Here is a 144,179-nt window from a genome sequence, read left to right on the forward strand (position 1 = left end):
AGGGTTGTCTTGATTCACTTCATTGGTAGATTCATAAAGTTCTTACAAGCTTCTTGTCTTCCTCCTATGAGAAGATGGAGGGCCTTGAGAGGATCCTTCACTTGAGGGGCATGTTGAAGACAACTCACCATTAATTTCTTCAACTTGAAAATCATAAAAAATTGTTGCATTTGAAAAAACACATGTTTTTGAATCAAGAAAAGAATCATTTTCATCAAATTTTACATCTCTACTAATCACAACTTTCTTTGGTTCCAAATTGTATAGCTTATAGGCTTTGGACCTTTCACTATACCCAATAAAAATGCATTTTTCGGCCTTATTATCAAAGCTTATTTCTCATCACATCTGGAATATGTACATAAGCAACACTTCCAAAAATCTTCAAGTGTTGAACACTAGGCTTTCTTCCATACCATGCTTCATGAGGTGTACGATTCTTCAAAATTTTTATGGGAGATCTGTTGATCAAATAAACAGTACAAGAGACTGCTTCCGCCCAAAATTCTGATGCCAATTTTTTTCTTTTTAAGCATGCATCTTGCCATTTCCATGACCGTTCTATTTTTCCTTTCACTCACACCATTTTGTTGTGGTGTGCGTCTAATTGTTAACTCATGTCGTATGCTAATATCTCTATACAACCTCTCAAATTCATTGGAAAGATATTCGCACCCTTGATCACTTCTTAATGTTTTAATTGGAAAATCGGAAAAATTTTCAACTTGGGCATTGAAATCTTTGAAAGCTTGAAATGATTGAGATTTTTCTTTGAGAAGATATACCTAATTTTTTCTAGTGAAGTCATTAATAAATAGGAAAAAATATCTATTACCTCCAAGAGATGGAATCGGCAATGGACCACACAAATCCGCATGAACAAGCTCCAATGGATGCTTGGCACGCCACAAGGATTGTGAAGAAAATGGATCTCTATGTTGGTTTCCAAGCTAGCATGCATTTTTCACAAATTCCATTTATACTTTCAATTTGAGGCAACCCTTCCACCATTTTCTTTGACGCCAACAATTCTAAACTTCCAAAATTTAAGTGTCCAACCCTGTCATGCCACAACTTGGAGTCTCGTTTGTTAACACTAGTGAAACAAGAAATATTAGCAATTTGGAGCTTGAGAGGAAAAAGATTGTTAGCCGCCATCCCAATTTTGGCAACAAGCTGATTGTTTTTTGTCATGATGCATGCATTATCATGAAAATGAATATCATATCCTTTCTGCAAAAGATGACTGGTGCTAAGTAAATTACCTTTCAAGCCGGGCACATAATAAACTTCCGACATTTTCTCAATTTTGCCAGAATTTGTTTTCAATGAAACTTCTCCAATGCCTTGAATTTTGTAAGCTCTGGCATCTCCAATTGTTACTTAGCCATGATCCACCTCAACCAAATTTGAAAACAGATTTTTGTTGCTGGTTATGTTTTTGCTAGCACCACTATCCAAATACCATACATCATCAGTATTATCACCATGGCATGCAATCAACAAAGTTTCATGAGAGTCATTTTTATGGAAATCAGACTTGTTTTCATGCATAAAACCAGTCTCATTTTTTTTAGCTTGTTTGTACCAACATTCATTAATTTTGTGACCGGGTTTATTGCAATGAAAACATTCAACATAGCCTTTTCTTCCTTGGTAAAAACCACGGCCTCTTCTACTTTGTGAAAAATTTGTGTGTTGATTTTTCTCATCTTCCTTAGAAAAATTTTCATTTTTTGAAAAAGCTCTTCCTCTTCCACGAAAATTAGAACCACTTCCTTGGAAATTTCCACTCCTTCCATGGCCTCGACCATGGTTGTAACCACGGCTTCCCGTAATTAAAACTTGAGATTTAAGAGCTTGGTCAAGAGGAGGAGGATGAGGATAATTTCTTTGATTGATCCGAATTTCATGAGCCTTCAAAGTTCCCAATAAATCATCTAGAGAAAGGGAAGAGAGATCTCTAGATTCTTCAATGGCAACTACAATATAATCAAATTTTTTAGGCAAGCTGCGAAGAATTTTTTCAACCACTCTTTGATCTTCTAAAATTTCTCCATTGGAAGCCATTTGATTTACTATGGATGTAACATTTGTAAAATACTTAGAAATGGATGAATTCTCCTTCATATCTAACTTCTCAAATTCTGATCTTAAGGTTTGAAGACGTACCTTTCTTACTTTTTCCTCACCTTTGTATGCCGCTTGTATAATCTCCCAAGCTTGCTTGGATTTGGTGGCTTTTGCAATTCTTTCGTAGATCGGCATTTCAATTGTTTGGTAGATTGTGAAAGTGCCTTGCTATCCTTTTCTCGCTTCTCATTCAAAGCATTCTTTTGTCCTTGAGTTAAATTATCTTCATTTTCGGGTTCATCAAAACCCTCTTCAACAACATTCCATAACTTCATTGATTTGAGCCGCATCTTTACATTGTTGCTCCAATAATCATAATTGTCTCCATTGAAACAAGGAATAAGAGAAACCCAATTGCTTGTATTTGCCATGAGATAATTTTCAAATTTTTTCTGCTACCTTCTTCTTTAAAATTGGCTCTGATATCAATTTGTAGGAAAACAGAATAAAAGAAAAAAAATACTCTAATTTCTGAAATGATACTTTCTATTTCTTTTCTTCATATCTTCAACACAATACATAGGACGGTATATATAACTTTGTGGTTACATAAATTCACTAGATACATGAATACTTTAGATTCTTATTAATTAAGATCTTTTAGTCTTTCAAAGAACATGAACCTAATAAATGGCCTTCAATCTTCCAAAGACAATGAACCTTTAAACACTCAATATTCAGAAATTTCTAAAATTTGGTTTAGTGTTCCAACAGGTTTAAACAAGTAATATATTACATAAGACACATTCATGATTATAATATGTTGAGTTAAATGGGTCATAAACGGGTTACATAGGTTGAATGAACCCCTTAATTCTAACTCGACACGGTTAAGTAAACGGGTTAATCTTGTCGACCTTTTTATAATTCAAACCCGTTATACCAAACCCAAACCCTTTTAACTAGTGTCGTGTCGTAATTTGCCACCCCTATATGTAACACATTTTTTTTATTATTTTTTATTATTTTTTATTTTTATTTTTTTAATGTAAAATTCAAATTAGGTGATCAAATACTAGAATTGTTTAATTAATTTCGAAGTGGCTCCATTTGTTTGAATGTAAAATTTTGTGTTTAGTTGTCGTAAAATATTTACGAAGAAAAAAAATTAAAATTTAAAAAAATTAAATTACTCTTTAATTTTTGACAAATTATTTTACATTTTACGTTGGATGTACTCAAAAATAAAAAAAATTGAATTTTTTTTTTAGGTATTTGGGAGGCTAGCATCACGTCAGCAAAAATGTTTTCAACTTCTTCCTTCAACTAGTTGAGGCTAAAAGTGCAAATCATAGCTATCACAACGGCAATTTGGAATTAACAACTTTAGTTAAGTTTGGTCAACTTACAGACTGATTCAAACAATGCCAAAATTATTTTTGGCTGATGATAAGACAAGGATACAATCTAGTTGTGGCTATGCTTCTTATATTAGAAGTGATAATATAGTAATTATATCATGCCAAAATTGAGTTTTGGAGGCGATCAGTAGTATTGACTTATTGTTTCACATCATAATGCCAAAATTGAGTTTTGGAGGCGATCAGTAGTTAACGTTTCACATCATAATCCTCTCCCCCACCTTGGGACTTGTGAACCACTTCCTAGTGATGCTTTAACTACAGGACCCACCTTCATTATCAATGGCTGTGTTTGTTAATAATGCTGGTGAAAATAATAATAATAATGTTAAATTTCATATAATCATTCAATCAATAATGATAATAATAACAATAATAAAAATAATAATATTATTATGTTAATAAGGGTATGTTTTATTTATCTTTCTTGAGATTTGGCTAGGATTCGGAAGATAAAGTTTTAAGATCTTACTTTTGAATTGTACTTCTAACTTGAATGGTGTGTGTATTGTAAGGCCATACATGTGCTCTAAGAAAAATATGTATATATATATATATATATCATATAAACTTTCTCGAAGTTTTATAATCTCACTTAACTCTTCTGTAATCGCACTTACCTCTCATGTTAAGAACCATATGATCAATTTTGTCCTTCCAATGCTTGAAATGAAAACAAACATTTTATAGATAAAAATTATAAAATAACATATTACAGGGGAAGTAAGTGAGTTTATGAAATATGGAGGGGTTTATATAAAATATTAATAAGGTCCTATTTGGCATGCATTTTGTTTCTGCTATTTTTGTTTTTGGGCTGCTATAGTATCGATTTTGGCAACAAAAGTATATTTGGTACTGCTTTATTTTATTTTACATAATGCTAAACATCTCATGAACAGTGGCTCAAAACTAAAATACCAAAAAGTTACTTTTTCTTATTTTGACAACTGTTTATGTCCCAAAACTATAACAGTAGCACAACAAGGGTCTAAAACAAAACCCCTAAAACATCGTTCTCAAACTTGTTTTTGATTTTTTTTTTTCAAAATACTCTTATAGCAAAAATATTGTTTCTGTTTTACTAAAAAACAAAACGCCTTAAAATATTAATAAACCTAGTAGGAATTAAAGGGAAAATTACCATAATAATAAAAATAATACTCTCTCTATCCCAAAATTTTTGGCTTTCTATCCAATTTGAGACGTCCCAAAATACATGTCTCATAATTCAAAAAATAGATTTATTATCTTTTATAACATTCTCAATTATTTAATATTAAATTAAAGGCTACAATTATTATTATTATTATTATTATTTCCTTAATTAGTACTCATGCACACATGATTTTACTAAGGTTGGAACCTTCCTTTGGAGAGTACAGACTTGATACCGCTAAGCTCTATTGGTGGTGGGTTTGGTGACTTTCAAGTACTCTATTGGTGGTGACTTTCAAAGTACTTGAAAATTTAAAAATAATAATTATAACTTTTAATTAAATATTAAATGGCAATATCAAATTTAATATTTCACAATTCATTTAACGAGTCAATTACAGATTTAAGAATAATTTGATAAGTTTTGTTAGTTCAATAATTTTTAAAAATTTATTATTAATTTTATGCACGATTTTAAAATTAGGGGAAAATTTTATGATTTTAAGTGGTAATAGAAATAAACGAACAAAACAAAACAACATACACTTCAAGAATGCCATCACACGTTATATATACAGTAATTAAAAAGCTTTATCAAGTTGGTGGCATCGTCCCTACAGGCTACACTGTCACATAAGACACCTGGTATCAAATCACCCCTTTATTAGGTTTTGGGGGTTATTGTATGTATGTCTATGTTGCTTTTGGACTGAAAATAAATAGAATATTTTGATGCAATCTTGTGCATTATATTTTTTTAAAAAGGTAATTTATTTATTATTTATTAAAAAATATAAAAATTAATTAAGCAAAATTTTGGCTTGCCTAACTTGCGGGAGGTATTTTCTTACAGTTTTCAAAGAGTTCTAAGTTTTATTTATTTATTATTTGGGCCTATCACTCATGAAAAGGGCCTAAGTTTTTTTCTTTTTATTTGGGCTTATCACTCATTGTAAGGGGCCTATGTTGTTGTTGTTGTTGTTGTTGTTGTTGTTTTTTTGTTTTTTGTTTTTTTTTTTTTTTTTAAACATATCACTAATGGGCTAAAGATTTTGAGGCCCTCTAAATGTTGAGGCCCTAGGCGACCGCCTTGGTCGCCTTGGGCAGGGCTGGCCCTGGTCTCCTTGAGGCTCAGCATTTGTGGACTCAATTCATACCTCACTCGACTTCAGAATGAGTTAGAAGCTAAGAGAAAAACCAGTGAAGCCCCTGATCGGATGAGGAAAGCTAGCCAAAGCCGCTGCTGGTGGGAAGCCCCTATTGACAAGCTCGGATTGCTAGAGCTTGAACAGCTTCTGGACTTCATGGAGGACTTCAGAAATGGTTCGTCGTTTTTTTGCAAAGAATAGTAGTGGATTTGTAGTTCCTATTGAGAAAAAACCTAATGATTTGAGCCATATTGGTTCAGGTAGTACTACTCAAGTGCAAGTGTCGTGTTATTCAAGTGGTTGAATTGTTAATGTCCTAAATTTGGAATTTGTGTTCGACTCTTACACCCCTCCTCTCTAATAACTAATCATTAACGCCTAACATTCTTTCTCTAAAAAGAAGAAAAAAAATACTACTACTCATGGACGCGGGGAGTTTTGGATATGGTGGTCATGGATTTTTCTGAAGTTGTATTGCCCATAATGGGTGGCAGTTTCAAGCTAGTACCTCACTAGAATTTGCTGTCAATTTAATTTTCTATTTTTCAGTTATGGGCGTACATGAATGGTGATGGATTCTCACCTATCTAATGTTCATTGATGCAATAATCAACATGGTATTTATTGTTTTATTCTCAGTTACAATTAAGATTGCTTACATTATTTTTGGACGTCTTACCAAGTGATGCACAACCAATCACCATCAGATATGGATTGATGATCATGATGATATGATTAATTTTTGGATTCTAAATGTGTGATCATTAATTCCATATGAACTTGGGCTATTTTGGTATACAGAAATGAAATAGAATAAGAATGGAATGAAGCTGAGAATGGAATGAAGACATAAATGTAATTTGAAAACGAGATTCAAAAAGTTTGCTTAGGCATACGTTACAAGTCTAGAAGCAAATATACACATTTGACATATAAGGTTACGAATGGCTTTTCATGCTAATCTTCACTAGAATTGAACCAGTGAAAATGGAATGGAAATGCCCATTCCATTTTAGTGTTTAGTTACTAACATCGAATAGTGTAAATATGGAATGATAATTCTCATTGATAAGTTTGGTTAAGCTTATTTAAAAGTTGGAATGGAATTAATTTACGTTGTATCTCCAAATTATCTTTTATCATGAATAAAGAAATTTATTAAAAAAAAAAAAAAAAACAAAAAAATTAACGTCAGAAATAAATTTGGGGCAAGCAAGGCGTTGAAGATTAGGGCAAGGAGGCGTCTCCGGCAGCTGTGGTGAGATAAGGAGTAGTGAGAGAGGAAGACGAATCTGAAATAAGGGCTAGCGTATACAAATACATGCACCTCCATTGAAATTTAAATCTGAAAATTTCTAGACTTTTCGTCCTAAGACATATAACCCAGTTAAATAATACAATTTTGAATTGTTTTGGTGACATATGCGGGCTTCCATCTCTGTATATGCATCGAAAATCAGTAAGCAGACAATGGGACCCAGTTGAAAGAAATGCTTTCTTCTCTCCTCCGTCATTCTTCTCTTCAATTTTCCCCCTCTCTGACTCTCTCTCTCCTCACTTCACGAATTGGGTGGTTCAAGTTTTTCGATTCTTCGCTTTCTAGATAGAGAAAGAAACTCAGAAACTCTCTGTTGGATTTGGGGTTGCTGGATTGATGGTGTTCTTTGCTGAAGAAGAATCTGTCTTCGGCGGCTGGGTTGGGTTGTGTTGTGTTGTGGTCTCCGGCGGCGGTGGCGAGATAAGGGGTAGTGAGAGAGGAAGATGGAGGAAGACGAATCTGTCACCGGCGGCGGAGGAAGACAGCGAAGGGAGTCGATGAATAGGTTGGAAGATGTTGATGGGTTGGAAGAGAACAAAGATGGGTTTGGTTTAGAAAAGGGACGATGATGGGTTTGGTTCAGAAGATGGAGGAAGACGAATCTGTCTCCGGCGGCGGAGGAAGACAGCGAAGGGAGACGATGAATAGGTTGGAAGATGTTTGGAAGAGAACAGAGATGGGTTTGGTGACGATGAATAGGTTTTTTTGTTATAATTTTTTTAATTGTATTCCATGTGGAATGGAATGCCCGTTTCATTGGTAAAGTGAAGGAATAATTTCATTCACCCATATCAAACATGACTTTATAGGATCTGTGATATGGATGCCCAGGCCTATATATGCATGTAACTAATTACTTACATCAGAGCATAAGGTTGAGTTGATGTGTGAAACATTAGTCTAGCTAGCTACAAGGCATGATAAAAAAAATAAAAATGAATTATTGATGCAATAAAACAAGAAGTCGAAAGATAGACTTTTATAATTAATGATGTATTAATTAAAATCCATATGGTACGTATGTAACAATTCAAAAAATATTGTTGTAAAAAAAAAATTTAGAAATATAAATTGCTGACATTAAGGTTCTTTTGGCAACCTATATTGGTGTTTTTTTAACAAATAAAATATAAAAAAAAATAAAATCTTATTACCATTGTTTAGCTACAATAACAAAAACAAGAGAAAATAATTTATTTTTTATTACATATTTGGGTCTTTCCTAAGAACACTGGCATCATTGTTCAAAGTGTTACAAATTTGTCAAAAAAAATAAAAACATAAAGCGATTGCCAAAAGAAGCTTTTAAGTATACAATATTTCAGTATTAAATTTACAGAATAAGAGAACAAATGGAGAGAAAAGAAGGTTGCACATATGTCATACATGAGTTGGGATGGCAACGGGGCGGGTTTGGGCAGGTGTACTCTCCTCCGCTCCCGCAACCATTTAAAAATCCCACCCCTGTCCCTGCCCAAAAACGCAAAAACGGAGGGACTTTCCATCCCATTCCCGCCCCTGTTTAACATCTTTACCCCCGCAGGTACCCAGCCCGCCCTGTTTAAGACAAAAAATTCTCCTCCATTTAATATTTTTTATCAACTAAAATTATATAATTATTAAAAAGATTCATAAAAAAAATATGGACAATAAATAGTTTAACATAAAATTCAACATTAAAAGCATTCTAAATGTTCGCGCAAGCTACTTGTTCTAGATTTTCAGATTTTGTTGTAAAACAAACTGTCTCAATATATATATATATATATATATATATATATATATATATATACACTGATGAAATATATATACTAATGAAAGAAGGGTACTAATGTGAAATATATATATACTAATGAAATGAGGATACTTAAATAATTTATCTATCTAAACGGGGCGCGGCAACCTCCACTCGTCCCCGTACCGAACCCGTGCGGATTTTCAATATATCAAACCATTCACGCCTAAATAAGTAAAACGGTCCCCCAAAGCCGCTAAAAATGGGGCAGGGCAAATTGTCATCCCTATACATGAGTGCAGGAAGGAGAAAAAAAAATTTAAAAAGAAAACAGGAAAACAAAGAAAATGAAAATATAGAGTACGGATGAAAAAAAAAAAAAAAAACATAGATTAATTTTTAGGAAAAAAAAAATATTTTAAGGGGGTGCATTCGTAGAATTTTATAAGTTATACATGTGATGAACCAAGAGGGGGAAGCGCTGAATTGGTTCTTCCACTTTCTTTTTGGGTTTTAAACACTTTTCTCAACTAAGATAACCACCACGACTTTTAAGGAGTGCTAACAGATATCACTAGCTCGGGTTCTGAAACCCTAATCTGTCACAAGTGTTTTACACAAAACACAACCACTAGTACACCAGATTTTTACAAGGAAAACCCCCTCAATAGGGATCAAAAACCTTGGTTATTGGGTACATACCTAATGCAAAATCCACTAATTGTAATGCAAGTTGATACACCCTAACTCACACAATGTACAAACAACACTCCCTCTGTCCTAAGCAATCGTACTTGGACCAAATAAACTCTCACAGCTCATCAAATACATAATAGAATATGTATAACCAAATACTAAGGCTATTACACAAGATCAGAGTGAGTATATAGCTCAATGTATAGATCAGTATAGGTACTTTACAAGTTTTTGCAAAATATGTGGTCTGAAGGGTAAAATTAGAATGCCGCTTCAATATAGACTTGAGCTTGGTTCCCACAACCTTATATCAACAATATACACTTGCTTAAATGATAAACACAATGAGAATAACAAGGTATAAAAAAAGATAATACTCAAATAGGCTTGATTTCTGCAGAAAACCCTAATTGTCAAGGTATAGAAGGACAAATCCAGAAATGACCATTTATTATCATGTTCTTGAATGTCTTAAGAATTATACACAATGCATTTCCATCAGGGCTCTCGAGTTTCCCAAAAGAGACACACAACTGTTACAGCTATAACAATGTACATATAATACTAGTACATTGAGATGAAATCTTGCCCTAATGAGAAAAGAAATGTGACACATTCCACCAATCATTGGTGAGAGTATATTTTGATATTCCTTGTGTGAAAGGACCACAATGTCTTTGCCCAGCTCATTATTTTTGTCTACTAGTGCACGCACATATTTTGCATTTCATATACACTCACAACCGATGTGGAGAGAAGAATTGTAAATTTGGTGCCAAAGAAATGAAATATGGTTCATCTGCTTTCTCTCAAAAGAACCACAATGCACATGTCAATCATGTGCACAATATACACAGAAAGACCAAAATGCCTATCTGAATGACACTTGTCACATTTCTTAGAAAACTGTAATGCAGTGAGTATACTAACAAATTGAATTTCTGAGCTCAGTGAATCAATATAGCATCCAAAGCAAATATAAAATGGTCACACACATGTGTAAAAATACTGAAATGCCCTTGAGTGTGAATGCAGTCATTTTTTAAAGAAAAATGATACATCTTATACTTTTCCCAATAATTTCCCATACAATCGCAATACATTTCTAATTATTCTTTGATAATACCTTTCCAATTAACCTTTGAATTTCATTAGAACTAGCAATTGCCAAATTAGTTCACACTAGAATAACATGTGCAGTTACTGAAAATGACATTGACATTCAAGTCAATGGCCAACTAAGAGAAATTGATTTCAAAATATATACTGTATTAAGAGGATAAGATTTTCAACTCCCAAATTAGTGATTAATTATATAAAATAAGAGATTGAAATTGAAAGTCCTAACAACAATTAGTTTGGTCAACTTTGATAGTAAATTCCAAGCCCCTTTAAATTGCATATGTTTCTCCATACTGAACCTTGAAAAATAAGCAAAATTTTGGTTTGTCTAACTTGCAGGAGGTATTTTCTTACAGTTTTAGATATGGCAAATAAGCCTAGTATGGGTCACCAAAAGATCAAAATGGCAAGAATAGAGATCAAAAATCATTTGCAGGTCACCATCTCAAAACGTTGATCAGGGCCTTTCAAGAAGGCGAGTGAGCTTTGCACTCTTTGTGGTGTAAAGGCTACACTAATAGTTTTCTCTCTGACGAGGCTGTCGCTTGCATATGCCAAATTGATGTTGTGAGTGTGGTTCAATTAAAGCCTTTTCGGTCAAATTTGAATTTATAAAAACCACTACTATTTATACTACTAACGTAGCAAGAGTAAGTAGGGATCGTCCCAAGGGATTTGCAAGATACTACGGAATCAATATTTGATTAATAGGTCGAATGATCATGAGAAGGGTTTGGTTGGTTAAATTAAGCTAATGATTCAATTAAAAACATATAAATTAAGAACAATCTAGAGGTTAAGGTGTAGAGAATGAGAGAAAAGTCTTGGGGCATAGAGTTCACCACTAAGCTTCACTTCACTAAATATTTAACATTTGTCAATTTAGGGGGATTCCATGTTTTAAATGAAGTGTGTGTGTGTATGTGTGTCATTAATTGAAATACTAAACATGGATGACAAATTAAGCATAAATTATCTAATCAATCTAGTGAGTAGCACAACCTATCAAACTAAGCCATTAACCATTCAATAAACCCACAATTAATGCACAAACAAAAATCTAGAGAAATGTACTACTTGCACTCATAAGCATGTATCATCAAACATTAAGAATGGATTATCTACCTATCTAGGAATTTAAAGCAACCACACTACAACTAGACTAATGACAAGGAAATTAAACTAATTAAGCTAAGAAGGTAGCACAATCCATAAAGAAATAAGCATAATACATCAAATAAACCACAAGAGTAATCAATTGAGCTCCATGCCTTGACCATCACTAGATTTACAATTCTAACACACATAGACATGCATCAAACTCATAAAATCTAGTGTAAGCACATGACCATTCATTTTAGCATACGTAAACATATGGATAGAAATAAAAGATCAATTGGAAGAATTAATCTTTACAAATCATGTAAAAACTCAAGATCTGTATATATTCATCGTCAAAGCATTATTTACAACATAAATCCCCAAAAACTACAAATACTAAGTTTATGAAGTAAGCCTAGGGGCTATCTCTAGCCCCGGGATTTAGCCATTCATGGTTGGTGTGATCCAACCCTCAAGGGCTATTTTCAATGTAGGCACCATCTTCTTCCTCTTTGCTTTGCTCCAAAAACCTTAATTTTAGAGAGAAAAAAATATCCAATAGCTATGTCTAAAAGTTGGAATAATTGGGAACCAAAATTAGCAACCTTATACAATTGGTTTCATTTGATTTTAATACAAGCCTTTTTGAGTAGGCAACAAGACAAAAATAGGCCTTTGATTAGTGCAAACTCGCTGCTACAAAAGTTGGTAGAGTTCGAACGCGTTCGTAAATTTGACAGCTCATTGCCAATAGGGTCTTCGATCGATCCAAGCTAGGTTTGATTGATCAAAGATAACGTGGCAAAGAAATTTTGATAACTGGAAACCTTATCCATTCAGCTAGCACCGTTTTTTTTTTTTTTTTTTTTTTTTTTTTTTTTTTTAATTTTCTTCTTGACTCCAAAAAGGAGCTAAAAGGCTATTTTTAGCCTGTTTGAACCTTATTGACCTGAAATAGACAAAAACATAAATTAGAACTAAAATGGGAAAGTAAGATAGATGAATGGACTAATTAAGGGTAAAATGCATCACTGTCTTAGGTGCTAAAATACATCATATTTGAGCACTTATCACACCCCCAAACTTAGATATTACTAGTCCCTAGCAATGAACTATAAAGAAAAGAAAGAAATAAACAACTATACAACTACGAACTAGAAAGTAATGAAAGGATAACACTACTTTCGTATGGAACACGATTACATTTAGCATATGCAACAAGCCTTTTAAACCCCGAGGTTACCTTTAGTAGATGAGTGAAGTCTTGTGAAGGTTTCAGAAATGATACCCGCAAACATTAAGCTCTTTCTCACTAAAGAGGCACCAACATACAAAACAAGCATTGGGAAAAAATTACATCAAGTATGCAATTTTTCAACCATTTCCAAGCAACTCTCCAAAATTTCAACAACATGCAAGCAAATATGTTCCTCCATACATCAAGAGAATGATTATGCAAATCAAAACAACTCTAGAATCCTTTTAAAATGAACTGACATCAAATATGTTGCTATCTTAGCCAACGAATGAAATGGTCACAACCGGACTCAAGCTAGCACACAAATCTAGTACCGATCATTAAGACAAAGAATGAACCTTTTATTAAAGTTTTATTCAACTAGGTGCACTTATTCTTTTTACTCGAAATTATATTTATTATTATTATTATTTATAGGATTAAAGATGAAAGCATGGTACAATGTAGTGATCTCTTAAGTTTTTTAGAAGATTCATGAGGCAAGCGTTAGGTCAATGACTCCCAAACCGGATGACTTTAAGGCACTTGGTGTAGGGACACCCCTAAGGACTTACAAGCTCAAATCAACTAGGTTACAAATCAAAATAATCTCAATCTAATTATTTCCTACTTTCTTACCAAAGGTAAGGAGTCCTTACTTTATTTGCTTTTGCAAATTTTTTATTTATTTTTTATTTAAACCTAGAGTTTGGGCCCTCCACCTTCTAGCGTGAGAAATTCAATGCTTGATGAGGCTAGAATCCTGACTACTTAGTAAAAAAGGTTTGTTATCCATCTTTGTTAAGAATGAAAACTTTCAAAGCACTACTAGCTCAATTAGGATATAACCAAATCAATAATCAACAAAGCATGTACCCCATAGATGAATGCTAGTATGTGCCTATGCTAGTGTAGAATCCTAGAGTGAATCTTAAAACAATCGCAAAATCAAGTTGATGTGGATTGCAAATGCAAGCAAGATGTCAATCTTTTAAAATATTTACCCCTAAATGGCATTCACAAGGCATACAAGGAGTATTAGACTCTCAAGTCAAGCAATTTTTAAATTCTAAGTATCATTATCCTCAAAAGATCAAAATCATAGGTAAAACTCTCAAATCATATCACATGCATAAAAACTAAGTGTGATATGTCAAAATATGCTAACACACCCCCAAACTTAATTTGTGCATTGTCCTCAATGTACAAAGAAGCAACAGATAATGGAAAAAGTACTATACCAAATTGCTATAACAAATAGGACCCGGCAATGGAAGCTTAGCATTGGAAGGCGCACCCCCAAACTTAGATTCTGAAAACCTGTCTGAAAATGATCACACTAGAAGCTGTCAAAGTATATACATCGATGATATAAATTAGAGGTGAAATAGAGAACTGGGCATAAGACCATGGCATATAGCAATATAAAGCTCAAAATATCCAAAACCAAAATTGATGATATCATAAATCCCAAAAATCCATAGATGCAAATAAGTCCAAAACAATATCCAAAAACCATGTGTAAAGCATCCAAACAGTGCAAATATGCAGAAATATCAATGTAAATATTTTAAAACAGTGCAAAACTATCCCAGAAATATCATAGTATCAAAATGTAGTAGGGCAAGAAATAAGTAATAGAAATGGAGAAAATAGTGGAATCATGGTGCAGCATCCAGTACAAACATGTCAGCAATGATCTAGAGCATATCTGACATCTCCTGGCTATGTCAAGTGAGAGACGTCTGAATGTCTATCCACAAGTTTGAAATGTCTCTCCTCGCATCCATTGCAGCTCTAGTCAGATCGTCAGATTGCCTGGCTAAGTCATCATGCCGCCTCGCTAAATCATCGTGCCGCCTCGTCATGTCAGCATGCCACTCTGTCATGTCAGCTCTGAAAGAAGTAAAATCTAAATGTAGCCGAGTCAGGTCAGCTATGTGGCTGAAATTTGAACTGGCATGATGGGAGCGAGTGTTGGCCTGTGGCATCAGCTCTGTGTGAGGGACATGTTAGGGGTCGGCCTGCTGAGATGGATAGGGAGGAAGAGGTGTACCCGGTTGTGACGTGGATGTGGAAGTAGTAGTACGATGCCTCTGTTTAGGTCTGTAGGAAGGAGGTAATCCCTGGGATCCCTCTGCTGCCTCCTCCTCGGCTCTCTGCTGAGCTCGCTCCCTTTTTTGCTTTCTATTCTTTTTGTTTTTCAGGCAAGCATTGTAAGTCTTGGTCCACTGCTTTTTGTCATAAACCCTCTTTTCTCCCTGTTCTGTACTCTATGGGATCTCAGCTGGGTCAAAGGAATAGCCCTGGTCAATCAATAGTTATGTAATCAGATGGCCAAATGGTAATGGCCAAACATCAGCTTTGTAATTATGTTTGAAGATCAGATTCTCCTAGATGAGAACAGGAATGGATATCTAGCAGCCCTGACTCAAACAATATGGAGCTTGTAGAACCCCCTCTCGCCTCTATGTACCATGGCTTAAAGAAAATGCATTGAAATGCAACACAGAATCAAAGAACCAGTAGCGGGGATCAATATTAACCTGGTCTGCAATATTTCTTTCGAAAGCAACCTGTGGAGAAAGTGTATCAACCATGGTCATCTCTGCAGGGTAAGTTGGAATGATGGGGTACAATAGATCCTCAGAGTCAGCGACCAATGGTGATAGATAGGGGCATCGGCAGGCTGCAGCAATTGTAGGGATAAAAATATCAATGTCCTGACCATCTATAATCGTATGTATCAATTGACGGTCATCCTTATCCATCTGGAGGTGCTGGAAAAATAGAGCAACCAACCGAGGATAGACTATAGTGTCTGCCGGAGTTATGATATCATCGATGCCCCTACGGGTGAGATCATCAAAAGACCATTGTGTCTGTTTTAACCTAACAAATAACTCTCTGTCGAATCTGAATTTCGGTTCTAATTTCCTGCTGGAGAAAGAGAGAAAAGGTACTGCCCTGATAATGGGACCATGTGCCTCCATGAAAGATGGCTTAGAAGATGCAGATGCAGTATCCTCAGATAATGAAGATGACTCCTCCGCTGGAGATGGAGGAGGCTGTGGAGCTCTGGCTACTCGCTTTCGGGCAAGAGTCTTTTGCCTACGCTACATCTGCAAAAACAACAAGTATAGAAATCAGTACATGGGTATAAAATGAGGTAAACATCTGATAAGAAAACACAAAGCATGCCTAAATCAAGTAGAAACAGAAAATAGACATATAGGACCATGCTTGTGTAAGAAGTGATCAGGAAAGCTTCAAGAATATCATTCAACATGCTTCAACAAGACAAGAATAGATCATGACATAACAAACAGTCTCAGATACACAAAATAATGTAATGATAGCATATAGGGCAGAAACAATTTAGCAAAAATGGGATCAAAAGGATAAGTATAGGATGTAATGTGCATAAAGTATGTAACGTGCATTAACAAACCTAAAACTCAAGAAGATTTTATAATTTCATGGTAAGTAGACCCTCGGATGACATTGTATCAATTCCTAAGCAAAAATGTCTACCAATTCAACATTTAAGACCAATCGAATAAGCAGGATAACATGGAGAATATGATCATGGCGACTGTCTACCTAGAACTCAAGAAGTATGTATATCATGAAATAAAGACTAAGTGAATTGTATGGTTGCAAAACACTTCAATCCTAAGCATGTTATGATACACAAGTTCAAAAATGAATCCGGATATGGTATGCAACTATATGGCATGTATCTGAATGATGCACAAATAACAAAGTTAAACTCCAGTCTCAAAAATATCTCGTACTCCATTTCAACAAAATCAAAATCCTATAATCACTCATGGCTCGTGACCCCCTCTAAGCAATATATAAGCAGAAAATTGATCGCTTATGGCTCGCGACCCCATTTAAAGCTTAAATGAAGCGAAGAATGGTCAAAGATTGAGAATAACAAGAAACTTACTCTTTTTTGAATCAAAATCATGATCGGCAATTAACCTTGGTCTCAATGCCTTACTAGCTTTTCAGAAATGGATTACATGTATATAATCAAGCAAATGGCATTTTAAAAGATCAACTTTCCAAAACAAAACAACATACTCCCAAACTTACTTAAATTGCATTTTAAAATTCAAAATAAGCTCAAAAATAGATACTAAGGCCAAAAAACAACAATGACATCCTAAATATGTATTTTGAACTCTAAACATTTATTTTCTTCTCCCAAACTTATTCAAAGATCAACGTTAAAAAGATTTATTCAAAAGATGCACAAAAACTTTCAAAACCATCAATGTGACAAAAGTATGTGCAAAATGTGTACATATAAGCAACAAGTTGCAAATTATTCCAAAATGCACACAATTATTCAAAGAAGATTACATTTGACAAGTTTCAAGCTTATCAAGCAATATTAGACATTGGACTTCAAAAAGTTTGGTTTAGAGAGTCAATTTCAACACATTTTTAAATAAAGTTCAAAATCATAACAATTGAGCTCAACAGATATCAAACTTATACCCTAACATGGCAAGAATCAAGAATTTAGCACAAACAAGTTCAATAGCACTTAGCACATGCATTTGGATTAAAAGGAAACAAACGGAACAAGTTTCAACTTGTTTAAGGGCATTTTGGTCTATTTTGGAAATTTTCAACACTTTTGGGGCAAATTTGAAATTTTTGAAAACTTTAAGGTCCAAACATTCACATGCATTATAGATAAGCATCATAATAAGAATTGTGCATTAAATATTCAACAAAGGAAGGAATTAAACAACTCGACTTTTCATTTTCAAAACAAAGTTCAAAAATTTCTTTTTACATTTTGGAAACTAAGAAATGTGATCACAAAGGCATTTAGGCATTCAAGAATCAATTTGCCAAAACAATGCACCTTAACCATGAGTAATAATCAATTTAAGATAAAAAACTTTCAAAATGTTCCATTTGAAATCAAATTTATGCATTTTATTATAACTTTGCATTTTCAAGTTCAAAAACACGAGTTTCAACTCAAGTCATGCTTTTATGCATTTAAAACAACTTAGTAACAAACAACATCCATGCATTTCATACTCAATACAAACAAATGAAACAAGTTGGGAATCATGCTCATCAATATTTAACTTCAAATGCCATTACAACTTCAAAAATTTCAAGAATTTTTCAAGTTCAAAAAGTTAACAACTTCAATTTAATTCTTTTAAAATCAAAGCCATTTTGACAATCAAGCTTCCATTTCAAATTACAAAGCAAACATTCCAATTTCATACTTCAAAATTCCATGGCAACAAACTTCAAATTCCATTTACAAGTTGAAATCTCAAAACACTTTCCAAAGACTTGTTATTTTTCTTTTTCAATTCCAACATTTAACTTTAAATCTCTTTTCCAATTTTCATTTCAATTCTAGTGAAAAAAATAAACAAAGTGTTATTAAAGAATTTAAAACCAAAATTTAATTTTATTTTTGCAAAATTTTGGTATTAGTTCCTCTTAAATATGCATGCTACAAAAAATTTCAACAAAGGCACAATAACATGCATATACACAATCAATCAAAATCAAACTCCATTAGACATTCATAACTCAATAAAGTCAAAGTCTAAAACTCCATTCAACAAAGCAAAAGGGACACAGCCCACAACACAATCCACATTAAATTTTGCCCATTCTCCTTCTTCTCAACGAATTATACCCATACTCCATTCACAAAATAGGCACAACCCATTCACAGTATAAGGGTCACAGTCCAATTTTAGTCCATTCTCTTTATTTTCTTATTTCCAATTTTTTGAAAATTTTATTTTATTTATTTATTAATTTTTATTTTCTGATTTCCATTTCTTGATTGAACAAGTATTTATATACAAAAATATATTCATAGAAAGATAAAAATAAAATTGAAAAATGCAAAAATAAAAAGAAAATTAAAATAAAAAAATGAATTTTTACATACCCAGTTCGGAAATGAGAAGAGGAGATGGAAATGGAGAGATTCAGAATTAACTCAAGAAATCCGGCCTAACCGTGGCCGGAAGTGACAACCGGAGTCTCGCCGGGGAGCTGGCCGGAAATTGCAGAAAGTCGCTAGAGATGATTCGGCTTCTTCTTGGCCCAAATCGGCGGGAGAAGAGTGATGTGAGAGCTTCCGAGAGAGATTAGAGGGAGGAGATGAAGGGAAGGCTCGAGCTTTGCCGAAAGACAAAAGCTTCGTGCCGGAATCAATGGATGGCGATGACTTTGGGCTTTTTTTTGGGGCTCGCCGGAGGTTGAGAGAGGGAGGGATGGTGGAATTGATGCTTCGTCGGAAGTTGAGGGAAAGAGGAAGAGAGGGGAGGCCGAGAGTTAAGAGAAAAAGAAAAAGAAAAGAAAAATGAGAAGAGAGAGAGAGAAAAAATAATAAAAAATTAAGATTTTTGGAAGGCCAACGGCCAAAACAGTTTTCTCGCAATTTGAAAAGATGTAATCTTGATTGATAGAACACTTACAAAGGTACTTTGATCGATAGAATGGAAAATGAACAACTTGATTTTAAGAGCTTTGATTGATCCAGATGTACTTCAATCGATTGAAATGATGAGATCCTGAGAGCAATTTCCAAGGCAAAATGGGCCTCTGCAGAATTCGATCGATCGAAGAGAGGTCTTCGATCGATCGAAGATGATACTGAAAGTGCAGGAAATGCATGAAACTGCCCAAATACTTAAATGATCAACTCGAAACATATCTAGACGACGCAGAAAAGAACAAAACAAGAAATAAGGGAGGAATAGGGTCAGAAAACCTTATGAAGTATTAGTATTTAACGTCTCTAGCAAGATGTTGGGTTCTTTTAGCCCGGTTCAAAGATGTTGTTAGACATCCCCTTCTCAACGGGGTGAATTGAACTTCGAATCCCTCCTAACAAATCATTCCCTAAGGAAATTGTTGGGTTTGATTCAAGTACACTTGATGACTTTTGATCAAAGAAACTTTTGGGCTTTCATCCCCTTTCAACATTGGAATTCAAGACAACATCTTTTGAAAATTCATTCAAAGGCAAAGCATTTGATTTTTCAACACAAGGAGCTAACTCATTTTTGTCAATTTTGCTTTCAAAACTTTTTTCCACAACAAAAATCTCTTCAGGTTTGTCCATTGCATTAGGGGTTGGATTAAAAATATTCAACTTCACCTTCATGTGGCTAAAAGAAATCTTCATTATCCCCATCCTAGTATTGATGTTGGTATTAGCGGTAGCCAAGAAAGGACGGCCAAGGATAACGGGTATTTGGCTCTTTGGATTGGGAAGCGGTTTCGTATCAATGACTACGAAATTGACTGTGAAGAAGAATTTGTCAATCTTAATAAAAACATCTTCAATTATACCCTAAGGCTTTTTGATAGATCTGTTGGCTAGTTGCAAAACTACTAACGTTGGCTTTAGATCGCCCAAGCCCAATTGGATATATACCGAGTAGGGAAGAAGATTTACACTTGTCCCTAAATCCAAAAGAGCCCGATTAATGACATGGTCACCTATAGTGCAAGATGTAATGGGTGAACCGGGGTTTTTGAATTTGGGAAGTGACGAGCCCCTTCCTATGTGTTTAGAAAATGGACTTTTTAATGCGAGAGGTCGCTTCGCAAGGTCAAAATATAAATGTGGTTTTGGAAACCTTTCTAGTCAAATTTACATTTATAAAAACCACTACTACAACTAATGAAGTATAGTGAGTAGGGATCGTCCATAGAGATTATACGTGTTGGAATTTAACTTCGACTCTAGCGTATCACAAGATTGCAAAGAGTGGTTGGTTGGTTGATTACTCTAGAAAATAATTAAATTAAAATGCAATTAAAGTAAACTAGTGAGAGATAAAGATTTAAGAGATGTGAAGAGAGGATTTAGGGTGTTGGAATCACCACTAAGCTCATGTAATTAACCACTTGCTTTCCATTAATGGGGAATACATTGTTGTGAATAAAATGTGACTACCAATTGTAATATTAAGCATGTACCATCAAACCAATTGTCTACCTAACCAACAAATAAACTAAGTGTAGAACAACCCATCAACTCTAAGTATGACCCATCAAACTAGTCACAATTGTAGCACACATCATCTAGAGAATCATGGAATTTGCAATAATAAGCTATGGAATATCAAATCAAGTATAGATTGTCTACCTACCTACAATCATGAATTAAATTGTAGAACAACCCATCAAGCATAAGAATAATCCATCAAATTAATTGACAAACCCATATAATGAAAACCCATGTCTAGCCATCACTAGATTCTCAATTAACCACACATAGACATGCAATTAATATAGAAAAACTAGTGTAGAGATCAATTCTCAAATAATCACACATAAGACAACATGTAATCACAAAGAGAATCAATATGAAGAATTAAACCATATGAATCATGTGAGACATAATTCCCAATTTAATCACAGATAGACATGTAAATAAACTAGAGAATTAATAGGAAGAATTAAACCATAGAAATCATAAATATATACCAAGATTCATTAAATTCATAAGGCTAGAACACTAATCACAACAATATATATATAAATCCCCAAAAATAGAAATACAAGGGTTTAGATTACACAAGACTTAGGGCTCATCCAAGCCCTTAGTGTAGATCTAGCCAATCATGGAGGAGGTGGATGTGGTCATGAAACCCTCAAGGGCAAGCTCCAAACATGTCTCCATCTTCTTCTTCTTCTTCTTTGAAGCTCTAGAGAGAGAGTGTGTGTGAATGGATCTAGAGATGTGTTCTTGAGATGTGCCTCCACTTTCCTCTTTTTTTCTAACCCTAATCTCTTATTTTTCTAGAAAGAGAAACTAAAATTACAATGTAAAAGTAAAATGATAAAAAGCTCTCTTACAAAATGGTTCAATTCTCTTTAAATACAAGGTCCTTTTCTAAGTCACTAAGTAAAAAATATAGCCCAAAAATATCTAATCCCGCAACTATGTGGTAGGTAAAAATTGGCGCACTCGGGAATTAGACAGCTCACTGCCAGCACATTTTTGATCGATCAAACTTTTCTTCGATCGATCAGAATTTGTTCGATCGATCCAACTTTTGATCGATCTGGGTTTGATCGATCCAACTCTGATCGATCTTACTTTTCTGCGATCTATCTCACTTGGCTGTTTTCAGTATCAGCCTCCTTTTTGCTCCAATTCAACCTCATTTTGCTCCAGATTCTCTCCAAGACTTAGTTTGACTCCAAAAAGGCCTTAAGAAACCATTTTTAGCACGTTTTAACATTATTGACCTAAAAAGGGAAATAGCACGAAATTAGTCTAAAACGAAAAAATAAGATAGATAAAGGTCCTAGAATCACTACAACATATTTGGGTTTTACCAGCGCTCTTTAAAAAAACGCTGGTATAGGTGTACTATTACCAGCGTTCTTTCTAGGAGCGCTGGTATATGGTGGTATAGGTTTTTAGTACCAACGCTCTTGTTAGGAGGGCTGGTATAGGGTTTTTAGTACCAGCGCTTTTTTATGGAGCGCTGGTATAAGGTTTTTAGTACCTGCGCTCTTGTTAAGAGCGCTGGTATAGGGTTTTTAGTACCAACGCTTTTTTTGGAGTGCTGGTATAGGGTTTTTAGTACTAGCGCTCTTTGTAGGAGCGCTGGTATATGGTGGTTAGTACAGTGTCAATAGCCCTCCATCTCGCTTTTTCCCTTCCCTCATTTTTTCTTTTACCTCCCACTATTTTTTTCCCTCCGTTGATTTTGGGCCCTAAACTACGACGTTTTTGGGAGCCAATTAATTACATTGAATTCCACTTTCCCATTTCATTTTACAATAGCCCTAACACCTTCAGCCGCTCTCTCTCCTTCCATCAGAGCTCTGTTGCCCTTCTGTCACTAGTCTCGCCCTTCCATCACCGATCATCACAGCTCTCTCTCCTTCTATCACCGGTCAGTGTTCCAAAACTGGTGGCTTGGTTTAGAGGGATAAAGTCATTGCTACTACGCACACAGAGAGAGAAAGAGTCGTCCTTGGGGGTTTCCAAAACCTCGTCTACACTAACAGATCGGACGAGAATGTTTTTAGGTTAGTAACTGTTCGCCTTCTGATTTTGATTACCTGTGTATTTTTTTTTTTTTAATTTAAATTATGAATTTACCATATTTGTCAACGTGCCTTAGCTTTGTTTGTGCAGAGTCGGAAGACGACTCTCTTCGCGAAAGCCCAAGCTCCTTGCCCCCGACCACTGGACATCGTGAAAACCTTGGATAGCTCTTTACCTCCTCCTTACAGCTTTTTGAAGTCTAAATAAGGTGTGCTCCTAACTTCCTATGTTTGATTGTTTGAACTTTTTTGTTTTGGACTTTGAAATTTTTCTTTACTTTTCTTTATTTTTTTTTGTTTTTTTTTTTTGGGGAATTTGGTGATCTGAAAGTTTAATTTGACTTCTCATCGTGCCCTGATTTGGAACGCAATTCTTTGGTACTACCCACAATATCGCAATCCATGGCATGATAGACACATTAGTTGGTTAAATTGTTCTAATCTTTGACAATTATTCTAGATATATGTTGTTCAAGAAGCTTCAACATTAATGAGTATGATGATATGACTAAGCTAATAATGATTAGACTTCTTCTTTCCTTGGGCTGTTTTGCCACATTTATCTTCCAGATACTCCATTTTGACTGGAATTAGATTTCATAATTTTCTGGATGCCTGCATAAACTTGTCTAATCACTGATTTTATATTAATATTGGGAACCCAAATTTCCTTTTTCCTTTTTATTTTTTTGTCTTTTTGATTTGTTATTTGGTTCACCTCTCCTATATTCGATTGAATTTATACCTTCCCTTGTATATTTGCTAAAACTCACCTAAAGCCAGCTCAAGGAAGCTTAAACCTATCTGTACATCTTTTTTCTTACTTGCAGCTCTATTTTAGGGGCCAAATCCTCCATAAAATTATGTCATTTTGCAATTTTCAGTCCTTTTAGTTATAACTTAAGCAGTTTTTTAATTTTTTTTTTTTTTAAATACTCTTATTACTATTTTGTTCATTGGTTGTCATCCCCTTGGCCAAAACATCTTTATGACAAATTTACACATATTTCCCTAAATTGATGCCTCTTTTGCTTCTTGATTGTGCCCATTACTTATTTATGTTGTTATTGTACAATTATGTCCTAAATTAAAAAAAAAACAAAAAAAAAAAACTCCGTAATAGTAACAGTTTGAAGGTTTACGATATATGAATATTAAGGGTCATTTATGTGAATTGATTTCATATGGGTAAGAATTTCACAAAGCTTAATGCAGGAAAATTGCATCAGATAAATGGTGGTTTTGAAATTGAAACTCTCAACTAGCTTCCACAGTTCAAAGTCATTTAAATTTCTTTATAATGCCACGACAACTCATTCAGTCCAAAAAAAAGTTGGTGCCATATCAGGGTAGTATATCACTTTTATGCAGGCAAGCAATTTCATTATTCCGTGCTTTATATCTGAAAAAGAAAAGAAAAGAAGTTACATTACATTTATAATTTCTCTTTATCTTCGCCCCATTTTTATAAGTCAATGTGAACAGGTCTGTCCTTTCAAGTTGGTTAAAAACAATAAAAAATAATAATTTGGGAACACTTTCTTGGATTTTTTTCTCTTACATTTTGATATAGCAGTCGCTGATTTCAGATCAAACCCAAAAATTTCTGTTTTTGTAAACACTGAACTTGCTATGTTCTTACTATTGCTGACAGTGTGACCACTATATTTCAGCCTTTGTCCCGGTTTCCATCGCATTAGCAATCAAGAAGGGGATAACTCGTATTTGATTTGCTAATATTCTTTGAAGGTATTGATGATTGCTTTTCCTGCTTTTTAATTTTTTTTCTATGCATTTAAAATTATTCCTTATGATTTTTATTAGTTGATCAATATATTCTACTTGCTGCATGATAGGTAAATCAACTTTGGCATATCATCTTGTTGAATTGTCAGCTCTTACAAATAATCGTGTTGCAATATCTTTTTATTTTGATTAATGCAAATAATTTATTTATGTTCATGTGGAACTTTTGGAGATTGAATTATTACCTGTTACTTTCTGTGATACCCATCGATTCTAGAGCCACGGGTGATCAAGTCCGAGCACATATCCGAGGGATATCAGACAATCAATATGTAAACAAGTAAGTATAAAAACTGAATTAAGAATAAAATAATAATACGCTGGAAGAAATCTAAAATAAAAAAAACCTCAAATTTTAAATAATAAATTAATATCATTTAAATCCTCCAAATTCGTACAACTCGGGAATCCAACTAGTGGACCTCTAATAATCCCAAATGATAAAACTTTACAGAATTAAAATCCAAAACTAAAATTAGAAAGAAAATCTTATTTAGTTAGAAGAGTGAGTGACTGTATTTGCATCACCATGAACAAGCTCTAAGCCTACTACTGTCGAACACCTGAAAAATAAGGGTGGGTCAGGCCCACATTCAAGTTCCATAGTACTACAATCCATACATAAACCCGATACGCAGATACATCCTAGATAGCTCAAAAATAGCTAAAGTAGTCTATATAGATATAAGTACACACTATAGGACGTTCACCAGCCCACATAATCCGTCTCAACCTAAGTAGAACAACCAGGGTAACATCATCAGGCCTAGTTATCAATCCTAGGCGATATATGCACCCTAACCGTGATCAGGAGACTCAAGCTCGTATCACGGTACCATAAGTATATATATATCAATTCCTTCCTAGTGCAGAAAGATAAAATAAATATCCGTTATGTCGTTCAACTGTTTTAGTTGACATGACATGCATCTATGTAGGAGTTAACTGTTTTAGTTAATCCATTCTGTATGTATGAAGGGGTAGGACTTAGCTTTTTGATCTAATCCATCTCTGATATGTCACCGTCCCATACTGGTACATATAATGCAAATGATCCACAAATGATGCACATTCATTAGAATATCAAATACATCCAGAGTCCGACATAATAGCAATCAGATATAAGCAAGATTCTATTATGCATACAGTACATGATTAAAATCACGAAACATCCATTTAAATTGCTAAAATAGTGGTAAACAATTTAAACTATCCATTTCCATATAATTGACAGACACAGAAATATAACAGTTCAGCAATTATCCTCCACAACATGATATAATGATTATCAGAAATATGAGCTGAGCACATTATACTAGACATCCCTAACCATATTCTCATACTAGTCCATTTAAATTATTAAAACAAAGACTAGTAATGAAAATCCTCCTTAATCCCTGACGGTATGAAAATTATCGTTTCATTACATGACGTCCTTTTTAATCCTCCATCTTAAAACCTGTGCCTGACATAATATGTTAACTAAGAAGTCTCACTGCACAATATATAAAACCCCAATGGTATTTTATACTTACCCAAATAAACTGGTTCAAACAAACTGGCAAATAAAAGCTCATCCACTCCTGACAGCATGCAACAATGTATTTAAATTACATGACATCCACAACCACAACCCAACCAACCCTCGTGGAACTTAAATATATCATAAATATCTTTGATACAACATCCCTAAAATATCTTTCATTTCAGTCCATAAAATTGGCTAACCAAACTAGAAATTTAAGACTTCCTCCTTCCTAGACAGCATGCACATTAATCTTTAAAAATTCATGATGTCCATTAATATTAACACACGAGCATATACTAACTATTTTAAGGTTTTAATAGGTTAATTTTAAACATTTAAAACCCCACATCACTTTCTATTAATTTTATTTAAGCCCCTATAATCAGAAAAAACAACAAAACGCACTTACTGTGCATTTCCAAAAGAGGAGCCGGCTCCACAATAGTGTGGAGCTGATAAGCGCCGAATATTACATATTCAAGCACCCTTACTTGCATTAGTTAAGTCCATTAATGGAGTATAATGTATAGTTTAACTTTATTTGTGTATTTCTGCCTTGTTTCAGGTCGGTTTCCCCAAATATGATTAAAGAAGCAGTTTTGACAAATCTCTTGTTGAAATAGATGCACTGTTGCCAGGGAGCCATCTTCTGGACCGAACCTCTCGAGGCATTGTATGTGTGGAGTTCGTGGCATAATGCTCATAATGGTAATCGTGTCGACGGACCAGCTCAGAGTGGTACGAGAAGCTGCGTTGATGTGATGCAGTCACAAGGCCCCGCGGGCGCCCGCCAAATGTGTCAACCCACTGCCTTATTTCGCGGGGCCCCGCCACAGGTTCGCGGGCCCCCGCCGTTCCACCGCGGGCGCCCGCAGTTTATGCCAGTAGCCCCCTCGCGCCATGAAAGCCCGCGGGCCCCTGCCGATCTGCAGAGAGCAGCCCACCTGCTCCTATTTTTGTGCTGAACTTGTTCCCTCTGCAATTTTTGTGTGGTTCTACTTCCTTGGAGTGGTTGGAGCTCGTGATGGAGGGTGAGGAGAGGGGTTTTTGGCTAGATAAGAGCCTTGAGGCATTATTAGTGAGATATCACACATTTTAACTAAGTTTTAGAGAGAGAAAAGAGTGATCTTGAGGGTTTTGGGTACTAGCTTGCTTGAGCACAAAAATGGAGGGTGGATTTGCTTCTTCTCCTTCATTCCTTGTTCCTATAGGTAACTAAATCCTTCTCTAGGGAGGTGATGAAGCCCTCCCTTATAAGCATGTTTTAGATTAGCTTCTATTTTGGGGATAATGATGTGTAGTTTGGTCTTTTCATAATCTAGAGCATATTACTTGATGTAATGAATTTTATTGCACACAAATGATTGTTTTAAGTTATTATTTTGTCTTTGATGGTTTCTTATCTCAATCATAATGCTTGCATTTTCATGGTGACAATGGAAATAAGACTGTGAATGGTTTTCATGTCATGTTAATAGAGAAACTTGATAGTCCATTGCTTAGGTATTTCCTTTGATGGTTTATGCATGATTCCTAGTTTCATATGCTTTATAATTTGATTAAAGGCTTGATGATCTTTTGATTAAGAGAGTATGCTTGATGCTACACCCTAGTTTAGGTAGTTCAAATGTATAAACTTTTGATGGCTCATTCTTGTTTTTGATTTAATGAACTTCTTGATGATTATATGGCAATCACGTGTTGCTATATAATTCTTGACCATTATATATTGTCTATCCCCAATTTAGTCTTTATCTAGCATGTGTATAGGGTTGAAGGTGGATTCACTTCCCTAGTCCATTCTTATTTATCTTTACCTCTTTACTTTAATGTTTTATGCATTTTAATTCTTAATTTTAGTGACAAACCAATAAAACTTTATAAACCCTTTCATCATTCTAAAAGTGATTCTAGATATCTTAGTTACCATAAACTAGCAGTCCCAGTGGTTCGGCTTACCCGACCAATAGCTCTATTTTACAATGATTTGTGCTATTGTAAACGTTGATGTATAATTGTCATACCGATCAATTTTTGGCGCCGTTGCCGGGGACTGCAAAAGGTTTTGCAACCGAGGTTTTAGGATTACCTTTGGTTTGATTGTCAATATTGTGTTTTGTGAATATTTTCTTGTGTTGTTTTGATCATTGTGACATTTTAAGTGTTTGTGAGATTCTAGATTTTCAAGGCTTGCTGAGGAAAGGTAGCAAATTTGTAAGTCTAGACGACTTCAGGTAAGTTTTTGAAACTCTAGTTTCAAAGTTGTGAATATCTTGCATGTGTTTAGTTTAGGTCGAGGTTATTTTTGTTTGTCTATATTGCAAGCATCGGTCCTTGTCGTGGCCATTTAATTTCTGTATTGATAATTGAGGAGAAAGGAAACATCGTATGTGGAGTTGATGGTGATGAATTGTTGTCTTGATTATGCTATGTGTTGTTAATATTTGGCCGTAGGTCACTTTCCTTACCCACGCTTGACTCGCCAGTTGACATAAATTCACTTGAAAGAACTCTTAGAAGAAACCTTAGGGAATCTACTAGCATAAGAGAACTTGAAACACAAAGGGTGAAAATGTTAGAGATGTCAGAAATGAGGGAATCCATAATAATAGAGCTGAAATTCCAAACGTGGCTCCTATGACTCTTCGGGACCATTTCATCCCTACCACTTATGCTTCTCCCTCTTGTATAGTGATGCCAAACATCGAGGCAGCCCAATATGAGATCAAATCTAGCACCATCCAAATGCTTCCATCTTTTCATGGCTTTGAAAATGAGGACCCCTATAAGCATCTTGATGAATTCCTCGAAATATGTTCTACCATCAAGCTGAGGGGCTTTCTTAACAATGCTTTCCATTTGCATCTCTTCCCATTCTCCTTAAAAGATAGGGCAAAATATTAGTTGAACTCCCTTGCTGCAAATTCCATCACTACATGGGCTCAATCGCAACAAGAATTTTTTAAAAAATATTATCCAGTGAGTAAGACCAATCTAATGAGGCGTTCTATTCTTAGCTTTTCACAAAGCGATGGGGAACAACTCCATGAGACTTGGGAAAGATTACAAGACCTCCTTAGGAAATGTCCGCACCACCTAATTCCAAAATGGCAATTGGTGCAAGCTTTCTATACTGGTTTGACCGACACCCATAGATTCATGGTTGACTCATCATGTGGAGGGATGTTCATGTCTAAAAGTGCGGATGAGGAGTGGACCTTACTAGAGAATCTGAGTGAGAATTCATTGCAACACAATTCTCGTAGGGCTCCAGCCTCAACCAATGCCAAGAACACCAACCCTTGTCAACCGAAGACAATGAGGGAAGAATCATCTCAAGTGGATGCCATAGCTCATAAATTTTATCAATTGATGGCACCACATCTATCTCCTTTATTGTCTCAAAATTCAGCTAGTACGGTGTGTGCATCATGCACTAGTCCTTTCCATCTCTCGGAAGATTGTCCTACACGGAACAATTTCCTAATCCCAATCCAGAGCAAGTAAATGCGATGTTCTCAAGGCCCGGAAATAATCCATATTCCAATACTTACAATCCGGGATGGAGAGATCATCCGAATTTCTCGTGGAGGCAACGAGCCCCACAAAATAGGCCATTTCAGGCCTCGTCAAGCTACCGTCCTCCGTATAATCCAAATGTCTCTAATCAACCTCCTGCGTTCCCAACTGATGAAATTTTGGCTGCAAACAAGCAAATGATGGAATCTCTAAACAAGTAAATGATGGAATCCAACAAGCAACTCTTGTCATTTTTGTAGCCCACTCTCCAAATGGTTCATTCCCACACTCAGTCTATTGCTAAACTTGAGAATCAAGTGAGGCAAATAGCCACTTCAACGAACCAACTCCTTCAAAGAGATAAAGGGAAACTTCCCGCTCAACTATTTGAGAATCCTAGAGGGATTTATGTGATTGACAAAACCCCTCCTCCGAGTGGTCCTGCTCATGAACAAGTCCAAACCATCACCACCCTAAGGAGTGGTCGAGTTGTGGACAACAAGGTTGATGGAGAGAAAGATGGAACAACCCTTCCTTCCAAAAATCTAAATCTTCTTTCTAATCCAAAAGTCACTCCTGGAAATCCAAATTCTAGCACTCATGAAAATCCCAAGCTTATCAACCCAAATGTGGAGACTTCTTATGAGCCTAAGGCTCCGTTTCCTCAACGTCTCCAAGAGTCGGCACATTTTGGGAACAAGAATTACAAAATTCAAGACACGTGGGAAGTTTTCAAGCAAGTAAAGATCAACTTGCCTCTCTTAGATACTATAAAGCAAATCCCTCCCTATGCAAAATTTCTTAAGGATTTGTGCACTCAAAAGCGCACTTCCAAAAATCATTTGCCAAAGAAGGTAAGATTAACTAAAAATGTGAGTGCAATCATTCAACACAGTGCTCCTCCAAAGTATAAGGATCCGGGCGCCCTAATTATCTCGTGTGTCATTGGCGACAAGAAGATAGAAAGGGCTCTCCTTGACTTAGGAGCTAACATAAATTTGATTCCATATTCAGTTTACTTACAGCTTGGGTTGGGAGATCTAAAGCCAACCTCTGTGGTCTTGCAGCTTGCCTATAGATCGGTCAAGCACCCACGAGGCATTCTTGAGAATGTCATTATCAAAGTGGACAAATTCTACTTCTCGGTAGACTTTGTGGTTCTTGACACGGAACCGGTCCATGACCCAAAGAAGCATATTCCCGTGATCCTCGGTAGGCCATTTTTAGCTACGGCTAACGCTCCAATTAATTGCCAAACTGGGGTGATAGATATCGCCTTTGGAAATATGCAAGTCAAACTCCACATTTTCCATGCCACTCAACATCCTTCCGAAGAGGATGATTGTTTCCTTATTGATGTGGTTGATGAGGTGGTTGAAGAATCTCTCCCATTCATTCTAAGCAAAGACCCTTTGGAAACTTGCGTGTCTCATTTTGACCTTTCGAACTTTGATATTGATTAAGCCATCCAAGAAGTAAATTTGTTGCTTGACATAGGTGCTATCATGGATTTTCCTCCTTGAAAGATGCCAAAAGAACCATTTCCTCAACTCTCTACTACTCCTCCGGTCTCTTCCTTGAAATCTCCACCACAACTTGAGTTAAATCCGTTCCGGCCCACCTCAAGTATGTGTTTCTTGGTGCGAGTAAAACTCTTCCAGCCATCATTGCTTTTGACCTTTTACAAGACCAAGAAAATAGCCTTTTAGCGGTGCTTCAAGAGCACAAAGAAGCTATTGGCTGGGCGGTGGCTGATTTAAAAGGAATTGACCCTTATTTGTATGCATCGCATCCATATGGGGGAGGACGCTAAACCTTCTAGAGAGGTGCAGCGCCAGTTGAATCCCAACATGAAGGAAGTGGTCATGAAAGAAGTGATCAAGCTACTAGATGCGAGAATCATCTACCCCATCTCTGATAGCAAGTGGGTGAGTCCCACTCAAGTTGTCCCCAAGAAATCCGGCCTCATCGTCATTGAAAATTCCGCTGGAGAGCTCGTGCCATAACGCACCCCCATCGGGTGGCGTGTGTGCATTGACTACCGAAAACTTAACTCTACCACTAGGAAAGATCATTTTCCACTCCCATTCATTGATCAAATCCTAAAGAGGTTAGCCGGCCAAAGCTTCTATTATTTCCTTGATGGTTATTCTGGCTATAACCAAGTGGCAATTGATCCGTAAGATCAAGAGAAGACCATATTCACATGCCCCTTCAGAACCTTTGCATATAGACACATGCCTTTTGGGCTATGCAATGCTCCGGCCACGTTCTAACGATGCATGATGTCCATATTTTTGGATATGGTTGAAAAATTCTTAGAGGTGTTCATGGACGATTTTTCAGTCTTTGGATCCTCATTTGACTAGTGTCTCCATAATCTATCTCTTGTACTTCAAAGGTGCAAGGAAACTAATCTCATTCTAAGTTGGGAGAAAAGTCACTTTATGGTCCAAGAAGGCATTGTTTTAGGACATGTCATTTCAAAAAGGGGGATTGAGGTTGACAAAGCCAAAGTTGAGTTAATCTCCAACCTCCCTCCTCCAAACTCGGTTCTTCAAATCTGTTCCTTCCTTGGACATACCGGTTTCTATCGTCGCTTCATCAAAGATTTTAGCAAAATCTCTCGGCCCTTGTGTAATCTTCTTGCCAAGGATGTTTTGTTCAATTTTGATGAAGCTTGTATGGAAGCTTTTGTGAAACTTCGCACTTTTCTCTCATCCGCCCCAATCATGAAACCGCCTAATTGGTCTTTTCATTTGAGATCATGTGTGATGCATCCGATTGTGCATTAGGTGCGGTTTTGGGCCATCGTGTGGACAAGCTTCCACATGCTATCTATTATGCGAGCAAGACTCTCTCTGATGCTCAGTTAAATTACACCACCACTGAAAAAGAATTGTTGGCCATGGTGTATGCCTTGGATAAATTCCGTTCCTATCTTCTTAGATCCAAGGTCATTGTCTTTTCGGATTATGTCGCTCTTAGGGATTTGCTCGCAAAAAAAGAGACCAAACCCTGCCTAATTCGATGGATACTCTTACTTCAAGAGTTTAATATTGAGATCCGGGACAAGAGGGGGACAGACAATGTTATCGCAGACCATCTTTCTCGTCTACTTATTGAAAAATCTTCTGAATTTGCTGCAGTCTGGGATTCTTTTCCGGATGAGCAACTATTTCAGATTTCCCATTCAAATCTCCTTGGTTTGTGGACATTGTCAACTACCTTGCGGTAGGCAAAATTCTCTCCAATTGTTCAAAACAAGAAAGAGACTGTTTCTTCTCCCAAGTTAAGCATTTCTTTTGGGAAGATCCGGAATTGTTCAAGTACCGCCCGAATCAAATCATCCGGAGATGTGTTCCCGACAATGAAACCACAAGTTTCTTAAATTTCTGCCACACTCTTGCTTGTGGGGGACACTTTAGTGCCAGAAAGACCGCTGGCAAAGTCCTTCAAAGCGGATTTTATTGGCCATCCTTGTTTCGGGATGCTTATAATTTCTGTAAATCTTGTGAGCGTTGCCAAAAGCTCGGATCCATGTCTAGGAGCGACATGATGCCCCTCACTCCCATCCTCATTATTGAAATTTTTGATGTGTGGGGGATCGACTTCATGGGAAAATTTCCATCTTCTTATGGCTATGAGTATATCCTTGTAACGGTGGATTATGTTTCCAAATGGGTTGAAGCCGAGGCTACCAAAACTGATGATCATAAAGTTGTGATCCAGTTCATTCAATCCAACATTTTTGGTCGTTTTGGTACGCCCCGAGCAATGATCAGTGATGGTGGATCTTATTTCTGAAATCGTTATCTTAAATCCGTCCTTTCCAAGTACTCTGTCATTCATAAGGTTGCCACACCTTACCATCCTCAAACGAGTGGTCAAGTGGAAGTATCTAATCGGGAGATTAAGCATATCCTAGAAAAAACGGTTCGACTGGACCACAAAGATTGGTCGTTGAGACTAAACGATGCACTTTGGGCTTACTGGACAGCTTATAAGACACCAATTGGCATGTCACCATATTGACTTGTCTTTGGCAAAGCCTGTCATCTTCCAGTCGAACTAGAGCACCGTGCTTATTAGGCCATAAAAAGGCTCAACTTTAATCTCAAACAAGCCGACTCTACTTGCAAATTGCAGCTCAATAAGCTTGAGGAACTTCACAATGATGCGTATGAAAGTGCCAAAATCTATAAGGTAAAGACTAAAGCTTTTCATGACAAGCACATTGTCAAAAAGTCTTTTGTTCCTGGACAAAAAGTTTGGCTTTTCAATTCTAAATTGAGACTCTTTCCCGGTAAACTCCGGTCACGGTGGGATGGTCCATATATCGTCACTTCTGTCTTTCCTCATGGTGCAGTCGAACTTCAATATCCTACCGATGGATCTCTCTCTAAAGTTAACGGTCAAAGGCTTAAACCTTACATTGACGGCATAGTCCCTATCCGCAAAGTAGAGAAAGTCCTATTGACGGACCCGATTTACGAGGACTAATACGAGTTTTGACTCCGTCTAGCTATCAACGTTAAACTTAGCATTCATGCGAAGCAATTCTTCTATTTTTCGAGCTTCCCTTTTCCAAGTGTCAATTGCTTAGATTTTTTCAGGAATTTGTTAAGTTTAACCAAGATGTGCACTTATCCGGAATTGTCTCATCTTGCATTCCGTGGACACATTCGGTTTCCTTAGTTGTTTTCAGGTCTTTGTACCATTCCTGGAAATATTCAAGGTTATTGAGGCATTTGTCTCGTCTATTTAATCCTATGTGGTTCCCAAGATCTCTAAAGTATTTTCGTTCTTGTTAGAAGTCCATGTGATCAAGTCTGGGCTTTGTAGGCTGAGCCTTGCTGCACAAAGCAGCTTCACAAGAGGTCTCGTGGGGGCCCGCTACGCCACCGCGGGCGCCCGCGAAACATGCCGGTATGCCAAGTGACTTCGCGGGGCCCCGCCGTTGTCCGCGGGCCCCCGTTGCAGCTACCGCGGGTGCCAGCCGTGAGTCCACGGGTGCCCGTGCTTCCCCTCCACTGGATTCTAAATGGGCTTTCAAGTCCATTTATGTTGTTATAATTCTCTTTCTCCCTCTCCACTCTCGCCCCAACCCTCTCCACTTTCTTCCAAATCTTGGCCATCTCCATCTCATCCCATCCATCTCACATCTCATCTCCCGTCAACAAACTCTCATTCCCATCTCCCATCAATCAAGCAAGAAAGGTCTTGTGTTCTTTCTAGTTTGGTAAGTTCCTTTTCTTCTTCCTCTTTCAAGTTTTGCTTCATGGCGGATGGGGTTGATTATGTAGAGGATGTGTAGTTGTTGGGACTTATGTTTTGTTGATTAAAGACTTCAAATTTTCGGGATTTTTCAAGTTCTCTCACCATTTTGCATCTCTTCCCTTTCTTACTGCCCACCAGGTGTTCGTAAAAAGGTCTGAACCAATTCTCTTCTATCCAATGGCTTCTAGAGTGGCCTCCAAGCGTGCTCATTCCTCTGAGGGCCCTTCTAATGCGCCTCCAACCCCAAATTGGGCCAATCGTTTCCGAAGCCAAGTTCACTATCAAAGATGGTTTTGAGCATAATCATGAGACAGTGTGGTCTGTCTGCAAATTGAAGGAGCGTGGTCTTGAAGCACTCTTCAAACCACGTGCTCACTCCTACTACCTACGCATGGTCCGTCTCTTCTATGCCAACATGTTCTATTCATGTGCGGAACTGGACAAAATCAAAACCACCATTGATGATTATGAGTATGAGTTCACCCTTGATAATTTTGCTTTGGCCATGGACTACCCATTGGGATCTCCCGTGAATGGGGCAGGCTTGCCTCTTTATGTTGCTCCTCCCGACATGACCTTGTCCGACATTGTAGGGGAGATTTGCCACGGCCAATTCACCTGCAATCGGACCACAAGCACTAATAAGTCCTTCTTACCATGTCGGCTGTGGTTTCTTGATTCGGTCCTGGCCAAGAATGTCTTTCTCGTGCCAGGCCACTCCGAGCGTAAGGGGAATTTTCTGAAAGCCCTTTACGCCGCTGAAAAGGGGTATTGGTTTTGCGCCTCACAATTTGTCTGGGACTAAATGCTAAAAATTTATAATGAATTAATCTTGGTTAGGTCGCACACTACTATTACATGGGCATTCCCTTTTCCTTACCTTATCACAAGGTTGCTTAAAGATGCCGGATTCAAACCACCCCGGGGTGAAGATAAAGAAAAGACGGTTCTTGATTTTGCTCTTGGGGTCTGGAAGTCGAGCACAGTTCAGCTTCAGACGTCCTGTCAGGCCCGCATTGGTGGCGAGTTGGATTGGGGTGCTCCAGCACCCCCTGTGGCTCCTGCTCCACCTGTTTATGATGTCCCTGCACCTCTGCCGTTATATGTCATGACCCAAGCTGATTATCTTGCCCTCACTGCTCGTCTTGATGCATTCGACATACGTTTTGGTAACCTAGAGGGCTCTATTTAGAAAACTCAGGAAAGCCATGAGGTTTTACAGGCTATGCTCCAGTCATTGATTGACCGCCCGCCAGCACACCTGGTGCTTCCTCTTCCACTCTGATGGTGGAGTGATTTTATGCTTTCAGTTTTATTTCCCTTTTCCCGTAGTACTATTTTAGACTTCTTTTGGGCCGCGTTTGGCATTTATTTTCCAGTTTCTTTTGAACTTATAACTGCATTCCATTTTGCTTCTTTGCATGGATATTAGCTTTGAAATAAATTACAGTTATCGTTAATGATTTTTGGATTCATATGATTCTTGCTCTGTATAGATGCTTTTGACAGGTTCTTGAATTCAAGTTTGGGGGTATGCTCATGGAATTCATGAAGTGGTGTATTTTTGCACCGCCACTCCATTCCTCCTCAACTTGGTACTATTGTTCTTGGCACTCTCCATTTTTATTTTTATTTTTCTTATCCTTTGTCTTCTCACATTGAGGACAATGTGACATTCAAGTTTAGGGGTGCATGTGCTTACATTCTTATAATCTTTGTTCATTTTTTATGCATGTTAATTAATAAAATCATGTTGTTGGGAGCAATGATAGTGTAATTTGGAACTTTTGGAATCGAAACATGTGTTTAATCCTTTGTATATAGAAGCCAAGAGATTTTTGAAAGTAAAGAATTTTTTTGAAATAAGCATGTTGATTCACATCGGTCTGTATAAGTACTTCAATTAGATTTTCGCTGGACTTCATACTCTTTTACGCTTCACATTGCACATATGCACACAGGAAACCTAATTGTGAGGTATGTAACCCAATTGACCTTGACCAGGACTCAGTTGATTTGAATTGATGACCCTAATGAATGGATACCCTTGGCATATATATATATATATATATATATATATATAAATGACCAGTTTGAGTTCGTAGCCTTTCCAATTCGAGTTATTAAGCCCTAGGAGTGTTTCTACACTTAGCACCCTAAAACTACCTAATTTGGGAGTTGTTGGCCTAACACTTGCTACATGGGTTGGTTAGAAAGCTTAAAGGACTTAGACATTGCATGGTCATTCAAAAATAAATAAATATGGTTCGTTGAAGTTCGTAACCTTTCTAATTCGAGTTATTAAGCCTTAGGAGTGTCTTTACACTTAACACCCTAAAGCCATCTGGTTTGGGAGTTGTTGGCCTAACACTTGCTACATGGGTTGGTTAGAAAGCTTAAAGGATTTTGACATTGCACGACCATAGTAAGTGATATTTTGAGTTGATCAATAAAATCGTCATTAAGTAACAAAAGTTGTTTTGTGAATAATGTAAAGCCTCGGGGACCTCATTTAGAAAGAGATCTAAGGATTTGAAAGCTTGTGTTTTTGGGATTGGAAAAAGAGGGTAAAAGCTGCATATTGGGAATTCGGTTCACTTTCATTGAAGTTAGAGTTAAATTCCATTTTAGAAATGACAATTGAAGTGTTTATATAGGTTTTAATGAGCAATGCGTAAAAGTTGAAACTTATTTTGCCATTTTGAGTATCAAGGCTTTATATATGTAAGGTAGTTTGCCTAATGAGTCTATTTCCAAATTTTTGTTGTTCTAAGTTACATTTGAGTTTCGTAGGTAATTTCTTGCTCCATGATTGATGCATGTGGTCAGCATTCCATTTGTTGTCATTTTTGGTTAGGTTCTATGTTTTGGTTTTGCTATGGGACTAGCAAAATGTAAGTTTGGGGGTGTGATAAGCGCCGAATATTACATATTCAAGCACCCTTACTTGCATTAGTTAAGTCCATTAATGGAGTATAATGTACAATTTAACTTCATTTGTGTATTTCTATCTTGTTTCAGGTCGGTTTTCCCAAATATGATTAAAGAAGTAGTTTTGACAAATCTCTTGTTAAAATAGATGCGCTGTTGCCGGGAGCCATCTTCTGGACCGAACCTCTTTAGTCGTCGTATGTGTGGAGTTCGTGGCATAATGCTCATAATGGTAATCGTGTCGACGGACCAGCTTGGAGTGGCATGAGAAGCTGCGTTGATGTGTTGCAGTCACAAGGCCCCGCGGGCGCCCGCCAAATGTTTCAACCCACTGCCTTGTTTCGCGAGGCCCGCCATAGGTTCGCGGGCCCCCGCCGAGCTCCCGCGGGCACCCGCCACGCCACTGCGGGCACCCGCAGTTTAAGCCAGTAGCCCCCTCACGCCCTGAAGGCCCGTGGGCGCCGGCCAGTACACCGCGAGCGCCCGTCAATTTGCAGAGAGCAGCCCACCTGCTCCTGTTTTTGTTCTAAACTTGTTCCTTCTGCAATTTTTGTGTGGTTCTACTTCCTTGGAGTGGTTAGAGCTTGTGATGGAGGGTGAGGAGAGGGGTTTTTGGCTAGATAAGAGCCTTGAGGCATTATTATTGAGATATCACACATTTTAGCTAAGTTCTAGAGAGAGAAATGAGTGATCTTGAGGGTTTTGGGTGCTAGCTTGCTTGAGCAAGAAAATAAAGGGTGGATTTGCTTCTTCTCCTTCATTCCTTGTTCCTATGGGTAACTAAATCCTTCTCTAGGGAGGTGATGAAGCCCTTCCCTGTAAGCATGTTTTAGATTAGCTTCAATTTTGGGGATAATGATGTATAATTTGGTCTTTTCATAATCTAGAGCATATTACTTGATGTAATGAATTTTAATGCACACAAATGATTGTCTTAAGTTATTATTTAGTCTTAAATGGTTTCTTATCTCAATCATAATGCTTGCATTTTCATGGTGACAATGGAAATAAGATTGTGAATGGTTTTCATGGCATGTTAATAGAGAAACTTGATAGTCTATTGCTTAGGTATTTCCTTTAATGGTTTATGCTTGATGCTATACCTTAGTTTAGGTAGTTCAAATGTATAAACTTTTGATAGGTCATTCTTGTTTTTGATTTAATGAACTTCTTGATGATTATATGGCAATCACGTGTTGCTATATAATTCTTGACCGTTATATATTGTCTATCCCCAATTTAGTCTTTGTCTAGCATGTGTATAGGGTTGAAGGTGGATTCACTTCTCTAGTCCCTTCTTATTTATCTTTACCTCCTTACTTTAGTGTTTTATGCATTTTAATTCTTAATTTTAGTGACAAACCAACAAAACTCTATAAACCATTTCATCATTCTAAAAGTGATTTTAGATATCTTAGTTGCCATAAACTAGCAGTTCCAGTGGTTCGACTTACCCGACCAATAGCCCTATTTTACAATGATTTGTGCTATTGCAAAGGTTGATGTATAATTGTCATACCGATCAGGAGCCTGCTCTACCCTCTTGGAGCCGCATCCATAAGAGTGTGGAGCTTGCTCCACTTCAATGGAGCCGGCTCCATTGAAGGGTGGAGCCTCCTCCACTCTTTCAGCTTCTATTTTTCCTCCTCTGCTTGCCTTCTCTGCTTCCGGTAATGCTTCAGTCCTCTGTCCAATATTTGTTAAATATTTTTCAAGTTCAATTTAAGTCCTAACAATCCTAGAAACTTCTCCAATTCCAGTATGAATTAATTGACAAAAATCTAAACCGAAAACAATAACAGTTTATGTTTTTTCTGTTCGTCTTCCTTAATTCCGGTAAAGTTCTATCCTTTGTTCCAAACTTTTTTTTAAAGTTCTTAAGGTGCAAGATAAGTCCCAACAGTCCTAGAAACTCCTTGCATTCCTTTATGAATTAATTTACATGAGTTTAAAACATAATCCAAACAGTTTATGCAAAGAAAGCAAACTTTAGTTATTTATACATTAATTAGTTTACAATCCGGCAAATATGCATCAAACATCAGTTTTAAAAGTTGAATTTAATTCCTGAAGACTATAAAGGATGCACAGAACACAAGTTTACAGGAAGGAGATAGAATGAAACTTGCCTTCGGTTTCAGCTTTAAAACCTAAACCACCATCTCTGTATTTTCCAACAGATTCCCGACTATCGTTTAACACCTCCGTTGCTCTTGGTTCCATCCAGAAGCATCCCATTTTCTTCCTCCTGCTTTCCTCTCCGAACCTTCTCTATTTTTCCTCTCAAGACACTATTACGTGAATAGGGTTTTCTAACCCTAGCAGACGTATACAAGAATATCTATATAGACGTCCCAACCTTAAGTCAGATCATGACCGTATATTTATAAGCTTTAATTAAAACCTAATTTAAGTCGGCGACTACATGAAAATAAAACCCTAAACCTAAACTACAAATACAACACACATAAATTATATAAGCTACCAAAAATACACGTTAATTAAGTCACTACTAATCAAATAATTAAATTAACCAATAATTAAATTAAAAACAATTACAATTAATTTAAACAGACACAATTACCAATTAAGCAAATAAAACCATTAAACACATAGCCAGATAATCATATTTAAATGCACACAAATCAAATAATCAATTAATCAATTAAAATACAAATACAATAAATAAATAAATTTCAGTTATATCCTTTTGAGAATTAGGAGTATTACACTTTCTTACTGTACACAATGGACCCATCTTGCATAATGATATTTTACTAAAAATTTATGATCATTCTTAGGAACCCTAGCTATATTTTGTTGAGGAATTTGTTTTAATGGAGTAGTCATTTTTTTTTTTTTTTTTTTTTTTTTTTTTTTTGTTGTACGTGTTACTCTTTTTATTTTTTTCAAATACCTTGACTAAATTGTTATCATGTTTACCAATAATATATTTCTTGTCCATATATTTTATTTAGGTTACTTGATGTAATATCATGGATAGAAGTTAGATAACTCAGTCAAGGTACTTTAGATTGTAGTTTGATTAGGTTACTTAATCTAATAACTACAATTTAAGACATTTGATTTATTATATGCATTACCATGCAAATAGGTTAAGTTTAGCATACTTTCGTGGAGTTGAAGAGTTTCTAGATATCTCATTTGAGCGAGTTGGGAAGGATGGTCGTATATATTGTCCTTGTACTGATTGTGGCAATTGTATAAAAAAAACACGTTCTGAGGTGAGAGATGATTTGGTGTGCAATAAGTTTATTCAGTCATACACAACTTGGTTTTATCACGGGGAAGAAGTGCTGTCATCTTCTCGGCAAACTGATGTACATACAACACATGAGGATATCAATGCAAACAAAAATGATGATATGCATGGACTCTTACACGAGGGTTTCAGTGTTCTAACTGAAGGGAGGGAAGAGACCAACAAAGAAAATGATCAGCATCGAAGGGTGTCAAATTAAGAGTTAGATAAATTTTATAGGCTATTAGAAGATGCAAACCAAGAGTTATATCCTAGGTGTAAAAAGTTTTCAAACTTATCCTATGTAGTAAAACTATATTTAGTGAAGACTAAATATAATTGGAGTGACAAATCATTCACTGATTTGTTAAAAGTGATAAAAGATGGATTACCATATGACGAGACATTACCAAAAACTTTCAATGAAACAAAGAAGATGATTGGTGTCCTGGGTCTTAAATATGATAAGATTCATGCATGTCCCTCTGATTGTATGTTGTATTGGAAGGAGTACTCTAATGATGAAATGTGTCATAATTGTGGCAAGTCAAGGTGGAAAGTTTTTGATTCAGAAACTAAGGGCAATGCGAGTACATCATCCTCATCAACAAATAAAAAAATTCCTGCTAAAGTTATACGATATTTTCCTTTGAAGCCAAGACTCCAAAGATTGTTCATGTCAAGTAAGGCAACTTTTATGAGATGGCATGCCGAAGAGCGAATCAAAGATGGATTGATGAGACATCTCGCTGAATCCCCAGCATATGATAGCTTTGATAAAAGATACCCAACATTTTCTAGTGATCCTCGGAATGTCAGCCTTGCATTAGCAACTGATGGGTTCGACCCATTCAAGACCATGAGTGTTGCACACAGTACATGGCCTGTTTTGATACTCGTGTATAACTTACCCTCATGGATGTGCATGAAACAGCCTTATTTTATTCTATCAACCTTGATACTTGGCCCTAAGGGACCTGGAAATGATATTGATGTCTATTTGCAGCCTTTGATAGAGGAATTAAAAGAGTTGTGGGTTGATGGGGTGGAAACTTATGATGCTTCAAGAAATAATATGTTCCGCATGCATGCAGCATTGTTTTGGACTCTTTCTGACTTTCCTGGTTATGCAATGGTATCTGGTTGGAGTACAAAAGGGTATTTGGCTTGTCCTACTTGTAATAAAGACACTTGTTCTCATTTCTTAGATAATAGCAAGAAAATATGTTATGATGGGCATTGTTGTTTTCTTGGAAAAGATCATAAATATAGGCATTGTAAATCAACATTTGACGGCATTGAAGAGGTAAGGTGTGCACCACCTATGTTATCTGGACCATAATTGTTACATGAATTAGAGGGCCTTAAATTTCCACCATTTGGAAAGAGTGTGCATACAATGAATGAAGATCGGAAGCCTGAAGATCGGACGCGTCCACCGCACAATTGGAGAAAGAAGAGTATATTCTTTCAATTACCATATTAGAAGTATAATCTTCTGCGTCATAATCTAGATGTGATGCATATTGAAAAAAATATATGTGACAATATACTTCACGCATTGATGAATGATCGGAAAGGGAAGGATGGATTAAAAGCAAGACTTGACCTATTGGATATGGGAGTAAGGCCTTCACTTCACCCACAAGAACGTGGTTCAAACAAATTTTATTTGCCTCCTGCAAGTTTCACGCTATCTTCACTTGAAAAGAGCACATTATGTCTAGTGTTGAAAAATGTTAAAGTTCCAGATGGATATACATCTAACATTTCACCTTGTGTGAAATTGAAAGAGCGTACAATTAGTGGGTTGAAGAGTCATGATTGTCATATCTTGATGTAACAACTTCTAGCCATAGCCATTCGTAGGATATTGCCTAAGAATGTTTGCTCAGTACTTGTCGAGTTCAGTAACTTTTATCGAGAGTTGTGTTTAAAGACTCTTCGGCCTGAAGACTTGGATAAATTGGAACACCAGATTGTTTTAATACTATGTCAGTTGGAAATGAAATTCCCACCTGCCTTCTTTACCATAATGGTACATTTATATATTCACTTGGCTCACGAGGCAAGGATTACAGGACCAGTGCAATACTGTTGGATGTATCCAATTGAGAGGTCAAGATTTTTAATGAATTTTCATTTATAGTTTGTTTATTTTTTAATAATTCTGATATTATTAAATTTCTTTATTTATATTTAGGTACCTTATGACTTTAAAAAATTACATGCGAAATAGAAGTCATCCCGAGAGTTCAATAGCAGAAGGTTATTTAGTAGAAGAATGCTCGACTTTTTGTTCACGTTATCTGACAAATATTGAGACGAGATTCGATAGGCCCCAAAGGAATTCCGATAATGTGCTTGATGGAGAGGAAGTGAATGATTTTGGTGCACAAGGTCGTGCCTTGGGAAAACAAAAGTTCATTAATCTAGATGAGATGACTTTGGTGCAAGCTCATCGGTATGTTTTGTTCAATTATCATGGAGCAGAACCATTCATTGAGTAAGATTAAGTTCCCCAATATATTACATGATTATATTCGTGTCAAACTTCATTTAGTTTAATAGGCAATATGTTTAACATTATATTTTCACAATGCAGAAAACATAAGAGATTTCTTAAGATGAGGCAGCGCTATTTAAAACCAAGACAATTAGAGAAAATATCTCATGATTTATTTCACAAATGGTTTAATGAATGTGTAAGTATTTGACTTTTGTGTATGTGTTGGTGTATTATAGGTTTATGAAAAATTACCTTATTATATAAGTTATATCTTTATGAATATAGTTGCGAGATAGTGAGGATCCAATTCCTAATGAGCTGAGGTGGCTAGCACAAGGTCCAAACCCCGTCGCGAAAAGGTTTAAGAAGTTTGTGATCAATGGTTTGAAGTTTCATGTTAGAGATATTGAGAGACGGAGAAAGACTCAGAACAGTGGAGTTGTCATAAAGGCATTGACATCTAGTTATGCAAGAGCCACCGATCAAAATCCCGTCACAGGAGATATTCAGTACTATGGTGTGCTGACTGATGTCATTGAGTTAAATTACAATGTAAATAGGAAGGTGGTATTGTTTAAGTGTGATTGGTTTGATGTCTTGTCCAAGGGTAGAGGAATAAATGAGGATGATTTTCGATTTAAGCTTGTTAATTCGTCACGATCATTGGGAATAGATGAACCTTTCATTTTAGCATCTTAAGCTGAACAAGTATTCTATGTTGATGATCCCATTGACAATGAGTGGAAAGTGGTTATTGGTGCAAAACCGCGAGACCTTTATGATATGCCAGAGCATGATATTGAATCTTATCAAGTTCAGGAGCCATTTCATGCACAACATGTGGATAACGACTTGGATGTACCTGATGATAGCACGTTTTGGACAAGAGCTGATTTGCTTGGAACAACTATAGAAGAAGATGATGATGTTGATGAGGACCTTTATGAAGATGAGATTTAGGAGGATTCCATATCTACTACTCAATGGATATGAAACGTCTTTTTTGGATGTCAAATGTCTTTTTTTTTTTTTTTTTTTTTTTTTTTTTTTTTTTCATATTACAAGCTCAAATTGACTATATATATATATATATATATATATGCTGCTTTGACAATAATATTGCAGTATCATATTTTGTAGCATGCACATGTACGCTTCCCATGAAAACTGATTTATTTTTTTTGTGTGCTTATATATTTTTAATATGTTTTGATCTATTCTTGGCACATTATTGTATAAGTGCAATGAATGATTTTTACCAAAATAGAATGGTTTTATATAATTTCCATTGGACAACCAAAAATACCCTAAAGTTTTGAGGTATTTTTTATTTCTTTTTATTGATTTTTCTTGGATTTTGCCTTTTTTAAACAATTTGATTGCATTCTCTTAAATGAATTCTCACTTTTTTGTTTGCTTTTCCAGGAAGGATAAATAATAAGCTGACAATGAAACGAACGGTTAGTGAAGTGGAAAAAGTGAGTGAACAAAATACCGAAGCTTCAACATCAAAATCATCCCAACCACCACCGAAGAAGAGACGGGGCCCGACACGATGCAAGAATGTCGTAAACGCGACAACCTTATTACCATTAAGGTACATATATATAGAGATCATCTTATATAGTTTACGTAATTAGACTATATTCAATATGATGGAGAAAAAAGGATTTCTATCTTTATTTTTGTGCTAAACATCTACAATTGCTAATTTTTGTTTATGGTTAATAAGTTTGGACAGCCGATTGGCCCTGAAAGTGGTACATATACTAATTATTTGGGAACACTTGCCCGGAGTGCTAAATTAGCTCCTTTGTGCTACAAAACTTGGTGGGAGATGCCTAAATGGCTGAAGGAGGATATGTGGAACATTGTAAAGATAAAACCCTTCAATGACATAAAAATAATTTTTATGGAAAAAGTGGACTAACATGTAGCAATTATCACATTTTCAGGGAAAGTATGATGTGGGAATTATGTCAAAATAGTGGACATTATCCTCCATCGGAAAAAAAATGGAGGGAGTACAAGTGTGAATTAAAAAATGAAGACAACTCGGTTAGGGATACAGATGCAAAAAGATTGGCAAACCCACCACTTGATGTTGAAAAAGAGCATTGGGAATTTTTGGTTAGGCATTGGGGTACACCTATGGCGAAGGTAATCCTCCATCTACCAATTTTGTTTAAAGTCAATGAGTTGAATGTATAGTTTACTTGCTTTCAGTCATTATTTTAGGTGGACTGTTCTTTACTCAAAGAACGTTTACTTTTTCTTACTTTTTGTAGGAGGTCAGTAAAAAAAATAAAGAACGTCATGGGAAGCAGACAATGATCCACTAAAAAGCTTTGCACGTGTTTCTACCGAGGTTAGTTGAAGTTTTGGCAATATAAATTATTTCAATTCTTATGTCGTTGAATGATTATAAATGTTAGTGGTAAATAATATATGTCAGAATGTCTATGTTTCTTTTATAGATTGAGGAAAATGAAGGTATTCAATTTTCTCGTGCAGATTTATTCATTCGCACACACGTAAATAAGGATGGCAAAGCTACTGATGCTGCTACTTTGGAGATGATTGTAAGTTTTCATGCTTCCATTTTGCAAAAAGGGGGTCACGTGCCTTGGAAGTGACCAATTTTTAAACTCTTTGCAGTGTATTAGGGGGTCACATGCCTTGAAGTGACCAATTTTTTAAATCATCGGCCCGTGTGGAGGCATTTTAATTTCATTGTTTATCATCGGCCCGTGTGGAGGCAATTTACTTTCTTATATTTGTTGGAAAGCATGGGAGTATGGGATCATTGTATGTGGAGGCTTCTTGTTGATTGATTTGTGTTATGGAGGAGAAGTATTTGCTATTTGTTGTTTGTTGTTTGTGTTAATTTTTTACTCATACCAGTGCAATGGTCTTTTGAATGTAGGCAACTTCAAATAGTAAGAATAAGGCTTTGTTGAGTTAAGCTGAATAAAAGTTACTGGTAAAAAATAAATAAATAAGAACGTTTAGATTTTAGCTCATTTTCAGTTTTAGACTCTTCCTACTTTCCCAGTATCTCTTCCATAATAAACCATTTAGCTACCAGTTTCCATGCCTTGGGCATAATAGGAGTCATGCAAACAAGTTTTATGACTTCAGTTCATTTCTCTTGTTGGTTATTTGCCCTCCTTTTCTTCTTCTTCTACCTTGGAAGTTACGAATAATCTTTAAGATAAAGATAAGGTCTGCTTTTGACTCATTTTCTGGGCAATATTATATACTATATTAGATGAACATCAAAATGAATAAAATGACCAAAAATTAGTTGTGTTTGTTGGTGGTCCCTGCGACACACATGAATCTAAAAATGTTCTTTTCTCCAAAAGGTCATGGGGATAATATGAATATAATATATATCTTACTACTTCCTATGCTTCAATTAATTATGTGTGCATGTATATATATAATTTATCATATATATTCATATGATGCATTTTTCTCTTCCAGTTATATATACAAACATGTTTATCTGACCAACTTTTCTATAAATATATTAACACCTACTGAATATAGAACTAAACATGAAATTGCTTATGAACATTTATAGGAAATTGGGTTTATTTAAACTGCTAGCATAGCTGAAATAAATTATTTTTTTCAAATGGGAAAATAATTTTGAGTACTTTTTGCTGAAATTAATGGAACAAAATGATGGCTTATTTGACTGGTAAAGATCAATGGGAAGAGAGAGAGTTTCAATTCAGAGCTTACCGAAAAATTTCTGAATTTGGAGGTCTTGCTCGGTAATTTCTGGGTTGTTGAGCCACCATTGAGAAAAGGGTTTTGGATTATGTTTCTTCTTGAAATTAACAGCCCAGACTTTTACATCTCTCACCGATGGGAAGTACACAAAAATATAGCTTTGAGCTTATCTTTATACATGGACTTTTATAGATATTCTCTATAATAAAGATAAAGATAAGCCCAGACTTTTCCATCTCTCACCGATGGGACTTTTATATGAAGAGTTTTTTTTCCACCTCACTGTAATTATTTTTTTAAAGTTCACTTTTAGGAAAACACTTTTTTACTCTTGTCAGTGTGAATGTCTCCAAATGTCCAGTATCATTGAGTCCACTTGTTTCTATTACCTTCATTGTCAGTGTGAGTTAAGCTGGAACATTATTTTTTAGCATTCCTTTAATTTCCAGCATTTTGTCTGTAAATGAAGTGGGTGTGAATATTTTGAAGCTTTAGAGATTGTATAAAAGTTCAAAGGGATGTACAACTATATTTTCACATTGTGTGATGCACTGCTATTTCAGAATACCTGGCTTTCATCATTACCAATTTGTTATCTAATTACTTTTCTGTTCAGCTGTTTCTGGATTCCTGTTCTATCATTCATTTCATTAGATTTGTCTGGATGTTTCATAGCAGTATGTCATAGTAGTTCAAACTTTTTTTTTTTGGCAGGAAAACATAAAAGAACTTCAAAAAAGTTACTCTAACTCGCCTATTGGCAGTTCCAATGATTTGTTCTCCATTGTGAGGGGAGAAGAGAGAACTGGTCGTGTGCGGATGCTTGGCTTCGGGCCTACACCAAGCGATGTTTAGGGGCCCTCTCCTAGTAAAGCAGAACTGATTAATAATGCTAAAAAATCTGATGAGGAGGCACGTGCTGCACGCGTAGAGTTGCAGGAGTCGATTTCAAAAATGCAAGCCGACTATGACAACAAGTTAGAAAATTTACGAGCCAATTATGATGACAAGTTGGAAAATTTACAACAATAGGTGGCTATGCTAATGCAGATGCAATAACAAAATTGTAGTGGACAGGTATGTTTATTATTATTTTTACTCTTTACTAAATATATGTTTACTTATGCTAAGATTTCATGTATTTTGTTTTGTTATTTTGAAGGGTTCCGATTCTTTAAATGCTCCTCCTAGAGTATTCCCAAATTCATTTTCTAGTCGTGATGCCAATTCAGTTAAGGTTATGAACTTTTAATTTCTCTTATATATATGTTAAATTTTCATTTATTATAATGTGCGCTTAATGAATTTATAAAAAATGTAGGGTAATTCAAATCAAATGGGTAAGAAGACTTGTTGAAGTTGAAGTTGAAGATGGGGTCGTGGCCGGGCTTTATGAATTTCCTTTGCCTTGGATGGGTTCTTTTTGAAAAACTTGTACTACATTTGTCAAAAATTCTTAATTTTTTTTTGTGTGACATTTAGTAGCTTTATGTAGACAATTTGGATGGTATATTGGCAGGTTAACTTGTGGTTATATTCGTATACATTTTTTCTTTTTGGTTGACATTTACTAGCTTAACTTGAGGTTGTATTAATTAGTAGCCAATTTCAATGGTAATTTTCATATTGGCGGGGTTAACTTGTGGTTGTATTATGTAAAAACAATTTGGATGGTATTTTTATATTGACTTGTGTTATATTGGATGGCATTTAGTAGCCGTAAAGATTTTTTTTTCCAAAAACAATAAGCGGAAAAAAAAAGAGGAAAAAATTAAATAACCCTTTACCAGCACTCTTTTAAGAAGCTCTGGCATAGGGGGGAGGAAAAAAAATTAAAAAAAAAAATTAAAAAAACCTTTTACCAGCGTTTTCTGCAAAAGTGCTGGTAAAGTGCTTTTATCAGCGCTTTTTGGAAAAGCGCTGGTAAATACTCTATGCCAGCGTTTTCTGGAAAAACGCTGGTAAAGGTCTACTGACACTGGTTTTACCAGCAATTTTGGAAAAGCGCTGGTAAAGTGCTGGTAATTGAATTACCAGCGCTTTTTAAGACTTTTACTAGCGCTTTTGAGCGTTGGTAAAAGCCAGAACTGTTGTAGTGAATACTCGAGCTTAAAGGGTTTAAAAACGCACTTTTCAACACTCATCACACCCCCAAACTTAAATATTGCTAGTCCCTAACAATGAACTGCAAAGTAAAGGAATGAAATGAACAATTATACAACTATGAACTAGAAAGCAATAAATGGATAACGCCACTTTCGTAGGGAATATGATTGCATTTAGCACATGCAACAAGCTTTTTAAACACCTAGGTTACCCCTAGTGGATGAGTGAAGTCTCGTGAGGGTTTCCAGAAATGGCACCCACAAACATTAAGCACATTCTCACAAAATAGACACCATTATTGCAAATAGGCATTGGGAGAAACTACCTCAAGTATGCAATTTTTCAACCCTTTCCAAGCAATCTCCCAAAATTTTAACATCAAACAAGCAAATATGGTCCTCCACACATCAAGAAAATGATCATGCAAATAAAAATAACACTAGAATCCTTTTTGAGTGGACCGGCATTAAATATGTTGCTATCTAAGCCAACTAGAGAAATGATCACATCCTTACCCTCAAACTAGCACACAAATCTAGTACCGATCATCAAGACAAAAAGTGGACCTTTTATTAAAATTTTATTCATCTAGGTACGCTTATTCTTTTCGCTCGATTTTTTTATTTTATTTTATTTTTTTAAATTTATCAAAGATGGAAGCATAGTGCAATGTGTTGATCTATTAAGCTTTCTAGCGATCCATGAGGTCGAGCGTTAGGTCAATGACTCCCAAATCAGACGGCTTTAGGGCACTAGGTGTTCAAACACCCTTAAGGACTTACAAGCTCAAATCAACTAGGCTACAAATCAAAACAGTCTCCATCTAATCATTTTCCACTTCTCACCTTTTGGGAGAAGTACTCACTTTTTATTACTTTTTTCAACTTCTTTTTATTTATTTATTTATTTATTATTATTATTTTGATAATTAAATTATTAACCTAAAGTTTGGGCCCTCCACCTTCCGGCGTGAGAAATTCAGTGCTTGATAGGGCTAGAATCCCGGCTACTCAATGAAAAGGGTTTGTTTTTCACTTTTATCAAGATGAAAGCTTTCAATGCACTACTAGCTCAATTGTGATATAACCAATTCAATAATCAACAAAGCATGTACCTCACAAATGAATGCTAGTTTGTGCCTGTGCTAGTGTAGAATCTTAGAGTGAATCTTAAAACAATCAGAAAATCAGGATGATGTGGACCACTAATGCAAGCAAGATATTAATCTTTCGAAAAATTTACTCCTAAATGGCATCCACAAGGCATACAAGGAGTATTGGACTCTTAAATCAAGCAATTTTTAAATTTTAAGCAACATAGTCCTCAAAAGATTAAAATCATAGCTAACATGGATCTCTAATTTCAATCATGCAATTAAGTCTCAAACTTAAATAGAATGTAACAAAGTCACCTTATCTCCAAACTTAAACCGCACATTGTCCTGAATGTGCAATGAGAACAATGGAAAAAATGGAAAGAGTATACTGTGGTGGCGAAAGCATGAAGTCCGGCAATGATCCAATATGAAAAGGGTCTCCCCCAAACTTGGAATCAACAACCTATTTGAATAACCACACTAGCAAACTCACATCAAATATGAAATGGGATACGATAAGTAAATCATGCATTCTAAGGCAATATAACACAAGATGAAAGAGAAAAATGTGATCAAGCCCAATAGAAAATATGAAAGTAGCATGACTACACATAAGGGTACAACGGTGAAAAGTTTTTATATTTTTCTTTTTATGAAAGCAAGTATATACAAAATGCAAGAAAAATAAAGAATAAAATGCATGAACAAAATAAAAGAAAAAGAAAAATAAAGAAGGTAAAATGCAATGAAAGATATGTACAATGCAAGAAATGAAAAGCAAAAAGTAAGAAAGGATGCAAGAACAAAATAATGAAAAATAAAAACTTTATTTTTATTTATTTTTTTATTTTTTTATGACATAACAAGTATGTACACACACACATAATAAAATACAAAGAAAAAAAAATGCAATAAATGAAAATGCAATGAAATAAAGAATGCATTTTTCTTTTTGAAAGTATGTACAATAAAATAAAATGCAAGAAAGATAAAGAAATAAGAATGAACATGAACATGTATGATACAAGAAATAAAAGACACAACATGTTATGTGGATGCTAAGTTTAACGTCTCTAGGAAGACGGAATGCTACTTTGAAAAACTGTTTATTTTTATTTTATTTTATTTTAGACAAAACATGTATGTACACAAACAAAAATAAAAAGGCAAGGAAATACAAAATGAAAAGAAATAAATTTTTTTTTTTTTTTTTTTTCAAAAGAGAAAAGTAACTAAATAAAATAAAAGAAAATGACTAAAGTAAAAGAAAATGAAAAATAAAATAAAATAAAAATAGAAAGAAGAAAAAGTCAAAAAGCCAAAGTGGGCAAAGCTGTGATCGATCTGACTTGGATCGATCACATCATGATCGATCTCTATGCTCGCACGATGGGACAGAGGGCATGAAAATTGCAGAGCTTTGAAAATTTTTCTAAGTATGGAAGTGAGATCGATCACAGGGGTATCCAGATCGATCGAAGAGTATTTGGATTGATCGATCTGAAGGGAGCTTCGATCGATCCAACAGGTGAAAATCTGCAGACAAGTTCGAACGATGCACATAGAGACCTTTTTCTTGGGTTCCAAAATTTTTTCTAAGTATGGACTGAAGATCGATCTGAGGAAAATCTCGATCGATCTTAGAACACTCAGATCGATCTGAAATAAAGTTCGCTCGATACACAGAGACTAGAAATGTGCAGAGAATCTTTGAACGATGGAACAGATATGCATAGATGATGTTTGATCGATCAAATATCTCTTGTGATCGATTGAACTGGCACCAAATGCCTCATTTTGAGATGAAAGTGCAGAACATCCTATACTAAGCCCCAATGATGGTAACAAGAATAGAGATTGAAAAATGAATGGAAGAATGTACACAAGAATGAAAAATAAAAGAAATGAGGGAGAAATAGAGTTTTGAAATTCTACGAATACTAGTGTTTAACGTCTCTAGCAAGACATTGGGTCAACTCATTAATCAAAAGAATCAAAAATTGGATATGAAACATTCTTATTGATCCTCTTTTCACTTTTCTCATTTAATGTCTCACTTATGACAATGAAATCATCCTCCAAAAAAATGACTTGAAAAGAAATGAAAGAGATGATTTCGTTCCTTTCATCCACGGTCTTGAAAACAAAATCAATCATGGTTGGCCTTGCCTCTTTGTTGTGTTCTTGAAACACATTCAAAGGATCATTCACTTTGATAATTGGTGAGCCATTGTCTTTCAAAGACTCATTTGGAATATCAAGAAACTTCTCTTCATCCTTTTCCTCTTCCTCAAAAATCACCATCTCCTCACCTTCCAAGTTAGCTAAGGAGTCCATTACAGAGTTCACTTCATTTTTGGAGCTTTCAATGTCAAAACCACAATTTTTATACATTTCAAAAAGGCATGTCTCAAGAGGGTCATTGGAGAAAATAGAAGGAAGGCCCTCTTCAACAAGTTCCTCCTCCTCCTCCTCCTCTCATACCTCTATAGTGGTCAATATCTCATCACTCTTTAAAGTATCAACGGCCAAGATAAAATCATAATAAAAACAAGGAAAGTCCTCATTAATTATGTTATGCTCTATTGGATTAGCCACTAACTCACTTGCCACTTCCTCCTCTATACAAGATAGAGTGTTAGGCATTAGCTCACTTACTACTTCTTCCTCTTCACTCTCATCATCCTCATCTATATACTTTGAAGTTCTTGCCATTTTTTCATTTGCCTCTTCCTCCTCTGCTTGACGAGAAATAGTACTTGCAATTTGCTTAACTTGAGCTTCATGCTTGGCTGAAGTTTGAGAATAAGAATTAATAAGTGGAGTTTGTGAAATATGCATATCAAGTAAAGCTAACACTTTTTCTTCAAATCCAGGTGAATACCTAGAAGGTGGTGGAGTTGGCTCATCATAAAATGGTGGGGGAGGGTAATAGTCACAAGGAGGATAATGAGAATAGTTAAGTCCATAATAAGATGATGCATGTTGAAATGAATTGGACTCAACCTCATAAGGATCAAAATATGGTAGAGGGACATAATGTGAGGCGATGTAATTTTCCCCCAAACTTGGATCATACAATGGCTCCATCGACATTCAAAATCCAAATGAAACAAATAATGGCTTCCAGACGGGCCAATACTTAGACAAAAATTTAAGCAATATAATGAGCCTCAATAAGGGCTATCACAAGCATACAAAGAAGTGAAACAATTAAACTACAAGATTTTCAAGAAATGCTCACAAAGGTCCTTAAGCAACTTCAACTCTAATCCTAACTTTAAGCTCCAATGATTGCTTCAAGTTCCAAAGATTGCCTTCCTTGTAGTCAAGTACCTAATTGAACAAATAATATCAAGAATAAGAAAAGAATATATAATGGAAAATAAAATAAAAATAGAAGCAATCAAATGAATACTATTGTCTAGTTTAATTCCAACAAAACTGTTAATCCCCGGCAATGGCACCAAAATTTGACGAGCCCCTTCCTATGTGTTTAGAAAATGGACTTTCTAATGCGAGAGGTCTCTTCACAAGGTTAAAATATGAATGTGATTTCGGAAGCCTTGCTAGTCAAATTTACATTTATAAAAACCATTACTACAACTAATGAAGTATAGCGAGTAGGGATCGTCCACAGAGATTATACGTGTTGGAATTTAACTTCGACTCTAGTGTATCACAAGATTGCAAAGAGTGGTTAGTTGGTTGATTACTCTAGAAAATAATTAAATTAAAATGCAATTAAAGTAAACTAGTGAGAGATAGGGATTTAAGAGATATGAAGAGAGGACTTAGGGTGTTGGAATCACCACTAAGCTCATGTAATTAATCACTTGCTTTCCATTAATGGGGAATACATTATTGTGAATAAAATGCGACTACCAATTGCAATATTAAGCATGGACCATCAAATTCATGTATGAATTGTCTACCTAACTAATAAATAAACTAAGTGTAGAACAACCCATCAAATCTAAGCATGACCCATCAAACTAGTCACAATTGTAGCACACATCAATCTAGAGAATCATGGAATTTGCAATAATAAGCCATGAAATATCAAATCATGTATAGATTGTCTACCTACCTACAAGCATGGATTAAATTATAAAACAACTCATCAAGCATAAGAATAATCCATCAAATTGATTGACAAACCCATCTAATGAAAACCCATGTCTAGTCATCACTAGATTCTCAATTAACCACACATAGACATGCAATTAATATAGAAAAAATAATGTAGAGATCAATTCCCAAATAATCACACATAAGACAACATGTAATCACAAAGAGAATCAATATGAAGAATTAAACCATATGAATCATGTGAGACATAATTCCCAATTTAATCACACATAGACATGTAAATAAACTAGAGAGTTAATAGGAAGAATTAAATCATAGAAATCATAGATATATACCAAGATTCATTAAATTTACAAGGCTATAACACTAATCACAACAATATATATATATAAATCCCCAAAAATAGAAATACAAGGGTTTAGATTACACAAGACTTAGGACTCATCCAAGCCTCAAGTGTATATCTAGCCAATCATGGAGGAGGTGGATGTGGTCATGAAACCCTCAAAGGCAAGTTCCAAACATGGCTCCATCTTTTTCTTCTTTGAAGCTCTAGAGAGAGAGAGTGTGAATGGATCTAGAGATGTGTTCTTGAGATGTGCCTCCACTTCCTTCTTTTCTTCTAACCCTAATCTCTAACTTTTCTAGAGAAAGAAACTAAAATTATAATGTAAAAGTAAAATGGTTCAATTTCTTTTAAATACAAGGTCCTTTTCTAAGTCACTAAGTCAAAAATATAGCCCAAAAGTATCTAATCCCGCAACTATGTGGTAGGTAGAAATCGGCGCGCTCGGGAATTAGACAGCTCACTGCCAGCACATTTTTGATCGATTAGACTTTTCTTCGATTGATCAGAGTTTGTTCAATTGATCCAAATTTTGATCGATCTGGGTTCGATTGATCCAACTCTGATCGATCTCACTTTTCTGCGATCTATCTCACTTGGTTGTTTTCAGCACCAGCCTCCTTTTTGCTCCAAATTAGCCTCCTTTTGCTCCAGATTCTCTCCAAGACTTAGTTTGAATCTAAAAAGGCCTTAAGAAACTATTTTAGCATGTTTTAACATTATTGACCTAAAAAGGGAAATAACATGAAATTAGTCTAAAACGAAAAAATAAGATAAAGGTCCTAAAATACTCGAGCTTAAGGGGTTTAAAAGCACACTTTTCAGTGCTCATCACGAAAAGTGTTGTGTTGTAAAATGGAGATCACTTGCTCGGTAAGGACAACTTTCCTTGGTGCTTGGCTTTTGTTCTTTCTCTTTAGAGTGCATAAATCTTTTAAAAATTTGGAATGAGCCAGAATTTGTCTAATTGCATCAAAGAGAGGAAGTTGATTTTAACTTGCCTAAACACATCAATGATTTCATTCACCTTACCTTGTTGCTTTTCAAGAGATGTGGACGCTTTCAAAGCATCCGGAAATGGAGCCTTTAGCTCAAAAGATTTTTCAAAAACTTTTTTGTGAAGTATTTTCAACAACAGGATCCTTTGCACTAAATGAAGGAGGAATATGATGTGAAATGGTACGGGTGTCAACATTAGGTTGCACCAGTTCACTCTCTTCATTTGAAACATCAACTTGGTTATCAATTACCTTTCCATTTCTCAAAGTAGTCACTGCATTAACTTGTTCAAGTGTAGGACCTTCCGAAGGGGAAGTTGTTTCCACTACAAATTGTTGCTTAGGGGGGGGGGGGGGGTGGGGGGGTTAAGAGGCATCTTTCTTTTTTCTCTCACATTCAATGTGCTAGCTATTTGCCTTACTTAGGTTTTTAGCTTAGCAATTGATTGTGAGTGAGAATGAAGCAATTGAGTGTTCGCCTCCAAAGTACCTAAAGCCGATAATACTTTTTCCTCAAAGTGGGACTTCTTGAATGACTTTGAGAATATGATGGTTGATTGGGAAAATGAGAGTTTGAAAATTGATTTCCATTGGAAGCCTGATTGGACAGACAATAACTTTGAGAATTTTGGCTTTGCAAGTGGGGTGGAACATACTTTGTTTGAAAACCACCTTGGGAAGGGTTTAATTCTTCCCCTTGGCTTTTCTAAGAGAAATTGGAGTGATTCCGCCACTCGGGATTGTAATGATTGCCATAAGGATTATTCCCTTGATTTACAAATGTGGCATTGACTTGTTCATAATGCTTATTATGCACATGTCCATGGGGACAATTGCAAGTAGTATACAACGCACTTGAACATTGATTCATTTGAATGATGATGATTAAGGAAAGAAAACACTTGATGAGTCAAATTTTGATTGATAAAAAATTGATCAAACCTTTGAGTTAAAGACTTCACCTCAGTAACTATGTCATTAGAATTTTCCACTTGATATAGGCTTGGATTCTTTCTTCCTCTATTCACATTTCTATCATTCCTAGAAATCAATGATCTATGCATTGAGTTTTCACTCATGCTCTTCATCTTTGTCCAAATATGAACCCCCTGTTGAGGCATCAACAATGCCCTTGTGGGTGTCCGACAAACTTTCATAAAAATGTTGAACTATTTGCCACTTAGGAATGTCGTGATGAGGACACTTCCTAAGCAAATCATTCAACCGTTTCCATGCCTCATGTAACATTTCTCCATCCTCTTGTGAAAACTCTCGAATTAAAGTTCGTATAACATTGGTTTTGGAAATGGGATAATACTTTCTCCAGAACTCTTGTTGCATTTCCACCCAAGAGTTTATGGAAAGAGGTCTCAAATTGTTAAATCAATACTTTACATTATCTTTTTGGGTGAATGGAAAGAGTTTCAACCTTAAAACTTCTTCTAGCATGTCCGTATATTTTAAGGTGGAACAAACTTCAAGAAATTCATCCAAATGCTTATATGGTTCCTCATTGGTTAGCCCAAAATAATTGGGAAGCATTTGAATGGTTTGTGGTTTGATTTCATAATGATGTACTCTAAATTGAGGAAAACGAATGCATTCGGGTGTATTGTCCTCAATAGGCACATTACATGAGCTCCATTGTTAGCTTGGACATTTGGTGGTGGAGGCGGCACAAAGAATGACCTAGCCATTCCAATTTGAACTTAGGCTTCTGGTTGATGAGCAAAAAGTCTAGGCATGCCTAATGGAACTTGCTTATTATCATATTATTGCACATTAGGATGGAGAATGCCTTGTTGGTCTATATGACCAAGTTCTTCAATATCGTCATCCATTGATGCAATGGATTCATTTGAATTGCCCCTACCCCTTGGATTGCGCACAATTGACTCAAGATTAAGATTCAATGGAATAAAAGGATGATTTAAAGACCAATAACCATTCATGCACAATGCAAATCAATACAATCAAGAACACAATAAATAGCAAATACTTCTCCTCCACAACACAAATTCATCAACAACAAGCCTCCACATACAATGATCCCATACTGTGATACCCCCGAATTTCCTGATGCGGGTTGGCCAGGCCCACGCCCGAATACCCGAGGATATCAAAAACAAATCGGTAATAATCGAACACAGAGTATAAAATAGATAAATAAGAATAAATAAATTTCTGAAAGAAAACTAAAATGATAATCCATTAATTGAAACCTCAGAATAAAATTCTATTAAATAATAAATTATTCTGATACAATTAATCCTCCAACAATACAACTTGGGAATACATACTATGTGGACCCCTGTAGACACTAAAATTTAGTGGGCTTTGGTTTTAACGAATGGACCCATTAAATATAGGCCTAATGTTTAAATAAATTATTTAATTTACCAGGCTTGGTCCACTTAAATTATTCAATTAGCTCAGCCCAGATAATTAAATGAAACGATAATTATTCCTAATAAAATATATTTTGAATAATTATCTTTAAGGAAAATTATCACAATATAACCGGCCCGGCCCAGTTATAGTTTTATCCTTATCAGGAGATGACACGTGTCATCATCCTATTAATCCAAGAAGCCTATAAATAGAGGCTTGGAGGAAGAAAAAAAGGGGAGAGGATTCAGAATTCAGAAGTCTACAAATTCAGACACAAATTCAGAATTCAGAAGTTCAGAGACTCAGAAATCCAGAGACTCAGAATTCAGACACAAATTCAGAATCGAAACCCAAAAGCGAAGAACATCAAGCACATCCAACAACGTGCCGTTCTTCATCAAATTCCACAGTGATTCAAGAACAAGCTCGTGCAGCCCTTGGATCCAACCAACCAAAAACAAGGAGATCGAATCAGAGGACCATTCTTTTTTGTAAAAGATATTACAAAGGACTGTACTCCACATTCATAAATTAATAAAATTCTATTTTGCTCCATATTTTGTTTTTATTGCAGACTTACAAAATTTGTGTGTACAAATTTGTGGCACGCCCGGTGGGACAACCTTTGCCTCTCATCTCTTTCTCCTACCATCAAGTTTCTTCTCTATCAGATTCTATGGCTCCCCCTAAGATTCAGACAGACAAGAAGGCCTAAAAGAACATCGCTATTGCAAAGGTCGACGCTAAAGCCACCATGAAAAGTGGCACGAAGACCAAATTAAGCGATAGAAGTACCTTGACAGGCCCTGTGACACGTAGCAAGTCCCAGGCGATGGCGTCATTCAAACTTCAGCAAGATGTGGTGAAAACTAATCCTGTAACACCGGCGAACGTGAAAACTCAACATGTCAAAAACCTGGACATTGTTCCAGAGGAGGCTCCACCACCAGATTCATTTCGTTCTATCTATGATGCTCACTCTAGTGTCGGTTCACCCCCAGAGTCACCACGTCAGACTTCGGAGCAATCAATCACTTCAAGGAACGTGGATTCTCAAGGCCTATCATACTTAGATGTGGTTGCTGCTATGATGACTGGAGCTGCTACGGTGGAGGAACAACTAGCAACTATGGCTCATTCCTGATGAGCACTGAAAAGTGCGCATTTAAACCCGTTAAGCTTAAGCATTCTAGTACCTTTATTTATCTTACTTTGCCGTTTTAGACTTATTACGTGTTATTTATATTTTCAGGCACTAATCCCAAAATTGAGCTAACTCAGCCAAATAAGAGCTTAATTGAAGCAATCCTGAGATAAACCAAAGGAGGGAGCAAAGTGGAGAAAGCAAGGAGCAAAAAGGAATCAAAGTTGTGCAGCTGAAAAGTTCGATCGATCCAACTTAGAGTTTGATCGATCGAACATCTATGATCGATCACAGTACTTCTCGATAGATCCAACCTTGGCCTTTGCTGAAATTCCAAGTTTGATCGATCCAACATCACCTTCGATCGATCGAACCCTATTTTGTCCTATTCAAATGATTGATCTTATCCACAGCTGTACGCCTACCAACCACTTTTGTCCTTTTCCCCATAAATATCTTCGAAATATCTCAGCCTTGTCCTTATCATGAGGAGTCAGACCACTTCGATCGATCCAAGATGCAGTTCGATCGATCGAACCCATCTTCGATCGATCCAAGTTAAGGTTCGATCGATCCAACTTTCTCCAGCGAGAAAAAAGTTAAAGTCCAGCTCATTTATTCCGTCCTTCACCCAATCATTGGAGAATATGCCTTGCACGACCACAGCTCATCATAGGGTGTATTTGACCTACCTATATAAGGAATATGATACACTTTTTTGGAGAGGAGTCTAGAGTCTCTTGTCACACATTGAAAATCATCTTGGAGGCTCTCCTTGGAAAGGAGGAAGGAGGGAAGCTAGAGCACCATTGGAGGAGATCTTCACCAACAAGGAGCAGCCATGGAGTTAGCCCTTGAGGGTTGGATCATCACTACCATGAGTGTCTAGACATCCTCTTGGGGCTAGAGTTAGCCCCAAGCATGCTTTCTATACTCTAATCTTGTGTATTATTGAGGGATTAGTGTTGTATGATACATCTTGATATTCATGTATATATATCTTAATTATTTCATGGTTTGTATGGTTTAATGCTTCCAATTGACTATTATATTCTACCCATATGTCTATGTATGCTAGAGTAGGATATTCATGTGCTTATCTCTAGATTTAGTGTTTTTGATGCATGTCTATGTGTATTGATGCTATAGATCTAGAGATTATCAAGATGATTTGCTTAATGAATGCTATTTTGGTTCATTTGATGGTTTATGCCTATTCTTAATGGCTTGTACCTCTCCCCTAGTCTAGATAGCTTTATTTTCATGCTAGTAGTGTAGATTTAGTGTAGTGGTAGTGTAATGTTAGATGGGAGGACAATCTACTCTTGATATTTGATGTTCCATGCTTGTGAGTCCAAATGGCATATTCCTCTAATATTGTGTTGCATGTGGATTGTGAGCTTAATGAAGGATTAATGACTAGTTATGATATGTTGTATCTTTCATATAGTTTAGACAATTTATTCCTCTCCCAATAGATAAATTGTGGCCTCTCACATGATGTTTAGAGAATGCATGTTTAACTAAGTCATCCTTATGGATTGCTTGGACTATGAGCTTAATGAAAGGTTCAATGACTTGATTTGATATTTTGTTCTCTTCACATGATGTCTAGACAATATATTCCTCTACCAATAGATGTATTGTGGCCTCACACATGTTGATTGAGACAATTTGCACTTGTTGAGTCACCCTTACCAATTGAATGTCTTTTATACACACAATATTGCTGCAACACATTCATTTCCCTCACTAGTCACTTGATTATGGTTTGGAATAGTATTGTTTGATGGTGATCTCTAGACCCCAAGACCTTTCCTTCTTACTTACTCTTTATCTTAATGCATTTTAATTAATTCTTTTCTAGAAGTAATCAACCAACCCAATTCTCTTTTGCAATCATTTGGTACGCTAGAGTCGAAGTTGAAATTCCAACACGTATAATCCCTTGGGACGATCCCTACTCACTCTTGCTACGTTAGTAGTAGTGTTGGTAGTGGTTTTTATAAATTTAAATTTGACATAAAAGGCTTTTCTTGAACCACACATTCACTACATTCAGTTTGGCGTATTGGAACGGCCGTCCTCAGATTTTGGCGCCGTTGCCGGGGATTTTAAATTGGCAACGTCGAATTGTGAAATTCAATTAGGATTAGTACTCTTTTGATCGTGTCTTTACTTTCTTTTTATTTTCTGTTTTGATTGCTTATTGAATTTGTTCTCCATTGACTAGGTGCATTGAGCAATGAGCTAGCAAAGTAATTCCAAGCTAAGGAGCAAAGCAAAGCAAAGGAAAAATGCTTAAAATGAAAAATTGTTAAGTAAAATTGCTAAGCTAAGTTTTTAATTTTGGAGTTGAAGTGCTAAAGGACTATTGTGAGACCTTCTTACTCAATCTCCTTAGTTAAATCGGGGGCCCACGTGGAGGCATTGCATAACATCATTAGATAAATCGGGGGCCCACGTGGAGGCATTTATTTGACATACATTGCATTTGAAAATTGTGGTTGTGAAGTTTAATTGCATTGTTGAGAAAGTTGCTTATTCGTGATGCATTGTGCATGCATGGTCGTCGTTCATTGAGACCTACTCTTGTCCCTCTTGATTTGCATTTAGAATCCACTATTAGGAATCCAAGGGGAAGAGGAAGTTCACATAGAACCAATCTACCAATGGATGCTCTCAATGATGATCATGTTGAAGACCTTGGTCACATAGACCAACAAGGCATCCTTCACCCTAATGTGCAAAATGATAATATGCAAGTTCCATTAGGCATGCCTAGGCCATACATTCATCAACCTCCTCAACAACAAGGCCAAATTCCAATGGGAATTCCAAGGCCAATGTATGCACCACAACCCCCCATCATTAATCAAGCTCAATATAACCAAGGTGTCCATGTTGCACCTCAAGTTGCTAATCCACCACTCGCATTGAGAGATCACTATGTGCCTAATGAGTATAATGCACCCACATGCATTCAATTGCCACCATTTAGAGCACACCATTATGAGATTAAAGCACAAACTATCCAAATGCTACCTAACTTTCATGGACTTCCTAGTGAAGAACCTTACAAGCATTTGGATGAGTTTCTTGAAGTTTGTTCTACCGTTCGATACACGGACATGCCGGAAGAAGTTTTAAGGCTGAAACTTTTTCCATTCACCCTTAAAGATAAGGCGAAGTATTGGTTCAACAACCTTAGGCCTTTTTCTATAACTTTTTGGGCAGAAATGCAACAAGAATTTTTGAAAAAGTACTATCCGGTTTCGAAGACCAATGCTATGAGAACCGCAATTAGGGAATTCACACATGGGGAGGGAGAAACTTTCCACGAGGCATGGGAACACTTCAATGAATTGCTTAGGAAGTGTCCTCACCATGACATGCCTAAATGGCAATTGGTCCAATTCTTCTTTGAAAGCTTATCGGACAATTATAAAGGCATGGTTGATGCTTCAATGGGAGGTTCTTATATAGACCGGCAAGAGGAAGACGTGTGGCGTCTTTATGAGAGCATGAGTGAAAACTCTTTGCATAGAACATTGTCATCTAGGAATGGTAGAAAATCTCAAGGTTAGAAGAGTGTTGGCTTACATCAAGTTGACCACTCAAATGATATAACCGCCGAGATGAAGTCTTTATCTCAAAAATTTGATCAATTGATCAATCAAAACTCGGCGAATCAAGTGTCTTCCTTTCCTAATCATTCTCCTAGAGCTCAAAATGAATCATGTATGACTTGTTCTAGTGTTCTTTATTCTACTTCTAATTGTCCTCATGGACAAATTCAAAATGAACCCATTGAGCAAGTTAATGCAACATTTGTGAACCAAGGGAACAATCCTTATGGTAATCATTACAAACCCGGTTGGAGGGATCATCCTAATTTTTCTTGGAAAAACCAAGGGGAGGGCTCAAACTCTTCCTAAGGCGGTTTTTAAGGGAAATGCATTCCACCTCCACTTCAAAACCAAGGATCCCAAGGTTCAAGACCATATAACTCACAAGGAAATCAATTTGCTAATTCTCATTTTCCTAACCAATCATATTCTCAAGGAAATTCTAGAGGTTCCACTTTTGAGGAAAAGGTTTTAAATGCTTTGGGCACTCTAGAAGCAAATACTCAATTGTTGCATTTTCATTCTCAGTCAATTGCCAAGCTAGAAACCCAAGTAGGGCAAATAGCTGAAACACTTAATGCTAGAGAGAAGGGAAAGATGCACGTGAATGCCCCAATCAAACAACAATGTGTTATAGAAACCAAATCCTCATTGGAAGGGCATAATGTTAGGCATGTCAATGCGGTAACAACCTTGAGAAGTGGTAGGGTAGTAGACAATCAAGTTAGAATGCCTAATGAAGAGAGTGAACCGGTACAACCTCAAGTTGTCACCCGTCCCGTTCCACACACTATTCCTCCTTCATTGCATGTGCATGATCTTGAGAATGAGAAGCCCTCAAATTGTGAGTTGAAAGATGATTTCCAAAGAGATTCATTGAAAACAGTGTTGAAAAATGTGTTTGAGAAAAGTTCTTTGAAAAATGTTATTCATGATTCTTCTTTGAAAAGTGATTTGAAATCCAATGAATCGAACAAGTCCAATGCTGAAAATTCTTTGAAAGAAAATGCTGAAAGAGTTTTTGAAAAAGCTCCATTTCCGGACGCCTTGAAAGGGTTCATTTCAAAAGAAAGGCAAAAGACCAAGAACAATGAGATAATGGATATGTTTAGGCAAGTCACAGTTAATCTTCCACTTTTGGATGCAATTAAGCAAATTCCGGCTTATGCCAAATTCTTAAAAGACTTATGCACCCAAAAGCGAAAGAACAAGAGCCAAACATCAAAAAAGGTGGTCTTAACCGAACAAGTGAGTTCCATTCTACAACACAACATTTTGCCAAAGTTTAAGGACCCCGGTGCACCTACAACATCTTGTGTCATTGGTGAACATGTCATCAACCGGGCACTTCTTGACTTAGGGGCTAGTGTTAACCTTCTTCCCTATTCGGTTTATGTCAAATTGGGCCTAAGTGAATTGAAACCGACGTCGGTGGTTTTACAACTTGCCGACCGATCCATTAAGAAGCCTAGGGGGATAGTTAAGGATGTGTTGATTAAGATTGATAAGTTCTTCTTCCCGGTTGACTTTGTCGTCATTGACACGGAACCGGTGCCCAATCCAAAGAACCAAATTCCGGTTATCCTTGGCCGTCATTTCTTGGCAACCTCAAATGCCAACATAAATTGTAGGACGGGGATAATGAAGATTTCTTTTGGGCACATGAGAGTGAAGTTGAACATCTTTAACCCCACACCCAATCCATTTGACAAATATGAAGAAGAGGTTAATGTGGTAGAGGAATATCATGATCTTGCTTGTGAAAGAAATGAGCTTTTGTGCATGAACAATATTTCAAAGCCTTCATCTTCATCTTCAGCATTGCATGCCAGAAAAGTGATTTCGAACTCTTGTTGTGAAAGGGCGTGGAAGCCCAAAGAAAGTTTTGACAAAGAACTTAAGACGTCTTTTGAGTTTACCCCAACAAGTTCTTCTAAGAACCATTTGTTGGGAGTGACTCGAAACATCTCTCATCCCAAAAAGGAGGGGATGCATTGCAAGATCTTTGATCCGGGCTGAAAGAGCCCAAGGTCTTGCTAGAGACGTTAAAGCCTAGCACCGAAATTCGTAGGATGTCAAAACCCTATTCCTCCCTCATTTCTATCTTGCATTTTGATTCTTGCGAAGTCTAGATACTGTTTTTGTGGTTCATATACATTGGAAGGAACTGAGTAAGGGATTGCATGAGCATTCAAGTCATTTTGAGCATTTAGACATAATTTCGATCGATCCAAGTCTTGGTTCGATCGATCGAACTTTGGTTCGATCGATCCAACTATGGACTCGATCGATCCAGCTCTCATTTTGCACCTAACACTTAGAAAAATTTTGGACCTGCATCCAAATTCCAAAATGCATGCTCTCGGGACTTTTCAAAATTTTTCATGTTCGATCGATCGAATTCCAAGTTCGATCGATCCAAGGTTCCAGCACATATCAACTCTTGAACCCTTAAACTTGTACATTCTTTATCCTCTTCAATCGATCGAAATCTTTCTTCGATCGATCGAAATTTGCATCTTATTAAAAAAAAAAAAAAAAAAAAATGCCATTAAGAGTGGAGACCTAAGTTCGATCGATCAAACTCCATCTTCGATCGATCGAACTCTGCATATCGTGTTTTTAAAAATATAACCGAGTTGGATCGATCACTTTGGATCGATCCAACTTCAAAAGGGAACCAAACCCTAGTCTCCCTCTTCTCTCAATCTCATCTCAATCTGGCCAACCTCCATTCCAATCATCTTCCCCATCTCCGGCGAGCCAATTCCGGCAAGGTAGAGCCTTATTTTCACCGCGGCTTCGCACCCTCTCTCTCATCTCATCCCTCTCGGTTTTGAGGTAAATCGCGAGCCATTTCTTGATTTAAAAGTTTAATCAATGCATGATTAATGATTTTCTATATTGATTTATGTTGTATGTATATTAATCATCCATTTTGAAGCATCAATTTCATGATTATGGTATACATATTCACACATGCATTCGGCCGAACCAAATTGGGGATTTTTGATTTGATTTGGCATTTGGGGAGTGTTTGGGTGTTGAGGATGGGATGTTTGGTGTGTAGATGGGCCCACAAACACGTTTGTGTGGGCCCCGTGCTCTAGATCTCAAAGATCTGTGACTTTTCAAATTCGGCATTCGCACAGTTCGATCTATCGAACTTATGCTTCGATCGATCGAAGTAGTGAACTTCATTTCACTATCTTCGATCGATCCAATCTTGTGCACTTTCATGTTTCGATCGATCCAAGTGTTGGATTGATCTAATTCACTTCGATCGATCCAACTTTTGAACATTTTTCACTTCGATCGATCGAAAATATCTGTGATCGATCAAACTTAAAGTTCGATTGATCAAACTTAAAGTTCGATCGATCAAACTTAAAGTTCGAAGTTTGATCGATCGAACTTTCACAGATCATATATACACACTCCATTCATCTTGTGTCAACTTCATGCTATCTTTATATGCACAATGCCTGTGATATTCCACATTAGATGCATTTCACACCTACATTGCTTAGCATGATTCACATTTCATCATCATCATAGATTCATGTCATCCGTATTTTGTCTCTCTTATTTGACATACATGTCTCTATTATGCACTTAAATTCTTATATCTGGCACTGACTTATATTGAAATTTTCTTGTCTTTTTGCAGATCATGCCTCCGCGGTACAAGAGTACAGCTAAGAGATCTTCGGGGCCACAGCGACCCCGCAGACATATACGGCCCAGGATAGAGATGGTTGCAGAGCCATCTCATGCTCAGGCGGAGCCCGCACAGGCTACTCCCCCTCAGTCCCCATCGCACGAGGCTGAGGAGGGAGCTGACCACATGCCATCTACATCCCAGGCTCCTCCAGCCTTCACACCATCACCTTCTCCTGTGCGCCATTAGGCAGATGCAGCTGCCATGCCATCACCGCAGCCACCTCCACCGGCTCAGCGCCGTGACCAGTTGCTGCCGAGATATGCAGCCATGACCGTGGCTCAGGAGTCGTACTTCGATACTGCGTACTTCTCCGAGTCTATCCTGACCCGGTCTGGCTATCAGGATATCATGCAGCGGGGCCTCTCAGCCATCTTTGCCCCAGTCACCAGCCTTGTATACCCGCGACTGGTGCGGTTATTCTTTCAGCATCTCCTGCCCTCGCCATGATCTACCGCAGAGATGATCACTACACTGGACGGCCACGAGATTGTCATCACAGTTGACACTCTGGCCCGTGCTTGCCGGTGCCCACACCGGTGTCCACCTGAGCTTGCAGAGACATACCCGAGGCTGCATAGGCCTTCATTTTCTGACATGGCTGTCTCCTTGACAGGCCATTATACTGGTGGTCAGACATTCGCCACCAGGACCTTCTTGCCTGACGACCTCTGGTTCATCAACACAGTTCTTTTTTAGAACATTTACATGGCGGGCCACAAGATCCAGAGGCGTCATGACTACTTGACAGCTCTTTACGCTTTTTACACGGGCTGCTGGGTATCTATCCCAGTCCTCATCTGGAGCGTGATGAGGTTACTGTATGATTCTTTCATTTCCAGGAAGGACCCTAAGCGGTCCAAGGTCCTGCCCTTCGGACACCTCATCACGTAGATCCTTCTTGACCAGCGCTACAGAGTGCCCTCAGATGAGGAGCCCCTTGCACGGTCCAGCTTCTATAGGAGGAACGACTAGAATAAGAGCTACAATGCTCTTATTCGGAGTCTTCAGGAGCCAGCTGTAGAGGCAGCAGCTGACCTAGAGGAGGAGGAGGCAGCCCAGGCACAGCCGGCACTTCCAGCAGCAGCAGATATCGCAGCGGACGACGCACCGGTCGATCCGGCTACCGATCGCATGGATATTAACCTGGAGCGACCTGCGGAGGAGTATGCCGATTCTGCAGATGATGCTGATGCCGATGATACCAGTGATCGAGCCGCTGCTCAGGAGCGAGTTCGGGAGTCTTCTTCAGAGGCATCTCTGCCTGAGTCTCCAGTTCCCACTCCCGGATTTGGAGCACGCTTGCAGACATTGGAGGAGGACGTAGCAGCCATGCGAGCCGACATCACTGCCCACCGAGCTGAGTTCACCTCTTTTAGGGTGGATGTCATGGCTTGCTTTGCCGATCTTTCCAGCCGACTCCCTGCACCTGCACCCGCACCTGCACCTCCAGCCATTGCAGATCTTCACGATCAGGCCTCCTGAGACTTCACCTCCAGTTATTCTATGCTTTCATTTCTTTTATTCTGGATCTGTATTATATTGTCACTGTTACTGTATTATACTTTGCGGCCGGTCTGTCGGCTTTATTATTTTATTGATGTACCTGCACTTTATATTCTCTATATATTGTATTTTGATTATGGATGTCTCTTAGTATCTCATATTCGTATGTTTGACTCCATCAGGTACACCACAGTGACTTCAGTGAGAGAGTGCTGCCTAATTTTTCAGGACCACTCTTACACCTCTCTCTCTATTATCTATTTATCCCATCTTACACTTGCATGTCCACTGTGCACTGATTATCCTATCTTGTTATTTAATGAGTTTATCCGAGTGCAAACTTTTCAGGACCACAGTTTATCCCAAGTTTGGGGGGGCCATGCCACCCACTTTGGATACTTCTATCCCGATCATTCATGTCTAAAGCACTGGTATACTCTTTCCTTTGTTCTCTTCACACATTGAGGACAATGTGCAGTTTAAGTTTGGGGGTATTGGTGTATATTTCAGTGTTACTTTAAAATTCAAATTTTGAGCATGTCTTGTGTATTTGAGGGATATTTCTATACTTGGTCCATTTCTAGCTATGATTTTGATCTTTTGAGGACTATATTGCTTAAAATTTAAAAATTGCTTGACTTGAGAGTCCAATACTCCTTGTATGCCTTGAGGATGCCATTTAGGAGTAAATTTTTCAAAAGATTGATATCTTGCTTGCATTTGTGGTCCACATCATCCTGATTTTGTGATTGTTTTGAGATTCATTCTAGGATTCTACACTAGCACCGGCGCACGCTAGCATTCAATTGTGGGGTACATGCTTTGTTGATTATTGAATTGGTTATATCCCAATTGGGCTAGTAGTGCATTGAAAGCTTTCATTCTTGATAAAGGTGAATAACAACCCCTTTTCATTGAGTAGCCGAGATTCTTGCCTCATTAAGCAGTGAACTTCTCGCGCCGAAAGGTGGAGGGCCCAAACTCTAGGTTAATAATTGAATTGGAAAAAAAAAAAGAAAAAAAAGAAAAAAGAAGAAGAAGAAGTTGCAAAAAGCAATAAAAGTGAGGACTTCTCCCAAAAGGTGAGAAGTGGGAAATGATTAGATGGTTGTTGTCTTGATTTGTAGCCTAGTTGATTTGAGTTTGTAAGTCCGTAGGGGTGTCTTAACACCTAATGCCCTAAAGCCATCTGGTTTGGGAGTCATTGACCTAAAGCTCGCTACATGAATCTTCTAGAAAGCTTAAGAGATCAACACATTGCACAATACTTCCATCTTTGATCCTCAATAAAAAAAAAAAAAAAAATAGAGTGAAAATAATAAGCGCACCTAGAACAATAAAGCTTTAATAAAAGGTCCACTCTCTTATCTTGATGATCGGTACTAGATTTGTGTGCTAGTTTGAGGGTAAGGATGTGATTACTTATTTAGTTAGCTAAGATAGCAACACACTTGATGCCGGACCTCTCACATGGATTCTAGACTTGTTTTGATTTTCACGATCATTTTCTTGATGTGTGGAGGACCATGCTTGCTTGCTTGATATTGAAATTTTGGAAGATTGCTTAGAAACGGTTGAAAAATTGCATACTTGAGGTAGTTTTCTCCCAATGCTTGTTTGCAATATTGGTGCCTCTTTTGAAAAAATGAGCTTAATGTTTGTGGGTACCATTTCTGGAAACCCTCACGAGACTTTACTCGTCCACTAGGGGTAACCTAGGGGTTTAAAAGGCTTGTTGCATATGCTAAATGCAATCGTGTTCCCTACTAAAATGGCGCTATCATTTTACTTGCTTTCCAGTTTATACTTGTTTAGTTATTCATTTCATTCCTTTACTTCTTAGTTCATTGCTAGGGACTAGCAATATTTAAGTTTTGGGGTGTGATGAGCACTGAAAAGTGCGCATTTAAACCCGTTAAGCTTAAGCATTCTAGTACCTTTATCTATCTTACTTTGCCGTTTTAGACTTATTACGTGTTATTTATATTTTCAGGCACTAATCCCAAAATTGAGCTAACTCAGCCAAATAAGAGCTTAATTGAAGCAATCCTGAGATAAACCAAAGGAGGGAGCAAAGTGGAGAAAGCAAGGAGCAAAAAGGAATCAAAGTTGTGCAGCTGAAAAGTTCGATCGATCCAACTTAGAGTTTGATCGATCGAACATCTATGATCGATCACAGTACTTCTCGATAGATCCAACCTTGGCCTTTACTGAAATTCCAAGTTCGATCGATCCAACATCACCTTTGATCGATCGAACCCTATTTTGTCCTATTCAAATGATTGATCTTATCCACAGCTGTACGCCTACCAACCACTTTTGTCCTTTTCCCCATAAATATCTTCGAAATATCTCAGCCTTGTCCTTATCCGGAGGAGTCAGACCACTTCGATCGATCCAAGATGCAGTTCGATCGATCGAACCCATCTTCGATCGATCCAAGTTAAGGTTCGATCGATCGAACTTCCTCCAGCGGGAAAAAAGTTAAAGTCCAGCTCATTTATTCCGTCCTTCACCCAATCATTGGAGAATATGCCTTGCACGACCACAGCTCATCATAGGGTGTATTTGACCTACCTAAATAAGGAATATGATACACTTTTTTGGAGAGGAGTCTAGAGTCACTTGTCACACATTGAAAATCATCTTGGAGGCTCTCCTTGGAGAGGAGGAAGGAGGGAAGCTAGAGCACCATTGGAGGAGATTTTCACCAACAAGGAGCAGCCATGGAGTTAGCCCTTGAGGGTTGGATCATCACTACCATGAGTGTCTAGACATCCTCTTGGGGCTAGAGTTAGCCCCAAGCATGCTTTCTATACTCTAATCTTGTGTATTATTGAGGGATTAGTGTTGTATGATACATCTTGATATTCATGTATATATATATCTTGATTATTTCATGGTTTGTATGGTTTAATGCTTCCAATTGACTATTATATTCTACCCATATGTCTATGTATGCTAGAGTAGGATATTCATGTGCTTATCTCTAGATTTAGTGTTTTTGATGCATGTCTATGTGTATTGATGCTATAGATCTAGAGATTATCAAGATGATATGCTTAATGAATGCTATTTTGGTTCATTTGATGGTTTATGCCTATTCTTAATGGCTTGTGCCTCTTCCCTAGTCTAGATAGCTTTATTTTCATGCTAGTAGTGTAGATTTAGTGTAGTGGTAGTGTAATGTTAGATGGGAGGACATTCTACTCTTGATATTTGATGTTCCATGCTTGTGAGTCCAAATGGCATATTCCTCTAATATTGTGTTGCATGTGGATTGTGAGCTTAATGAAGGATTAATGACTAGTTATGATATGTTGTATCTTTCACATGTGTTTAGACAATTTATTCCTCTCCCAATAGATAAATTGTGGCCTCTCACATGATGTTTAGAGAATGCATGTTTAACTAAGTCATCCTTATGGATTGCTTGGACTATGAGCTTAATGAAAGGTTCAATGACTTGATTTGATATTTTGTTCTCTTCACATGATATCTAGACAATATATTCCTCTACCAATAGATGTATTGTGGCCTCACACATGTTGATTGAGACAATTTGCACTTGTTGAGTCACCCTTACTAATTGAATGTCTTTTATACACACAACATTGTTGCAACACATTCATTTCCCTCACTAGTCACTTGATTATGGTTTGGAATAGTTTTATTTGGTGGTGATCTCTACACCCCAAGACCTTTCCTTCTTACTTACTCTTTATTTTAATGCATTTTAATTAATTCTTTTCTAGAAGTAATCAACCAACCCAATTCTCTTTTGCAATCATTTGGTACGCTAGAGTCGAAGTTGAAATTCCAACACGTATAATCCCTTGGGACGATCCCTACTCACTCTTGCTACGTTAGTAGTAGTGTTGGTAGTGGTTTTTATAAATTTAAATTTGACATAAAAGGCTTTTCTCAAACCACACATTCATTACATTCAGTTTGGCGTATTGGAACGGCTGTCGTCAATTCCATTGAGAACCTCACAAAGACTATTGAAGAAAAGGACTTGCAAATCGCTACACTAATGAATAAATTGGAAGTTCAGACCTTCGGTGAAACACCAATGCCATCCGGGAATCGTGCAACTTTCACATCACCACCGTCTGGGAAACCTACATCTTCCACAGCAATACTAACGGAGAATCCTAATTCTACAGCATAAGGTACTCACAGGGAGAATCCCAAACAGATGTCAGGGATAGAACAGGCGACTGGTCAAATCAATCATACCTCTTCTTGAGTCTCTTCATTATTTGTCGAACAATTGCAAGATATGATAACGAATACAATCCGAGCTCAATATGGTGGTGTCTCACAGAGCACTCTCATGTACTCAAAGCCCTATACAGGGAGAATCGACAGTATGAGAATGCATATAGGATACCAACCTCCAAAGATTTAGCAATTTGACGGAAAAGGTAACCCCAAGCAATACATTGCCCATTTTGTCGAGACTTGTAACAATGCCGGAACAGAGGGGGACTTACTAGTCAAACAGTTTGTCCGGTCCCTTAAAGGAAACGCGTTCGAGTGGTACATTGACCTAAAGTCAGAATCAATTGATAGTTGGGACCAGATGGAACGAGAATTCTTGAATAGGTTCTATAACACTCGTCGTACTGTTAGTATGATAGAGTTGACTAACACGAAGCAATGGAAGGATGAGCCTGTAATCGACTACATTAATCGGTGGAGAGCCCTCAGTCTTGACTGCAAGGACCATTTGTCAGAAGTATCTGCTGTGGAGATGTGTATGCAGGGAATGCATTGGGGCCTGCTCTACATTCTGCAAGGCATAAAACCTCGCACATTTGAGGAATTGGCTATGCGTGCCCATGACATGGAGATTAGTATGAAATCCCATGACGACAAAAGTCCCGTGACTATAGAACCACGCAAAGATAAGAAGGACTGGAAGAAGGGCGACAAGTCATCAAAAAATGCGGCTAAAGATTCAATGGCTATCTCAACCACCCCAATCAAGATATCTATTAAAGATGACAAGAAGGATGATAAAAAGCCTCGCCAGTTTCAAGAGAGGGAGAGACAGCGTCCTATACTAAAGGAGTTAGAGAAGAAAGAATACCCCTTCCCCGATTCCGATGTTCCTGGCATCTTGGAATGTTTACTTGAAAGTAAAGTTATAGAACTCCCTGAATGCAAACGTCCTCCAGAGATGGGACGTATCAATGATCCAAAATACTGCAAATATCATCGCATTATCAGTCATCCAATTGAGAAGTGTTTTATCTTCAAGGAGGTGGTGATGAATCTGGCAAAACAAGGAAAAATCTTGTTGGATACAGACGAAGTTGTAACTTCAAATCATACTACTGCTACTTTGACAACCTCTGTCATGGGGAGTGCTCGTTTTCAACCTTTAACTTCGGAGGTATCTTGCACAACTATCCAGTTTGGTTTATTGGAACCAATCCCAATCTATATTGGCCAAGGAAGTGTACGTGACATTTCAACATTTGGAAGGGTTTTTCCTCAGGATGATGAAGAAGGATGGACTCTGGTGACAAGAAAGAAACCACGGAAGCAACAAGCTGATATTTTTCAGACTAATTATTTTGACAGAGGGCAAAGGAAGAAGAAACCCCAATATCACCATAAACAGTCTGGCCATAACAGAAAATGGGTCAAGAAGACACAGTCAACTAAACACACCTCTATAAGCAAAAAGAGTCAGAAGCCTATTACTTTGCAAGAGTTCTTTCCAAAAGGATACCTAAATGACGAAGTTGAAACAACTTACATGGTTTCAACTAAGAATACAAACCTTAATGATGAGAAAAACGAGGATCAAGATGAAGTCCAGACTGTAGAGAACCATAATACAGCCATCATTGAAAAATCTGATGATGATGAAGTGGTCAGAGGTACGTTTGAGTCATGTTGTGCACCAATTGTTTTCACGGACGAGGATCTTCAGTTGGGTTCGAAGCCGCACAATTGTCCTCTCTTCGTCTCTGGTTACATAAAAGAACGAAGAGTTACTCGTATTCTTGTTGATGGTGGCTCGGTGGCGAATCTAATGCCAAAATTTACGATGAAAAATCTTGGCATCACAATTGACGAGTTATCGCGTAGCCGTCTTATTATTCAAGGTTTTAACCAAGGAGGACAGAGAGCTATCGGCATGATTCGGGCAAAGCTAACTATTGGCGAGCTCCAAGCAGAAACCTTATTCCATGTGATTGGTGCAAAGACATCCTACAATTTGTTGTTGGGAAGGCCTTGGATACATGGTAGTGGCGTCATTCCATCGACTCTTCATCAGTGCTTCAAATTCTACAAAAATGGCGTACAAACAGTTGTGGCGGATTATAAGCCATTTACAGAGGCAGAATCTCATTTTGCCGATGCCAAGTTCTATATCGATCATGATACACCATCGGAAGAGCCCATCCCAAGCCTTCCGTCTACACAAGAGATTCAATCTACAAAAGCAAAAGAAGCATTAAGTGATCCACTAGACGTTTCAGTGACAGAGATTGTAAAGGTAGCTAAAACGCGAGGGGTCTCGATAAAAGCACATCGGACGAAACCTATTTTAAAGTATGTTCCCAAATCTCAGCGACAAGAAGGGCAGACACCTGTTATCGAGATAATTGAAACTAAGGAATTTAAATTAAAGATGTCACAAACCAAGGAAAAAGAAGATATGCAAAAGCTTAAAGGAGAGTTAACTCTTCCTCTCCCTAAGATTCAGAAGTCTTCGCCTTCTAAGTCTCCGTTAAAAGGGTTCGTGCGGCCTTCTTAATCTATGGTTGATCATTTATTACTTCCAAAACAAAGGACCGACGAAGGATTCGATCCTAAAGCATACCAACTCTTGGCTAAGTCAGGGTATGATTTTACAAATCCTGCAAGCCTTGGAAAACTTAATGCTGAGATCACCGGTGAGAAGGTGCACGGCCTCAATGAGACACAGAAGAAGTTGAAAGATCAAGGGCATAAAATCATTTCACCTAAGTCTGGTCTCGGTTTCGTAGCTTCTGAGCCACTTCGAATTCAAATCACAAAGAGGGATAAGAAGTTAAGCACCTCATACATTGGGTTTGAAGAAGTTGAGGATGAACAAGATCAGCAGACTGGGCATCAAAAATCAGTCTTTGACCGTATAAGAGCTCCATGCGATCGAATATCTGTATTCAACAGGTTGTCAAGCCGAGAATCAAATGTTTCAAGTTCTCATCTCAGCAATTTGCCTCGTAACTCTGTTTTTAACAGAATGAGCTTTCATGACCAAGGAAGAAAATCTGCACAACCTCAATCTCGAAAGTCAGTATTTTCTCGAATTGGTACTATCCATGATGCACCATTAAAAAACAGCAAGATTGTGAAGTCAGAAGAAGCTAACATCGACATGGTGAATAATAGTGAGGTTCAGAGCCTAGTGCCTTCGCGAATGAAACCTAAGACAAAGATAGATGTCACCAATGATGTTATATTGAAAGCTCGAAGGCGAACCATTATATTTACTAATCAATCAACAGAAGTGGATAGAATAGAAGGCACTGGCGAATCATCTTGTGTTACTTCATACCACATCACTGTTGAAGAGGAACCTGACTGTGAACAACCAGATGATATCGAGAAAGCTCCACCAACATTAGAAGACGGGGGGCAGGCTACTGTTGATCAACTCAAAGAAATCAACTTAGGAACTGACGATCAACCCAAACCAGTTTTTATTAGTGCATTCCTAAACCCCTCAGAAAAAAATGATTACTTTCAATTATTGTCTGAGTACAAGGATGTCTTTGCTTGGACATACAAAGAGATGCCCGGTCTTGATCCTAAAATTGCAGTGCACAATCTCGCTGTCAAACGTGGGACACGTCCGATTAAGCAGTCTCAACGTTTCTTCCGTCTAGAGCTAGTTCCAAGGATAGAGGAAGAACTCAACAAATTGATTGAAGTAGGGTTTGTCCGTGAGGTCAAATATCTAACATGGATTTCGAGCATTGTTCCAGTGAAGAAGAAAAATGTACAGATTCGAATCTGTGTGGACTTTCGTGATTTGAATGAGGCATGCCCAAAAGATGATTTTCCTCTTCCCATCCCTGAGCTCACTGTAGATGCAACCAATGGACATTAAGCTCTCTCTTTTATGGATTGTTACTCTGGGTACAATTAGATAAGAATGACTCCGAGGGATGAGGAGTTAACTGCCTTTCGCACTCCTAAAGGCATATATTGTTACAAAGTTATGCTTTTTGGACTAAAAAATGCGGGAGCAACATACCAGCGCGCTATGCAAAGGATCTTCGACGACATACTCCACAAGATTGTTGAATGTTATGTTGATGACTTGGTGGTTAAGACAAAAGAACGAAGAAATCATTTACAGGATTTACGTACTGTCTTTAATCGCCTTCGAAAATATCAACTTAAGATGAATCCCCTTAAATGTGCATTTGGTGTGACTTTAGGGAAATTCCTAGGATACGTCGTACGTCATCGTGGTATTGAGATTGATCCTAATAAAATTGAGGCCATTCAAAAGATGCCGCCACCAAAGAATTTACGTGAACTTAGAAGTTTACAAGGTCAACTTGCGTTCATTAGTTGGTTCATCTCAAATTTAGCGGGTTGTTGTCAGCCTTTTAACCGACTCCTAAAAAAAGATGTTCCATTTAATTGGGACCAATCATGCCAAAATGTTTTTGATAGCATCAAAAAGTACCTTCTCAATTCTCCGTTATTGGGAGCACCGGTACCTGGAAAGCCACTCATACTTTACATTGCTGCGCAAGAAGAATCGCTGGGTGCCTTACTTGCTCAGAATAATGAAGAACATAAAGAGAAGGCATTGTATTATTTAAGTCGCAGACTCACCCCGACGGAGCGAAATTATCCTCCAATTGAAAAAACATGCCTCGCACTTGTCTTCGCTTCTAAGAAATTGAGGCATTATTTCTTGGCTCATACGATACATCTTGTTGCAAGGGCAGATCCTCTCAAATATGTCATGTCTAAGCCGGTCCTTTCCGGACGATTGGCGAGGTGGTCAATTTTGTTCAACGAATTTGAAATTATTTATGTGCCACGAAAAGCAGTAAAAGGACAAGTCTTAGCTAATTTCTTAGCTGACCATCCTATTCCAGCCGATTGGGAAATTTCTGAAGATTTTCCTGATGAAGAAGTCTTCCTTGTGAACATCCTCCCTCCATGGATGATGTTTTTCGATGGGGCAGCACGATCAGATGGGGCTGGAGCAGGCGTAGTTTTTGTTTCTCCAAAGAGACATGTCATTCCATACTCTTTTGCACTTGCTGAAAACTGCTCAAATAATGTAGCTGAGTATCAAGCCTTGATTATCGGCCTTCAAATAGCGAATGAGATGAACATCACGGACCTCGAAATATATGGAGACTCTAAGTTGGTGATCAACCAACTTCTTAAAGAATATAAGGTTAAGAAAGATGATCTAGTACCGTACCATCGTTACGCCTCTCATTTGTTGGAACGGTTTGATAGCGTCATACTAGAGCACATTCCAAGAAAAGAAAATCGGATAGCTGATGCTTTGGCAAATTTGGCTACAACATTAGCGTTAACTGATGAAGACCTGGTTGATGTTCCTATATGTCAAAGATGGGTCTTGCCACAAGTCTTGGAGGATAAATTTGAAGAAAGTAATGTGGTTTCTTGTTGGACACAAGAGGAAGAAGACTGGAGAATCCCTATCATTGATTATCTGGAACATGGAAAGCTTCCCGAAGACCTACGCCATAAGACTGAAATACGAAGGCGAGCACCTCGTTTCATCTATTACAACGATACATTGTATAGGCGTTCCTATGAGGGTCTTTTCCTTCGCTGCCTTGGAAATGATGAAGCAACGCATGCAATGAAGGAGGCACATTCTGGGATTTGTGGAGCTCATCAATCTGGTCCAAAGCTGCACTTTCGCGTCAAAAGAATGGGTTATTATTGGCCCACCATGGTCAAAGATTGCTTGGAGTATGCAAAAAGGTGTCAAGCCTGTCAATTCTATGCCAACTTCATACACCAACCACCGGAACCATTACACCCTACTGTGACGTCATGGCCGTTCGATGCATGGGGATTAGATGTAGTTGGTCCTTTAGAAAAGTCTTCAAAAGGCCACTTGTATATCTTGGCTGCAACTGATTATTTTTCAAAATGGGCGGAAGCTGCACCCTATAAACATGTGAAAAAGGAAACAGTGGTTGACTTTATCAAGTCCAACATTATTTATCGATATGGTGTCCCTCGATACATTATCACTGATAACGGGATGAATTTTAAAAATAGTTGGGTAACTGACCTTTGTGAGAAATTTGGATTCAAACAACGTAAATCCTCCATATACAATGCCCCTGCAAATGGTCTCGCAGAAGCATTCAATAAGACTCTATGTGAGCTATTGAAGAAAGTAGTCAACCAAACAAAGTGAGATTGGCATGAGCGAATGGAAGAAGCATTGTGGGCATACCGCACTACGCATCGGACACCTACTCAAGCAACTCCATATTCTCTGATCTATGGCGTAGAAGCAGTTCTTCCATTGGAACAACAAATCCCTTCATGAAGGATAGCCATACAAGAAGGTCTTACAAGTGAAGAAAATGCCATCTTACGTCTTCAAGAACTGGAAGCATTGGATGGAAAGAGATTAGAAGCTCAACAACAGCTAGAGTGTTATCAAGCTCGACTTTCTAAAGCGTTCAATAAGAGAGTTCGACCTCGATCATTTCAAGTTCGAGACTTAGTATTAGCTGTTCGTAGACCGATTGTCATAAATCGTAAGGGAAATAAGTTTGTATCCAAATAGGATGGACCGTATGTTGTTCGCGAAGTTTATACTAACGGCGCATATCTCATTATTGATGAAGACGGAGTAAGAGTGGGGCCCATTAATGGTAAATTCCTGAAGCGCTACTACCCATGAAGGCAATGCTCCTGATCGTACGAGCTTAAACTGCACTATGCTCCTGGCCTACATGAGTTAAAACTGTGATTGCTAAAAAAAAAAAAAAAAAAAAAAAATGGCAACATACTCCTGGCCCGCAAGAGTATAAACTGTGAACGGCAAAACCAATAAACAATGATAACATTTTTATTCAAAAAAAAAAAAAAAAAATTGCTCGTCACGAGATATCAAAAGGACTAGTCACAATTAATCAACTTGGTTTACTCTCAAAATATTATTGTTGCTCGTCACAAATTTTCAACTTGGCTCGCTATCAAGATGTTGTCACTCATCATACGATATCAAAAGTGCTCTTCGCACTCTGTCAACTTGGCACGCCGCCAAAATGTGGCTGCAAAGAAGAATTTTGGTCCGTCGTCATAGTTATAGCTACAAAAAAAATTTTGATCCGGCAAAATGTAACTACAAAGAAATAATTTTGGTTCATCGCCAGAATTGTGGCTACAAAGGAAATTTGATCCGTCGGCAAAGTGTAGTTTCAAAGAATAATTTCAAAGATTGTCGGTTCGACGTCAAGGTGTCGCTATAAAAAATGACTTGCCGCCAAGGTGTCGTCGAAGAATCCAGTTCGTCATCAAGGTGTGGCTAGAAGAAATAAATAAATTTGATTTGCCGCTAAGGTGTCACCGAAGAATCCGGTTTATCATCAAGGTGTGGCTGGAAGAAATAAATAAATTCGATTTGCCGCCAAGGTGTTGCTGAAGAATCCGGTTCATCGCCATGGTGTTGTTGCAACAAATTTTTGACTCACCGTTGAGGTGTCGTTGAAGAAAAAAAATAATAATTCTGCTTGCCGCCGAGGTATTGCTGAAAGAGAAATTTAGCTTTCCGCTGAGGTGTTGTTGAAGAAAAAAGTTAGGCCCACCGCCAAAGTGTAGCTGTAAACAATAAAACCAAGAAGAATATTAGTGGCTGGGCACCAACATTTGAGAAATGCTTCATCTTCATGGCGATCATCTGAAAATAGGGAGGCAAATAGATCACCATATAGTTGTTATTTTGATAGAAATTTTTCCTTGATAAGGGAAACCACCTAGCATATATAAATCTCGAAGAAAAATTTCGTTTGCCGATAGAACCATGAAAAGTATTAGTGGCTGGCCCCAACATTCAAGGAATACTTCATCTTCATAGCGATCATATGAAAATAGGGAGGTGAATAGATCACCGTATAGTTGTTGTTTTGATAGAAATTTTTTCTTGATAAGGAAGACCGCCTAGCATATATAAAGGTCGAAAGGAAATGGATAGCTCGCTAATAGAACAATGAAGAGTATTAGTGGCTGTCCCCAACATTTAAGGAATACTTCATCTTCATGACGATCATAGGAAAATAGAGAGGCGAATAGAGCACCATATAGTTGTTGTTTTGATAGAAAATCATGGAAATGCGCCAAGACATCTTCTAACCACTCCCAATATAGTTCGGTGTATAGCAATTCAGCAGGAAGTTTATAGGGAATACTCCATGATATTTCCTTCGCCTGAACATTAAGACCCAATAGTGAAAACTGATTTTCTTCAACAACTCTCTCATGAAGTGAAGAATTTAGTATCAAGGCTTTAGAGACAATAGATTTTTCATTAATCTGATCAGGACCAAAGTCGGTGAGTTCGCATGTGGCCGTGCATGTCCAATGAGATGAACAATGTTTATTGTTAGAATCAGGCACTTAAATAGCATTGAGACCAAAAAGTGAGTCATATACACTTAATGTCGTTCCTTGGACTCGTTGACTATTTTCGCTCTCTAAGATAGTCAGCTTTTGCTTTGCGAAACACTTGAACACCACCATGATGGATAACAAAGCTCAAATCGGTGTTGTCTAGAAGGAGGATTCAATTTCTGCTATGGTTGACACAAATCAAGTTGTTATACCCAATCAAGCCCTGCAAAGAAAAAAAAGGTGGTTAGAAAAAAAAAAAAAGAGAAGAAGAAGAAGAACAAAAAAAAAGGAAAGAAGAAAAAAAGAGTGTGAAAAAAAAAGGGAAAAGAAAAAAAGGAAGGAAGGAAAAAAAGTTGTGAAAAAAAAAAGGGAACAAAATCGTGAAAGAAAACGAGGAAAAAAAAAAAAAAAAAAGAAGAAAAAAATGGGTGAAAATTTTTTTTAGCGTGAAAAAAAAACCCTCTCAAGATCAGTGAAGTTTTGCATTTGGAAGTTAGCTTCTACAAATTTATTAGCCTTGATTATTTTTTTTTTTTAATATTCTTCTAGCTTTAGCCAAACACAAAAGATTCTATATGTTTCTAATAATAACATTAAGCCTTTTCATGTAGATTCTAAAACTTCCAGTTTGGAGCTATGACTATTACTTGACCTGTTTTGATAGTTCTTTGTTTTGTTGTTTTGTGTGTATAGTTGTAATACATGATGTATATGTACATAGGAATACGGGAAGAGGCCATGTGATTGAAAAAAAATTGGATGCAGTTTGTGTTCCTACGAAGAAAGTCAACAAGGAAAAGGAAAAAAGATGAAAGACATGTGCAGTAAAAGAAAGAAAGAGATTTTGTTTAACATACCTTCACGGGAACAGAGAAAAGTTATGTGAAACGATGCCGAGCCAGGCAGACAATTTGGTGCGCTAAGCTGGTCGACGTGACTCAATGCTTGAAGTATCTTTGGGTTTGAAGTTGACTTGCTAGCTTTAAAGTGATACTCAAGAAAACACGGCATTGATCATACTTATAGAGAAAAAAAAAATCCTTTCTATAATATGATTTTTGGACTTATTGTTCAAATTGGAAAGTGAAGAATTACAATCCAAGGTTGAATAGAAAAGTGGGAAAAAAAATTCCAAGGTTGAATAGAAAAAAAAAAAAAAAAAAAAAATTCCAAATTCAAAGTTGGATACTTCAAGTCCCACTTGAAAAAGGAAGCAAATCTTGTTAAACATGGGACTTGAAGTGGGGGCAATTTGTAGACACTAAAATTTAGTGGGCTTTGGTTTTAACGAATGGACCCATTAAATATAGGCCTAATGTTTAAATAAATTATTTAATTTACCAGGCTTGGTCCACTTAAATTATTCAATTAGCCCAGCCCAGATAATTAAATGAAACGATAATTATTCCTAATAAAATATATTTTGAATAATTATCTTTAAGGATAATTTTCACAATATAACCGGCCCGGCCCAGTTATAGTTTTATCCTTATCAGGAGATGACACGCGTCATCATCCTATTAATCCAAGAAGCCTATAAATAGAGGCTTGGAGGAAGAAAAAAAGGGGAGAGGATTCAGAATTCAGAAGTCTACAAATTCAGATACAAATTCAAAATTCAGAAATTCAGAGACTCAGAAATCCAGAGACTCAGAATTCAGACACAAATTCAGAATTGAAACCCAAAAGCGAAGAACATCAAACACATCCAACAACGTGCCGTTCTTCATCAAATTCCACAGTGATTCAAGAACAAGCTCGTGCAGCCCTTGGATCCAACCAACCAAAAACAAGGAGATCGAATCAGAGGACCATTCTTTTTTGTAAAAGATATTACAAAGGACTGTACTCCACATTCATAAATTAATAAAATTCTATTTTGCTCCATATTTTGTTTCTATTGCAGACTTACAAAATTTGTGTGTACAACCCCTAGAAAACCTTAAAGGTAAAATCAATAGTAAACAACTGTTTACAACTAAATACTGAATCATAAAGGAAACTCCTATGTAGACAATTCGGAAGAATGAAGTGGATGATCCCTGCTCAGCACGAATAATCCCTACTCCTGACGAATACCTGAAAAATAATAATGGGTCAGGCCTACAAAAAAGTTCTACTCTACTACAATCTAAGCAGAGATCCGATACACGTATACATCCTAGTCAATCCAATAATAAGTAGTAGTCTGTATATATATAGATACACACTATAAGACGCTCTCTATACTATAGGTCTGTCTTAACTTGAATAGAAGGCAACATGCAAATCGCACATAAAGTGGGCATGAGTACCTAGACCTACCAGGGCACCCAGATGTCTGCTATATCCAGTTATTCATCCCAGGCAATATACGCACCCTAACCATGATCTTAAGACTCAAGCTCATATCATGGCACCATAATTATATATATATATATAATCCATCTTATCGAACTATAATTAATCCTCTATAAGTCATTTAACTTGTTCAGCTGACTTGACTTAAATATAGGTTGGACTTAACATTTTTTTCGTTAATCCATCCCTTTACATAATAATAGGTAGGATTAACTTCTTTGGTTAATCCATCCCTAGAATGCCACCGTTTCATACTAGTGCATTAAACCACACAATCCAATACATGATGCAACATCCAAAGTAATACATCAAATAAATCCACAGTTGATGCAATAATTTAAATACATCAAAAATCCAGAATTAAGTATAATAAGGTCAGACCGAATACTTGATCATATTATTCTGCCAATGTATGATTAAAATCATATAACATCCATATTAATTGCTAAGTTATTTTTAAGCAATTAATTCCTCCCTTCCATCAAATAATTAATGAAGAAATAAATTAATACATCAATTAAATCCAGAAGTCTGCATACTCAACATTAGATAAATACATGACTAAATTATACTGATAATCCATGATTTAAATCATTTAACATCCATTTAAATTGCTAGATTATCCTTACTCATTTAACCTTTTATCCAAGTAGTCCATGTGACCCATTGGGTAGTCCATTACTACTATCCAAATCCAACTACTTCTTAAATTAAAATAAAAATAAAAATAAAACAATTAATCATTTAAAACTAACAAATAATAGACAAGACATTTCACACAATCAAATAAGCAATTCTCACACTATCAATTAATTAAAATACACAATTAAATCACATATTTCAAATAAACAATTAATCAAATAAACTCATAACCACATAAGCACATAGTCACATAATCAATTAAAAATGCACATGAAATAAATAATTAAATTCCAATTATTTCCTTTTTAAAAATTAGGGGTATTAACATTCTTCCTCCCTAACAAAAAGAATTTCGTCCTCGGAATTCACGAAACTCTGAATTCTTTTCTTTTAAATTCATTTTCGTTCTGTTGTGGACTCTACCTCTGTGTATAGGCTCCACTGAATTCCAAATCCTCATAGAAAATTTATGGTTCCTATATTTAAGAAACACAAAAATATACTACACGTAGGTTGTTTCTAACAAAAACTCGACCTTATCCAATTTTTATACAAGGGTACCAATCCATATTCCTTCAAGTTCCATAGCATAGATTCGCAAAACTTCTATGCACCCAACGCTAATGTTTTAGTAATGCTAATCTAGAGGCTACCGCCTTAGTGGATAAACACAATCCTTGAAAAGTCAATTTAAATAAGTAAAATTGACCTCTTTCCAAAAATCTCTTTGCTTCCTATATGGAAGACGTCACAAGCAAACTACTTCCCTACTTCCTGATAGAAAACTCTAGTATATGAGTTCGACTATGTACGTAAATCTATTGCCGTCTCCAAACTGCGCGAAACCTACTACCAAGGAGAGTCTTTCTCTCCATCATATCCTTAAATGAAGTTAAGGTCGGATTGTATAACTTTTGCTTCCATTTCAATCCGACAGGTGAGAGGTCTGCACTATATAATATACAAAATCTCAAACGTTATCACACTAACCTCCTTGTGCCAATAATATGACAGACAAAAATCTGAAAAGCGAAGTAACCACTTCCAACTATCCACGAAAACCTAACATATTTATCCAAAGCTTATCCTCCATGATCAAATATAATTTCTCGATCAAATCCCCCGTCTAGAGATATAAAGCATAGCTGCTGCACCAACATCTTCAGAAAGTTCCTTCGACATAGCACTTTTTATCTGCTATAATGGATAACCACATGCTATAATTTCATTATCAGTGCAATGTAGAACTAATATGAAGCTCTAAAGTGAACACTACTAGAACTAATGTCCATAAGCGAACTTGTTCAATCCATCACTCTTAATCCATATGGAATTAAAATTCTAATCAATGTCGATAATTTCTAGCAACCATCCACTCCTGATTAGTCCTACTCCCATTATATAGGAAGTGGCAAAAATCTCTAATAATATCTGATTATCAATTTTCTACCTTTCTAACAGGTATTCCACTGAGATATAGTTATGTACTCATCCCTATCCGTACCTGTTCCTCAAGATCGACATTGGATGTCATGATGTAACATATAACTATCTGAGTGCTCAGTGAAAAATTTACGAATTTGACATCTCAGTCACCTCGACGTCATTCACAGAACCTACTAATCCTCCTCCAGTACCTTAAGCTCTATCTGAGTAAAGTAACACTACCTCCAGGGTAAGCTCTAATATTTAAAATTGACCTCCTTAGTTACCATTGTAATAGCAAGTGTCATTATTACATATGATATACATTCAACTGATAACTCAACAACTAGCCGAAAGATTTAAATATCATATCGGTTGTTGAAAGCATCTATTTCCCTATTTGCTTCCACCAGGCAGAACGTGATACAAAGTGGGAATAACCACTTCCATCCATCTAAACCATCTCGTAATCTGTTCTACTTGTATGAACTGATATCCTACCAGTTCAAAATAGACAAAATTAAGCTGTTTTAACTTATCAGTCAACCAATATCCCAACCACAATCCTGACCCTTATGTGAAATCAACAATCCCTTAACTAAATCCATGAAAAATGCTCTGTCATTTCCACTTCAGTATAGGAAATGGCTGTAAGGATCTAGTGATCTCTGATGGTTCATCTTGACCAGCTAATAAATATTAGACTTGGAGACAAAATATTTATGTCCCTCTTTCTGCCTGTCCTCTTAACATCTGCTTCATACCGTGAAGCATCATGTTTCCACCAGGATGAAGAGAGAACTAAGAGTTGTGAACCTTGGTCCTTGCATCCTCTTTCCAATTTGTCTTCAGAAAGTACCGTTAGTCTGGTACCACCAGCCATCGTTTGCACCCATTGTTTAAATTGGAGTATCTTCAAAAGTTAACTCCTCAACTGAATCCATGCACCACTGATCCATGATAAACTTGCCAATAATGAAAGTCAATTGGTAATTCTATTCATCAAAAGTCCACTAACTACAACTTTCTCATACACATCGTGCACCTCTTCTTTATATAGGTGTTCGATCTCACCATCATGTATTTGACACATCCTACATCATACTTCTTTAACAAAAGTAAGTGTCAATTAGTTTTCATGTCTAACTTAAAAAGAATATGGAACCTTTCCATCCTCCAAATAAGTCATCAGTTTCCTAGCAACAACTAATTGTTGCGAATCATGACCTAAATTTTTTTTTTTTTTTTTCCATATTATTTATGCAAGTGAAAAAGACTTAGTTTCTTCCTCCATATGCAACACCGGCAACTCCTCCTAATGACACACCCTAGCGAATAAATTCTCGAATAAGAATAGACTAATAAATATTTATTCAATCTTTTATCCTTACTTGGCGTCATTCTAATAAGTACTTAAACCATTACTAAATCCTCCTTCTGACTTGGAAACAACTTTTGAAATTTCCAAGAAGATGTTCTGCAACTCCGACACCTCTAACAAACCATCATGGAGTTATAGTGGTCTTTATTTACCACAACCTTATGAATATCGAAATATTAACAACCACCATTATCATGGCGTTGTAATATGATACGAATCCATACATAGCGTAAAGTATATCAACCTAATCGTTCTAGATTATTTGACTCGTAGTGATGGTGTAATTATCCCATCCTACATAGCATACCATACTGATGCATGTCCAGGTCTAATAAATTGGCTAGAATTATATATTTCTACCAAATCCTATAACCACATGCTCACAGTCCTGGCGTAAATAACGTTATTACTCCATGTTATTTAAAATAGTAGTTGGCTGATCACATAACTTGTGTCCCCAACTAAACCACATACTAATCATCCCAAATAGTTAAAGAAAAAAAAAACACGTATAACAAAACAATACCACAAAATATATAATCCTACTTAAGGCATCGTTCTTTCTAGAGAAGATCTCCTCAAAAATCAACTTGAAAAATTGTTTCACAAAATTTCCTTTTATAGTTTCGTAGGTAATTATCCAACCTCGAAACATATCCTTTAACCACAGCTTAAAAACAACCTCTATGTTTGCCTAACCAAATACCAAGGGCTTAACCCTCATCCTCCTTATACGCGGAACGTAAACTGTCTAACTTGGTTTTATAAAACAAATTAGAACATCAAAACATAATACCAATGCTCTCCTGAAATGATATGAAATCATACGTTTCGTTCTGATAAGAAGATCACCCTCTCGTAATCATTCATCTTTAAGATTTAGTTCCCTCTTTCCTGGATACCCTGAAATCTCCTCCATTAGGATCCTTTTCGGGCTCCTCCTCTTCGCTTGTCTCCTTTATGAGAATAATTGAAGTCGTGTTGGTCCCGATATGCGGTGACCTAACACGATCACCTAAATCCTTCCCTGGCTTAAAGTTTTAAAGTAATGCCAACTTGGAACTAAACCTTCGATCTCAAATTATGTCTTCTGGTAAAGAAATCGATAACGTACTCCTTTACTCCTTTGGGTCTTTGTCGTTTTTGCTTTGGACCCCATCCTCCTCCTAGTGTTAACTATTCTATAACCATAGAATATAATTGACATCAGCTCCTCCTAACGAACCATAAATAGAGTACAACGAATCCTAATATAGGCTCTAAGTTTTTAAGAGACGCAACGCGGAAGTCATATAACGAAAGACACTCTTAAGGACACTTAAACCTAGAGTGCTCTGATACCAATTGTGATACCCCCAGATTTTCGGATGCGGATTGGCCAGGCCCACGCTCGACTACCCGAGGATATCAAAAACAAATCAGTAATAATCAAACAAAGAGTACAAAATAGATAAATAAGAATAAATAAATTTCTGAAAGAAAACTATAATGATAATCCATTAATTGAAACCTCAGAATAAAATTCCATTAAATAATAAATTATTCTGATACAATTAATCCTCCAACAATAAAACTTGGGAATCCATACTGCGTGGACCCCTAGAAAACCTCAAACGTAAAATCAATAGTAAACAACTGTCTATAATTAAATACTGAATCATAAAGGAAACTCCTATGTAGACAATCCAGAAGAATGAAGTTGATGATCCCTGCTCAGCACGAACAATCCCTACTCCTGAGAATACCTGAAAAATAATGGTGGGTCAGGCCCACAAAAAAGTTCTACTCTACTACAGTTTAAGCAGAGATCCGATACACGTATACATCCTAGTCAATCCAACAATAACTAGTAATCCATATATATATAGATACACACTATAGGACGCTTACTAGACTATAGGTTTGTCTCAACCTAAATAGAAGGCAACATGCAAATCGCACATAAAGAGGGCATAAATACCTAGACCTACCAGGGCACCCAGATGCCTACTATTTCCAGTTATCCATCCTAGGCAATATACGCACCATAACCATGATCCTGAAACTCAAGCTCATATCATGGCACCATAATTATATATATAAAATCCATCCGATCCAACTATAATTAATCCTCTATAAGTCATTCAACTTGTTTAGCTGACCTGACTTAAATATAGGTACGACTTAACATTCTTTTGGTTAATCCATCCCTTTATATAAAAATAGGTAGGACTTAACTTCTTTGGTTAATCCGTCCCTAAAATGTCACCGTCCTATACCGGTGCATTAAACCACACAATCCAATACATGATGCAACATCCAAAGTAATACATCAAATAAATCCACAGTTGTTGCAATAATTTAAATACATTAAAAATCCAGAATTAAGCATAATAAGGTCAGACCAAATACTTAACCATATTATTCTGTTGGGTCAAGTGCAAAAAACACCCCTATACTATGCTTACAATGCATATTGCACCTCTCCCATGCAAAAAAAAGACCTCTAAACTATGACATTTGTGCAAATAAGTCCTATTTATAAAAATTGGACTAAAATACCCTTAGTAACACATTTTATAATATATATATATATATATATATATATTAAATATTTTGTGAAATGACTAAAAAGGGTTTGGCCCTTTTTCTTCTTTATCTTTGTTTGCCGCTGTAGAGAGGGAAGGGAAGATTAGAGAAGACCCATCATCTCCAGCATGCTTCCTTCCATTCAAAACAACTATTTAGCTTAAAGAATTATATTAAAACACTAAAATATGTAATTTTACAAATTATATATGTATAGATACGTATATATACACAGACACACACACACACCCACACCCACACACGGGTCGACTAACAAACTGGGGAAGAGGTTCAAGCATCAGATCGAGCGCCTTGTGTTAGAATTGTAAAGAATACCAGATTGATGCTAGGAAAGGGTTCAGAGTAAGATATCCATGGTGGGCCACTTTCCGGTCAATGAGCTTCGGCGGGATGGAGAACTCGTCGAGCATGGAGGGAGGTATGGCGCCGGTGGGGATGCACTCGAGTCTCGAAAATAAAGGTCTCGATCTCGAGGTTAGAGGGTGTCAAAGTGAAGTTGCTGTTCTTGTGGGTTGACATCGTCGAGGTGAATCCGAGTGACGATGACCTTTAATTTTCCGTCAGGATTGCATCGGCCGAGTTCTCGATTGACAACTTTGAGGAGAGCCCTCAATGTGGGTGTGGATTTGATTGTGACAATCAACAAGTAAGCAAGCTTAGAACATACCCTTTTGGTGTTTCTTCATATTAGTTTAATTTTCTATGATGAAAAGCATCTGCTTTGGAACTTTTGAAATGCTTTGTGATTAATCTATATGGGTGTAACTTACTTTGGTGAATTGTTGGTATTTTAATTGATTTGTTTGACTTTGTTCATCGACTTCAATGGTTTATTATTGAGCAATGGATAGTGGGAAAATAAGTAATTTCAGACCGTCGACAGCCTCCATCTCTCCTCTTTGACCTTGACATCAACAAGATGGGTTTGGTAGGGGTATTTTTGGAAGAGTAAAAAGGGTAAAATGGGTATTATATTAATTGAGGGATGTTTTTGCACAAATTGAAAAGAATAAGGATATTTTTTGCACACCTTTTTTTAATAGGGGGTAATATTACTATGAAAGGTATAGTTTAGGGGTGTTTCTTACATTTGCCCATATTCTGTCAACGCATAATTAAAATCATATGACATCCATATTAATTACTAAGTTATTTTTAAGCAATTAATTCCTCCCTTCCATCAAATAATTGATGAAGAAATAAATTAATACATCAATTAAATCCAGAAATCAGCATACTCAACATTAGATAAATACATGACTAAATTATACTGATAATCCATGATTTAAATCATTTAACATCCATTTAAATTACTAAATTAATATTACATAATTTCATCCTTCGTTAACAATATACAGATTTATTTAAAACATTATATTGTTCATATCCATGACAAATTAACATAAATTATACATTCGAAAAAATAATTATGCCAATTTAAATTATTCCAACCATCCATTATAGCCTAGGTATGTTTTAAACCCTTATGTAATCCAAAAACCAGTTCCGAACACGCCTTAACCAAAAGTCCAGCAAGAAAGCTGCCTCTATTGGAGACGGAGTCGCTCCATTCCAATTGAGCCGCCTCCATTCTGAATGGAGCCGCCTCTACTCCTGCTATTTTCCATCTTTTTCGTCTCCGGCGAGTTCTAATCCCTCTGTACTCCATTGTTATTGGTCCCAAGGGTTTAAACCTTGTACCACATCATCCCAGTAATATATATAAAGTTGATATGCATCATAAACATAACTTACAACAAGATTTCAGGCAAAAATTATCAAGATCAAGAAAAATATAAAACATACATATAACGTTAATTTAAATCTGTTTAAGCATGCATACAAGATCAATTTATTGTCTATTTAAACCCTAGAATTATCCTAGGCATTCATAGAACACGAACCTAAGGGAGAGAGTAGGAGAATAACTTGTCTTTAAGGATTTCGGATTGAAACCTTAAACCGCCTTCATCTTGCTTGATTCCGCCGACCTAGGTTACTATCGTCGTCCTCTACAGGTTGGTCTACACCCACATGAGCAACCCTTATACTTCCTTCTTTGGTTCGGCCTCCTTTCTTTGGCCGCACCTCTCTTCTTTCTCTCAACTCTCTACCTTTTTAAGGACGTGAATAGGGTTTCTAAACCCTTCGCAGACATAAGGCATATATATACACATATATGCTATACAATAAAACCCTAATCCTAATTATACCCCAAGATTAATACAATAAAAGGAAAAGGAAAAGGAAAATAAAATATAAATATAAATATACATACATATACTACATCTGATAAAACGTGACTATATATACATATATAATATATAATTATAACTATATATATATATATATATATATATATATATCACTAACTATCATAATTTTACTATTAGTAATAAATAAATACTAATAATAATAATTAAACTATCCTTACATATATATACTCATATATATTTATATATATATATATACACACACACACACACACACAGCTATCCATGGGTAATTATCTATACCCATCTAGTCTCTTATCCAAGTAGTCCATGTGACCCATTGGGTAGTCCATTACTACTATCCAAATCCAACTTCTTTTTAAATTAAAATTAAAATTAAACAATTAATCATTTAAAACTAACATATAATTGACAAGAAATTTCACACAATTAAACAAGCAAGTCTCACACTATCAATCAATTAAAACACACAATTAAATCACATATTTCAAATAAACAATTAATCAAATAAACTCAAATAAACTCATAACCACACAAGTACATAGTCACATAATCAATTAAAAATGCACATGAAATAAATAATTAAATTTCAATTATATCCTTTTGAAAATTAGAGGTATTACACATACTCCCATGCTTTTCAGCAAATGCAAAAAGTAAGTTGCCTCCATATGGGCCGATGATAAACAATGAAATAAAATTGCCTCCATATAGGCCGATGATTTAAACTAAGCAAGAGGAGTTTAGAATAGCTCACAAAGGTCTTTAAGCAACTTCAAGAATTTTTAAGCTTTTTGCTTTGCTTTTGCAATTTTTTATTTTATGTTTTTTATGCTTTGCTTTGCTTCCCTTGCTCCAAGTACCTAGTCAAAGAGTGACAATGTGAGAAATAAAATAAAAATAAAGTAAAGGAAGGATAAAAGGAATACTAATTCCTAATCAATCCTTAGTAATGCGTTGCTAATCCCCGGCAACGGTGCCAAAACTTGACGAGGCCGTCGCTTGCACATGCCAAATTGATGTTGTGATTGTGGTTCAATTAAAGCCTTTTTGGTCAAATTTGAATTTATAAAAACCACTACTACTTCTACTACTAACATAGCAAGAGTAAGTAGGGATCGTACCAAGGGAGTTGCAAGATACTACAGAATCAATATTAAATTAGTAGGTCGAATGATCAAAAAAGGGTTTGGTTGGTTAAATTAAGCTAATGATTCAATTAAAAATATGCAAATTAAGAACAATCTAGAGGTTAAGGTATAAAGAATGAGAGAAAAGTCTTGGAGTATAGAGTTCACCACTAAGCTTTACTTCACTAAATATTTAGCATTTGTCAATTTAGGAGGATTCCATGTTCTAAATGAAATGTGTTTGTCATTAATTGAAATACTAAGCATGGATGACAAATTAAGCATAAATTGTCTAATCAATCTAGTGAGCAGCACAACCTATCAAACTAAACCATTAACCATTTAATAAACCTACAATTAATGCACACACAAAAATCTAGAGAAATATACTACTTGCACTCATAAGCATGGACTATCAAACAACAGGAATGAATTGTCTACCTATCTAGGAATTTAAAGCAACTACATTATAACTAGACTAATGACAAGGAAATTAAACTAATTAAGCTAAGGAGGTAGCACAATCCATCAAGAAATAAGCATACTCCATCAAATAAACCAAAAAAGTAATCAATTAAGCTCAATGCCTTGACCATCACTAGATTTACAATTCCAACACACATAGACATGCATCAAACTCATAAAATCTAGTGTAAGCACATGACCATTTATTCTATCATACATAGACATATGAATAGAAATAAAAGATCAATTGGAAGAATTAATCCATACAAATCATGTAAAAACTCAAGATTTATAATATTCATGGTCAAAACATTATTTACAACATAAATCCCCAAAAACTACAAGTACTTAGTTTAAGAAGCAAGCCTAGGGGCTATCTCTAGTCCCAAAAGAATGATTTAGCCATTCATGGTTGTTGTCATCCAACCCTCAAGGGCTATCTTCAATGTAGGCACCATCTTTTTCCTCTTTGCTTTGCTCCAAAAACCTTAATTCTAGAGAGAGTAAAATATCTAATAGTTATGTCTAAAAGTTGAAATATTTGGGAACCAAAATCAACAACCCTATACAATTGGTTTCATTTGATTTAAATACCAGCCTCTTTGAGTAGGTAACAAGTCAGAAAATAGGCCTTTGATTAGTGCAAACTCGCAGCTACAAAAGTTAGTGGAGTTCGGGCGCACTAGGGAATTAGACAGCTCACTGCCAGCAGAGTCTTTGATCGATTCAAGCTGGCTTTGATCGATTGAAGCTTGCTTTGATCGATCGAAGATGACGTGGCAAATATATTTTGACAACTGGCAACCTTATCCATTGAGCTGGCACCGCCTTCTTTTCGATCGATTGTAGATATCTTCGATCGATAAGGGTTTTCTTCGATCGATCAAAACTTGAACAATTCAGCCTTTTTTTTTTTTTCTGAATTTTCTTCTTGACTCCAAAAAGGAGCTAAAAGGCTCTTTTTAGCCTATTTGAACCTTATTGACTTGAAATAGATAAAAACATAAATTAAAACTAAAACGGGAAAGTAAGATAGATGAATGGACTAAAATATCCTAACTTAAGTACTAAAATGCATCACATTTGAGTACTTATCACACTCCTGTAGGGAAGGAACTCTTCTCTTTCAGACACCCTAATGTTGAGGCGATGGTGGATCATTTTATCACTCAAGACTCTCCACTGAACTCCAAAACTCTCCATCGAGGCTCATCGTGATGCCAGCATTCGTGGACTCAATTCACACCTCACTCGATTTCTGAATGAGTTAGAAGCTGAGAGAATAACCGGTGAAGCCTTTGATCAGATGAGGAAAGCTAGCCAAAGCTGTTGCTGGTGGGAAGCCCCAATTGACAAGCTCGGATTGCTAGAGCTTGAACAACTTAGGGACTCCATGGAGGAGCTTAAGAAGAATGTTACAAATCAAACTAACAAGTTGTTAGTCAAGGCCAGAAATGGTTCGTCTTTTTTTTGCAAAGAATAGTATTGGATTCGTTGTTCCTTTTGAGAAAAAGCTTAATGATTTTAGCCATATGGATTCAAGCAGTACTTTTCAAGTGCAAGCATCATGTTGTCCGAGCAATTGGATTGTTCATTGCGTTTGGAGCCCATATTCGACCCTTGTACTAATCATTGACCCCTAATATTCTTGCCCTAAAATTAAAAAATAATAATAATAATACTACTGCACTACTCAAGTACTCTAGAGTTTTGGATACGGTGGTCATGGATTTTTCTGAAGTTTTATTGTCCATAATTGGGGCAGTTTCAAGCTAGTATCGACTAGACTATGCTGTCAATTTAATTTTCTATTTTTCAGTTGTGTGTACATAAATGATGCAATAATGAATATGGTATTTATTGTTTTATTTTCAGTTACAATTAAGATTGCTTACATTTTTTTTGGATGTCTCACCAAAGGAAGCACAACCAATTTCCACTTGATATTGATTGATGATCACGATGATATGATTCATATTTTGGATTCTTAATGTATGATATGATTAAATCAATTACAACATGAACTTTTAGAATCTGTGCACCTCCCGGATCTTTCCAAAGCCGCTATACCATGGGGGCAGGTAACTAATTACTTACAAAATAGCATAAGATTGAGTTCATATGTGAAATATTAGCCTAGCTAGCTATTAGACATGATAAAAACAAAAAAAGTAAAAATAATTTATTGGTGCGATAAAGACAAGAAGTCCAGATTATAATTAATGGCGTATTAATTAAAATTCATATGGAAAAAGATTTTTGTAAAAAAAAAAATAAATTAGAAATATAAATTGAGGACATTAGAGGCTAATTCTATTAGCTAAATATGGGCCACTTCTAGTGTATTGGACCATCATGCCCAAGTTATTAGGCTCATCCATATGAGTCAAGTTTCGGACATTTGAAATATGCTAATTTTTGGACTTTATAGTTCATAAACAAGTTGTCATTAACCCCCTTGGCCTAGTTGTTTTTATTTTCCGCCGACCCCCAGAAAGCACATGCCTTGGAGTCACTAGCTCGATCTTCAGAGACTTTTTCTTCTATAAAATGTGGTTTTTAAGGAATCACAATATGATTATTGAGGTTGCAAGGGTGCCTCGGATCATATTATCTACAGAGGGTTTCCTTTGATTATGACATAGTTGGCATGCTTTTCGAAACATGCACTAGTTGATTCTTTGGGATTAATTGCAGACTTGTGGCCATGCACAATAGCACTTGGAGCAAATAATGGATGAAATACAGTTATGAATGGGCCTAGTATACACTGTGGAGCAAAAATATATCATGCCTTGTGTCTTCTACCATAAACATATCTCCAATGACCTTGGCAGGACCTTTGTGTTCTAAAGAACATTGATTTTTACAGTAAGGAAATGAAGACAGACCTTTGGGGTCCTATTCTCTAACCGGGAGGGTGTGTCACAAGTTGCACGAAAGGTGAACAAAATTAGACCCCCTAGTCCTTACCAGTATAATTGCAATAACTTAATATGATTTTCTTGTGCTTGTCTACAGATTCACTACCAAAATTATAGAAGAATTCTTGTCATTTCATGATTGTGAAAAGCTTCCAGATACCACCTCATGGAGGTTAGTTTCAAAATTTTAATACATTTTTGAGTCAACAAGTTCGTCTCAAGATTATGAATATCTCACTCTGGAGGTCGGCTCCACACTTGCCAAAGTCTTCTGTAATCATAGCCAGGTTGAAATTCGAGAATAATCATAATTTTTATATTCTCATGCTTGGAGGGAGGATGTACATTGTTAATGAGAAAAAAAATTATAAGTTAGAGAATTTCTGTCTTGAATTTCTTTCTTATAATTTTTTTTTATTTTATGAAGAGCATTTTTATTTTTATGTTTTATTTTCTTGTTAGTATGCTAGCTTAAACACCTCTTTTCAAGGAAGTAATGAAGCCTTTATGGTTGAAATATAAGTAGTTGTATCTTTCATGTTGTGTAAGTTTTTCTATTTAGAATATTATTTTATTCTTCTATTTTGTGTTCTTATATTGATAAAAATTAGGAGGATGATTCTTCGTGTTTGCCAACTAATGGCAATTCGGAGAATGTCTACCTCTATTTACCAAAGATTATCAGATTAAGTAAAAATATGTTCTCTCATATATAAGCAAGTGTTATTTAATGCTATAATTTTCTTTCATCTTTTCAAGTTGTAATTGGACTAGTAAAGTAATTTGCTTATAGGAAGAAAATTTACATAAAAAAAATATACAAATTTATTTATATTGAGCCATAGTGGTGGATTCTTTCCCTTAAGATTTTTCCAATATTTGATTACAACCCTTCAATTCTAAGTTTTATTTTTATTATATTCTTAAAAATTTAAAATTGTTTTAAAAGTTCTTCTTTCTTGAATTTTGGTTTTGATTTTGAGTTTAGGAGTTTAAATCTTGAATGTGTGGTTCAACTCTGCTTATTACTATATCATTTTTATTTTAGTCTTTGAAGGTTTTTCTTTATTTTTGCACGAAGTGAGTGTAGAGAAGCAACTATAATATCCATAAATCTACCTTCGTCACATAGGTACGCTTGTTTGCCGGGGAGTGATATCACCAACTGAGAATTTCGTATAGAAGAAGAAGGTCGCTCCACACAAGGACTATATATGAGAGATGATTTATCAAAGTTAACCAGCTGCCCAGGCAACTTAGGGCTTTCCTTTGGATCAACTCTTACTTGGGTCTTCCTTCGGTTCTTTCTAGAGCAAAGCACTCTTCATTCCAATTTATTATGGAGAGGATTTCTTCAAGGTGTTCTGAAAACTTAGATTTAATATAACTATCCTTTTTTCATGATTTGTGCCCTTGGAGACACCACTATTAGGGATATGAAAATCTTGGGAAAAATTGGATTCAATTGTCAAATGCACCTATCAGAAATATGATTGACTACGGATTCAAGCCATAGTACACGGTTTCATAAAATGCACAATTTTCCAAAACTAAACCAGGCAAGATTTACGTGGAGAACATTTGGCTCAGCATGTTCTATTCAATACAAGTAAAAGAAGAACTCAAATTGGTATTCTTAAAAAAATTGAGGAACCAAAACAAAGTTAAGATGATATGGATCAACCCCTTGTTCTAGCGCCAAAGATCGTGCCATTTCCGAATGAACTGGAGTCACATTGCTTTTCAATATCTCACAAAATTCAGGTACTAACATTCATCTTTCACTAACATTAATATTTCAAATAAGAATGTTAGTACCTGAATTTTGAGAGTTTGAAAAGAGAACAGAGGAGAAAATAGAGGTTGAGCTCTCGAGTTTATAAGGATGTCAATTTAATCCGTCCCGCTGGGGCCCTACCATGTCGCCCCTACTGAGGTGGGTTTGGGATCATCTTAATAAGGTTAGGGATGGGGTTTGGAAAGAGGGTCTAAAACCCGAAAAGCCCGAACCTGCCCTAATTAATAGTGAACATATAAAGGAAAACTCTAAACTTGTCGACACGCGACAACCGACTAAGAGGCGTGAGTGTGAGCTGCTGTGATGGGGTCTACACCCATGTCTCTTGGTTGATTGTCGCGTATTGGCAAGTATAGCAGGGTTCATGTATAAATATCCTTTTATTAATTATAGTTTTTCTCTTTCCTTCATTTTAATGAAAGCTTTAAAGTTCAACTGACTTTTTTGTTATTATGCTTGTGAAGAATTTATTTATACTTAATTTATTTTTACAAAATTCGTCTTAAATTCATTTAAGTTTGAATCATTTTTCTTAAAAAAATATGTAGGCAGGCCCCCAAACCCACCCATTTGGATTTCCCTTAACCACCTTCTGCCCATACTTTCTCCGTCTAAAGCCATCATCAAGAATATCCTAGTTTTGTCAACTAAAAGCTCTATTTCTGCAATTCACATAAAACATAGCAGATTGAGAGCCAAGTGAAAGGTTTGATGCCTATACATTGAATAAAATCGTTACATTGTGTTATGCACGGAATGGGAAATAAAATTGATTTCTTTAATGTGTAGCAGCATTGTCAACAAATGAAATTCACAACATCTTTACACTCAAAGAAAAAAAGAGAATTCGTTTATTATGGTTTCTGTTAGTTTCTATCATCCTATTTTTGTTTAAGAAATGGTGCTTTAAATGCTAGATAAAAACAAAATAAAATGAGACTTTTTTGACCCTATAACACCGTCTAACAAATTAGAAGAGGGGAAAGGTGCATGAAAGGCAGTTGAATAGAGATGATTATGGATTAAAAATAGTTAACAAATTAGAAGAGAGGAAAGGTACTCCAAAGCAAGGTGTTGATTTTTCATTTCAAATCAAGTTCTTGTTCGAACATGAATGCTAAACCCAAATGGCATTGACATGAGCTCTTTAAGATTCTGAACTCAGAACCAATACCCTATACTTAAAACCAACATTAATGCATGATTTAAGGAATTTTTAAATATAGGGCATTCAAAGGTTGCTTTTTTTCCTTGCCATGGCCAACAATTTCATTTTCCGTCTTCAAGAACTGAACAAATCAAGCAATGAATTGAGGCTGTAAGTACAGGCATTTTGGACAATGTGTGTACGAAGAGCCGATACTTGGGAAGCGAACTCAACTGGAAAACTCGAAATTGAGGGTGTTGTCGTGGAACGGTTGGCGACTGGAATGGCCGGAGACAACCAATGGCGGGGAAGATGTTTGGAAATATAGAGTCAACCACGTCCGACACTATTGTATTTTACTCGTATCTACATCAGATATATAACATACACTGTTTCGAGTTTATAATATTTTGGGTTAATTACAATAGCGCCCTCTCAAGTTTGTCCTAATGACAGTCATATATGAGTTAGTCTCTTTTTGAACAATAACACCCCCTCAAGTTTGATAAAGTTAACGAAGACACCCCTGCTGCCTCTGACAAAAGCTAAAATGACATTGTTACCCTTTCACTTTTAAATTGCCTCATTTTTAAAAAATTTTTTTAAAAAAAAAAAAAAAAAAACACGCACACAGTGTACCAATTTAAGAACAAAAATACCCTCCACCCACAGTACTACCTTCTTCCTCATCTCTCTCCACCCACCCACCCCCCACCACCACCACCACCACCTCCATTACCAAATGTATGCTAATATATATATATATGTATATAAATATATATAGAGGATGGTAAATATGAATCAAAACAGGATGGTAAATTTTTTTATTTATAATATATATATATATATATAGGATGGTAAATATGAATCAAAACAGGATGGTAAATTTTTTGAATCAAATTAGATATATATATATATCTAACCAAACAAATCTTTACCCTCCTTGCTCTGATCTTCTTTTTATTTCCAAAGTAAAATATGTCAGTAATCAAAATCAGACTTAATTGGCAGAAATCAGTAGGCATATATCATTGCCGGCCACCACACTTCCTCACCGCCGCAAGTTGCAGATCCACACCGCTGTCGCTGCAGGTTGCCATCGCAGATCGTCACTGGCGCTTCAGATACAACATTTTCACAACAAAATCACCACCATCCACACCCCCATTGAAGACCCACGGCGGCGAAACTAATGACAACAACCACTTTTTCCTTGCCAAAATTGTCAAAATGGGTTTATGGGTGCGAAAATTGAAGAGGGTAGAGAGATATTTGACCATGAAATCCTTTGTCTTTGGCTTCTCAAACTTATTCCCAAGCTTCTCCACTACCATGTTGATAACTGTCATGCCCAACAACGCCGTTGAAATCACCAATCTCTCCCCTTTTCAATTGATCTTGATGCTTCAATCTCTGGGTTTGGGGTTAAAGGACATCAAGCTAGTTTCGACGATCTTATTATTGTTGAAGATCTTGACGGCAATGTGGTCGGTGGTGGTGTCCCTAGCGTGGTAGATCTTAATCGTACTTTTGAACATGTGTTTCACACCCAGTTCTATCTTCATCACCTAATCATCCCTCCGACTGGGCTCCACCACCTTCCACTTCGTCACCGCCACGAACATCTAAGATGAAAGCTTAGAGAGATGGTGGTTCGTATACATCAAGGGCAATTCTGTCATTGATGTCTTTAGATATTTTCCATTAAAAAATTAATTAAATGTTGAAGGGCAATCTTGTCTTTTACCATTTTTTAGGGACTGTTTGGCTGAAATTTCTAATAAGGGGTGTCAATGTTCAAAAAAGGCATAACTTGTATATGACTGTTATTATGGCAAACTTCAAGGGGTGTCGTTGTAATTAACCCTAATATTTTGTATGAACTGGGCTCTTCAGCTTAGTCTAAGTTATTATTGGGCTTGTGTTGTGTACCCAACATCATCTAATGAATTAAGTGTCTATTTAAATTTTATTTTTTATTTTTTTATTTTTTTATTTTTTCTCGCTACTCATAATGTGCCAACAAAAATTAAAATATTATTTGATTAATATTTATGTGACTGGTGTTAAAATTAAGACATGATATTTATTTATTTATGTATAACTTTAATTTCGGTTACAATAGAATAACAAAATAATATTATCCTTACTTTTTTTAATAATATTTTACAAAATAATGATATATATAATTATGAGTATCTATCTATTCCAAAAATCATACATCAAAATAAAGAAAACCGAACGTATCATTAAAAAAAAAAATTTATAATTTATTTATTTATTATTAGGAAAATTCACATGCGCCTGATGAAATAAACATTTTATATGACAAATAAACTTTAGATATTATTTGATTAATATTTACATACTTAAGATGTGTGTATATTATTCTCCTTACGTTTTTTAATTATATTTTTCAAAATAATGATATATATAATCATGAATATCTAATTCAAAAATCATATACCAAAAAAAATATAACACTATTCCACAAGGCTTTGTTAGAGAAGTGTTTACAGAGATATGGGGTGGGATGCATTTTCAAAACACATTTTTACACTAACAAGGTAGCCGCTATATCCATTTCAAAGCAGTTCTTCCCTTTGCTACCATTGGGGCTCCCTAGCTAGGCCATCTTCCTTTAATTTGGGGTTAAGATTTGAAGACTTGTACATTTCCTTTATTCATCATCTTTTACTGTCTTGATGGTGGATTTAGGTTAAAAAACCGAGTTAAATAATTCTCCATATTTAGTCTATTGTGTGATTTTTCATTTCTGATATTTCTTGATTGTTTTTGTGCTTTTGTTGTGGTCCGCTGTGACAACACAGATTAAACACATATTTCATAGTTTATTCTTAAGTATGGACATTATTCACACCAGTCCAATACGATAAATAATACAATACATGCTTAAACCATGCATATGTTAAATACGTACACAACCAAATACTGATAGAGCAATACTTCATGATCAAGGATAAACCTCGATGAGAGACCTCAAACCCAGTATGGGGGTTGTCTTGTAGTTACTGAAACCAGCATCAAAGAAGAGCTTTCCCCATTCTTTCTCGTTTCTCTCTCTACCAGTCACCAAAACCATCATCAGCATATCAAAGAAGAACTGAGTTTCTAAAGATTCATCATCTCCTTTCTCATTTTCCACCATCATGTCTATGATAATCACCTATCCTCCCTTGTCCTTGCTTGGAATTGCTTCTTTGCATTTCTTTAGTATCTTCACGCTCTCTTCGTCGCTCCAATCATGCAATATCCACTGCTTGTCATTTGCACTCAAATTATCAGAAGAATAAATTTTCCAAAATCATGAATGAAAAATGTGAACAAGATCGAGTGCAGTTATTTATGTGTGTTTTTTCGACATGGATTGGATATAGCATAAATTTCATGTGAATGAGACGAGACAGTTAGTAAGAAGTATTTTATATTGTTATCTATTTATAGCTAGCTATAGGTTGGCACTGTCATATATTAATTTTTTTTTGAAAAACAAGAATAGCATATAGAACTAGAAAAAAGGTTTGACACTTCAGCATGAAGGTAAGTTTAGTTTTGAAAAAAGGGCAGTTCCATTAGCATGCCAGTTCTAATGAAATGAACTATGTATAACACAAAGAAAATTCTACCTGTATATACCTTTAAGAGAACAGCATCAGCAGGAGGAATTGCCTCAAACATGTCCCCACCAACATAGTTCAACTTCTTAGTCCCTTGCAAACCATCAACCACATGTGGTAGATCAAACACAGTGCACTGCAAATGTGGGAACCTATTGGCGATGGCTTTCGCGACAGTCCCTGTGCCACCCCCAACATCAACCAATGAATTCAACCCCTCAAAAACCACCTTACAATCTTTGACAACCACGCTAGTAACCAACCTTGCATCACTAGCCATGGCATCATTAAAGAAATGGTTCAGCTTTTGTTCATGGCCTAAGTAGTCCCAAAATGTCCTCCCATGAGCCGTGTCAAACGGCGTGGGATCGCCATTTTGGAACCACTGGCTCACATAATGCCATGGCTTTGTCAGAATAGGATCAAGCATGGCTAACAAAAATGGTCTCACACTCAATGGCTCGTCCTTGAGGAGGAGCCGAGACGCGGGTGTGAGAAAATAACCATCTTCTTCTCCTTCATCATCATCTTCGGATACCTTCTGCTTCACAAAGAAGCCGGAGTGAACTAGAATGCGCATGAGGCGATAGATAGACAATGTTTTGGCGTGGTTGATGTTGACCACTGCAACAAGCTCAGAGAGAGTCATGGGTTGGCCATGCTTGTGGATGATGTCTGGTACGCCTAGTTGAACAGCACATTTGAGTGACATAGAGTTTATGAAGTTGAATATGTGGTTCCATATGTGAGCTTGAGAGTGAAGTAACTCTTTATCAAACTCATCATTGGTCATATCCATCTTCTTTATGCTCTCTATTTCTCTAATGTTTTTGCGTAAAACTCTTAGAACATTGATCTATATATAGGAAGTGTCAGAAGTGCCACTAGCAAAGCACGACCAGAAATAAAAAAATATATAATAAAAAAAGAAGATGGCATACTCTTTCAATTTTTAATGTTCACATGAATCACATGATTCATATACATAAAATAATTAATTGTCCCATTTTTCTATACATTTTTAATACCAGAATGCGAATGAAAAAAAAAAAAATTAAAATACCAAAATGGCCATTTATATTCTATATAAGTGTCATTTTCCTTTTATTTTACCGCATTAATAATTGAATATAAAACAATTATATATTTTCATATGTATCAGCTCTACTTTAATTAATAATTACTTATAAGGAAAGAGATATGCTCAATAATAGTTTAGATGATTATTAACTCAAAAGAACATATACAGTATATATATAAAATTAAGAGTATAAATCATTTTAAATCAGAAGAAATATTCCAATTTCCATCTTACCCAAAAAAAATATTCCAATTTCCAAGTGATAGTTTGAAAGATAAAGTGATTCACTATTTATAGGATATAAGACTAATTAAAGCACTTTAACTTACAAAAGAAAAGCGGAAAGAAATATACAAACTGAGAAATGTTTAAGAGAGAGAGAACTTCAAACTTCAGATACCGAAAACTAAACAATGCCTTCGTTTATATAGAAAAACTAAAAATGCTTTTTACTATTTGGTAAATAGAAAAATACTATTCATAAATAGTGTTTGGATAAGTTAGAATCTACATTCACTGTTCATAAATAATGTTTTGTCTTTACTTTTTACTATTGATAAATAGTAGATTATGACATCTCTTCTTGTAGTCGTGTGCTGGATTGTTGTGCAGTCGATCAGGAAGAAGATAATGTCAGTCTTCCATTGCATTGATGAGATTATGCAGTTCACATTCATCTAATGGAAGACTGCTAACCGGACTTTGAGCATAATACTCATGCCAATCAACATTTGATTGTTCTGCACCCATAATTATCTCTGTGGGAGCTTTTAATGTGAGGCACTGAATTTCTTTTAAAAATTCATTAGCTCCAATTAACTGATCAACCGAATATGTTGGGTAGCCGATAGTCAACTGTGTGACGAAAAGTCTTCTTCCATCACATAACCATCTTCTTCTCCTTCAGTCATCTTCGGATACCTTCTGCTTCACGAAGAAGCTGGAGTGAACTAGAATGCGCATGAGGCGATAGATAGACAATGTTTTGGCGTGGTTGATGTTGAGCACTGCAACAAGCTCAGAGAGAGTCATGGGTTGGCCATGCTTGTGGATGATGTCTGGTATGCCTACTTGAACAGCACATTTTAGTGACATAGAGTTTATAAAGTTGAATATGTGGTTCCATATGTGAGCTTGAGAGTGAAGTAACTCTTTATCAAACTCATCATTGGTCATATCCATATATCTTCATTATGCTCTCTATTTCGCTAATGTTTTTCCGTATAACTCTTTGAAAATTGATCTATATATAGGAAGTGTCAGAAGTGCTACTAGCATGCATGCAAAGAATGACCAGAAATAGAAAATAATAATAATAAATAAAAGATGGCATACTCTTTCAATTTTTAATGTTCACGTTATTCATATACATAAAATAATTAATTGTCCCATTTTTCTATATATTTTTAATATCAAAATGGCGAATGAAAAAAAAAAAAAAAAAAAATTTAAAAATACCACAATGGCCATTTATATTCTATATAAGGGTAATTTTCCTTTTTTTTTTTTACCGCATTAATAATTGAATGTAAAACAATTATATATTTTCATATGTATCAGCTCTACTTTAATTAATAATTACTTATAAGGAAAGAGATATGCTCAAAAATAGTTTAGATGATTATTAACTCAAAATAACATATATAGTATATATGTAATATTAAGAGTATACACCATTTTAAATTAGAAGAAATATTCCAATTTCCAACCTACCCAAAAAAAAATATTCCAATTTCCAAGTGATAGCCTGAAAGATAAAGTGAATCACTATTTGTATATATAAGACTAATTAAAGCACATTTAAAATGAGACTGTTATAATAATGTTCTTAATGAAAAATGTTGGCAGAAGAGCCAAAAAAAACCCCTCATATTATCTCATTGTTGCATAATCTTTTCGAACTATTTTTTTGAAACAAGTTGTCCCATTAAACTATCAAAAGTAAACAAAATGCCCCCACCGGGAGCTAGTTTCCAACCAACTAAATAGCACAATTACTAATTTACCTTTGCTTTTAATTTATTATTAAAAATATAAAATATTATGGGTGTAAAATTCCGATAATGCCCTTAGATTTTTATGTTTTTCATCATCTTTCTGTTTCTCTTTCCTCTCTTTCTCTCTCTACGGGTTTCTCTTTACTCTCTTTCTCTCTCTAATCTAGATGTGTAGGAGAATGGGTACACTCACTGATGTGTAGGAGAATGGGAACACTCATTGATATGATAATCAGAAACTTTATATATATGTTATTTTCTGGATGGGTTTGATGATTTTATTGGGAACACTCCAATGAAACCTTCCTATCTTGATGGGTTGGATGATTTTATTGAGAAACAATGTAATGGAAACCTTCCTGATGTAATTATATAGTATTAAAATTTAAATTTAATTAAAAAATTGCTTATAGAGAACAGACCCAAGCTGATTCCTCCATTGATTCTGGCAAAGCTCAGAAGCTCAGATTGTTGGTTTACATTGAAACAGGCAAGCTCCGGCCTGTGAAGCCGGCCAGCTCTGAACCGAAGTACGCATTCACAGGCAAGCTCCCGCCTGTGAAGCCGGCCAGCTCTGATTCCTCCATTGATTCTGACCATGATCATTTACTGTGCATTCATTCTTTATTTCAAGGAATCCTAGACATATTTCTAAGTTCCATCCACATACAGAACAGAACCTCATATAAAACATGAAATCAATTCACAAAACAACTAAATCGAATAATAAATTTAACAATTTATGTATAAGAACAACCCTAGAAAAATAAGATTTACTAGATTAATTCGATTCAAGCATGACTAACGGATTACTTTTAATGCCCGTTTAAATCCTGGAGACTACCTAGGCATGCACAGAACACAAATCTAAGGGAAAAGAGCCTCTAGGTTTCGAATTGAAACCTTAGCTCCTTCTTCCCAGTTTTCCCGGCGATAGTGACTGCCGTCAAGAACTCCTGTGCTCTTGTTACAACCTTCGAACAACCCTCCACCTTTCTCCTTGGTCCGGCCTAATACTTTGGCCTAAACCCTAACTTTCTCTCTCTCTGGAAAATATTACGTGATATCTTTCTAGAGACCTTTAGCTATATATTTATAGGCTACATATATATGACTAACCATAATCCTAATTCCCAATCCAAATCGACTTAAAAAAAAAATGAAATTATTAAAAAGGTAAGTACAATTTGTTACGTATATAATTTATGTAAGTCTTTATTAAATAAATAAATTATACACATCCCATTATTTATTAATGGATTATCTAACAATACCTAAGTTACCATAATATTATAAAATAACTTAGAACATAATATGTGATACCCCCAAATTTCGGAACACGGGTTGATCAAATCTGCGTACAAAATTAAGGGATATCAAAACAATTAAAGTATTTAAACAAGCACAGAATACAAAGATAAGGAATAAATAAACCGCTGAAGAAAACTAATAAATAAATATTAATTAATGATTCTCCAACAATTACAACTCGGGAATCCCATAACTCAAGGACCCCTTTGACGATGTCTCGGCCATTCCTATATGCCAAACTAATGTAGTGAATGTAGGTTCAAGAAAAGTTTTTTGGGTCAAGTTTAAATTTATAAAAACCACTACTACCACTACTACTAACGTAGTAAGAGTGAGTAGGGATCGTCCCAATAGATTAGAGGGCTACTAGTAATGGAATCAATGCTTAGGGTTAGTAGGTCGAGTGATCAAAGGTAGGTTGATTAAACTACAATTAAGATTAAGCAAACTCAATGTAAAACAAGTAATTAAAAGATAGAGAAAACAAGAGAGAGAGGTCTTGGGACTTAGAGATCACCACTAAGCATCACTTTTCTACACACTCAATTCACAATTAATGAGGGGAAAAACATATGTTGCAACGATAGTGAGTGTGTGTGGTTATTTTAACAAGCATAGATGACCAATTAAGTATATATCGTCTAAACAATACAATAAATAGCACAATACATCAAACTAAGTCATTAATCCTTCTTTAAGCTCACAATCCAAACACATCACATAATTAGATAAATATACTACTTGCATTCATAAGTATAGAATATCAAATAATAAGCATAGATTGTCCTCCCATTTAACAGCTAAGGTAACTACACTACATCTAAGCTAATGACATGGAAATTAAACTAATTAAACTAAGGGAGAGGCACAATCCATCATGAAATGAGTATGAACCATCAAATAAACCACAAGAGCATTCTATTAAGCACTATGTCTTAACAATCTCTAGATCAATAGCATTAACACACATAGACATGCATCAACAACACAAGAGATAGAGATAAACACATGAATATCTATTCTAGCATACATAAACATATGGATAGAATGAAATGATCAATTGGAAACCACACAAATCATTGAATAAACAAGATCTATGTGAACAAATATGTCAAAACATGTATTACAACACAAATCCCCTAAAAAATACATAAATCAAGGTAAAGAAATCATGCTTAGGGCTAACTCTAGCCCTGATAGGATGTCTAGCCACTCATGAATGGTGTCCTCCAATGTGATACCCCTGGGATCCGAGACACGGGTTGATCAGGCCCAGGCCCAAACCCGAGGGATATCAAACAATTAATACTTTAAAACGAACATGGAATACAAAATGAAATAAGATTAAATATTAAAAGCTGAAAGAAACAAAATATACATTCTTTAAGAATAAATACTTAAATCCCACTAATATAATTGTTAAAATTCGATAGTCCAAACTCCATAAGTTTAACAACTCGGGAATCCATCTCTAGTGGACCCCTAATAAAAAAAATCCAAACTGAATTAAAATAACTAAAAGAACATCCTGATAAGCTATGGAGAGAAATCCTACGTCGTCGGTAGAGTGAGTAGAAACCTTTGCTCAGCACGAATACGTCTAAGTCTGGAACTGTCGTATACTTGAAAATTAGAAGTGGGTCAGGCTCACGCCCAAGTTCTATACTACTACAATCCGAACAGAGGCCCGATACGCATATACATCCTAAACAATTCCACAATAGCTAATAGTCCGTAAATATATATATAGTCACACTAAAGGACTCTCACTGGACTACAAGCCTGTCTCAACCTGAATAGAGGTAACATGCTAAAACACACACGAAGTGGGCATGTGTACCTAAACCTAAGCAGGGTACACCTCAAACCATCGTATCCAGCTATGCATCCCAATGCATATATGCTCCTTAACCGTCGATCCTGAGACTCAAGCTCATATCGAGGTATCATAACAATATATTTAAAATCCATCCTGAATCCTAGTAGTGCCGCTCAACTAGTCTTTGCCATGACAATACAATCAATAGGACTTAATTTTTAGTTAATCCAATTCTTAATCCAGAGTAGATAGGTTTTGGTATTTTGAAACCAAACCGTCCCTAGTATACCACCGTCCCATACCGGTGTATACTATCCAGTCATCCAGCAATTGATAATATCAACAATTAAAGTAAACATCAACTAAATCCATATCTCCATCACTGATACTAACAGGCATAATGTAAGCATCAATAAAAAAAAAATCAGCTATATACATAAACAGGTTCAGTTTTATATCCAACACTGATACTAACAGTCATAATGTAAGCATCAAGAAACATAGTCACCATATATACATAAACCTACTCAGTTTAGGTTGTTTCATAAAATCTGATATACTGATAAGATTATTTCAAATTATCATTTAACACTCAGCAGTTGATATTACAGACATTTAGAGTATACATCAACAAGTCCATTCCTCCAACAGTTGATACTAACAGTATTAATGCAAGCATCAAGATAGAATTACAGTATGTATATATACATGCTTAATCCATAGTATTTCCCAATCCAGTAGTGCTAAGTTGTCTAAATTTTAATATTATTGAACACTAACTCTTCCAAAACAGATGTAATTCAGCAACTGATCATGATACATGGTGAAACATGTTCCAGTTATATTATTCATTCCAGAAAGTTGCTAACATAACTGTTTAAGCAATTTAAATCTTCTAGCTCTAAGCAGTGCGTTAATTTATTTAAACTATCCACTGTCCAAGCTACCCAGGTATTTAGTTTATTAATACACCTCTTGGAACCTTAACACAGCCATGAGCCTCATTTAAACCTTCCATACTCAGACCTAAACTCATCCAAAAATCCCAAAAATCATTCTACTGCATGAAAAACTTACAGAGAACGAAATAAAAAACAAAATTCAATAAGGAGACGTCTCCTAAAATGTGGAGCCGCCTCCTTTAGGCCTTGGAGCCGGCTCCCACACTTGGGAGCCGCCTCTAACTCTAAGGGAGCCGGCTCTCTCCCTCTCTGCCTCGTCGATCTCTTCGTCTTCCTTCTTCTTCAGATGTCTTCTGCACCCTCTCTACCCTACTCCTATGGTTCCCAGAGGTTGTAACCAAATCCCAGAATGTTCCCAGTCCATGTTCAAGGCCTAATTACATTCCATACATAAGTTTAAACAAAGAATTAAACAAGCAAATATCACTTTTTAACAGTTATAGCAAGCATGCAAACATACTGTTTCAATTTAAGTTTTAACATAAACAGATAATGTTTTTATTGATTCAATCAACCCTAGAATTATTTAGGAATGCAAAGAACACGAAGCCTAAGGGAGAGAGTAAGGATAGAACTTGCCTTACACCGACGTCCGTCTCAATTCTCCGGCGAATTCTTTGTTTGCTCTCTGTTTTCTTCCCAGCCGACTCTAAAACTCCACACAGCCTTACTATGTCGTAATCTTCTTCTAAAACCCTAGGCAGACATCCTAGGTGAGTATTTGTAGGCCACACTAACCCTAAGCTTAGTTAAACCCTAATCGGATTACTCGGCCCATAACAAAATCTAGGTTAAACCTATGTCGGCTACTTATGTGAATACTCTATATGCAACCAACCTTACAGTTACGTTAACAACAAAATAAATTACATTTAATTAAATAAGTTCATAACATTAAATCAATACTTAACACAATTAATTAAAACAAAACAATTAAATAGCAATTAAATAATTAATACAATTAAAGCAATAATTAACACAATTAAATAAATTAACTACAATTAAATCAATGAAATAAACATATATACACTTAAATAATTAAAAATTGAAATTGAAACAATAAAATAAATACTAGGACTATCCTTTTGAAATTAGGGGTATTACATTCTTCCCCCCTAACAAAAGGAATTCCGTTCTCGGAATTCGCTCTTACCGTCTTCCAAAATTTCAGGAAACTGCGAGCGAATGACGTCCTCCCGTTCCCAAGTAGACTCAGCCTCATTGTGATGACTCCATTGGACATGAACTAAAGGGATAACCTTATTACAAAGGATTTGATCCCGACGGTCGACAATCTGACACGGTGGCTCCAAATAAGTTGCATCCGGCTGCAACTCAATCTCCCCAACATCGATATGCTGATACCGATCCTCATCTTGCAGAAATTTTCGCAACATAGAAATATGGAACACATTATGGACGCGATCCAAATTATCCGGAAGTGCCAACGTATAAGCAACAGCTCCAACTCGATCCGTAATTATGAATGGACAGACAAATCGTGGTGACAACTTCCCTTTCTTCGCAAAGCGCATTACACCCTTCATAGGCGACACCTTGAGAAAAACCTGATCCCCAACTTGAAACTCCAAAGTGCAAGTGCGACGATCATCATAGCTCTTCTGCCTACTCTGAGCAGTACGCATGTGGTCCTTAATAAGAGTTATCGTCTCAGAAGTATCCTTGATGAACTCAGGACCCAAGAATCTGCTCTCGCCAACCTCCATCCAACAAACAGGCGATCAACACGATCAGCCGTATAACGCCTCAAATGGTGCCATCCCAATAGTCTTCTGGAAACTATTGTTACAAGCAAACTCCACAAGCGGTAAATAATCCTCCCAGTTGCCCTTGAAATCAAGAACACACGACCGGAGCATATCTTCCATGATCTGATTCACCCTCTCAGTCTGTCCATCAGCCTGAGGATGATAAGCAGTACTAAGGTGTAATTCTGTACCCAAAGCCTGCTGAAAACTCTTCCAAAACCCTGACACAAAGCTCGAATTCCTGTCCGATATAATAGACAATGGAATGCCACGTAACTTTAGAATCTCGGTAATGTAAAGTCTCGCCAACTGCTCAGAAGTGAAGTTAGTACGAATAGGCAAAAAGTGAGCTGATTTCGTCAGTCTGTCCACAATGACCCAAATGGAATTGTGATCTTTAAAGGAATTTGGCAATCCTTCCACAAAATCCATAGAAATACTCTCTCATTTCCACTCCGGTATCGGTAGTGGCTGCAAAGCTCCTGGCGGCCTCTGATGATCAATCTTGACCATCTGACAAGTACTACATCGTGAGACAAAAAGAGCAATATCCTTCTTCATACCTGCCCACCAAAACTGCCGCTTCATATCCTGATACATCTTGTCGCCTCCTGGATGAACAGAGAACTCAGAGTGGTGAGTCTCAGTCATCACATCCTTCTTCAAATCATCAGCAGAAGGTACCACTAACCATCCCTTGTACCTCAAACCTCCATCAGCCCAAATATAGTAGAATGGAACCTCTCCGGAAGCTATCTCTGCAACCTTGTCAATGTACTGCTAATCCGTGAGTTATGCCTTCAAAACCTTGTGAATGATAGAAGGTGTAACTACCATACAAGCCATGAAATCATCCGACAACTCATCCACTGTCCTCAAAGCATTCCACTCAGTAACGAATAGAGCAAAAAAGACTACCAACAGGTCAGCGACTAAGTGCATTCGCCACCACATTCGCTTTCCCTGGATGGTATGTATAGAAAAGTGATAGTCTTTCACAAACTCCAACCACCGGCGCTGTCTCATATTCAGCTCCCGTTGAGTGAACAAATACTGCAAACTCTTCTGGTCGCTAAATAATCTGAAGGACTCACCGAACAGATAATATCTCCAAATGTGTAAAGCAAATACCACAGCTGCCAACTCCAAATCATGTGTTGGATAATTAAGCTCATGAGGCTTAAGCTTCCGAGATCCATACGAAATCGGTCGTTCCTCCTGCATCAGAACACATCCAAGACCCTGCAAAGAAGCATCCGCGTAAACCAGATACTCTATTCCGCTTTGTGGGGTAGACAAAATCGGTGCAGAAGTCAACTTAGTCTTCAGCTCAACAAAAGCTTTCTGACACTGTTCATCCCACACTAACCATACACCCTTCTTAGTCAAATGAGTGAGTAGTTCTGCTATCTTTGAGAACCCCTGGATGAATCTCCTGTAATATCCTGCCAAACTGAGGAAACTTCAAATCTCGGTAGGTGATGTAGGCTGTCCCCACTTAACCACCGCTGAAACCTTGGCCGGATCCACCTCTATTCCCTTTTCTGACACCACGTGACCCAGAAATTTCACCTCCCATTGCCAAAATTCACACTTCTCAAACTTGGCATACAACTGGTGCTCACGAAGTATCTGCAACACAATCCGTAAATGTCTAGTATGGTCGTCCTCAGACCTCGAGTAAATCAAAATGTCATCTATGAAGACAATGACAAATTGATCCAAGTAAGCCCTGAAGACTCTGTTCATCAAATCCATGAAAACTGCTGGTGCATTAGTCAACCCAAACGGCATCACACGACACTCATAAGATCCATATCTAATGAGAAACGCTATCCTTGGAACATCCTACTCCCGAACCCGAAGTTGATGATATCCAGACCACAGATCAATCTTAGAAAAATAAGTAGCTCCCTTCAACTGATCAAACAAGTCATCAATCCTGGGCAAAGGATACTTGTTACAAACCGTAACTTTGTTCAACTCCCTGTAATCTATACACAGGTGGAGCGAACCATCCTTCTTCTTCACAAACAACACTGGTGCTCCCCAGGGTGAAGTACTTCGATGAATGAAACCCTGGTTGAGTAGATGCTGAATCTAATCCCTCAGCTCGCGCATTTCCACTAGTGCCATCCTATAGGGTGCCCTAGCAATAGGCGCAGTGCCTGGAGCTAAGTCTATCATAAAATCGATCTCGCGACTAAGTGGCAACCCTGGAATCTTCTGAAATATATATGGGAAATCCTGTATAATCAGTATGTTATCCAATGATACAGTAGTCCCCTCCTCCGTTTCCTTCTCCACATGGAACAAATAAGTGCTAATGACCCCGCTAGAACGTGGCATAGCGACGACATACATGTCCTGACCAGGTATGATAAACACAATAGACCTATCAAAATAATTAACTTGGGCATGGTAGTGAGACAACCAATCCATCCCAAGTATCACATCATAAGTGTGCATGTCCAAGACCAATAGGTTGGCTAGAAATCTGAGTCTGCCAATGTCTAGTGTCACAGGCCCATCACTCTCATGAAGAATGGCTGTATTGCCTAACGATGTAGAAATACCCTGAGGTTTACTGTATACCTGAGTCGTCATCCCAGATAAAACAACAAAAGTTCTAGCTACAAATGAGTGTGTAGCACCTGTATCAAATAAAACACGTCCATGAAAACCTTGTATAGGAAACTTACCCTCAACAACCTGAGGTGCCTGCATATCCTGTGGCTTAGGGTTGTACACCTTGCTATAATGTAACTGCTGCGGTGCCTGTCCCTGAGGCTACGGCGGTGCCGGCAAAGCCAGATGTGTCTGTCCCTAAATCCATGAAACCTGTGGAGCTGGTAAAGGCACTGGCGCCCTCTGCCCCTACTGCACATGCTGTCCATGTCCCTGTCTCTGTCCCTGTCTTGTTGTAGGACACTGCTTGGAAGTGTGACCATACTCTCCACAAGTATAGCAACTACCCTAAAAAGTACCAAATGGCTTCCTCTGTCGGTTAGCCTGTGGCTGACCATGTTGTGCCTGTGGTCCCCCATTCTGCTGTCGCTGAATAGGTGCCACATCTCTAGGAGCAGCTGAACCACCCTTGTGCTTCTTCCAAGGCTGTTGTCCCTGGAATTTGCCCTTGTCATTCTGTCAGTGTCCGTTCCCATTCCCTTTCTCAGCTAACTGGTTAGCAGAGTCTCTGTCACCCCGTTTTTCACCCTTGGCCTGTCTGATATCCACAGTCAACTGATACTGCTGTAGAGCGGCGTCTACCACCTGAGCATAGGTAGTATAGGCTGGACCACCTGTAAAAGCTCTCTTGATAGACCACATCAGTCCCTTGACAAAACTATTGCATTTCTTCTCTTCTGTATCCACTTCCTCCGGTGCAAAGAGAGACAAGCGTGTGAACTGCTGCTCATACTCCGCCACTGTCATATTCCCCTGCTGTAGATTTAGAAACTCAGTCTTCGTAGCTGCCTTGACTGCATAAGGAAAGTACTTTTCATCAAAGCATGCACTGAACTGATCGTAAGTCAATGCCATCCTCTCCTCTGTTGTAGTAACTGACTCCCACCACTGTAGTGCATCCCCAACTAGCTTGAATGTAGTAAGCATCTACTTCTGAACCTCCGTACACTGAACCAAGCGAAGATGTCGCTCAATATCCTGTTTCCACTAGTGAGCTGCTCTCGCATCGGTGGAGCCTGTGAACTCAGGTGGGCTCCCCTGTGTGAAAGAGCTCCTGGCCTTCTCCCAAGTATCAGTCTGAACAACCGGTGTTGGTAGCGGTGCCGGCTGTACCTGAGGCTAATTCCAAAGTGCAGCTGTTACCCCAGCTTCTATAGCCCGATCAATGAGGTCGATGATGTGAGGAGGATACTTTGGATCTCCTCCCTAATCCCGAGTCTGCTGAACTGCCTCCTGAACCTAACCATCACCATCCTGAAACCCACGCTTTTGCTGTTCTTCCTCCATTTGTTGACGCCGTAAGAGAAATTGTTGCCTACGAGCTGCTCTCCTTTCCTTCCTAGTTCCTTGCATGTTCTGTCCATTTCTAGCGTTAACCATCTGTTAACACAAAAAGACATACATCAGTACCACTTCTATACGAACCGTAAAGAGTACAATGAATCCTAAACTTAAGCTCTAATCAAGAGAAAACGCTACGCGGAAGACTTAACATGAAACATCCTAGAGACACTTGAACCTGGAGTGCTCTGATACCAACTGTGATACCCTTCGGATCCGAGACAAGGGTTGATCAGGCTCAGGCCCAAACCTGAGGGATATCAAACAATTAATACTTTAAAACGAACACGGAATACAAAATGAAATAGGATTAAATATTAAAAGTTGAAAAAAACTAAATATACAGTCTTTAAGAATAAATACTTAAATCCCACTAATATAATTGTTAAAATTCGATATTCCAAACTCCATAAGTTTAACAACTCGGGAATCCATCTCTAGTGGACCCCAAATAAAAAAAATCCAAACTGAATTAAAATAACTGAAAGAACATTCTGATAAGCTATGGAGAGAAATCCTACGTCGTCGGTAGAGTGAGTAGAAACCTCTACTCAGCACGAATACGTCTAAGTCTGGAACTGTCGGGTACCTGAAAAATAGAAGTGGGTCAAGCCCACATGCAAGGTCTATACTACTACAATCCGAACAGAGGCCCGATACGCATGTACATCCTAAACAATTTCACAATAACTAATAGTCCGTAAATATATATATAGTCACACTAAAGGACTCTCACTTGACTACAGGCCGGTCTCAACCTGAATAGAGATAACATGCTAAAACGCACAAGAAGTGGGCATGTGCACCTAAACCTAAACAGGGTATACCTCTAACCTTCGTATCCAGATATGCATCCCAATGCATATACGCTCCCTAACCGTCGATCCTGAGAATCAAGCTCATATCGAGGTATCATAACAATATATTTAAAATCCATCCTGAATCCTAGTAGTGCCGCTCAACTAGTCGTTGCCATGACACTATAATCAATAGGACTTAACTTTTAGTTAATCCAATTCTTAATCCAGAGTAGGTAGGTTTTGGTATTTTGAAACCAAACCGTCCCTAATATACCACCGTACCATACCAATGTATACTATCCAGTCATCCAGCAGTTGATAATATCGACAATTAAAGTAAACATCAACTAAATCCATATCTCTATCACTGATACTAACAGGCATAGTGTAAGCATCAATAAAAAAAATCAGCTATATACATAAACAGGTTTAGTTTTATATCGAATATTGATACTAACTGTCATAATGTAAGCATCAAGAAACATAGTCACCGTATATACACAAACCTACTCAGTTTAGGTTGTTTCATAAAATCCGATATACTGATAAGATTATTTCAAACTATCATTTAACACTCTGTAGTTGATATTATAGACATTTAGAGTATACATCAACAAGTCCATTCATCCAACAGTTGATACTAATAGTATTAATGCAAGCATCAAGATAGAATTACAGTATGTATATATACATGCTTAATCCATTGTATTTCCCATAATCCAGTAGTGCTAAGTTGTCTAAATCTTAATATCATTGAACACTAACTCTTCCAAAACAGATGGAATTCAGCAACTGATCATGATACATGGTGAAACATGTTCCAGTTATATTATTCATTCCAGAAAAATTGCTAACATAACTGATTAAGCAATTTAAATCTTCTAGCTCTAAGCAGTGCGTTAATTTGTTTAAACTATCCACTGTCTAAGCTACCCGGGTATTTAGTTTATTAATACACCTCTTGGAACCTTAACACAACCATGAGCCTCATTTAAACCTTCCACACTCAGACCTAAACTCATCCAAAAATCCCAAAAATCATTCTATTGCATGAAAAACATATAGAGAACGAAATAAAAAACAAAATTCAGCAAGGAGACGTCTCCCAAAATATGGAGCCGCCTCTTTTAGGCCTTGGAACCGGCTCGCACACTTAGGAGCCGCCTCTAACTCCAAGGGAGCCTGCTCTCTCCCTTTCTGCCTCGTCTCTTCGTCTTCCCTCTTCTTCAGATGTCTTCTGCACCCTCTCTACCCTACTCCTATGGTAACCAGAGGTTGTAGCCAAATCCCAGAATGTTCACAGTCCATGTTCAAGGCTTAATTACATTCCATACATAGGTTTAAACAAAGAATTAAACAAGCAAATATCACTTTTTAACAGTTATAGCAAGCAAGCAAACATACTATTTCAATTCAAGTTTTAACATAAACAGATAACGTTTTTATTGATTCAATCAACCCTAGAATTTCTTAGGAATGCAAAGAACACGAAGCCTAAGGGAGAGAGTAAGGATAGAACATGCCTTACACCGACGTCCGTCTCAATTCTCCGGCGAATTCTTTGTTTGCTCTTTGTTTTCTTCCCAGCCGACTCTAAAACTCCACACAGCCTTACAATGTCGTAATCTTCTTCTAAAACCCTAAGCAGGCATCCTAGGTGAGCATTTATAGGCCACACTAACCCTAAGCTTAGTTAAACCCTAATTGGATTACTCGGCCCATAACAAAATTTAGGTTAAACCTATGTCGGCTACTTATGTAAATACTATATGTGCAACTAACCTTACAGTTGGGTTAACAAAATAAATTACATTTAATTAAATAAGTTCATAACATTAAATCAATACTTAACATAATTAATTAAAACAAAACAATTAAATAGCAATTAAATAATTAATACAATTAAAGCAATAATTAACACAATTAAATAAATTAACTACAATTAAATCAATGAAATAAACATATATACACTTAAATAATTAAAAATTGAAATTGAAATAATAAAATAAATACCAGGACTATCCTTTTGAAATTAGGGTATTACATCCAACCCTCAAGGGCTATCTCCATGGTAGAAGTGCTCTTCTTCTTGAGGAAGATGGAAAACCTCTCAAGAATGTGTCTCTATCCTCCTCTTCTCTTTTCTTCCGCTCTAAGAATTGTATATCTCTACTCCAAAAAGTATATCAAAGACTATCCAAGACTATGTGTAAAAGTGGCTTATATTCCTTATATAGGTAGCTCAAATGTCACACCTAATGGTCTAGTCTCGTACACAAGGGCTCCTCCAATGATTGCATAATGAGACAACTTTTAATGAGCTGGAAATATATTTTTTTCAGACTTGAGGAAGTTCGATCGATCGAACTGTGTTGAGATCAATCGAACATGACTGAGATCTATCAAACTTTGGCTGGATCGATCCTCCCATGGCGGTGCCTTTTTAGATAAGGACAGATCTGAGATATTTTGGGGAAAGAGACAAAAGTGGTAGGTAGGGTGGTATAACAGGATAAGATAGAATCTTTTCGATTGATCTAAGAATTGTTGGATCGATCGAACTTTGTGGGATCTTTGGATAAGGACAATAGGGCTTGGATCCATCTCAGAGAGTCTAGATCGACGAACTTTCAATCAATTGAAGTATTTTTGAGATCGATCGAACATGCTGATTTCCACACTTTGCTTCAATCTGCTTCTACTTTGCTCCTTTCTTCCATCCAGCTTGAGTTAACTTCTTTTAAGCTCTTATTTGGCTGAATTAGCTTATTTTGGGGATAAGCACCTAAAAAGGGCAATAACACGAAATTTGTCTAAAACGGGAAAGTAAGATAGATAAAGGTCCTAAAATACCTAAGCTTAGGAGGTTTAAATGCATACTTTTCAGTGCTCATCACCCTTAAAACAATAACACATCCTTTAAGCGTTGATTTTAACACTAACAAGCTTAAAATCAATTCTGGGACATCACGGACCCCACAAGAACTTTCTGGAACACCGTATGCATCTTCACGCGCTCCACGCGCCTCCCAATGCTCCTAAACATTTCTCACTTGCTTTCACGCGCCACCCCATGCTGACAGGTGCTCTCATGCGCTCCCACGTGCTGTTCACGCACTGCCACGCGGCTGTTTCTCCCTCTTGATGATGTGGCTGTTTCTGGTTGGCTAGAACTCTGGGCTTTGGTGAGCTGCGTCACACTGGATTACTTGTATGTTGACTGGACCAAGTTAATGGTCCAGATGCACACACGCATAGAGCTCCATGCACCGCGATGCACCAGAGCTTTTCTTTGTTGATGAGATCACTCCAAGGGCCTAGATTAGGGGTGCATTGAATCTCCATGTGTCTCTACCACACCAAATTATTTCAACTATATTAAACTAATCGTATGGCCTAGATCTGCAGTTGTATTAACTTTCCATGCACATGACCACACCGGATCACACCCCAGTTGATGCTTAACATAGTTACGTAACAGTGCATAAAAATATATAAAATAAATTCCAGAATATTCTGAAAAAAAAAAAAAAAAAAAAAACTCTCTAAAATAATTCTAAAAATCCAAAAAAATTCCGGAAAATTCCAAATAAATTCCAGAAAATATAAAAACCCTAATTAATCCTTTTGGATCACAAATCCACCTATACATTCATTTTAAAATATATATACAACACCTAATATATATCAGTTTAAAATCCAAAATTCTAAAAGATCAATTATAATAATTTATACTTTTAATTAATCCAATCTATCAACGATTTTTAAACAAATAAATTTAATTTTAACATTGATACTCAAGGTGATAAACTTATGGGTTCTAAGAGGAGATTTAGAAAAGAACTTGCCTGAAAGTTTCGAAATGAAACCGACCCTTCAAGCTTTGATTGTCTCTTCCAATCCCGACATCCTCTTCCTCTAATCCGACCTCCTCTTTGTCAGTCTTCTCCTCTTCTCTCTGTATCTTTCTTATTTTTCTAACGTGTAAATCTTTAACCCTAAAGTCTTATGTGTATATTTATACACATTAGAATCCAAATCCTATTCCTACTAGGACTACCAAATAAAAAATAATAAACTAATAATCTGTAAATAATATAATATATATAAACATATATTATATTACCTATATATATATATATATATATATATATATATATATATATATATATATATATATACCTTCCATAATTAACCATTGGTTAATTAAATCATATATCCTATATATATCCATAAATATATATCTATATATATATCCTTCCACAACACTTATTAATTAATTATATTTTTATATAATTAAATATATATATTTATAATTATACAAAAATGATCATTTAAATAATCAAATAACCATTGGCCTTTATTAATTAACCAAATAATATTTCATTCAAGCCCAAGACAACATCCTTTGGTCCAACTTCCCTTAAACCTAAACCAATTAATTTAAATAAATACTTAAATTAAAATAACTAATTACATGAAACACATAAACAAACAAGAATTTACATCATACTAATAAAATTAAACACGTTAACAATTAAATCAATAATTAAGAACACAAACAATCAATCATCATATATAATCACGAAATATAAATTAATACAAATAAGACAATTAAATCATAACACTCAATTAACTAAAACAAATCATTTATAAATAAAAAAACAAAGCGATTAAACCCAAATAAATCAAACAAATTATTTAAAATAAAAATTAAATCATTAATCCCAATAAATAATACCTTTAAAATATTGGGGTATTATATAACACGTATAAAGTCTATGTATATCCCTATTATATATATATATATATATATATATATATATATATATATATATATATAATACATCAGATTTACCTATTAATCCCCAAGTTACTATAAAAGTAATTAATAAACTACTTTTCCCTTTATTTGTATATAAATATATCTATATATATATATACAACTATCCATGGGTAATTATCTATACCCATCCAACCTCATATCCAAGTAGTAATTGGTTGGTCCATTACTACTAACCATATCCATCATTTTTAAATAGAATATAAACAACAAAATCATTTAAACTAACAAATACAAATATAAATAAATACAAATCATCACATACAAATTAATCTACACAAATAATTCAATCAACATGTAAACAAATAATACAAATAACATATAAACAAATAATGCAACTAACACATAAACAACTAGCCAAATAATCAATTAAATAATTAAAACAAATAAATAAATATCGAGACTATCCTTTTAAAATTAGGGGTATTGCATTCTTCCCCCCTAACAAAAGGAATTCCATCCTCAGAATTTGCCCTTACTTTCTTCCATTATGTTTGGAAACTGTGAGCGAAAAACATCCTCCTATTTCCAAGTAGAGCAACCTCACTAAGATGGCTCCACTTAACGCCAATGTATCAAATAATATACATGGTTCCTATATGTAAGAAACACAATACTCAGACAACTAATAGGTTGTATCAAACCACCACGCAACCCACCCAATATGACAAGGGTAATGGGCCGAATTCCACCAAGTGCCATGGAATAAACGCACAAAACTCCTATGCACCCAGCGCTAATGATTTGGTAATGCTAATCCAGAGGCGACTGCCTCAATTAATAAACACAATCTTCTAAAAGTCAATATAATAATTAAAATTTTCCTTTTTCCCTAAAAATCGCCTTGCTTCTTATATGGAAGACATAACGGCAAACTACTCCCTAATAGAAAACTCAAGTATACGAGTTCGACTAGTTACAACATCCCACTGCCGCCTCGAAACCGCGCACAGTCCATTACAAAGGGGAGTATTTTTCTCCGACATATTTTTAAATGAAGTCAAGGTCTGATTGTAAAAGCCTTGCTTCCATTTCAAACCAGTGAATGAGAGGTATACAAGAGATAATATATAAAACCTCAAACGTTGTCACCCCAACCTCCTTGTGCCAACAATACCACGGACAAAAATTGAAAAGCGAAGTTAATGCTTCCAATTGTCCGTGAAAACCTAGGATATACGTCTCAAACATATCCTTTATAGTCTAACTTAATCACCCTATCAATTCCTCCGTTTAGAGATATGAGGCAAAGCTGGTACTCCAAAATCTTCATAAAGCTCCTCCGAAATAGCACCATGCATCCACTATAATCGACATCCACATGTTATAACACCACTATCACTGTACTATAGAACTATTATAAAGCTCTAAAATGAACATTACTCCAATGCATGTCCCCAAGTGAACTTTCTCAATCCACCACTCTCATTCCATATGGAAAATTGAAATTCCAAATCAATGTTGATAATTCCCACCGATCGTCCTCTCCTGTTTAGTCCTACTTCCATATTCATTATAGGAAGTGGCTAAAGATCCTATGATATCCGATGATCAACTTTCCACCTTTCTAGTAGGTGTTACACTTAGGGCAATTATATATACATCCCTATCCGTACTTGTTCACCAAAACTGACATTTGATGTCATGATGTACCTTCCATCCGTCTGAGTGCACCGAGAAAAATGATAAACTTTCCATCTCAGTTGCCCGACCATCATAGCACTATTTACAGAAACTACTAAATCCTCCTCTAGTACCTTAAACTCCATCTGAGTAAGGTAACACCATTTCCAGGGTCAGCTCCGATATTCAAAGTTGACCTTCTCAACTACCGTAGTAATAACAAGTGTTATTATTACACTTGTTATAAATTCAACCAATAACTCATCAACTAACTGAAAGATTTAAATATCTTATCGGTTGTTGATAGCATCCCTTTCTACCCGTACTTCCAACAGACGAAACTTGATGCATAGTGTGAAACACCACTGAAATCAATCTAAACCGTCTCATGATCCATTATATTCGTATGAACTGATATCTTACCAGCTCGATCAAAATAGACAAAATTAAACTAATTTAATTTTATCAGTCAACCAATATCCCATCCAGAATCCTGACCCTTGTATCAAATCAGCAATTCCTCAACTAAAGCCGTGAAAATGCTCTATCATTTCCACTTCAGTATAGAAATAGCTGCAAGGATCTAGTGATCTCTGATGGTCCATCTCTACTATCTAACAAATATTAGACTTGGAGAAAAATCACAATGTCCTTCCTCCTGACTGTCTTCCAAACATCTGCTTTATACCGTGAAGCATCATATTTCTACCTGGATGAATAAAGAACTAAGAGTTGTGAATCTCAATCCTTGCATCTTTCATCCAATTTGTCTATAGAAAGTGCCGTTAGTCCGATACCACCAGCTTTTGTCTGTACCCATTGTTTAAATTGGAACGTCTTCAAAAGCGAACTCTGTAACTATATCTAACCACCACTGATCCGTGATAAACTTACCGATATTGAAAATCAGTTGGTAATTCCATTTATCAAAAATCAACTATCATTTTAACTCAACAAAAGTCAACAAACTACGACCTTTCCATCCACACCGTGCACCTCTTCTTTATTATAGGTGATCAGTCTCACCATCTTGTCTTTGACACACCCTGTTTCTTTAGCAGAAGTATGTATCAATCTAATTTCTTTGTCTAACTCCAAAAGAATATGGAATCTCTCCATCCTCTAAAGAAGTCATCAATTTCCTAGCAACAGCTAATTATTACAAATTGTAACCTAAAAAAAAACTTTCATATTATTTATGTAAGTGAAGAGACTTAGTTTCCTCCTCCATGTGCAACACCAGCAACTCCTCCTAATGACACACCCTTGCGAAGAAATTCTTAATTAAGAATTAACTGATGAAGATTTATTCAGTCTCCTATCCTCACTCGGTGTCATTCCAACAAGTATTTAATCCAGTACTAGATCCTTCTTCCAACTTGGTAACAACCTCTAAAATTTTTAAGAAGATGTTCAGCAAATCCAGCACCTCTGATAAATCATCGTGGCGTTACTGTGGTCCTTATTTACCAGAACCTCACAATACCAAAACATCAACAACCACCAATATCATGGCGTTGTAAAAAGATACGAATCTATACCTAACGTAAAGTATATCAAACTAATCGTTCTAGATTATTTGACTCTTAGTGATGGTTTAACTATCCCATTATAAAGAATATACAATAATGACGCATATTCAGGTCCAATAGATTGGCTAGATTTATATGTATCTACTAAATCCTACGACCGTATGCTCACAAATCTAGCGTAAATAGCGCTATTACTCCATTTTATGAAAAACAATAGTTGGCTGATCACAAACTTGTGTCCCTAACGAAACCATATACCACATCCCGAAATAATCAACGAAAATTAAAACACGTATGACAAACACAAAAATAAAAAATACTCTTACTTAGGACATCGTTCTTTCTAGAAAAGAAAGTTTCCTTTGAAATCAACCTTACAAGATTGTTTCACAATTTCCTTTTATAGTTTCGTAGATAATCATTCAACCTTGAAATATATGCTTTAAACATAGGTTAAAAACAACATCCGTTTGCCTAAGCAAATAACAAAAGCTTAACCCTCATCTTCCTTATACGCGGAATGCAAACCGTCTAATGTGGCTTTATAAAGCAACTTAGAACGTCACACCCTAATCCCTATATTCTCCGAAACGTGATATAAAATCATTGCTTCGTTCGGATAAGAACTCCATCAAATCCCTAAAATCCTGAGAATACTCCTTATATATCTCTTTTAGAGATGATAAAAAAAGTTTAATTATATGTAGATTGATCAATTCCAATTCTACAAATAACATTCGCTATATTAATAACAATTAAGATCACCTCACGCGATCAACCATCTTCAAGATTTTGGTACCCACTCCCTTGGATACTCTGAAATCTCCTTCATTAGGATCCTCTTTGGCTTCTACTCCTTGTTTGTCTCCTTTTTTAGATCAATTGAAGTCGTGTTAGCCACGATATGCGGTGACCAATCACGTACACCTAAATCCTTCCTTGGCTTTATACTTTTAAAGTAACGCCAACATAGAACTAAACCTTCAACCTCAAATTTTGCCTTCTAGCGAAGAAATCGATAACGTACTCCTTTACTTCTTTGAGTCTCTATCGCTTTCGCTTTGGATCCCATCCTTCTCCTGGTGCCAACCATTCCATAACTAGAAAATATAATTGACATCAGCTCATCCTAATGAACCGTAAATAGAGTACAACGAATCTTAATATGGGCTCTAAGTTTTAAGAGACACAATGCGGAAGTCATATAACGAAAGATACTCCTAAGGACACATGAACCTGGAGTGCTCTGATACCAACTGTGATACCCCCGGATTTTCAGATGCGGGTTGGCCAGGCGCACGACCAAAAACCCGAGGATATTAAAAACAAATGGCAATAATCGAACATAGAATACAAATATGATAAATAGGAATAAATAAAATAGCTGAAAGAAAACTAAAACGATAATCTAATAATGAAATCCTCAGAATAAATTTTATAAATAAGAACTATTATGGTACATCCAAACCTCCAATACAAATACAACTCGGGAATCCATCTAGTGGACCCCTATTCAAAAACTAACTGAAGATAAATTGAACTAAAAAGAAAATCCAAAACTAAATATAAATAGCAGTCCTACGTAATTGGAAGAATGAGTGATTGTCTCTGCTCAGCACGAACAAGCTCAAAGACGGAAACTGTCCGATACCTGAAAAATAATAGTGGGTCAGGCCCACGAACAAGTTCTACTCTAACTACAATCCAAACAGAGACCCGATATGCAGATACATCCTAGATAACTCAACAATATCTATCTAGTCCATACATATATGTATCCATACTTAGGGACTCTCACTGGACTATAAAGGGGGTCTCAACCTGAATAGAAGGCAACATGCAAAATGCACCAGAGATGGACATGAGTACCTAGACCTAACAGGGTATACCTCTATCATCATAGCTAGTTATGCATCCCAATGCATATATGCTCCCTAACCATCGATCCTGAGACTCAAGCTTATATCGTGGTACCATAATCATATATATATAAAATCCTATTCTATCCATCCATAAGAAATCCAGTTAGTCATTCAACTTGTTCAGCTGATCTGACTTAAATATAAGTAGTAAGTAATCCAATTAGTCATTCAACTATGTTCAGTTAACCTGACACAAATATAAGTAGGGCTTAACATTTTTAGTTAATCTGTTCCCTTATATAAAATAGGTAGGACTTAACTGTTAAGTTAATCCATCCCTAAAGTACCACCATCCCATACTGGTGCACTTAATCCACATAATCCAACAATTGATGTAATAATTTCAGGAGTACATCAAATAATTTAAAGTTACACATAATAACAATATTATATTATACTAACACAAGATAGGACAACTTATAATTTATTTAAGCTTCCTATGTCACATATCCTATACATCCAGAATCTTAAACAAATTAATATATTTTTTCTATACAATCACTTAAGCATTCTGCATACTTTGTTTAAAAGTTATTTAAATCATCCTTAGTCCTTATTCAATGTTTAGGACTCCATCAATCCAATCTATAACTATACAACGTTGATTCTGAGACTTTACCAGCTAAAGCTTGAGCTTCCATCCAAGGCTCGAGCAGCATGTCCAAGGCTCGAGCATCCTACTGTAGGCTCGAGCTTTACATCCCCAAATGCTCGAACATCATAACCAATTGCTCGAGGATCACAACCAATTGCTTGAGCTTTTCATCCCAAGGCTTGAGCATCGTCCCCAAGGCTCGAGCACTGTAACAGCAGTCCGAATTGTTACATGAAAACCACCAGAACTTTACTATGGATTCATTCTTTATTTCAAGGAATCCACATATAGAACAGAACCTCATATAAAACATGAAATTAATTCACAAAACAACTAAATCGAATTATGAATTTAACAATGCATAAGGACAACCCTAGAAAAATAAGATTTACTAGATTAATTCGATTTAAGCATGATTAACGGATTACTTTTAATGCCTGTTTAAATCCTGGAAACTACCTAGGCATGCACAGAACACGAGTCTAAGGGAAAAGAGTTAGAGATAAAACTTGCCTCTAGGTTTTGAATTGAAACCTTAACTCCTTCTTCCCAGTTTTCCCAGCAATAGTGACTGCCGTTAAGAACTCCTCTGCTCTTGTTACAACCCTCCACCTTCCTCCTTGGTCCGGCCTAATACTTTGGCCTAAACCCTAACTTTTTCTCTCTTTCTCTGTGGAAAATATTACGTGATATCTTTCTAGAGACCTATAGCTATATATTTATAGGCTACATATAACTAACCCTAATCCTAATTCCCAATCCAAATTGACTTAAAATATATATATATATATTAAAAAGGTAAGTACAATTTGTTACGCATATAATTTATGTAAGTTTTTATTAAATAAATAAATTATACACATCCCATTATATATTAATCGATTATCTAACAATACCTAAGTTACCATAATATTATAAAATAACTTAGAACATAAAACGTATAAAATCTATGTATATCCCTATTATATATATATATATATATATATATATATATATATATATATATATATATATATAATACATCAGATTTACCTATTAATCCCCAAGTTACCATAAAAGTAATTAATAAACTACTTTCCCCTTTATTTGTATATAAATATCTCTCTATAAATTAGGAAAAAAGAATATATATCTCTCTATATATATACAACTATCCATGGGTAATTATCTATACCCATCCAACCTCTTATCCAAATAGTTCATGGGACCCAATTGGTTGGCCCATTACTACTAATTATGTCCATCCTTTTTAAATAAAATATAAACAACAAAATCATTTAAACTAACAAATACAAATATAAATAAATACAAATCATCATATACAAATTAATCTACATAAATAATTCAATCAACACACAAACAAATAATGCAACTAGCACATAAACAACTAGCTAAATAATTAATTAAACAATTAAAACAAATAAATAAATACTGAGACTATCCTTTTAAAATTAGGGGTATTACATGTATCGAGGCCTTCAGGTCCAAGGAGGTCTAATGTCCCTTAAGATCCTATATCCAATGAGGTCTGTATTCCCAAGAAGGTTCCTAAGTTAAGGGCGATCATTGAACCCAACAAGGTACAGGCCACTAGACCATCATCTGTCAACCGTTGGGTACCACGCCCCCATCCACAGGCATCAAGCCAATCGCTCAACACCAAGCTTCCACCTATGAGATGACAGTCGTCACCTCTCTTCCCTTGCAGGAATTACCTATCGACTTCAGATTATGCAGAATTTTGGATTGATAATCCATTGCAGGTTAATTTTCAGTAATCATTTCTAACATAATCTAATATTTTTAGATAACTGTAAATTGTTGCAGCACCAGGCACCCCGTCCGCTGTATAAACGTCTATAGAATGGGTCATCACCCAAGATCCCACCATCGGGGGAAGAATAGTGGATCACATGATATCAATTGTTGATCTACATATGATGACAAGGTTTAGAAGATTGACGTACCAACCATGGTATATCGAGCTAGTCGGGTTTCTAGTCTCTTTCCTTTAGTGACCCCTCAGGGGCACTAGTCGTCCAAGACCAGTGCCCCATCCTTCGAAATCATAACCTGGTAAGTCTCTACACACTGGGAAGGACTCTAAGTCCAGTGAAGTTTCTACAATCAATAAGTCCGCTGTGTCTAAGGTGGTCCCATGAGGTTTTTAACGATCAAACACCAATGATGGTCTTTTCTACCAGGAACCAAGCTTACTCACATGCACTTCAAATTTGATGGGTCACTACCACCATAGCCACAAAGCAAAGGCAAACATAAATGATAAGTCCATGAAAGTGAAAAACGTTGACTCCCTTATTAAAGGGGCGAGCTGGGTGAAGCTCATAAAAAATGACCTTTTATTAAAAGGGCAGGCCGAGTGAAGCTCAAAATTATTATTTCCCTTATCAATAGGGCATGCTGAGTGAAGTTTGAACATATTACAAACCCCTTACCAAAGGAGTAAGAACAACTACTTCCCTTATTAAAGGGTTGAGACATCAATGGTCCAACAGATCAAAATACGACTCTAGAAAGAGAAAATAGTTCCAACACCAAAAGTTAGATCATAAGGGTACAACCCTTGGTTATCATAAATCAAGGCTTGGTTATCCGAAACCAAGGCCTAGTCAACCAAGATTAAGAATTGATTGCCTAAAGTCTACAAAGGCTCGGTCATCCAAGATCAGTGCTTGGTTACCCCAAGTCTGGTCATCAAAGACCAAGACTAGGGCCTAACTGATAAAAGTATGGTCATCAGAGATCAGGACTTAACCTACAAAGGTCAGGTCAAAAAACGATCCTCCTCACAAGTTCCTGAGAAGTTCATCTTTAATGGGACGATGTTTATTGATTGGTAATTCATTATTTTAAATGGAGGGTAGCTCCCTCACGTGTTATACCTATGTGATAATTAATGCTTTACAAAAAGCTAACAAAAAACCTAATTTCATTACTAAAAGGACGAGCTGAGTGAATCTCGTAAAACCTAATTCCCTTACTAAAGGAACGAGCTGAGTGAAGCTCGTAAAACATAATTCCCTTACTAAAGGGATGAGCTGAGTGAAGCTCATAAAACCTATTTCCCTTACTAAAGAGACGAGCTGAGTGAAGCTCGTAAAATTTAATTCTCTTATTAAAGGTGTGATGAGCTGAGTGAAGCTCATAAAATTTATTCCCTTGCCAAAGGGATGGGCTGACTGAAACCCATAAAGTTTACAACTAATATATTGGATTTTTAAAAGAAAAATCCAGTTTTACATCACTAAGAGTCATTGATCATGGGTTTGAATCCATACCCTTCCAAAACAGAACCTTGATTTGGTATCTGTATTAATTCCACCATTGGGAATAATACCCAATGAAACATTACCCAAGGAAAGAGTATACTAGGGAACATTACCCAAGGGAAGAGTATCCAAAGGAACATTACCCAAGGGAATAGTATCTAAGGGAACATTATCCAAAGGAATAGTACCCAAGGGAAGATTATCCAAGGGACCATTACCCAAGGGAAGAGTATCCAAGGGAACAGTACCCAAGGGAAGATTACCCAAGGGACCATTACCCAGGGGAAGAGTACCCAAGGGAACATTACCTAAGGGAACAGTACTCAAGGAAACATTACCCAAGGGAACGATACCCAAGGGAAGATTACCCAAGAGATCATTACCCAAGGGAAGAGTACCCAAAGGAATATTACCCAGGGCAAAAAATAAAAATAAAAAATTTACTACTCAAGTGAACGGTACCCGCGGGCACTACTCCCAAGGGAACAGTGCCTGGGGCAAAAAAAAAAAAAAATTACTGTTCAAGTGAATAGTACCCATGGGCACTCTTCCAGAGGGAACAGTGCCCAGGGTAAAAAATAATAATAATAATAATAATTTCACATTCCCAAAGATAGACGAGCAAGTTTGGGAATGGGTGGCAACTGATAGGGAAAAATAAACCTAACCTACCTTGACTTAACAATAGAGGCAACTAAGTGTTGACCAACCGCAAGACCTCTTCGACTTTCGAACGATGATATTTCCATTAGATAAGAATGATAATATTTCATTATTAAGGATAATGAAATATGATGTGGTTCAACAGGGTAAGGATAACCTTGGCACAATTTGAGAAAGTCAAAGGAGTAAATCAAATCCCTGACAAATCTGGTAACAAACGGATCTTCTTTGATCTTGCATAAGCGGATGATAAGGGAGACCTCAACCATCGACATCGGCTGAACCAATTTGATCCTAATCGACAGCCATAAATAGGGCACCAAGCCATTAAAGAAGGTACGAGAAAAAACTTCTAAACAGAAAATACATAATTATTATGTGAACGATTACAAGTACTAACTTGATGGTTGGAGGGTCCTCGGCTGGCACCCCACCAGTGCCATTCGAGGTGACGTCCCTTTGTTTTGCAAGTAAACACCCTCATTCTGAGTCGCGAGAATTTTCGCATCAACAGAAGTAATGGTTAAATATCGGTTCATGGCCTACATAGTCCCAGAATATCCTTCCATGAGCCGTGTCAAAGGACTTGTGATTGTCATTTTGGAACCATTGACTCACATAATGCCATGGCTTTGTCATAATAAGATCGAGTATGCTTAGCAAAAATGATCTCACACTCAATGGCTCGTCGTTGAGGAGGAACCGAGAAGCCGGTGTGAGCAAATAACCTTCTTCTTCTCATTCATCATCATTTTGAGATAGCTTTTGCTTCACAAAGAAGCCGGAGTGAACTGGAATGCGCATGAGGTAATAGACACCCATGGATTTGACCTGGTTGATGTTGAGCACTGCATTAAGCTCAGAGTGAGTCATGGGTTTACCATGCTTGTGGATAATGTCTGGTATGCCAAGTTGAACTGCACAGTTTAGTGACATGAAGTTTATGAAGTTGAATATGTGGTTCCATATGTGAGCTTGAGAGTGAAACAGCTCTTTATCAACCTCTACATTGGTCATCATATCCATCTTAATTATGCTTTCTAATGCTTTTGCTTAAAACTCAACATTGATATATATATATATATATATATATAGGAAGTGTCAGAAATACTAGCAACCATGAGCAGAAAATAATAATAATAATAATTTACTCTATCAATTTTTCCATATATTTTTTTTTAATATAACAATGACCATTCATTTTCTATAGAAGTGTCATTTTCCTTCCATTAATTACATGGGTCTCATTAGTCAAAGCTGGATCTGCTAAATCTGATCTTTACCGCATTTGAAAATCAAACAATTATATATCTTCATATATATCAACTCTAAATTAATTAATAATTTCTTTATAAGGAAAGAGATATCCTCAACAATTGTTTAGATGATTATTAACTCAAAATAACATATATATATATATATAATCTTGCTATTTATCCCTATAAATAAAAATTTACTATTTCATCGAGTCTATGTGACTATCTATATGTCAAATATAATGGAACCCATTTTAAATAATCCTGCTATTTACCTCGATAAGTAAAAACTTACTATTTAACCGAGTCTATGTGGCTATCTATGTATCAAATATAATGGAACCCATTTTAAAATATAAGGTAATTAACTATTTAGAAAGTTGTAATCTCTTTTCTAGGTTTCATCTTAATATAGTATTTTTGTTGTAAAGTTTCAATCACTATGTATATCAAATTGTATATATATATATATATATATATATTACATTGCATCTTAGGGGTGCACACAGTTCGATATGGTCCGATTTTGAGAATTTTTTGAACCAAACCGCTCCCTACGGTTCCAAAAAATCTAAAACTGAACCAGACCATTTGAGCCATAGAACCAAACTAGCCCAAATCGTGAAAAAAAATGGTTTAGATCGGTTCAGTTTCACGGTTCTAGTTGAATTTTTTTTCCCTTAAATTGTATATACAACAAAAATATCAATAAAAACATTCTCATTCCCGAATCCAAAACTAAAATAGCGGGGGAAAAAAAAAAAAAAAGAGAGGCAAAAGTGGGTGAAATAGACCCAAAAGCTAAACCATATAACTGAACCAATTCGACCTACCTGAACTCTGAAAAGGTACCATCCTGTGGTCCTTCATGCCCCTTCCTTAGAACCATTCCCAGTCAAACTCTACTCTTCACCAACCAGCATGCGTGTCTTCCTTACTTCAAGCGTCTTAGGAATTCGTCGGTGCTGGAAGATAGAAGAGAGCAGCATGAATAACATAACCTGAATCATCCTTAATCATCGTTCCCCCACCGACTTCCCGAGAAGAAACATGAAAAACTGCATCCACATTTACCTGAAAAAAAAAAAAAAAAAAAAAAAAAAAAAAAAAAAAAAACACCCTTTGGGGAAGGTCTCCAACTTAAAAATCTACCCTACATATTAGAGAAATAGGATTTACGCAAGCTCTAACAAACTCCCAAAATTGAGATTCGGCCTTTATAACTATATCCTTAACATTCCATCAGAACTTTTGAAAAACCCACTCAACTCTAACACGCACGATTAATTAAACTGGTCAATATTGTCGATACGTTTATAATCCAAATTCATTTAAGGTAAATTCAAATTCGTTTATCTCGTGTTGTATTCGAATCGTGTTGACAAATCGTGTCAAATTTTATGACTCTTACTTTTTATTATGAGAGGGAGGATGTACTTTATAACAAAATGGTATGGTATGCGAGAGAAATTCTATTTAAGATTTATTTCTCTTTGACTAGAATCAAATTACAACCCCCACTAACAACCAGAATCAAATTACAACCACAATTAACAACCACAAAGCAATGATGGTCAAAATTGACGATGCAGCTGTGCTCGTGGTAAACTCAATTCCATCAACAAACAATATTGCACATTATCTCTCATTTATTTAATTCATCAATTTGAAAAAAATAATTTTAATGTTTTTAATATGCATGAAAAAATATTGTAACATGACAATTAAACAATTTGTCCCAAAAATTTTAAGGTGTTGGGAGAATCTAATTTTTTATGGCACGAGAATTTTAAATATTTTTTATTGTATTAGTAAGAGTGATGATAAGAATTTTGAGATCAAACATTTTTTATAAAAATAATAAATAAATAAATAAACAGAGGGAGGAGATTGAGATAATGATGGCTTAATTATTTTTTTTATAGAGGACGATAAACGCGTGCATGTGGTGCGCGTGGGTGAGGTGTAAGAGCAATGGATATTTGAGCTTCACAGTCATAGGTCCCCCATTCAAATGGAGACAAGATCTTCTGTAACGTAACTATACGAGGCCACGTATGGACCACAAAACTCTCTTTATACGTGTCGTTAATCGTCTGAAAAATCCAGACACTGATTGGGATTAATGGGTCCCACTACCAATATTTACAACGACTTTAAAAGTTGAATGAGAATCGTCGTCCACAAGAATTCGTACGGTCAGAGTGAAGGTGGTGGGGGATTCCGTGAGGAGGATGCTCTCCGTCTCCCACCCGGCAGACACTTTATTGTGCGGATTGTATTATTAACGGTATTATTAATTGATTAGATATTATGGTGATTAGAACCGTTAAAATGATTATTAAATAAAAAAATGTATTTGTTATTATTACACTGGACAATAAAAAGTATCGAATTATTTTGGATAATTTATAAAGACTTCTCTTATAGTTTGTCATACCGTTAAATACATTAACAGACCTTACTAATTTATTAAAATACTCTTAATTTTTTTATAATAAATGACTGAAGTACCCTCTTTCTATATGTATAGAGAGTGTATATATATATATATATATATATATATAGAGGGAGAGAGAGAGGCGATCTGAAGAGACCGACGGTGGGTCGCCGTCAAAGAATTTACCAAAATGTCTTTGGCCTGATCCTAAACAATTCGCCGTGGTGTTAAGGCGACAGTGTTGAGGTTTAGTTCATGGCAATGATGATCTTGGTCTGGGTTTTGCAACGATGCTAAGATGATGGTTCATGACGATGGTAGGGATTTTACAACAATGTTTGTTCATGGCGGCCGGCGGTAATGATCTTGGTCTGGGTTTGCAACGATGTTGAGATGTTGGTTCACAGCAACCAGCGATGATCACACTAGTGTACTGCCTAACAACATCTTTTGGCCCAGAACCCAGAAAAAAGAATGCATCAACAATACCCGCCTTACTCATCCATAGAGTATCAATCCTATTCTGATCTAAAGGAAGGGAAATTGATGACTCTGAATTCCAACCAGACTCCAGAACATCAATTTGCATTTCAGCTGCATTCAACTAGAAAAACCCAGAAGTACCCCGAGGGGAAAGCATAAATGGTATGGACCCATAAATCCCAAATGGAGAATCATGAATATATTCAAAGACATCCAAATTAAAGAGCCGATATGGCTCCGATTCTACAACACCAGGCCAGGCCCTTTTGTGGGTTTCAGAGCTAGATTGGTGGCATGTTCAGGAATACCATAAACAAAATCAGCCCCATAAATAAACAACTTCAGAATAATCCGAATCACCATCGATCGTTTCCTTTAAAACCCTTTGCAACCAGAGCTTCTTGTCCAAGAATTCCGGCACAATCACATCGTGTACTTGGAACTGCTTTTTCGGTTGCGTGGAATCATATATGCATTCTTGATTAAATAATCATCACATTATATCAAATATGCAGTATTTATTTTCAAGATGTTGGTAGTACATTGGATATTACTTCTTTTTTTTTTTTTTTTTTTTCCCACATTGGATATTACAAACATTCTTAAATTGAGAGTGAATTGTCAATTTAATTGTGAATATTAGATATAGTATTTAGCTTCAGTGGGGCCACGAGGGACCGTTGAACCCACGTCATCGTGATGTATGGGCCCACCAATAGAGCCTCAGATGACTCTGATGAAATTCAGTCAACGACCATTAGATATACATGTGACTTGTCCACTCGGATAGTGATTTTACTAAAATCAACTGTCCATTATTGAATAAGGGACGCTCTAATTTAGTGGCATTTTCACACTTCTATGTGGGGAATGGCAACGGGGCAACTTGGTCATCTTAGACTATTACTAACGCTAAAAATTATTTTCGCATGTCAAATTTATATTTTGACAGGTGTTATAATGTCAAAATATTACATTTTAACAATCTTGTTTCAATAGTGCATTTAATGCAAAATACTATTTTTTAACAAAACTACTATTCTTTTTCAACTACCATTCCCATCATTCATATTTGCATCAGTAATATTAATTTTAGGCACATTCCAAGTCAAGTTGTAAAAATTAGAAGGAAACTAAAATTAAACCTAATTAAAAATATGCAAAAATCTAAAATATCTGGTAAAAAAAGGACCAAAAAAAAAAAAGAAAAAGAGAAAAAGAGAGATAAAACAAAATGATATAAAATAAAATAAAATTAATGTGATAAAAAATTTCAAAATCTATTAAAGGAATTCTAGAAAATTCTAATATGGAGTACATGAAATTCAACTAAGTGAAGCAACAACATACTGTCCATAATGAAAAACAGAGTCTATTAACTGAGATTGTAAAAAATGTATATCGTTCTAAGTGACACAATCTTTTTAACGGGTGTCACCCTCACCACTCCGAGTACGTTTCTACTCTCACACTTCGTGCGCTTTCCCTTCCATTACCACTATTTGTGAATTAATTTTTTTATTTAATTTTTTTTTCTTTTTCAGAAATTTATATATATTATATATATATGTATATTATATATATTTGATTATATTATTATTAAAAATATATATATTTTTAGGAAAAATCATTTCAGCCTCCCCAATCGCCTCCATCTCTATTCTCGTTCTCAACTTGCCCCCCCCCCCCCCCCCTATGCAACTGCAAACTACAAAATCAACAAAAATCAAAAGTTCAAAACCCATATCTTTTAGTTTCCATCGCCCGCTGTTCCAGTTCGGGTTTGCCGTTTGTAAGCTTCAGCCGCTGTCTCTCAACTCTTAAGCTTGCCCCCCTCCCTCTCTGCAACTGCTTATACGTATGCGTTTTGTTTAACTTTTTTTTCTTTCTAAATCAACTAATCATGGTCTGTAATTCTTGTTTTGCAAACTAAATCCTATTTTGTGAATTTTTTATGATCTTTTTTAAATATATATATATATATATAAACGTATCATTTCAAATTGTTCAAACCCCCCCCCCCCCCCCCCCCCCCCGCGTTCTCTTTTTCTGAAATAGCAGTAGCTATTTCTTGTGCTATAATTAGCATCAGTTTTGGCAAAGTTAAATTTAGCAGCCCTGCAATATTTTAGAAATGGCAGCCCATATAGCATTGCATTGGAGATGCTGTCAAGGGTTAAATTACATTGGTGCCTTTCAAATTTAGACAAATCAAACATAAGTAAATTATTATTAAGTGTTTGTTATTTTGATTTTTTTTTAATTCATTCCTACCTAAAAATATATATTATATTGCACTTTATAGGGTAGAATAAAATTATCATTTCATAAAATTTCATCAACATGTCTGCCAAAAAGAAAACGTAACGGGTGTTATTGAGCGCACGTGTTAAATTTCAAAAAATGTTAAAATAATAAACGTTGATCGGTTAACCCGTATGTAATTTGTTCAAATCTCAAAAGAGGCCAATATAATTTAGGGTTAATTTTACATACACCCCCTGACCTTTGACCATATCCCACCTACACCCCCTCTAGGTTTCAATATTCCATGCACACCACTTGAGAATGACGGCCGTCCCATTGAGTAACGGAAATATGTGAATTTACAGAATTGTCCATCAATTATATATTAATATTTATAAAACAATGTACCTAACAATAAAAAGACGTAAATAACCTTTTACCTAAAAAGACCTAAATATACGAAAGAGAGATTGACAAACAGAGAGCGAGCAAGAAACGAGAGAGCTAGAGATAGCGAGAGAGAGAAACGAAACCATTCACTATGATTTTTTTTTGGCTCCGAATCATAATCAAAGCAAATAAAGAACGAGCGAAACATGGCCTGAATTGAAGATTGTGATTAGGGTTTGTTGAGTACGAGGTATGTATAAAATGTTGCTTTCCTGTTTAGATTTTGGTGTTATTGTTTTGATTTTGTATTTTACGGTTTTAGGGTTTGATTAGATCGATCGCAATTTAGGTTTTCTGTGTTACGATTTTAGGGTTTACTGTTATAAACAATCAATATTTTTTTTATACTTATTTTAAAAACACAAACATTTTTATTTTGTTCCAGTACTTAACCTAATTCTTCAAAACCTATAATTTTCTTTATTTTTTCCTTTCTATAAACATAAACACATGTTCTTTCAATTATGATTTTTTACTTGTTTTTTCCGGGTTGATTAGGGTTTTCTATTATAATTAATTATACTTTATTTGAAAACACAAATATTTTTATTCTGTTCCAGTCTCTACTCAACCTAATTCTTCAAAACCTATAATTTTCTTTATTTTTCCTTTCCATAAACATAAACACATGTTCTTTCGATTATGATTTTTTACTTATTTTTTCCTAGTTGATTAGGGTTTTCTATTATGATTTATTTATACTTTATTTGAAAACACAAACATTTTTATTCTGTTCCAGTCTCTACTTAGCCTAATTCTTCAAAACCTATAATTTTCTTTATTTTTTCCTTTGTATAAATATAAACACATGTTCTTTCGATTATGTTTTTTACTTGTTTTTTCCTAGTTGATTAGAGTTTTCTATTATGATTTATTTATTCTTTATTTGAAAACACAAATATTTTTATTCTGTTCCAGTCTTTACTCAGCTTAATTCTTCAAAACCTATAATTTTCTTTATTTTTCCCTTTCTATAAATTTAAACACATGTTCTTTCGATTATGATTTTTTACTTGTTTTTTCCTAGTTGATTAGGGTTTTCTATTATGATTTATTTATACTTTATTTGAAAACACAAACATTTTTATTCTGTTTCAGTCTCTACTTGGGTTTTCTATTATGATTTATTATTATTCAAAGTTTCTAATTTTCTGTTTTTATATTGCTTTCTTTGTATATGCAATTCATTTTTTTTTGTCAAATTCATGGACATACTTTATAGGTTAGTAGTCCATCATTTGGATAAAGTGTTTACTTTATGGAATGTGGATCCTGACAGATACTCTTACAAGGAATTGCATGATGATTGTTATAAGTGTTGTATTCTTCCATTGTATGGTATTATGGGGGTTGCACTTAGAATTGAATACGAATTACACAATAGTAGGCTTAAACTGTTGGTTGAAAATGATAGTGATGTGTTGGATATGTTTAGTTTTCACAATTGTATAGAAGACATTAACGTATATGTTGATATAATTCCACCTATAGCTGTTGATATTCCAAACAATGCACCATAAGCTGCACCTGAAACTTCTTTTGTACATGAAGAGGTGGAATATTGTGATATGGGTTAATGAACAGGCAGATGGTGTGGAGGTTGGTCAAAACAATGAAGATGAATCTAATGAGGATGAGGATTATATGTATAGTTTTAGCAGCGAAGATGAAGATTGGAATGTGAATAATGGTGATGGTGGGTTAGTAGATGAAACAACTTTGAGGAATAAGCATGGAAATCGAAGTGATGATGGCTTAAGTGACTACTCTTCTAATGATGACTGTGGCTATTCATCAAGTGATTGTGATGAAGATGGAAAGGGAGATAATGTAGAAGAAGATGATGGAGAAGAAGGGTATTATGGGAAGGTAAATCCCAAAGGAAAAAGAAAGAGAAGGTCAAAGACTAGTGTGGTTGATTATACCAAGTTTGGAAAAGTATTCGAAAGAGTTGAAGGGACCAAATTTAAATTGGAACAATTTCATATATTTGAAAATATAAACAAATTTAGAGAGATATTGAAGGACTATGCAATTCAGGAGGGTTTTAAACTAAAAAGGGTAAAAAATGAAAAGTGGAGAATGACTTGTAGGTGTGCAGCAGAGGGCTGCCCATGGAGGATACATGCATCCCCTATCGGAGATACTCTAACTTATTGTGTTAAGACGTATAATGATAAACATGATTGTGTTAGGGTCTCCCACAATGGAGAAATAGATTCTAAGTGGTTAGCTAAAAAGTTTGGTTAAAATTTTAAACATAATCCAGAATTGACTGCGAAGGGGTTGAAAGGGGTAATTAAACGGGCTATTGGACATAAGCCAAAGAGGTCACAGTTGTACAGGACAAGGGGGAAGGCAATGGATGAAGTTGAGGGAAATCATGCTGCCTTATATGGGTTATTGCCACAATATGCAAATGAAATCAGAAAATATAATCCAGGCAGTGTAGTTAAGTTTGACCATTGGAGACCTGATTTTTCTTTGAACCCAACATTTAGAAGAATATTCATTTCATTTGAAGCAATGCGAACTGGGTTCAAGTTGGGTTGCAGACCATTTTTGGGGTTGGATGGCTGTCATTTGAAGGGGCCATATGTGGTGTACTATTGGCAGCCATTGCTTTGGATGCCAATAATGGGTTATTTCCTGTGGCATTTGGTGTGGTGGAGAGTGAGAGGAAAGACAGTTGGAAATTTTTTTCACAGCACTTGAGCACTGTTATTGAGGCAGATACACTTGATAAGCCTTGGACCTTCATGTCAGACATGCAAAAGGTTAGTATTTTACTTCTTGTTGTTTTTTTTATTTTTTTTATTGGATAATTCATTTAATGTTTTTTTATACACTTGATAATTCATTTATTGTTTTTATTTTTTATTTTTTTATGATAGGGTCTTGACCAAGCATTAGTTGAAACCATTCCTCAAGCTACCCATAGATTGTGTTGTAGGCATTTGTATAATGCATTTAAGAGAAAACATCTTGGTCTAATGCTACAAAAGAAATTTTGGAAGCTGTTAGAGCCTATAATGCAGTGGAATTTCAGAAGACCATGGACCAAATGAAGAACATAAGTGAAAAGGCTTATAACTGGCTCATGAATAACTTTGAATTGTCATCATGGGCTAGATATGCATTCAATCCAGATGTGAAGAATGATCATGTGACCAACAACATAAGTGAGAACTTCAATAATTGGGTGGGTGATCTCAGGATGAAGCCTTTACATTCATGCTTAGATGGAATTAGGGCAAAAATGATGGAAAGAATTCACAAAAGTTACGAACAAGGTTGCACTTGGCAAGGATTAGTTACACCCAAAGTAAAAAAGAAGTTAAACAATGTTATTGCGGAGGGAAGGGGTTTTTCTGTGTTGGTTACTGGTAGGGGAGAGTTTGAAGTCACAGATGAGACATGTAGACATGTTGTTAATTTTAATGCAAGAACATGTGACTGCATGGGTTGGCAAATCGCAGGCTTACCTTGTAAGCATGCAGCTGCTGCAATATGTTACAACAGAGAAAAGATTAAGGCTTTTTGTGATTCTTCTTACACTATTGACACATATATGAAGATACATGAAGGGATTATACATCCTATACCTGACCAACAACTGTGGCAGCCATATACTGGAATACTATTGGAACCGCCGCCTCCTAGAAGATTACCTGGAAGGCCTAGGAAGAATAGAAAGAGAGATACTGGTGAAGCCCCCAAGGTGGTTAAGAGGAGTTACGCTCTTAGGTGCATGCTTTGCCAAAGGACAGGGTACAATAAAAGAACTTATCAAAGGGCTCCAACTAGAAGGGAACTGGTATTTAATTTACTTTACTGGTAGTCAATTTACTTTATTTATTAAGTTTTTTTTTTTTTTTTTTTTAATCCAATGAATCACTCATATACTTGTATATCTTACTATTAGCAAGAAGAAGTTGCAAGAGAAAATGGAGGAGAGTCTGTAACTCCAAGTTCAATATGTAAAGTTAGTCAAGGGGCATCTCAACCAAGGCAAACCACACAACAAAGAGGAAAAGTAAGTCAAGGTCCAGCTCAAACAAGGCCAACCACACAACAAAGAGGAAAAGGAAGTCAAGGAGCATCCCAATCAGGGCCAAACACACAACAAGTATCTTGTAAATTTTTTTTTTTGTTTAATAGAAAACTAATTAATTACAATGTCTTAATACCTTATTTTTATTGAATGCGATAGTCACAAAGACGAAGTGGTTCTGTTGTTCCAACTACAAACAAAGATAAAGAGAATGCATGTCCATCAAATGCACAAACAAGAGGAAAAGGGCCACAAATTGGTTTACCACAAACAAGGAAATACATACCTGTATTTGCTTAATTAGGAGCTAGAGGAAGTGGGATAGGAGGATCTCAGAATCCAAAAGGTACTTGAAATGATGTGGGATATGGGACATTTGTAATGTTGAACAATGTCATTTTTTTTGCTGGTATTTTGCAATATGTTGGTGTTAGCTATTTTTGAACTTTTAAAGAAGAATAGCTTTGCAACTTTTGATTGTCGATTAGGTTGGTATGTTTTTGTAACCATTGTATGGCTTATTATATTGGCCTCTACCTTGGATGGAATGAAATGAAGTTGCTCTTTTGCTTTGGTGGTTTTTTCCATTTTTGAAGAAGTGAAAAATATACGGGTTGTTCTGTTATGGCAATTATAGGCCAAGGACTGAGTTAGTTGAGGTCAATCTACGTTTGACATGTGACAATAGGAGAAAGTTTAGCCTATTCATTATTCTCCTTCAGTTTTTTTATTTTACTTTTTTAGTTAATGGAATATGAATGCGCCAGCGAATGAGAAATTTAGACTTATGAAAGATTTTGGGGTAACAACGAAGAACTCTTATCGGGAAAAAAACCGAGTTTCTGTTATTCAAGGTAGAATGTCAGCTTTCACATTTTATGTGCTTGTATTGTTTAAAAAAGATCTCAAAGAAATTTTCTAACAAAATGTGAAGTTTGTCACTTTCTATACTAGTGGACAGTAAGTAACATGGTACAAAAGTTACATTACCAGTTATTTAGTGTATGCCTAGTTTACGCTATACTGGGAATACATACCAAAACACACCCACCCACACCCACACACACATTATACTATCGGGGAGGGAATGACTGAATGGAACACATACATTTGTAAAATATCAAAATTTGTTGGTTAGAGGAAGACAATTTCTGAATTTAAGGTTATGCTGCTAGTACCTCAGTTAGTGCTGAACTCCACAATGTATACATAAATAATCTGTTCGACTATTACATGAATGTACTATAAAAAAAATTTAATTCTAAAATTGAAGCAGTTGAATGAATGGAAAATTAGCCTGTTGTTTCCTTGGTTCCATGGTGTTGAACAGAAGGATAATTTCATCTTAATAGTTCATTGTCAAAGAAATACCTCTCTCTCACAATAAACACTTCATAAGGGTAGTTTTGTAACTCTGTAATGGTCAATAAAGTTAAAAATGTCATTTCAGCCATTATAAAGGGCAAAATTGACCTTGTACCCATTTATCCATCCTGACATCAGCACTAAACGTCTGTTACTTAACAGCATGGGGTAAGTTGATACGTATGGTCAAAGGTTAGGGGGTGTGCGTGGAATATTGAAACCTAGAGGGGGTGTAGGTGGAATTAACCCTATAATTTACCCCTAGCATAATTGTTCTATCTCTATTTAAAACTTCTTATTAAATGGAGAGGATGGGCAGGCGGAGTTGGGAGATTTAAGAAAGAGTTTTTGTAATACAATTCCGAATCTAACGAAGTAAATAATGAAACAAATTTTAAACCATGATAATAATATATTTTCTCTTCTACAGAGAAGAACAATATTCAAATTCTCAATTAGAACTTGAGATTTAATATTATTGTAACAACTTCACAATAATATATGAGCAGATGCCTCGACACTAGTTATTACTTCCGGTGAATGTTTAGTAATAAGCGTGGTTGGTGACACAAAATAATAAT

The 144,179-nt window shown here is 36.2% G+C and overlaps 2 protein-coding genes, 2 long non-coding RNA genes, 1 other non-coding gene and 2 pseudogenes across 5 annotated transcripts; 5 read left to right on the top strand and 2 right to left on the bottom strand.

Annotated features, from left to right (window-relative positions):
• Positions 1 to 1,383: 1,383 nt before the first annotated feature.
• On the bottom strand, positions 1,384 to 2,268 carry LOC132309261 (uncharacterized). The gene has a single exon (XM_059807582.1). The coding sequence runs from the start codon at positions 2,266 to 2,268 to the stop codon at positions 1,384 to 1,386; it is 885 nt and encodes a 294-aa protein (XP_059663565.1).
• Positions 2,269 to 11,035: 8,767 nt separating this feature from the next.
• LOC132309262 (agamous-like MADS-box protein AGL62) lies at positions 11,036 to 95,043 on the top strand (annotated as a pseudogene).
• Positions 22,668 to 27,774, top strand: LOC132306439 (uncharacterized). The gene is made up of 3 exons (XR_009481995.1): positions 22,668 to 23,304; positions 24,769 to 24,844; positions 26,995 to 27,774. It is a non-coding gene; the product is annotated as an uncharacterized LOC132306439 (long non-coding RNA).
• LOC132306440 (uncharacterized) lies at positions 43,534 to 46,085 on the top strand. Its single transcript, XR_009481996.1, has 3 exons — positions 43,534 to 43,927; positions 44,027 to 45,527; positions 45,886 to 46,085. It is a non-coding gene; the product is annotated as an uncharacterized LOC132306440 (long non-coding RNA).
• On the top strand, positions 57,499 to 57,604 carry LOC132310705 (small nucleolar RNA R71). Its single transcript, XR_009482686.1, has one exon. It is a non-coding gene; the product is annotated as a small nucleolar RNA R71 (small nucleolar RNA).
• A 7,218-nt stretch (positions 95,044 to 102,261) lies between the features above and the next one.
• On the bottom strand, positions 102,262 to 103,878 carry LOC132310147 (trans-resveratrol di-O-methyltransferase-like; annotated as a pseudogene).
• A 35,846-nt stretch (positions 103,879 to 139,724) lies between these two features.
• Positions 139,725 to 142,533, top strand: LOC132309263 (uncharacterized). Its single transcript, XM_059807583.1, has 7 exons — positions 139,725 to 140,048; positions 140,463 to 140,627; positions 140,735 to 140,956; positions 141,074 to 141,198; positions 141,312 to 141,996; positions 142,105 to 142,215; positions 142,393 to 142,533. The coding sequence occupies exons 1-7, from the start codon at positions 139,725 to 139,727 to the stop codon at positions 142,531 to 142,533; spliced, it is 1,773 nt and encodes a 590-aa protein (XP_059663566.1).
• The last annotated feature ends 1,646 nt before the right edge of the window (positions 142,534 to 144,179 follow it).

Source organism: Cornus florida, unplaced genomic scaffold (genome assembly GCF_030987335.1).
Source record: "Cornus florida cultivar Cherokee Brave unplaced genomic scaffold, ASM3098733v1 CherokeeBrave_3.0.0_Hap2_Chr05, whole genome shotgun sequence".
Lineage (NCBI taxonomy): Eukaryota > Viridiplantae > Streptophyta > Magnoliopsida > Cornales > Cornaceae > Cornus > Cornus florida.

Excerpts from the sequence above, each read along its gene's own strand:
- LOC132309263 (XM_059807583.1), top strand. The coding sequence starts at position 139,725 with ATGAAGAGGTGGAATATTGTGATATGGGTTAATGAACAGGCAGATGGT. Across the intron at positions 141,997-142,104 it reads CTCCAACTAGAAGGGAACTG|CAAGAAGAAGTTGCAAGAGA; the intron begins GTATTTAATTTA and ends TCTTACTATTAG. Across the intron at positions 142,216-142,392 it reads CCACACAACAAAGAGGAAAA|TCACAAAGACGAAGTGGTTC; the intron begins GTAAGTCAAGGT and ends TGAATGCGATAG.
- LOC132309261 (XM_059807582.1), bottom strand. The coding sequence starts at position 2,268 with ATGCCGATCTACGAAAGAATTGCAAAAGCCACCAAATCCAAGCAAGCT.